Source organism: Schistocerca nitens, chromosome 5 (assembly GCF_023898315.1).
Source record: "Schistocerca nitens isolate TAMUIC-IGC-003100 chromosome 5, iqSchNite1.1, whole genome shotgun sequence".
Taxonomy (NCBI): Eukaryota; Metazoa; Arthropoda; class Insecta; order Orthoptera; family Acrididae; genus Schistocerca; species Schistocerca nitens.
Window position 1 is genome coordinate 420,297,120 of NC_064618.1, and position 144,179 is coordinate 420,441,298.

At 42.9% G+C, this 144,179-nt stretch overlaps 1 protein-coding gene across 1 annotated transcript; it reads right to left on the minus strand.

The window, feature by feature from the left end:
• Window positions 1–60,505: 60,505 nt before the first annotated feature.
• Window positions 60,506–95,591, minus strand: LOC126260502 (vasodilator-stimulated phosphoprotein-like). The gene is made up of 3 exons (XM_049957832.1): window positions 95,462–95,591; window positions 77,283–77,430; window positions 60,506–60,719 (listed from the first exon to the last, which is right to left on the minus strand). The coding sequence occupies exons 1-3, from the start codon at window positions 95,589–95,591 to the stop codon at window positions 60,506–60,508; spliced, it is 492 nt and encodes a 163-aa protein (XP_049813789.1).
• Between the last annotated feature and the right edge of the window lie 48,588 nt (window positions 95,592–144,179).

Consider the following 144,179-nt stretch of genomic DNA (forward strand, 5'->3'; position numbering starts at 1 on the left):
ACACCTTATAATGGTACAGCCTCCTCTAGGACTCATATGAAATGTCCACTACCACCTTTTCTTCTATGCATCCGGATAGTTATCAGACAATTCAGTGCTTCCTAAGGCCTTGTATGTGTGTCTTTATATATATTTGTACGTATTGACTGATTCCAGTTGAAAATCACTGATGCTGTAGTCATAGGATACTACATTTTCTGAATATTTCACTGAAGTTACCAAACTTCGCACTATATTTGGACTCTCATATATACTGAATGTAGTCACCCTACTGTTCAATCCGTACATCGAAGAAGCAATGATGGAAATAAAAGAAAGGTTCAGGAGTTGAATTAAAATTCTAGGTGAAAGGATACCAGTGAGGATTTGCTGATGACATTGCTATCCTGAGTGAAAGTGAAAAAGAATTTCATAATCTGCTGAAGGGAATGAATAATCTAATGAGTACAGAATATGGGTTGAGAGTAAATTGAAGAAAGACGAAAGTAATGAGGAGTAGAAGAAATGAGGACAGCTAGAAACAACATTAGGATTGATGGTCACGGAGTTCATGAAGTTAAGGAATTCTGCTACCTAGGCAACAAAATAACCAATGACGTCCGGAACAAAATGGACATCAGAAGTAGACTAGCACTGGCAAAAAGGGCATATCACTAGCAAAAAGAGCATTCCTGGCAAAGTCAACTAGTATCAAACATAGGGCTTAATTTGAGAAAGAAATTTCTAAGAACGTATGTTTAGAGCACAGCATTGTGTGGTAGCGGAACATGGACCGAGGGAAAACCGGAACAGAACAGAATCGAAGCATTTTAGATGTGGTGCTACAAACGAATGTGGAAAATTAGGCGCACTGATAAGGTAATTAACGAGGAGGTTCTGCACAAAATCGGAGACAAAAGGAATATATGGAAAATACTGGCAAGAGGAAAGGACAGGAAGATAGGACATCCTTCAAGCCATCATGGAATGACTTCCATGGTACTAGAGGTAGCTATAGAGGGCCAAAACTGTAGAGGAAGGCAGAGATTGGAATACAGCCAACAAGTAATTGAGGATGTAGGTTGCAAGAGCTACTCGGAGACGAAGAGGTTGTCACAGGAGAGAAATTTGTGGCAGGTCGCATCAAACTAGTCAGAAGACTGACCACCCAAAAAAAAAAAAAAAAAAAAAAAGTGATAGATCGCTCTGGCCGGCCCGTGTGGCCGTGTGGTTCTAGGCGCTACAGTCTGGAACCGCGTGACCGCTACGGTCGCAGGTTCGAATCCTGCCTCGGGCATGGATGTGTGTGATATCCTTAGCTTATTTAGGTTTAAGTAGTTCTAACAAGGGAACCTCCCCATCGCACCCCCCTCAGATTTAGTTATAACTTGGCACAGTGGATAGGCCTTGAAAAACTGAACACAGATCAATTGAGAAAACAGGAAGAAGTTGTGTGGAACTATGAAAAAATAAGCAAAATATACAAACTGAGTATTTCATGGGAAGATAGGCAACATCAAGGACACTAGGAACGCAGGAGCGCCGTGGTCTCGTGGTAACGTGAGCAGCTGCGGAACGAAAGGTCCTTGGTTCAAATCTTCCGTCGAGTAAATACTTTAATTTTTTATTTTCAGTTTATGTGACAAACTCTTATGTTTTCATCACTTTTTTGGGAGTTATTATCACATCCACAAGAAAACATAAATCGGGCAAGGTAGAAGAATCTTTTTACCCATTCGCCAAGTGTACAAGTTAGGTGGGTCGACAACATATCCCTGTCATGTGACGCACATGCTGTCACCAGTGTCGTATAGAATATATCAGATGTGTTTTCCTGTGGAGGAATCGGTTGACCTATGACCTTGCGATCAAATGTTTTCGGTTCCGATTGGAGAGGCACGTCCTTTCGTCTACTAATCGCACGGTTTTGCGATGCGGTCGCAAAACACACACTAAACTTATTACAGTGAACAGAGACGTCAATGAACGAACGGAAAGATAATAACTATGCAAAAATAAAGAAAGTAAAATTTTCACTCGTGGGAAGACTTGAACCAAGGACCTCTCCTTCTGCAGCTGCTCACGCTACCACGGGACCACGGCGCTCCTGAGCTCACGTTCTCCTTGATGTTGCCTATGTAGCCCATGGACTACTCAGTTTGTATATTTTGCTTATTTTTTCACAGTTCCACACAACTTCTTCCTGTTTTCTCAATTGATCTGTGTTCAGTTTATCGAGGCCTATCCACTGTGCCAAGTTATAACTAAATCTGAGGGGGGTGCGATGGGGAGGTTCCCTTGTACGTTCTAGAGGACTGATGACCACAGATGTTAAGTCACATAGTGCTCAGAGCCATTTGAACCATTTTTAGATCACTCTGCCACTTCACGAACCATATCACAACAAATTCGCTATGTTTCGCAACAGGCGTCCATTGCCTCGTTGATCACTGAGTTAACGCGACAGGCGTCTTCGAAGGGCATCGGTGCGATGAACGACGGACATGGACAACCAAATGTAACGACGTTCCTTTTATTGATGGATGCCGATTCTGCCTATTCTGCCTGCACCAATCCCGATCTGCCTACACCATCACGATGGTCAGATTAGTCTGCGGACACCGTGGTGAGAGAATGTTGAACTGTTGCCTTACGCATCGCCATATCGGTCCTGCACCCGGTATTATAGTTTGGGTTGGTTTTGGATTCCATTCCCGCATCTCTCTAGTACGCATTTCTACTACACTAACCAGCTAGAGTTACATCTCAGAAGTGTTGGAGCCTGCTGTTCTCAAATACCTCCGGAGCTTGCCAATGGTCCCATTGGAACTGGGTAATGCGCGACCACACGTGGTACGCAGTGTTAGAGACTTCTTCGTGGCCCATCGGATGATGTTGCTGCCTTGCTTCCTGTTCAAGTGATCTCTCGGCTATCGAAAACGTCAGCGGAACGACTAAACCTGGATACACCAGCTCAACACTGGCAAAATTTGGAAGCAGCGCGGACAACTATACCCCAAAGACACAACCAGAGCCTCACTGATTCAATGCTGAAGCTTGTAGCAGCGGCTGAAACCAGCAATCGCAGCAACACTCAATTCTTATTTCATCATCTTCCTTACTTCACAGGGGGCTGTATTTTCAATCATGTGATCTTTTTACAACGTGTTATCTGCAAAATCAATCTGTTTGCAATATGTCCGGTCCTTCTTGGATTGAATTTTGGATGGCCAGCAGTATGCGACAAACACTTTGAATACCTTCACCGAGCGACAGCAACGGTAACGTTGCGACAAAAATGCTACTAAAGCGGAGTTACTAGACACGAACTTTGAAGAAATAACAGGTGCAGCGAAATACGTTAAATCACTTAGTAAAGGGGAGTCCTACGGTACAGATCGTATGTCCATTACGTTCCTTTCAGAGTATGCCGATACAATACTCGAGAAACGAAGTAAAATAATCTGCTGAATTACAAACCCATATCATGAAAGTAGATTTTCAGTAGGGTTTTGAAACATATTGTTTTCGAATATTATGAACTACCAGGAAGAAAACGGTTTATTGCTAAATAGCCAGCGCAGATTCACAAAACTCAGTGCGCAACTAGCTCTTCATTCGCACGAAGTAATGAGGGCTATCGACAGGGATCTCAAGTTCACCATATTTCTTGATTTCAAGAATATAGCAAAATACAGCAAAATTTTTAGAGATTACAATTAAGAATACCTTAAATCGGAACCTAGGAAATACGTAATGCTCTGGGGAAAGCTAACCAAAGACTGAGAATAATTGGTGAAGAGAAGATGCAACAGGTGTGCTAAAGAGACTGCCTACACTAAGCATTTCCGTCCTTTTCCGGAGTATTGCTATGCGGTGTGGGATCCGCACAGATAGTACTGATGGAGCACATCGGAAAAAAAGAAAGGCAGTTTTTGTATTATCGAGAAACAGGGGAGAGTGTACCACGGAAATCATACGCAAGTTGGGGTGGCAAACATTAAAATAAAGGTGTTTTTTTGCGGAAGAATCTTTCCACGAAATTTCAGTCACTAAATTTTTCCTCCGAGTGCGAAAATATTTTGTTTTGTAATGATTTTTATATTAAAATAAATGATAGTTCGCTCGGGAAGACTTAAGTGTTCGGTTTTTTTCCGGGTGGTATGGAAGAGAAATATTTGAAGGTGGTTCGATGAACCCTCTGCCAGGCATTTAATAATGAATTGCTAAGCATTAGTGTAGATTTAGGTGTACAAGAATGTGGCAGGAGGGACATTGCCGATGGATCGGCGCCAGCACCAGCCATTGGTTGGGAACCCAATGGTTCTGCCTGCCTTGAGTGCCTAAAGAACACCAGACTCCTCCAAAAATGAACCAACAAATCACAGTCCTCTATTTAAACTCTTTATGTCCTGTTTCACGTTAAAATTTTCTCCTAAATCCAAGACATATACGCAAAGAGAGTCAGTCTCCTATCAAGCCACAGTTTTCAAAGCCACAGTATTATGAAATGGCATTAAATATTAAAGTAGTGGTGCCTGATTGGCTTTTCAAACATTGATTGGGTGAGCTGGTTGGCAGATGATACCTCTAGGAAAAGACCATTTTCCTGGAAAGTCGAGAGCTGCAGACGCTCATGGCTTCTTCCTGATCACTCGCGAGGCTGTGGATAGATTTGACTATATTACTGTCCAACATTATTCCACTGGCACGTGTTTTTCCTTGTCAGAAACAATTCATGGGGTAGACGTTTTTGGTGGCATAAGACCTAAATAATGGATGGAATATAGGCATATCAATAGGTGGAAGAACTACCAACAAACCTCCGGTTTGCCGACGATATCAGCGAAGGCGAAGTTGCTGAACGACTGACAAAAATAAAAGATTTTAGTCTATCGTAGGGACTGAACATCGATCTCATCAAGTCCAAACTCGTGACAATTGACTGAGCACAGATCCAACTCACCGGTGGCTTAAAGAGGTTAGAAGTCAAGCATTCTTTCGCCTATCTTGGGTCAGCCATCTGCAACACAGGAAGTTGTTAAGAAGGTAGATCGTAGAACGTCCAGTGGCTATGAAGAAGCTCACGAAGATCTGGCAGAACAGAGCACTAATGTACACTGCAATTATTTGGCTTGTTGGTACAAGCAGCTTAATGACGCATTAGAGCTTTGGTGATGGCGCAGAATGCTGCACATAAAATGGACTGAAAGAGGAACTAAAGTATCCGTTATTAAGCAACTTAATATCTAAAAGAACCTTTCTTCTCGTGTCAACAAAAAAATGTCCCGTCCTTTGGCCATATTGTGAGACGGTATGGAGAAAAGCTAGGAAAATAATCATGAAAGGAAAGTTCAAGGGCACGAGGCAGAGGGGAAGAGCAGCGAGCCGGTGGACAGATCAAATCAAGATTTTCCAGTTGAAGACACAGAGTCTGAAAATGAGTCCATGATCATAGTTTTGCATTTTATTTTACAGGCCCTTCTTGGTCACACGAAATTTTACACTTTTCTGTTGCCGGTTTCGGCTACTGCCATCTTCAGATCATAAAATATTCTGATGTAGTGTCAACGTTACACTAAACATGGAGGCGCTAAGAGAAGCTAGTACCCGCCCAGGATGACCAGGTTTGGTTGAAGGGGTTGCGATGTTTAGCAGTGAGTACAGCGACATGAGATGATGATGACGATGAATATACAAATAGTACTTCCACAAAATTGATAAATATGTATTGTAAGTGGGGTGTGACAGTTCTAATAAGAAAAAGACTTGTACTGATCACGCTCTGTTTACTTCGGGCTTGGAGCTCAGAGGTGACCTAGGGCGTTCAAAAAAGGCTCTGAGCACTATGGGACTTAACAGCTGAGGTCATCAGTCCCCTGGAACCTAGAACTACTTAAACATAACTAACCTAAGGACATCTTACACATCCATGCCCGAGGCAGGATTCGAACCTGCGACCGTAGCGTCGCGCGGTTCCAGACTGTAACGCCTAGAACCGCTCGGCCACCCCGACTGGTCCTAGGGCGTTTATGTTGGTTCCTGCTAATGTTGTCGCACAAGCTGTGTGTAGAGTGTTGGATGTAATCATTGTGTGACAGGGCACTGAGTTAAAGGTATAGCGCGGGGCGAGGTCAATTTTATTTGAGCCGTACGAAGCTCATCTCAGTTCACCGGTCTCCACATACCCAAGTGCAATACAACAACAACATTTCAAATCCCTAATGCAAACGCATGAGACCACGGCGCCGCCCATAGTAAAATGCCTTAAGTAGAAGACAGATCTCCGGAAACGGGCTGCCATTAACAAAAGAGACCGTAGCTGATGTGAACTACATTTACAGTACCCAAATAAAGCGTAAACCCCCGCCCCTCTACGTCGCGTATATTCGCTGAAGTTACCAAGATAGTGGCAACGTCGCCTGCTGGAGAGCTCAGGCTTCCAGTACAGCAGAAACGCACGGTGGAGACAGGCGATGCGGCGACGTGTGCGGTGAGATGTTATGAAAGACAGAGCACAGTGAACGCGAGAACCAGCCCTGAGATATGCGCGCCTCTCCGACGGACCGCCTGTACTTTGCGTCCGCTCGCGGGACGCCGTTCGCCTGGAAATAGCCTGCTTGCTGCTTCTCCTGCGGTATTTCACCTGTCGCGGTAGCCCTCCGATGGTGCTCCATCCACAGCTGGCTCTGCATCACCGATGCCGACTTCCACCGACGGACGTCCTGGAAGCAGCGAGAGAACGGTATCTCGCCAGCGCGCTGCCACGACTCTGAGACCACCACCAGGGGGAGATGAGGTCTGGTCTTCCCGGACGCTGAAGGACGCTTCATTTACTTCACTCAGAACTCTAGCTCACTTGGCACGGAGCGTTCAGAAACGTTTTTAACATTCAAAACGAACTAATCTGTCTGGTATTTCTACATCTTACTGGCCACAGATACAACTTCAAAGTTCTAGAGACACGAAAACATACGCCAGACGAAGTATATCAATTAGTCAAGTACAATAACGGGAACGTACTCTGAATGTTAATTCGCTAACTGAGTCGTATTCGTGGGGAATAAAAGAACTTGATTCAGTTAGAGCCAAGCAGGTGTAACTTGCTGATGAAAGCGAAAGCAATTACGTGGCCACTAGATGTGGTGCATGCAGTTTAGCATGGTAGACAGCGCCGTTGAAGGACGTGCTGCAAGTCGGCAGTTCTAAACCTGAAGTATCGTATCGGTTCGCGTCTGGCAGTACGCGATACCTAACGTACAAGGAATGTATTCGCAGTTACGAATATGGACAATGTTAGCTGTATAATATAATGACGACAGCGAAAAAATATGCCGAACTTGGACTCGAAGCAGGATTTCCCGATTATGCATGTCCAAAGGATCGTATTTCCAAACTACATAGACACAGCAGTATAGTAGCTATCTAACACGTTCCAAATCGTCGCACATAAAAACAGGTTTTTTTCGGGACTCGTACCTCGGATTCCGTTGGTGATAGAAAGGTGGGGTGAAGAATTTTGGATAGGCTTTGGACTAGGGACCATTTGTATACCCAACAGCAGATTGTCTTACTGTAACCCTCCAATAGTACCGGATCAAACTATGAATATTACATACTTCATCTTATGCAAATGGAGCAAACCGGTTGGTTCTTTCTGCATTAGAAGTAGTCTCCGGTGGGTCTCTGAGAAAATCCGAAGAATATCGTTTTTGGCTACCAAAACCAAGCCACGGATTCCAAGACGGCTACGCCCGACAAATGGATGAAATTTGTACTGTATATTCCCAACAAATCAATCTCTAACGACCTTGAAAACTTTGTTGACATCTTTATTCGTTTCCGAAACAGTGAGGTTAAAAGTTACCTTAATGTAAACATAAAAAATGCTTCTAAAAACTGTATGAGAAGAAAACAGTGTATAATGAGAGATATCAGAAACAAATATGCTGTTAAGTGTCCCCGTTATCGTCAGGATTCTGCGAAACCTATGTTGTTGTAGTACTGAACAAAATGAAAAATTTTGTGTACATAGAATCCTGTCGTAGGTCTAAAATTATGGAGTTTCGCGTTATTTCAATTACACAGAAGCAAAGCATCGAAGAGAAGCGAACCAGCGGAAAAAGGATCCTCTCGGAGCACAAAAAAGGCGACTGTCTCCTGTTTATTAAAAGACTCTGATGACTGAAAAGTGGAGTAACAGTTGCCTCATTCTGCATTCTTCACCACTTTCAAATTGTCCCAAAAATTTTGCTTGCGAACACATTCGCGCTAAGATGTTTGAATGCCAAATATTTTGGGAAAATTTGTAAAGGCGCTGAGGAAAGAAGAATGAGGCAACTGAAATCTCACTTTCAGTCAGAGTATTTCAAGAAAAGGAGGAAATTCACTTTTTTGTACTCCAATAGGAGCATTTCTCCGCTGACCTCTGCAATGTTTGTATAGCCTGGAATATTTCACTGTTTGCATAAACACCAAAATTCTAGAATAATCGATGTTTTTTTTATTTTTTTCCCTTTTTTTTAATAGCTGCATTCCCCGTCCAGGAAGTGAGTTCCGTTCTGGTTGTACGCTAGTGTCAGTAATAAACGTGCTGCTATTGTCAACCGTTCTGCTTCATTCACGACCTTGCCTTCAGATTTGGACTTGTGTGTGGTTTCGCCGTGCCGATATCAAATAATGCAAACTGTCAGAATGAAGCAACGTAATTAAGCATTTATAAACTACAAGCACCTGTACGACGTATCGCGGAGATTTCATAACGCAATAGTTTCGTAAAGGGATCGAACAATTCCAAATAGATGGTTGGTTGGTTTGGGGAAGGAGACCAGACAGCGTGGTCATCGGTCTCATCGGATTAGGGAAGGATGGGGAAGGAAGTCGGCCGTGCCCTTTCAGAGGAACCATCCCGGCATTTGCCTGGAGTGATTTAGGGAAATCACGGAAAACCTAAATCAGAATGGCCGGACGCGGGATTGAACCGTCGTCCTCCCGAATGCGAGTCCAGTGTCTAACCACTGCGCCACCCCGCTCGGTTCCAAATAGAGATTTACATGTTATTCAAAGAGGGTGAATTTTCATAATCTATGAAGGTGGCCTCGCGTGTAACCGTACGGGTGTTACAGTATGCAGAATGACACAAGCGGAAGTAAAGCTTTGAGGACGGATTTTGAATCGTGCATGGATAATTCAGTCGACAGAACACTTTCCTGTGAAAGGTAAATGTCCCAGGTTCGAATCCCGGCCTGGTACACAGCTCCACTCTGCCAAGAAGTTTCAGATCATCGCACACTCTGCTGCAGAGTGAAAAATCATTCTGGAAAGTCAGTTTATGTTCATAATATTCGCGGAATCAGATTCCTACGTTAGGCTTTATATCCAATAGAAAATCATGGTGGAATCAGTCTGTAATACGTAAGATGTGACAAATAAGCAAACAGAATGAAGAAGCTATGATTTCTTACGAAAATTCGTAGCCTTTTCGACGACGTTGGATGAAAGATGAAACTGGTATATATACTACACCGAGCGAGGTTTAGCATTCTGTACTCGATTCTGACGAACAGGAGTTCGAGAATGTATCCGACCATCCGGATTTAGGCTTACTGCGGCTCCCCAGCATCGATTAAGGGGAATGCTGAGATACTTTCTCAGCACAAGACACGGTCCTCTTCTTCCTCATTCGGGCTCATGCCCCTGGCAGATTAAAACTGTGTGCAGGACCGGAACTCCAACTTGAGACGCTTGGCTTCCGCGGTTAAGTGCTCAAATAGCTGATCTACCCGAGCACCACTCTTGACTCGTCCTCGCAGCTTCACTTCCTCCAGTACATCTCCTTCCTTCCATGCTGCACAGGAGTTCTCCTGCATAACTTGCGGGACTAGAATTCCTCTAAGAAAGGATATTATAGAGACATGGCTTAGCCACAACCTAGGGGATTGTTACCACAATGAATTTTCCCTCTACGGCGGCGTGTGCGCTAATATGAGACTTTCTGTCGGATCGGGACTTGAATCTGGCAGACTGAAATGCATTCTGACGTCGTCGAGACCTTAACTATCTTGCCTCTCTTCACGTACGCTACATCTCTATCAGAATGCTAAAGTTTTTACACAACTTAGCATCCATTGACTTTAGGAGTGCTATCTTAGGGACTGAATGCTGTACTATACGGGATACCACGTTGAAAGTTTAGATTTATTTCCCGATTGCTGCCTTTGGTGCTTAGTACCTGTACGTTGTAAATTTGTATGCCACAGAAAATTATTTGAAGACACACTGTACAGAAACGGAACGTTAACTACCACAATAAGTTATTTTAAATTTTGCCCCCTCTCGTTTCGCATACTGATGAAGTTTTATTTGAATTTCAAATTGAGCGCTTGACGGTCCTAGTGGCCACACCAAGTCCGGGTGACCTCGAAAGTCATCTCCGGTGGCCTTTCGATGTACCGCGAACCGCGCGTGTTGCTGGGAAGCTTGTAAGCCGCATACTTTTTTCCTTCATCACAAGCGGAGATCCCAAAAATGCGCTTCTACCCAAGCATCGCGAAACTTGTTGAGGGTCTGCAAAGATCATTTAACGGTCACATTATCTGAATTCTCTAACGGACGGATAATCGTGGCAAACAAGCACAAATAGCGCGTGTTTAAGTGGACCAAACAACCACCACCAGGAGAGCTTATGGATTGAAAACAGAAAGCTGGACCGTTCTCCTTTTTATTGGCGGCCAACGTGTTGTGGTATACCACATATCGTAAATTTCGCCAAACAAACCTGTGCCTATTTGCCCACGAACCTATTTGCCCACGAACACCAACATGAGGCGAGGATCCCTATGTTCAACGTGAAACAGATGTTACGATTTTAATGACAATAACAATAAAAAATCAGGAACGTTCTGACTGTAACAATAAATCGTTTAAATACAATAAAGTATATAAAAGGTTGCAATATTACGATAACAATCTGTTTACTTCGGCAGTTAGTACATCACCTTAACTTCCAAGAAACGGCAATTTTAGAAAAATACTGCAATTGAAAAACATGCGTCAGATAATTTGGCAAGGAGACTCGACTCAAAAATTGTAACAGCAACAATGTCATAATGTAATACTTTTCTTTTTGAGTTATTAGTGTTCTGACTAGCTGATGCGGGCCACCACAAATTCTTCTCCTTTGCCTACCCTTTTATCTCAGAGTACCACTCGTTCCCTTCGTCCCAAATTAGTTGTTGGGCGTATTCCAATCTCTGTCTTTCCATAAAGTTTTTACCATCTTCAACTCTCTCTAATACCATAGACGTTATTCCCTCATGTCGTAACACATGTCCTCTCATCCTGCCCGTTCTTCTTGTCCATTTTTTTCCGTAGTGTCCTTTCTTCACCAGTAGTGATGAAAGCCCCCTCATTCCTTACCAGTCCATCTGATTTTCAGCGTTCTTGTCTACCACTACCTCTCAGATGCTTAGATTCTTTTCTATTCCGCTTTCACCGCTACCTACGATCCACAACCACACAATGGTGTGCTCCAAACGTACCCTCTGGTAAATTTCTGTCTCAAATTAGGGCCTGTGTTTGATACCAGTAAGCTTCTCGTAGGCAGGAATGCCCTCTTTGCCGGTGCTAGTCTTCTCTTTGTGTCCTCCTTGCTTCGTCAGTCATGGGTTATTTTCCTGCCTAGGAAGCAGAATTCCTTAACATCGACTACTTCGTAATAACCAATTTTCACGTTACGTTTCTCGTTGTTCTCATTTCTACTTCTCCTCATTGCTTTCGTCTTCCTTCGGTTTACTCTCATTCTATAATGTGCGCTCATTAGATTGTCCATTCAATTCAACAAATTTTGTAATCCTTATCACGTTTACTAGGAATATCAATGTCCTCAGCGATCTTATCACTGACATCCTTTTACGCTGAATTTTAGTTCCACTCTTCTTCCCGTTATTGCTTCCTCGATACAAAAACTAAAGGGTAGGAACGAAAGAGTGCTTCGTTCTTGGTATGCCAATCTTACTGTCCCCCCATTATTCTTCAACATTTCGCATATTTCTCTTCATCTACATCTACATCCATACTCCGCAAGCTACCTGACGGTGTGTAGTGGAGGGTACCTTGAGTACCTCTATCGGTTCTCCCTTCTATTCCAGTCTCGTATTCTTCGTGGAAAGAAAGATTGTCGATATTCCTCTGTGTGGGCTCCAATCTCTCTGATTTTATCCTCACGGTCTCTTCGCGAGGTATATGTAGGAGGGAGCAATATACTGCTTGGCTCCACGGTGAACGTATGTTCTCGAAACTTCAACAAAAGCCCGTACCGAGCTACTGAGCGTCTCTCTTGCAGTGTCTTCTCTTTTTTCCTTATAGATCACCCCTAGTGTTCTGAGAATTTGGAACATCTTGAACCAGTTTAAACTGGCAAATGATTTTTTTTTTTGGGTCGACAGATCCTATGAACGTGCCTTAGTTTTCCTTAAGTCTTGATTCCATTATCGAGCGCAACGTCAGGACTGCCTCTCTGGTGCCTCCAGTTACCCTGAAGCCAAATTTATCGCTGCATTATACACGATTTAAAACCGTAATGTTCACTTACCGTTATGAGTATTTCTCTTAGCTTTACAATTATAGACACAGAGCTGAAGACTGGAGCTATGTTAGCTTGTAAACATGGGTAACGCCGTTCCTTTCAGGACTTTCGAAGTGCGTTCGAGATTTCCGTTCGACTGCTTTCCGGATACTCTTAGCCTTTCTGACCCATCTTACTGAACTTCCTGTCGATTCCTGTTACTATGTGTGGATGCACAATGTCGGATTTGTTGTGAACATGATGTACGGTCAGCAAGTGAATGCTAGCTTTTACCTGGCTGGAACGGTCTTTGCAGGCGATTACGTCAAAGAATCATCCACGCGGCAGGCCCTAACACGAGCACTTTAAGATATTCTCTGTTAAACGTAGAAACTTTTAATTTTAGGATGTAATTATCGTTTTCTAGACTCCTAGCTTCCATGCTACTTTGTTCTCCAAAAGTTAGCTGATATTTGCAAGTTGTACATGCAAAAATATAAACGGTGTTACTGAAATGTTTTGCATGTAGGTCGTGACCTCCACGAGTGCCCTCTTATTCCACTTTGCACCTCGCCTGACAATCAGACCATCATCCAGCACAGGGAACGTTTTTCTCTAAATACTGCGAGTGGTGTTCAATAATCAATGCCACACATTTACCCTGAAAGCAGGATGGCTTTTTTTCTAGATACCAATACACCCACTCCTTTCGCTACAAAACAGTTTTTGAACGTAATCTTCGCTCTATGTAACGGCCATACGCCGCCTTACAGGGAGGGCCTATATGCCCGAATTTTACCACTATATGGGTCGACGTAGGAGCCGACATCTAGCTGCATCAATAATCTTCCCATCATCCACGTAGAGCTCCCCGTGGAATGCATCCTTCATTGGCCGAAACATATGGAACGCGTAACGAAAAAAATGGCTCTGAGCACTATGGGACTCAACTGCTGAGGTTATTAGTCCCCTAGAACTTAGAACTAGTTAAACCTAACTAACCTAAGGACATCACACACATCCATGCCCGAGGCAGGATTCGAACCTGCGACCGTAGCGGTCTCGCGGTTCCAGACTGCAGCGCCAGTACCGCGCGGCCACTTCGGCCGGCGAACGCGTAACGTGCGAGATCATGGCTGTAAGATGGATGAGGAAGAACAGTCCAATTAAATTTTGTGAGCTCCTCTCGGGTGTGCAGACTTGTGTGAGGCCTTGCGTTATCACGAAGAAGGTGAAATTCGTTTGCATTTTTGTAAAGACGAACAAGCAGCCTAGGTAGCACAATACACCTCAGAGATGATTACTGCACCGTGAGGGAGGACATCAAACAGAATCCCAGGAAACCGTTGCCATGACTTTACCAGCTGAGGGTGCGGCTTTGAATTTTTTCTTTGGAGGACAGGTGGCGCCTCTCAATGGATTGCTGTTTTGTTTCCAGTTCGATGTGATGAACCCATGTTTCATCGCCTGCGAAGATGTTCGATAAAAAAAATATCGCGATCTGCCATGTAACGCGCAGGTAACCATACAGATGATCCTTCCTTGTTCTTTTATTTGACAGCGAAGACCCTAGCAGGCACATGCCTCTGAGTACGCCAAATTGTAGACGAGTGCGTCAGCACAACCAAGAAAAACGCTCAGTTGTGCAGCCAAGTGTTTGACTGTGATCCGTCGATCACCTCCAATGAGAGTGTCCGCACGTTCCAATAGGCAAGAATCACAGTTGTGTGTGGCCGGCAGGCATGCGCGACATCGCACACGTTTGCGCGACCCCGTTGCTGTGATGACAGATACCTCGCCCAACGACTCACTGTGGTTTTGTTCACTGCCAGGTCTCCGCAGATATGCCTATGAACATATGCGTTGCAAAGTATTCCTCCAAAAGAAACTCAATGACAACTCTCTGCTTGGAACGCATCTCAATTACAGAAGCCATTTTGAAGACTACGTGTAGCGCAGCCACCATCCGGAACTTCATGAACCATAGGGGCTGAAGTGGAAATATTCCACGATGTCCCACAACAGATTCCACATCTTTTCAACCGAAATTGTCCGAGGAAAAAAAGTAGTAACATTACTTATTGAGCGGCCATCGTAGTACACTAGGCTTGTCAGACCCGGAAAGTCTGAAGTCCGAGTTAGTTCAAGTGAAAACGTTATTCAACACTAATTAGTCCACCGCGCACAAATTTCGCCACAATTGCCGTCCTGCATCGACCCCGTTGGAGCTAAACTTACGAGTAGACAGAGGAGACATTTGTACCCACTTATCTTCCATATACTCTGAATCTCTGTCGTACAAGTGTAAAGTGATGTAAATACTCGGGCCATCCGCCATAGACCGTTTCTGGGAACTGTAAATATCAGTCTGGGTGTAGGTAGTTCGGCACTGTTATTTTAAATAGGTTGTCAACACGGTCTGTCGTAGAACAGCCAAACAGTGTGGACAGTGGAAGAACTAACTTTAATGACATACAAGTTTCGAGCAATCAGGTACGTGGCATCAGCATAACGCTTCTTGACGACTGGAATTACAATGAAACCGACAAAACTAAGGTGCTAACCTAGATCTGGGACTGATCCAGACCTGAGATGCAGTAATAAGAAATCCACCGAAGTTAAAACAACGAAAATCCTTACCGACAGTGACTCAGTATAGCACTCCAAATAAAAATGCTTCTGGCCCCCAATTTGATTAACATACGTTCGGAAGTAAAAATCAGATTTTGGTGGTCAAATGGCAAAGGTGGAACAATAAGGGGCGGGAATGTAGCAGCCTGTAACCGAAAACCTAAAAAGGAATGCCTCTGTCAGCAGAAAGGCAATGAAAGATTGAGGATCGACTGGACGCGTGAGGACAGACCACTGCAGGCTCCTGCCGTCAGTAAATCAGAAGCGTATGGTGGTGAAAAATTTGCGTCTGTTGTTGAACTGTTGTTCTTGTTCTCCGCGTTGGACCAACCACTCTCCGAGAATTCAACACTGGTTGCTTTGATCGACGACTCATGCAAGTTATGGGAAAGCTGCGTAGGAAGGTCATTGTTAATATGAAGGTCGGTCAAAATGAGTGAAATGGGTCATGGACTGAAATCAATCTTTTTGTAAGAAAGAGTTTTTCCGTTACGGAGACCAAACTGTTATTGCTTACATTCTTTTCTTAAAATTATGAAATCGTTGAAGTAATAACATAAAGTTTCTGCGAAATCATAGTTTCGATCGACTGGTTTTGTATATGTTCTATCACTGTTTTGTACTTACGATGAAGCAGTGTTTGCATAAGATTGTTGGCAGCCGACTGTGCCGATGAATAAATAGTTTCCACAAACTATCTTGTTCTCGTCATCCTCAAGTTAGTTAGGAAAAACAAGGTATTTCACAATGTCGATGGCCTCAGGGGAACAGAATTCCTTAAGTCCAATAATAGCAACGTGTTTTCCATAACATGCATTACCAACGGGGAGGGGGTCACTGTATGCTCATCCTAAAAAAATTAAAAACATACTTTTTTAAGAGATACTTATGTATAAGTGCCATCCACAACCTGAAAATATCTTTTAGAACAGTATTAGCAATATCTATCACATTTTCAAATAGCGTATACTAACAAGTGGTGTACCTTATGACCAACTCAAAAAACTTGAAAATTAAAAATTTCTTTGTCATTGACGTTTACTTAAGACACACTTTTTAAAGTGATATTTCTATGTAAGTAAGTTCTTCAGTCTGAAAATGTTAAATAAGACATATAAGACATTTATGGAACCCGATAGAAGAATTCATTAAAAGCAATAATTTTTCCAATATTTATAAATATAAAATAACTGAATTACAGTATCTTCAAAAGGTGGGAACAAAGTAGCCTCCCCCCCCCCCCACGCTTGGTATATCATGTGTTAATAATGCTAGTCATAAAAATTAATTTGCTTTCCTTGGACAAAATGTGATATCACTGGTCGAAACATATTTCTTTTTGTCTGACTTGCCCGTAAAATTTAAATAAATTATTTTTATTTTTAAATTATTTTCATTCTATAATGTAGCAGGTTTATTTTTCTGACAGTTGGACCGGTAACTATGGTAACCGATACAGTCAGATCTGAGTATGCTTTATGTTAAACCGAAACCAGTCATTAAAAAATGCAGTCAAGACAATTAAAAATCTATTCTAGTTAGTTATCTCTTACTGCACGACGATGCTCAGTGTGTCCTATTGTTCTGTTTTGCCAGTACATCTGACCAAAAGCTTCCGGCAAATGGCATAAGATCCTCCTGAGGTGCATTGCACAGCTTACAACTTCCCCGCTTGGAACTTCACCATTAAGTCATTACAGCTATCCAGTTCGGAGAAACTGACGTGTGTTTCTAAACGGTGCTGAGAAGTCTCCGTGAAGCCGCCTGAAATTAATCACTTTAATTCTACATTTCGAAACTCTGTCCCTTAAAAACGTAATTTTCAAAATCTATAGTGCATTTTATGGACATAATAAGTGCACGCGCTCTACACCCTTCGCCGTAATCTCAGAGAGAAACATAATTTTTTTATCTCAGATGAAACTATACATTTACTAGTTACGTTCCCGGGAATAGAACCTTATGCATGAGTTTGTTTGCCTGCTGAATGTCTATGACACACAACAGCGCTTACGTTATGGTTCTCATATTGCGAACTCTTGATCTCTGTCAGTCACACGTCACCGCGGGAAACAGTCACTGCCTTTGATCACTGCAGCCTGGAGTCACTCACGACGTGGCTGTTCGGTTGAAAGCAGCCAGGCAATGACCTTAAAGGACTACTGGCTACGATGACGCCGACAGCACAGAAGTGTTCTTGCTGTGCTCTAAACTTCTCAAAGTTGGTCCACGAATTTCTGATCTGGAAGGTCTCATCCACATATATAGGGCATGAAGCATTTTAATTACATTATGATCTGTTCGCACGAGTGACAATCTTTGCCAGATTTACGCTAGATCAACTTTCAGTGTCGTGATCTATCAGAGCTTCTTTTTTCGTCAGTGAAATCGCCAAAAAACTGGACTCTTACAGAGTCACAGTTGTATAAAGACAAATCTATTCCAGCGGCTGCCTCTCAGAACATAGGTTCACGGTAATACCACAGTACAACAGGTTTTTATGAGTTGTATTAATGACGTCGTGTAATCCTTAGCGTACAGTAGACGCAAGAAAGGAAGGAGGTAAGATCCTATGCTTATCTGAAAATCAGACATTGCGATAGCAACAACCAAGTCACAAAATTTTGACAAGCACTAACCATCACTTTCAACATGAACTACATAACCTTGAAAATCATGCGTGACACAGTGCATCACATAAGGCAAAACAGTAGGCAATGTGCATTCAGTGGTTTCTGTTAAGTCTCTACTGATACACTTCAGAAGCTACCGGTTATATGTATTGTCTGTTAGGATACCACGAGTCTAAATGTTTGGTTATGTTATGTAATTAAAAAACAGTCTGAAGCCACCATGTCTTTATTGTTGTGCTTTCATAATCAAAATTCAGCTTTTCAAGTTCATCTGGTTCTGTGCGAGATATCACCAGTGAATATTGCCCACTTATATCAATGAAAGACTTACGAAATCCCATTGTGGGCAGTTCCTTTGTTTATGTAAACGGGCCTAATAAATGGATACCATTATTATTAAGTTCACTGAATTAGTTCGATCTTCAACATTGTCAGAAAGGAAGGGGAAAATACAAAAAAGTTAAGAGTTAAATATCTCGTCGATTTCAATATATTTCTGAGACCTAGCTCAGTTGGACAACGCTGTGGTCGAAATTTCTCATGTTGAAAAATGAGAAGGAGGGATCTGTTATACTTAGTTAAAAGTTTTCTATAGCCAGAATCGCATAAATACTGCATTATTTCGGACAGCCGGTTTCGACAGATTTTGCTGTCATCTTCTGGCTTTCAAAAATTTCTGTTACGAAACGTTTTCATTGTGAGTTGGAACCTCATGCCAAGTGTCGTATTAATGGATAAAATGTAGCATATTATGCTAAGGCTTGTCAGAAATAAAACGTTTACAATCAAAACGCACCTCGTGCACATGGCCTTGTCCGTATATGTAGAGCTCACAGATGATTGTTGAGTTTAAATTACAGTATACTGTACTTTTGAACATTAATGCAATGAGGGATGCCTACACATTTTGTTACACCGAACAGAATGTGTTAGGATTCTTTAAGGAAATCATCAGTTCGGGGTATTCATCCATTTAAAATTTTCCAGATATTTATAGACGTCCTAAAGCAAAGGAATAAGCACGGGGACGATGCTCCAGCTTTTCTGCTGCCATCCGAGCCATTAGAATTCGTATGTTGCTTATGAGGAACATGCAATCGGAAGTCTAAGAACTCCGTTGACAAATTACTGGTTGAGACGCCCAGCCGGTACCGTTATAACACTGCTCGCCCACAATAAGGAACAATACATGCGCCATCTCTCATCGTCCTGTGATCAGGTATTCAGTTTGTTTCAGGAAACGTAAATGTACAGAAATCAGTAGTAAAAGTCACAAATATTCCGAAACGCTAAATAATCAGCTATTATTAGGCCTCGTTGCAAAGGCAAATGGGAAGTAATTGCCGATCGCAAACATGATGTAGTCTCGGAAGGGCTGTGTAACTTAGCCTGATTTAATTGAATAACTGAAAAAAAGCAAGCGCACACTCCGCTGCAGACTGAAAATCTCATTCTGGAAACATCCCCCAAGCTGTGGCTAAGCCATGTCTCCGCAGTATCCTTTCTTTCAGGAGTGCTAGTTCTGCAAGGTTCGCAGGAGAGCTTATGTAAAGTTTGGAAGGTAGGAGACGAGGTATTGGCAGAAGTAAAGCTGTGAGGACGTGGCGTGAGTCGTGCTTGGGTAGCTCACTTGGTAGACCACTTGCTCGCGAAAGGCAAAGCTCCCGAGTTCGAGTCTCGGTCCGACACACAGTTTTCATCTGCCATGAAGTTTTGAAAAAAAAAAAAGAAAAAGCATATTTATAGCCATGAGCTGTACACATTCAACTTTATCCCTTATCTGTTTCGGTTTTTGTAACCATCATCACTGCAAGAAAAGTAGTACATGACATGGATGAAAAATGCATACTACTCGCATATGAGTTATCTGTATGCCAAACACAACGATATTCCACAGTGATAGGAAACCTAAACATTATTTGGCTAATGCCATAAACCACACAAGTAGGTTAGAATCCAATGAAATATACACTGAGCTGAAACCTACTTGCATGATCCATGACATTACCAAAATTATGCGTGTATTATATAAAACCGTGAAACATCGTTGTATCTAACTTGCTAATGGGTCAGATATGGGTAGTATGCAATTTTGATCCAGTGAATAAGTGGAGTAAAAGAGCTTATCGGCATACTTACTGATCCTTAACATCGGTTTTAAGCAAAATACTTGAACAAATCTCAGTTCGAGTATAATAGAGTTTCTTGAGATAGAATAGCTTCTGTCCACAAATCAAGACGGTTTTAGAAAGTATCGTTCCTGCGAAACTCAGCTTGCACTTTTCCCGTATGATATTCTACGAACTATGGATGAAGGGCAACGGGCGGATTTCACAGTCCTAGATTTCCGAAAAGTGTTTGAAACGGTGCCCCACTGCATACTATTAACGACGAAACGAAGATACGGAATATTTTCACAGATATGTGAGTGGCTGATAGACATCTGAAGGAGTAACACTCAGTACGTCGTCGACAGCGAGTGTTAATCAGAAACAAGGGTATCGTCAGCAGTGCCCCGGAAAGGTGTGACAGGACCGCTATGTACATAAATGATCTGACGGGCAGGGTGAGCAGCGATCTGTGGCAGTTTGCTGATGGGGCTGAGGTGTACGTATGTGTATCATGGTTGAGTGACTGTAGGAGGATACAAGATGATTAGACAAAATTTCTTGTTGGTACGATGGAAGGCCGATAGCTGTAAATGTGGGTTAATGCAGATAAGCAGAAAAAAGAATTCCTTAATATTCAGACACAGCATTAACAGAGTGCTACTTGACACAGTGATGTCTATTCAGTATCCAGACGTAACGTTGCAAACCGATACGAAATGGAACGAGCATGTAATGATTGCAGCGAGGAGAGCGATTGGTCGACTTGGGTTTAATGGAAGAGTTTTCGGAAAGAGCTGTGAAAGAGACCGCATATGGAACACTAAAGCGACCAGTTCTTGGGTGTTGCTCGAATGTTTGGAATCCACATCAGGGCGTATTAAAGGAAGACATAGAAGCAATTCAGAGTTAGGTTGCTAGATTTGTTACCGGTAAATTCAATCAGCATGCAAGTATTTCGGAGATGCTACGGGAAATCCCTGGAGTGAAGGTGAAGTTCTTTTCGAGGAATGCTACTGAGAATGAAACTGATTGAAGAACGATTCTACTACCACCAACGTACACTCTACGTAAGGAGGCATAATAGGCTGTAGTTTTTCACTCGCTCTATTTGCGAGTGGGACAGGAGTATGTACGTAGATACTGATGTAGATGTTCTAAAAACCGAAGCCGTCAAGGAATAAATTGTAATGTGAACTGCTAATGGCTATATGCTGTTTTCCTAATATTTAGCAGCTGTAGCAAGTTACCTACATAAAGTTATAATCGTATGTATAAGTTGAAGTTCATTACCAGAGTGAAGATGTAAGCGTTGCGATTTTTATAAGTTCGGACCCTGAAGCAGTTATTCCTTGAACGAATACAGTACGTCTATTGTTGGTGCTTTCACCCAGAAAGAAACATTAAAGAAAGTTCTTTAGGAATCCTTTCCTCTGATTTTATCCTACGCCGTCGCGGACAACTCTCCCCGCTTCACTGTCGTCCGACTCGCAGCCTGTCTTATCGAAAGATCTGTCTCTTATTGAGTTTCCCTTTCGCTCGCTCCTCTCTGCGGGTATTGATTTCAGTTCCGCTGTCTGATGCGGTTTGTCTCTTGCTCCGGCACGTTTATTAGACAGCATGTTATCGGATTGCCTTCATTATTTTCTTCATATTGGACAGGCTTCTGCTGTTATCCGTTCCGGGCCCTTAGTTTTCTCCCCTCTCCCACTGCTTTATCTTACCTCAGTCGAGCATCTAAAGTTCTTGACGAAACGACCCTTTACCGCTTGTCAACTCTCTGATTCATAACATTGCTGAACGGAAGGGGAAAGGAACCCAATACGACGCCACTAGAATGCACTGCGTTTCTACGTGAAGATGGGTTGTAAACATACATCTCTAAACGGCCTATACATCTTTTTCGTCTTATATTATTTTGCTTTATTCCCTTTATTTAGTAATAAACGTTTAAAGTTCAATTACTACAAATATAACTACTTCAACATAAATAATTCAATGTATCTTCGCTGTTAGAGAGCTTATTTCAGTTATCGAAATTGAAAAATCAATGTTTAGGGATGCTGTTTTCTTCGTTCTGTCTTTACGTGCAGGGTAAAAGTGGTAGGGAAACGATAATTGTTTTGGTGGCAGTATGAATGGTGGGTTGCCTTTCGTGTGAGATGTTACGAATAAAACGTTTAAAGTAATTTGTGTACCGTATCAAATTGAACTGCAAAGGAACAGCGATTACATTTGAGAAAAGTTTGGACTGTGTCATGCATTTTGTGGTGTCCGTACTGTAAGACCTTCGGTACACACACCATCAGATTATTTGACTTGTCGCTCTAACGGAGTAGGCGAGTGTCTGCAATATGTCTCGTGGTCTTATCGTGGCGTGTTTATCTTCTGCCGTTAGGTCAGACGATAGAAATGCCACTTGCACGCTTAGAGTAGCAGATTGACGGTGACCAACTTTAAACAGAACTTGATTAATTTTCACACACATTTATTAAAATAATAACAATCATAAACCTTACTTAACTTGATTCTGGATGCTATTTACAATTGACAATCTGAAGTTCCTTTGGTCTTGGTACGTTAATCTTATTCTCACATATCTCTGATACTTGACAAAGTGTCCATACATTTATCTTCATGGCTATGTACAGGAATATGGCAATCTTATTAGGCGCAGACTGAAACTGGACTACGTACTAATGCGGACTGACTCATCGGAGATCTGTACACTCGTTATAATACCTCGCGCGTTCAGGTATCACTGCGCGAGTGTGATCCGCGAGGAGAAATGTTATACGTTATCAGCAATCTCATTGGCTGCATTACATATTAATACGCGGATCGGCGGAAGCAGAATTTGGTCCGTCTCTAAGGCAGCGCCATCTCGTAGTGCGGAGACGGACGTGCACTGCGCCTGCGCTGTTGTGCTTAGCGGGGCGCGCTCTATTGCGAAAGCTGTGTACGCGCTGACTACGCGGAACTATGTACACAACACATTACTATTCCTCGATAAACTAAAACGGTTTTATCGTTTTGCAGTGGACGTGAATCGTTGCGTCGCTGGTGAAATAACACATCTACATAATACCACATTTGAATGGAATGTGCTTTCATGCGAATAAGCCTTGAACTGTTCAAATGCCTCTAAGCACTATGGGACTTAACATCAGTCCCCTATGCTTAGAACTACTTAAACCTTACTACCCTAAGGACATGACACACATCCAAGCCCAAGGCAGCGCAGCGCGGTTCTTAACTGAAGCGCCTAGAATGGCTTGGCCACAGCGGCCGGCCCTTGAACTGTGTCGTGTTGCTTAATGAACAGAAACTGTTGCTGCACTACGGAGTTGTGATATGGTGAAAACAAAGATCCCCCCACAAAAATGTCAGTGTCGCGTTTTTAAAATTGTGCACACTCTGGAACTGCAGTCCCACGGAATCAAGCTTCCGGCTACAGCAGCGGCAGAACGGGAGTCGTATCGTTGCTCGTAGCAGAAATTTAACGGATCTGGTGACGGTTTTTAACGAAGAATCGTCAAAAGTAGCACTGCGCGTTATCGTCATCACCGTATTTCGGAATCCTGCAGTGAGGTCAGGTGCAGCCAAAGCATAAGTTTTTACAACAGACTGCTTAATAGGATTGCTCTCAAATGCAGAAATTGCTTGCTGTTTTCCCTCTAAAACAAAAGTCGTTCCGCTTGTACTGAAACGTACCCTTTGAAAAATTAATGAATTACTGTGCTGGTGAACCCCTTACGTTATTTGATTTTCAGACAGCTGAGCAGAAATGAAGGTACTCAGACATTTCTCTCTTTACTTATTCTGATCATCACTAAACTGACACACAATATTTTTAGCGCAACGCAATCTGACTTTCAATAATCCCTACAAAAGAATGACACTGAATAAACAATAACCCATACCTTTTTTTTTTTTTTGAATCACTAACCTCACAAAAATCTTCGTTACTCGCACTACTGCAACACAGCGAGCGCCAATACTGCCAGCTAAATAAAAGATTCTAACTACTGAAGTCACTAACTACTGATAGGCATAGTTAGCAAATGAAAGATTTTAATAGAGAACAAACAATGTATGTACCTTAATAGTGTTGAAAAATTAGCAAATTTGATAGATAACAAACAATGTATTTACCTTAATAGTGTTCAAAAGTCATAATATAAATATCAGTTCATGACATCCAGTCTTACAAATTTACTGTCTCTGATGGACACACGTCCAGATCATCCGCTCTCAAAACTCCGCCATCTCTCTCCCCACATCCACCACTGCTGGCGGCTCACCTCCAACTGCGCAACGCTACGCGCTGTTAACAGCCAACTGCCCAACACTACAATAGCGAATATTACAACAATGCCAACCAGCCACAGACTGCACACAGCACAGCCAGTGATTTTCATACAGAGCGCTACGTGGCGTAACCAATATAAAAACCTAAACAGCCTACTTACAGTACCATAGCCTGAGATCGACAATATTGTCACCTTTTCATGCAACAGTACCAAAATAAATACACTGATTCGAAAAACGTAAGGGCGAAAGTAATTTTCGCATGATCTTTCACTGCCAAGTCACACAGCTCGATGAAATCTGTACCATACATAGAAAGAACTGCTACAGTACACCAGAGCACAGAAGGCAGCTGAGCGGAATACTCAATGTGACGAAAGTCAATAATTTCATTGAAGTCAACAAGATTTATGATGATTCTCTGGGCTTTACAATGGTTCTTAATGGTGTGTGTGATCATCACGGACGGACAACAATGCATCCTCTGCAACGTGCATCAGTGCTAGCCGCAAAGCTTTAAACGATCACGTTCATCAATTTTGCTGGGTGCATTACGTAATCCCACCTCTCGCCATATGAGTGTACGGTCAGAATGGCCGAACAAGATCGGTTTGGTGGTCCAGATGTTATGGTTCGGGAAGGCACAATGTTGCATGGGCGTAATGACCAAGTCTTTGCACACGTTACACTCACCGATCAACGTTATTGTAAATCTGTACTCCTTCCCCAGATGCGTCTTATCAGTGGTTCATGCGTCCCTGACTTATGGATGACAGTGCGCGACTGCATCGACTAGAGCAGGTAGAGGAGTTCTTGAGAGGATACTCGACGAGAGGACAGGCCTGCTCGTTCTCCCGCCTTGAATCCGATCGGCAACGCGACGTATGCACTGGGAAGACGAGGCGCAGCAGGTTCACAGGCGCCAGCGTCCATCCAGCTGTTGTTAGGTTGGATTGTTTGGGGAAGGAGACCAGACAGCAAGGTCATCGGTCTCATCGGATTAGGGAAGGACGGGGAAAGAAGTCGGCCGTGCCCTTTCAAAGGAACCATCCCGGTATTTGCCTGGAGCGCTTGAGGGAAATCACGGAAAACCTAAATCAGGATGGCCGGACGCGGGATTGAACCGTCGTCCTCCCGAATGCGAGTCCAGTGTGTTAGCCACTGCCCACCTCGCTCGGTCCAGCTGTTGTTAATCGCACTGCTAGAGGAATGGAACGCCCTGCACAAGAACTCCTTACAGCTTGCGGCCAGCATGGAAGTACTTTTCAGAGTAATCAATGCCGCACGTGTTGATAAGACACCGTATTACGGAACACGCCCCTCCTCTTGTAATGCCCAAATGCAATGATTTCTGTGTAACTATTGTCTTTGAATAAAAGTGTCAATTCTGTTCGTTTCATGAGACATTCTGTACTATACTGCAGCAATTCTGTCTACGTGTGGTTTACGTCTCACCGAGTTACGTAACTTAGCAGGGACAAATCATGTGAAAATTGGAAATTTGTGGTGAGTTCGTATGGGACCAAACTGCTGAGGTCATCGGTCCCTAGGCTTACACACTACTTAATCTAACTTAAACTAACTTACGCTATGGACAGCGGACTCGAACCTCCAACGGGGGCAGCCTTGTGGACCGTGGCAAGACCCCATTAGACCGCGCGGCTACCCCACGCGGTAAGCCCGTGCGGCCATGCGAACAATATTGACAGTTTTTGATACTAGTGATGTTCAGAGTCAGTGTTCAACATGCCGCGTGATGAATATTATTTTACAGTAGTTGTCATTCGTTTACCTTAATGCATAACTGACCTCTGCGTGTCCAACACGTTCGAAACGACCATGTGTTTCATGAAAAATGGCGGTAGCTTCAGCCAAATGGGCAACCAGCTCTTCTGGGCTGTCTATCGGCGCCTCTTACGCGAATCGCTTTTTTGGCTCCGCAATGAGAAATCCACAGGAGTGATGTAGGGAAATTGAAGATAGCCATCAACTGATTGAAATGCGATATTATTCGGTAACTGCGTCCCTAGAAATCGTTCCACATTCGGGCGCCTAGCTGTTCGACTGTTCCATTCTGCTTGCCTGTAAACGACATGCGTGTCAGTTATCTCGGTTCCTGTGTATTTAGCCGAAAAGAACCTGTAAACATCAGTAGAAACTTTCTTGTCAACACAACATACGCGTAATAATGCAGTCGTTTGTACAGGGATGCTAGCAACAATTAAAACTTATCTCTAGTAGCAGTAAGTCGTAATTTTGTCACAGATGCCAACGTGTTGCATACGAACCAACCAAAAATACTGTGAACGTTGGCCTAAAGGAAGTCTCTTATCAAAACTATTAAGGGTAGCCCATAAAAATGTCTCGCTTTTCATCTCCTCTAACCACTATAACATTGTATACGTAGTTTTCCTGCGCTCTGTATATATAAATATACTGTTTGCTCCACATACCTCCCACTGTTAATTTGCAAAATAGTAGTCATAAATGCTTCCATTCATTCAGGGCATTTGCCGTGTTCCGCAGGATCTGATGGCTCACGTAATAAGTAAGTTAAACTGTCAAGTGGACAGTTCTGCAAGCCGCCATCATAGGCTTGCGCACGGACATGTCATAAGTGCGCATTGTTCTGATTGATCGAGAACTGCAGCAAGCACTGCATTCAAACCCTACCGCTGGTGCACCAGTGTTTGGGGCTAGCTTGTTTACCGTGTAATATGAACTGCGTGTGTCGGGCACGTCATTATGTTCCGAGAGACTGAACTTAGTTCAAAATGGTTCAAATGGCTCTGAGCACTATGCGACTTAACTGCTGAGGTCATCAGTCGCCTAGAACTTAGAACTAATTAAACCTAACTAACCTAAGGACATCACACACATCCATGCCCGAGGCAGGATTCGAACCTGCGACCGTAGCGGTCACGCGGTTCCAGACTGAAGCGCCTTTAACCGCACGGCCACACCGGCCGGCTAAACTTAGTTCTGGGTGCATGCATACTTATTACTCAGCAACATTGGTATTACGTTTTTGTGGGAACTATAATATGTCAGAGAATTATGTTTATGCAGTTTTCTTCGTTCTGCCTTTACGTGCGGGGTAAAAGTGATAGGCGGAGTACCGCTTTACGGATTTTGAGTTAAACACACAACTAACTTTGTTTCAGTTTTTTTATCTCAGAATCGCACACGTGAAATTAATCACTCTTGACTAACACACGTTGATTCAGTGTAACATAACATTAGTAGGTTATCACTTGATTGCAGTGTCAGTTAGGCTATTTAATCATTTAGGCTATTTAAACTTAGATGGACCGTATGTTGCGTTAAAACTAGAGCTGTAAAACTACCGGGGCTACCGTAGACTATCATAAGCAAGGCAGACTACGATAGTTCTCCCAGTGGCTTTAATCAGTTAACGATGGACCCACATTACCTATATGTTAGGTGTGTTGCATACCTGTCGTCCATTACCTCATAACGATCGCTCTCTTTACGCAAGCGATCAGTGTCTTACTAGATTCTCTCAAAACTCGGAAGTGGTGAATCATCTAAAAACTGAGTAGGGATATATAAAGGGCTAGATAACCTACGGAACATTTTTGTTTTACTTGTCTGTCTGTTTTAAAAAGTAAACAGCATTTATAGAAAAACTGAAACTGTTAATGTTTAATTCAGGTTTTATTCGAAAATTGTTGATATGTAACGTGAAACACAGGGATGTTATAGTAAAAGTAAAGAAAACAAAATATATTTATAACATAGCGCTAGAAAATGTAATTTCGTCAACGAAAACGTAAAATAAAAGTAAAACGCAAAGCGTATCAAACACAGTTTCAATGCTTCGTCGAACGTATGTGAAATATGTTTCTCTTATTCAGAAGCAACCTTCGCACTTACCAATAACAACAGGCAACAGCCTTTGATCATGATGAAGAACGTACTAATGAGTAAAAAATAACGAAAATAATCATCATAATTTTTGTATTCGTGCATACAAAGTGTACTTACATCAAACGTAATAAAAGCGCAGAAGTAAGGCGATCAACCAATTTTTATTACTTATACAATGCAATTTATATTCTGTAAAAATATAAAATACACAATGGATTAACACGGAATGATGTGCAGTTCTAATTACGTGCAAAACAAACAACCACACAATCAAAAAAACAAAGAGAAGACGTCAGCTCCCAGTTTCTCTCTTAAACATTCCTTTATGTGTCTTTCCATACTAATACTACCGGTAAACCTACAATTTCCTACGTCGTTTACGAAGTGCACCGAAACTACCGAATCGCAATTTTGGTAGAGCGCAAATGTAATTAAAGCTTAAATAAAATGTATTCGAAGTAGGGTGCATGTGTGCCATGCCATGTGACGGATAGATGCTATGTTAATTTTCCTTGGAAATCAATTTAACGTTATTAAGAAAATAGGGTGTTTAATGGACGTCGTTGAATGTATAAGCCGCTGCCGTACACGTGTATCGCTGTTCGCTGCTTGCTACAACTAACACGAACGCAGCAACTAAGCCGGGGTCATGTACAATGCTTGTCTGCAGTGGTGAGTCGCCGTACACGTTGGGACACGTCGACGGGCTCACACAACTACACAGTAAACCACAGGGGCGATCTGTAGTGCTTGCCGTTCAGACACGTTCTGGAGTGCAGGGGAAGTTAGCTGGGGATGAAATACGGTACCTTATTTTGAAGCGGAATGGTTCTTTGGGTGTTTATTTAGCTACGATTATTTTTTTCTAAAATATATAAACCAACACATAAAATGTTTCACATGTGTATTTTGTATTGTATAAATACTATCCTCAGAGAAATTAATATCAATGTAAAATCGGAGAAACAGGTAGCGGGAAACAGCTAAAGGACAGTAATGTGTGGAGGGACGTGTAATTGTGTTTGTTGGACTGATTTGTGGTACATTTCGAGTAAGAGGCACAAAATGTGTTAAAGGACGTTCATAATTAATTATCGTGCTGAATGTGGTTCCAAGGGAACGCAGAGAGTTGAGGATCTTGTTTGCAAGAGAGAATAGTGACGTAACATATCGAGAGAGAGGTATGTTAAGGCAACATAGAAAAAGTTACAAATTAATCTTGTGTGTTTAATGTAGTTTATAGTGAGTCTACTTGTTGGAAGCTGAAGCGAATGTTTGAATGGAACTCTAAAGACCGCGTGAATCCGGTTTCCTATTCTTACACAAGAAAGAACTTCATTTCAGTACGCGTCAGGGCTTAGTACACGGAATTCATCGTGATTAATAATCAATAAATGGCACTCTTCGAACCGAGGAACGGTAAGTATTGCAATCATTGTCAATTTTCGACTCATCTTTTGAAGTAAAAGTACCTTCGGTCGTACCGCAAATGTACATAACCGCTATTTAATATGTGAAAGGCGAGTAAAAAGTGAAAACTTACGTCGATATCCCGCCGTGTGTGGAAGGTGTACGGATCAATACGCTACAGCGTGATGTGGGAAATCGTATATGCTTTGCACTGCCCAGAGCGCGTTGTTATAGTTGTGATGAAAAGACGTCGCTATGCATAATACAGGAAGTAACGCTATGGTACCTTGCCTGCTGCTGCCAGATATCGACGATCTCTTCAGTAAGAACAATTACATGAAAGAGACGTTGGCTGTTGATAAGGTCTTAATCACCGCAAAACATAGAGGATAAAATAATAAATATAGAGAAAAGAAAAAAAAATGACTAACATGAATACTGTATTATTTTAGTTCATGTTAACTACGAAAATATCGATATATCGTGGTGTAAAAGATGTTCTCTTAATCTTTACAGGCAAAACGTTACAACCATATGTATCAAGATATTTTTATTACGCTCGCAAGTGTCCAGTTTTGGCACTCATCCGGCAGTGTTCTTTAACCAAGCAATGAGACAGGAATCAGTTTAAGTTTCCTACTCATTCGTGCCAACGGCCTTGCCAGTTTAGACACACCGGTTCACGCACAATCACACAAGTTAACTTATATCAGGCCCTGTTAGTACTTGGATGGGTGATCCCATGGATTTGCCGGCTGCCGTAAAATCTTCTGAAGTACCTGTTGGGAAACATGGGAAGGTCCATGGGGCTGATCAAGCATGATACCTGCTTTACATACAGAAGTCGCAAAGCTAGAGTACACTGTAGTAAAACGACGACGCTCTGCAGAAAATCGATGCTTGATATAGTGACTGGTATTTCACGCTCAACATAAACAAATGTAACATGTTGTGCCTAATTAGGTGGTAAGCTCCGTTAATTTTTAACCACACGATTTTAGAATAATCGCTCGAAACAGTAAAATTCATTAAATATTTGTTAGTATGAACCGATTAAAAGTGAATTCGTTACATGAAACTAATCGTATTTTAAGGCAGATACCAGGTATAAACTAGATATGTGGACCAGAAACAAAGAAGATAGCTTACAAGACCTACATTAGATCAATACTTAAATATTGCTCGTCAGTCTGGGAACCATACCAGGAAGGCTTAATGACGGATACAGACAAGACCCAAAACAGAGATTCTGCAAACAGAGATCCTGCGAAACTCAGCTCGCTTTGTTCCTCCATGAGATCCACAGCGCATTGGACAACGGCGCTCAGGTTGATGCCGTGTTTCTTGATTTCAGTAAGGCACTTGACACCGTCCCGCATTGCCGTTTAATGAAAAAAATGCATCTGAGCGGTCCTGCTATTGGAATCAAGACTTTTTTGCAGACGGCAACTCAACACGTCGCTCTTAACGGAACTAAATCGACAGATGTAAAGGTAATATCCGGAGTACCACGGGGAAGTGTGATAGGACCGTTGCTGTTTAAAATATGTATAAAAAATCTAGCAGAAAGCGTCGGATGCACTTTAAGGCTATTCGCAGATGATGCACTTGTCTATACCAACGTAGCAAAGCGAGAAGATAGTAAGAATTTGCAAAAAGACCTGCAGAGAATTGATGAATGGTGCAGACTCTCAGTTGACCATGAACGTAAATAAATGTAACATATTGCACATACATAGGAAAAGATAACCACTACTGTACAGCTACACTACTGATGACAAACAGTTGACGACAACATCTGCCGTAAAATATCTAGGCGCAACTATCCAGAGCGACCTTAACTGGAATGACCATATAAAAGAGATTGTGGTTAAAGTAGACACACGACTCAGATTCATTGGAAGAATCTTAAGGAAATGTAACCCATCGCCCGATTCTTGAGTACTGTTCATGCATCTGGGATCCCTATAATTTAGATATGATAGAGGAGGTAGAGAAGATCCAACGAAGAGCGGCGCGTTTTGTCACGGGATCGTTTACCTGGCGGGAGAGCGTAACGGAGATGCTAATCAAAGTCCACTGGCAGACGTTGCAAGAGAGGCGTTGTGCATCAAGGAGAGATTTACTATTGAAATTTCTGGACAGCCCTTTTCAGAAGGAGACAGAAAACATTTCCACCCACATACTTCTTGCGTATTGACCACGAGGAGAAAATTCGAGAAACTACAGCCAATACAGAGGCATACCAACAATCATTCTTCCCACGCACTATTCGCGAGTGGAACGGGGTTGGAGGGATCAGATGGTGGCACCGAAAGTTCTCTCCGCCACACACCATTCGATGGCTTGCGGAGTATGATGCAGATGAAGAGTGGTGTCTATCGTCGCCGGTGCGTCCCAGTAAGTCTGAAAGCATCACGGACATATCAAATTCAAAAAGTAGATGGTGCGAGAGATGGTTTGTGCATTATGTTCACTGCGAAATTTTCGACAGCGTACGTTTGCAGAAGAGACAAACAGCATTTTGTTTCTACCTACAAATATCTTGGGAGGAGACTATGGAGGCGGAGCTAAATTGGAGCTCACGAGGAATCTTGTGAACGATCCTCCGCCACACATCGTAAGGTTGCTTTGGAGTGTCTGTGTGTACTGGGTAATGCAAGGGGCTGACTTTTCGATTATTTAGGCTTATCCTGCTTTAAAAACATAGTGCTACGCTAAGGTTACGGAAAAGGCGTTTTAATTGAAAGCATGCTACAGAGTCCAGGACGGAATTTTTTTATTTTATTTATTTACTTTTATTTACTTATTTTTTGTTTATTTAGTTAGAGGAGGCAACAAAGGACTGCGATGCTTGCTTTAAATGTGCCACTATGCGGAGCATGCTTCATAATTATGTGCTTTTACTATGATTCCGTTTATTAACTGCTTTTTCTTAAACACCAATTCAGCAACAGAATATTACACAATGACAGACAGTCCGTAAAAGTGAGCTTCTGTAGTGTGACAAAAATAAGTAACGCTAGATCCATGACAATCGGGTGTTGTTACAATAAAAGTGACGATCCTTTGAACGATGACAATGGCAATTTGAATGTATAATGGATAACGTCGCTGCCTCTGAATCACGGCGTCCCAGGTTCGATTTCTGGCCGGGTCGTGGATTTTCTCCGCGCAGGGAGACTACGTGTTTGTGGTGTCCTCATCCTCTCATCATCATTCGGAAAGTTCAAAGACTGGAAATGGAAAGATTTGGACCCTGTACGGGCATTGATGACAACGATGTTAAGCCCCCCACGAACTATCATCATCATCATCATCATCATCATCATCATGGCAATTTGAGTTGTGTTTATCTCTTCTGACTGAAGTGTAGAACGGATATTAAATTCATCCATTTTTCAGTTTATTTAATCTATTTTAGGAAACTGTTTAGTTTCAATCTTCCATATTACACGGCTATAAATTCGGCAAGAACAGCACGAAATTTTCTCATAAAGTTTGTGCCCGGGCGCTATGATAGGAGTTTAGAAGACATCTTACATGCTGTGTTCTTTGTCGCTGGTATTTATTCGTTGACTGGATGACTGAAGATAAAATCTGCCCGTTTAAAGGTGATTAATTTCCAGATTCTGACGAGCACAAATGATATTACAAAGATTATTCACTTACCAGTTTGTCAACAGGTACGAGTTTGCCGTCAGCGAGGGACGTCGTATTTCCTTTTCCTCCCCCGCTTCAAAGTCCTCTTTCTTTTTAAAAATTCGTCTACTAAATCACTTATGCACCGAAATTTGGCAGGAGGCTGAGCCCTAGGCGGGAATATTGCCCCTTTTATTCCCGGCACTCACTGCTCGCAATGGACGTCCGGCGTGGCTTTGTTCCTGACACACGGCCTCCGTGGCACGGCGCACAAAGCTCCTTCTCGCTCCAAAAATATATCTCTTGAATATTCTACGTCTCTGCTTCTGCTCTGCATTAAAACCTGCTGCTGTCCTGTCGGAGCCAAAAAGCTAGCGCTTAACAGCGAGATAACTCGGTTTACGCTAAGTCCTTTTCCCAACGCAGCTCGTAACACCTCTCCAGGCCCAGCGGAAGACTTTTAAACAGCTGTACACTGGAGAAAAAAAACCAGCGAAGTCTGACGTGCGCATCTGCAGCGGTTGCGGCGCTTGTACGCGGGGTAGGATAATCGTGGGTCTGACGGGAAAGGCAAAGTGGCGGCGCAGAGCTGCCGATGACGAACTCGCCGGGACGGGACGAATTATACAACTCCCGAGTGTGATGAAATCTCTGGACACTAAATTACGCTCTTTGTGAGTCTACATTGGTTTTGTGGGGAGCGATCATGAGTATAAGATAGGTATTACGTTCCTGAACAACAGTTCACAGCAGGCCGGGGTGGCCGAGCGGTTCTAGACGCTACAGTCTGGAACCGCGCGACCGCTACGGTCGCAGGTTCGAATCCTTCCTCGGGCATGGATGTGTGTGATGTCCTTAGGTTAGTTAGGTTTTAGTAGTTCTGAGTTCTAGAGGACTGATGACCTCAGAAATTAAGTCCCATGGTGCTCAGAGCCATTTGAACCATTTTTTCAACAGTTCACAATATCAACAACCACCTTTCAGATTGCCTGATGATGCATAGTGGTACATTTTCATAACCACCAGCGTCTTTCAGTCGCTGTTGTTTTACAGGAACGGTTTTCAATTTTCTTGTGGTTTGGTTTAGCGTCCCAGATAAGTGCTAGATGGTACTGTTTGCAGTTCAGTGCTTTGATTCGAGGGAGATGTGAAAACCGTCCTGTTCTATTTTTTAAATTTTTTCTAGGCATCTTTAACTTCTCAAATAAGCCAACGTTTGTTTCTTTTTCTTTTCTAGACCCTCTGGATACTTACTAAATGAGTCATTGAGGTGACAGAAGTCATCGGATAGCGACATTCACACATGCAAATGGCGTTAGTATCGCGTACACAAGGTACAAAATAGCAGTGCTTTGGCGGGGCTGTCATTTGTACTCAGCTGATTCATGTTAAAAGAAATCCTGCATGACTATGGCTGCACTACGGAAACTAACAGACTTTCAGCAAGGAATTGCAGTTGGAGCTAGACGCATGGGACATTCCATTTCGGAAATCGTTAGGGAATTCATTATTCCGGGTTCCACAGTGCCGAGAATACGAAATTTCATGTATTACCTCTCACCACTGATAACGCAGCGGTCGTAGGCCTACAATCAACGACAGACAGATGCTGCGGTTGCATAGAGTGGTCAGTGCGAACAGACAAGCAACACAGCGCGAAATAACCGCAGTAATCACTGAGCGACTTACGGCTGTGGCAGCAAGCGACAGCACGACATCGCCTGAAATGCTTCTCCTGGGCTCGTCGGTTGGTCTCTAGACGCCTGGAAAACCGTAGCGAGGCCAGGTGAGTCCCGATTTCAGTTGGTAAGAGCTGATGGCAGGGTTCAAGAGTGGCGCCGACCCCACGAAATGATCGTCCCAAGTTGTCGACAAGGCACTGTGAAAGCTGGTGGTAGCTGCATAATGGTATGGTGTGTGCTTATATGTAATTTGGTTTGGCCCTCTGGTCCAACTGAACCGATCATTCATTAGAAACAGTTATGGATACCATTTGCAGCTATTCATGGACTTCATATTCCTAAACAACGATGGACTTTTCATGGATGGCAGTGCTCCATGATACCAGACCACAGTTGTTGCTGATTGATTGAAGAACATTCGAATGAATGATTTGGCCGCCCAGATCGGCCGACATGGTTTATTAATTGGTTTTATTTATTTTTTATAGCGATCGTATCTATATATCAGTAAATGGAATAACGTGAATTGAATGGTTTTAGATACTCTTTACTATCAATGTGTCTTTTTTATTATTTATGATTCGGCGTGAAGCGTCTAAATGTATGTCACGTAACTACGTACATAAGAATAGTACAAATAAAATTTTTATCTCAGCTGTTTATATCAAATGAAAATCATGGGAATAAAATTATCGTGGAGTCGTATTGTGAATATTGTATGCTACTGTTAATAATTTATTTGCTTGGTGTGCTTTGTCTTTCATTCTTCAAAAGCTATTAATAAAAAATCGGCCGAGAAGCGGATAAAAGAAATTACTCAACTGTAGTACTAATTGAATTTATTAATAATATTAAAGCAATTGTTACTGCTATATTCGATATTTATTTGCAGAGTACGTATATGTCGTACTCGCAGCCGTATGTAGTGCAGGTAGCTGTAAAGGAATTTTTTATGAGCTATGGCGGTTAATGGCTGCCAACAATGCCACCGATCTCGCAGAGGTTAACTTGACTCAGCTTCCCGGAAACTTCTAAAACTATTTTGCTTTGGGAGGAGGGGTAGATTAACACTTACGGAAAAACAATTTTACACTAGGTAACATGTAATTAGCATAAAGTTATTACAATAGTTTACACTTACGTAGTCAACGGACGACCGTGCATTCTATTCGACAAGAGTACAGGAGAGAGAGAGTCACAGATATTATCTGTGAATTGCATTGTGCTGTGTAACGTTAAATAATGTCCTTTGCTACAAAGAATATACATTTTTATATCCAGATTCGCTGCCGCACTTCTCGACAACGAAGTTACAGAATGTCTCTTTACCTTTTTACTATTATTCGTAGTTAGTAATTTTTATTGAAACCAGGAGTCTTTTATTGACATTGCCAGGAGCACACTTACAGTGAATTGTCGAGTCCATGCCTTGTCATACCTGAACTACGCTGGGAAAAAGGCTGTTAGACACTATTTTAGAAGGTATCCCTTGACTTGTGCCGCCTCATTGAGTAAGGAGGTTATTTGCTGTGGCCATACGAAAGCAAGGAGATAATACGGGAAATGACGTTTTTCGAATTTTATTAAATAGCTTTTTACGAAAACCCTTGTTATGAAATTATAGACGGGACGCTTCACGAGGTTTATGAACTACTATGGTATACTAAATCAACGGTGTGTAAATGTGTCGTGGATGCGGGAAAAGGTATCAAAGTTTGTGTAGTTCTCTACGTACAGTAACATCAGCACCTTACTCGCTACTCCCTGTCTAAGGAACTGCGTCATGCTTTCGCCTGTCTACATACAAGGAAATTATGCAGAATGTCAGTGATTCTCTTGCAGATCCCACACCCTATTTTCTTCCCCACCTTTGTGCGTTCCAAAGATGTGCTTCAGCTCTAATGGCTCTTTAGTCAATGGAATATGAGTCCATAATCTCATTTCCTTCTTTCTCTTACGACGTTATTTAAGTAAGAGGCTTTATCAGTCGCATTTACTGTTTGCGGTAAAATAAGTCATGTACTAAATGATTAGCATTTTGAAAAGAAACGTTGTCTGCATGACATTATCTGGTACAGTACATTTTAAGTTTAACCTTCCGACGCGTCCTATCAACAACTGTCCAACGTGCACCGGAGCTAGCTCACAGCATTTATGTAGACAGTAATGGTAACTGTAGTATAAGGAAAAGTTTCAACTGACGTAACATTGCGAGGGGCGTTCCTGACGTAATGCAACACATTTTTTTCTAGGCCAATTTCTGTTGAAAAATGCGGAATCAGTTGTGGGACACCGTGAAATATCCCCGCTTCAGCCGGTATAGTTTCATGACGTTTCGGTAGGTGTTGGCGCTTTACGCAGCCTTCAAAATGGTGTCTGTAACGGAGGTTCGTCCCAAAAATAGAGCTCTAATTGAGTTTCGTTTGGTGGAAAACCAGAACACCGCAGATATTCATAGGCTCTTGGAGAATGTCCACGGACACCTAGCAGTGAACGAAAGCACGGTGAGTCATCGAGTGAGCGTCAGTCATCATTGGAGCAAGGTCACGCAGACGTCTCCAAGATCACTTATACCCGCCGGTCGCCCACAACTGTGACTCCTACAATGTTGGAATATGGGGACTTTCATTCGACGTGATCGAGGATCACAATCAAACAATTCGCTGCTCAACTGGACGTCTTTGTTGTAGTTGGTTGGTTGGTTGTTTGGGGGAAGAGACCAAACAGCGAGGTTATCGGTCTCATAGGGTTGGGGAAGGATGGGGAAGGAAGTCGGCCGTGCCCTTTCAAAGGAACCATCCCGGCATTTGCCTGGAGCGATTTAGGGAAATCACGGAAAACCTAAATCAAGATGGTCGGACGCGGGATTGAACCGTCATCCTTCCGAATGCGAGTCCAGTTTGTTGTAGTGCTGACACACTTAGCCACCAATTGGGGTACTCAAAGGTGATTGGCCGCTGGGTTCCTTGTCGCCTAACAGAAGACCACGAACAACAAGGCAGGACCATCCATGGGAAATTGCTTGAGAGTTTGACCATTTTTGTCGAACAGTATGTGGATGATGGGGAGGTTATTGATGCAGCAAGGCGTTCGCTCCGACTTCGAGCAGTAGAGTGATACCATGCGGGCATAGAGGCCGTGGCGGAGACCGACATACATTGAACGGTACTGAAAAATAGGGTTTTGGAGGCAAAATAGTGGGAAATAGTTTGGTGTATTGGAATCCCGAATAAAACCAACCTGCTTTGAGAAAAAAATGTGTTGTACTACTTATTTAACGCCCCTCGTACATTGTAGACTGCAATGTGCATCATGAGAAAAAGAACTATTCTCAAATGAAACAACAAGTTTACTGTTACCAGTCACCGTTTTATTTATTCTCACTACGCGTTTCAAAGGTTAAAACCTTTGAAACGCGTCGTGGAAATAAATAAAATGGTGACTGTTAACAGTGAACTGTTGTTTCATTTAATGTCAATAACAGTCAAGGTAAAGCCTAACCTAAAATGTTCGCATATAAAGAACTATTCTTTATGAAGCATTGACAATACTCCGGGCGGAAAACAACTCCACCGACAAACATAAGGAGTTAATTTTCTCATTATGAGAGTACTGATGGGTGATTTGTTTTGATTGTTAAAAAGCATTCAAAAGCCAAGATCGCACAATTTTTTTTCATTCAAGACAACCGGTTTCATCTTAGCTGTAACCTTAAGGTCTTAAACATTTTTTTGTAGTTCAGCGTAAAATGAACATGTTTTCCTACGAAAAAATGTTTAAGACCTGAAGATGACAGCTAAGACTGATGAAACGGGTTGTCTTGAATAAAAAATAATTTTGTGCGATCTTGGCTGTTGAATAGTTTTTAACAAGCATACGAAGGTTGTTCAGGGAGACCTTCTGAGTATTCTGGAATTACGGACCCACGGTCTACGGCGGCTCTTTACAAAGTTATTGCATTTCGTTTGGTTTTTTGACTCACTCAGTTTTATATCTGTGCTACACTAAAAACTGCACACAACAGTGCAAATGTCGGAAGTATGCGATGTGTCTTGTTTCAAGCAAATCTGTTCCAGTCAATCACTGTACGTACAGTTAACAACAGCGATACCTGCCCTACTCCCCGTCCTCAAACTACCATTCAGTACTATTCAGTTCTGTCACGGATTTATTTTTCGGGTAGTGTTAGTTGTACGATATCGGTAACAGTCAGCAAAAAAATGGTTCAAATGGCTCTGAGCATTATGGGATTTAACAGCTGAGGTCATCAGTCCCCTGCCGGCCGGAGTGGCGGTGCGGTTCTAGGCGCTACAGTCTGGAAACGAGCGACCGCTACGGTCGCCGGTTCGAATCCTGCCTCTGGCATGGATGTGTGTGATGTCCTTAGTTTAGTTAGGTTTAATTAATTCTAAGTTCTAGGCGACTGATGACCTCAGAAGTTAAGTTGCATAGTGCTCAGAACCATTTCATCAGTCCCCTAGAACTTAGAACTACTTAAACCTAACTAACCTAAGGACATCCCACACATCCATACCCGAGGCAGGATTCGAACCTGCGACCGTAGTGGTCGCGCGGTTCCAAACTGAAGCGCCTAGAACTGCTCGGCCACATCGGCCGGCCAAGAGTCAGCAGTACGGGTAGTTTTACTTATGAAGACGTGGCCGATTGATACCTCAAATATGGGTTAACTGGGTTCAGTGGAAGAACAGAACAACAGTGCTATGTTGCGTTGTTCCCGCAGTGACGACAACCCCCTACGTCTGAAGGTTCTGGCCACATTGTGTTTTAAGTTGCAGAATTAGGTGATTTTATTTTACAGGCCTTCTTCACCGCTACAATGACGTTTTTACACAAACAAGAACGACGACTGTAACAAACCGAATAAATCATAATTCTATTATTACTTTGTAACGAGCCACCGTAGGCAATGGGTCGCTGATACCAAAATAATCAGAGGGAATTCTTGAATAACCAGTGAAGGTTTGTCGGTGGAATTCTGGTACATTCTGTATAAAGTTGGTTGCCCGAAACCTGTTGAAAGTTTACAACGAAGATGAATACTTCGGCTGTATAAACTAACGGAAAAAATAGCAACACCAAAAATAATTAATGTAGAATAATGAAATTTCGGGAATATAATTGTCTAGGTAATATAATTAACCGATTAACACTGCAAGATCACAGGTTAATGTAAGCGCGAAATAAGTCATTGCAAATGTGAAAAGTTGCTACATTAATAACCAGTGTAACCGCCAGAATGTTGAATGCAAGCATTCATATGTGCATCCATTGTTTTGTATAGGTGCCGAATCTCTGTGTATGGGATAGAGGTTCATGCCTGTTGCACTTTGTCAGTCAATATAGGAACGGTGAATGCTGTTTGTGGATGTCGCTGGAGTTGTCGTCCGATGGCGTCCCATATTTGCCATATTGGGGGCAGATCACATAATCGAGAAGACCAAGGCAACACGTCGACACTCTGTAGAGCAAGTTGGGTTACAACAGCAATATCTGGGCAAACGTTATCCAGTTGGAAAACAACCCTCGGAATGGTGTTCATGAATGGTGGCAGCACACACGTCAAATCACCAGACTGACGTACAGATTTGCAGTCAGGGTGCACTGGATATGCATGAGAGTACTGCTGTCATACGAAATCGCACCGCGGACCATACCTCCATGTGTAGACACAGCGTGTCTAGCATGCAGAGAGATCGGTTGCAGGTCTTCAGTTGGCATCCTTTTAACAAACACACTGCCATCACTGGCATAGAGGCTGAACCAGCTTTCATTATAACATAACAGATCTCCACACCACGCTATAACGATCTCTCGCTTGACACCACTTAAGTCGCAAATGGCAATGCATGTTACTGGACGTCTGGCTCGGAGGTGTCCTTGAAGTAACCGCTTTGCAACAGATTTTTGTGTCACTGTGGTGGCAACTGTTGCTGAAGTTGCTGTTGCAGATGCAGTACGATACGCCAGAGCCATGCGCTGAACACTATGGTTTCCCTCTCGGTACTGTCATATGGCCGTTCAGAGCCCCGTATTCTTGCGACCGTACGTTCTCGTGACCATCGCTGCCGGCACTGATGTACATTGCCTGCATTTCTGTCAAGCCTTTCTGCAGTATCGCAGCAGGAACATCCAATTTTCGTAGCCCTATTAAACGACCTCGTTGAAACTCAGCTGTTGATAATGATGTCTTTGTTTCCTTGAAGGCATTCTAACGTCAACTCACCACGTCGACTATCCAGGGTAACTAAAGCTCACGACAGTTACAGGGTGTATTTAAAGCAAACTTGATCTGCACTCTCACAGTGGCACTACTAGCATCACTCTTAAGCGACTAGTGCGAAATTGGAATAGAAATCATCTCACAGATGTAGGAACATTCCCACCAACTTTCGTTTATGTCGCACAACTCCTCTTTGGTGTTACGGCTTTTTCCCGTCAGTCCATTCTTTAAGGGGGGGGGGGGGGGTAGGACGTCAAACGGGCCGACTTGCAGCAGGAGAGGCACCACAGGACATTTTAATTTCCACTGTCTATCCTTTTACAAATAAATTCATAAAACTTTAACAGCATGACCAGGAAGGATTCAGGATTCATACTCACAGCAGTGGAAGCTCAAAAACGTAACAAAACACATTTTTTTTACAAGTGAAATTTCATCATTTTTTTCCTCTTACTACTGGCTGCATTAGTTGCCACAGGTACACTTTTCTTCCTAAGTAAGAGTGATTCTTCGATGACTTTTGCGCAGCATACAAACCATAGTTACAGGTGTATGAAACTCTAAAAGTTATTTATGAAAAAATGAATGAACTGTTACATTTTAAACTTCATGTTTAAAAAACTCAAGTTTTATAGTTAATTATCTCAATTTTTTCCACAGTTTTTTTAACAGATTTGGAAAATTCTAGAGTTTCACCTGTAACTACTGTTTGTATGCTATGAAAAATTCATCGAAGAATCTCTCTTACTTAGGAAGAAAAGTGTACCTATAGCAACAAATGCAGCCAGTAATAAGTGAAAAAAATGATGAAATTTCACATGTAAAAAAATGGTATTTTGCTACGTTGTTGAACTTCCACCTCGCTGAGTGTGAGTCCTCAATGCTTCTTGGTCATGGTTTATGAATTTATTTGTAAAAGCATAGACAGTAGAAATTAAAATGTCCTGTGGTGCCTCTCCTGCTCCAAGTCGGCCCGTTTGACGTCATACCCCCCTTAAATAATATTTAATTTCGTCATACACGTAGAAACTTCGAGACATGTTATCCAGAGTGTTTTCAAATAAATGATAATAATATATGAAAAAAAACTCCATATTTCTCCTATATCCTTGTATCCCAAATAATTTTACAGTTTCTTAAATTTATTTAGCACCTAGACTAGCGCAGATTCCAAAATTGGCTTCACAGTTTCTGTATACCACCTTTCCCCGCGAACTCTAGCCCTCAGATAATGTGCACTCCGTTAGGTGAAGCGATTTTAATCAAGGCTAATCTGAACTGATCGAAGCTGCTGACGCTATGCAAGAGCGAACACGTATCCCGCCGTGTTTCAGCTAACGAACTGCAGTATCGAAAAACAGAAACTTTATAACGATCAGAAAACACTGCGGTTAATCGTCAGCGAATCAGCTTCAGTACGTGTTTAGGCAATTAAAATGGATTGTCGTCAGCGCGAGGGGCATTACCGATGCAGACATGGTAGACCTTAATCCCATTTTCTGACCTGATGGTCATTACAGACATGTAAATTGACCAGATATAAACAACTACTGATCGCATTAAAAGCTGGAAGCACATTTTGAGTACCGATGATTAGCTAATGAACAAACAGCGCTTTTAACAAGTGTTATAAAAACGATGAAGACAGGGGAAGTGTCGCTATTGCAGCAGTGTGATGCTCCGCGCCACTAAAGAGGTGTATGCGGCAATTTAGCTTGAATGCTTGAATTCACTGATTGAAATACTGTTACATCAATTCAATTATGTAAGTAGGGCTGAGTTATGATGCATCTCTGGGTAGCAGCGGACAAAATTTGGGAAACATTGTTTATAGTTTCAGACCAACATGGGAAAAATATCTCCAAGTTGTCAGTAATATTAGAGCCTAAATCTAGCTTTTGCATTTGACTTAGTTTAGTGTATATTAATTATTATTCGTATTAAACGTTGTTTTCTTGCTCAGAAGGCATCAGTATAGCTAACTTTGCACGCTACATCGATAAAAACGTTGTATTGGTTCAAATGGCTCTAAGCACTATAGGACTTATCATCTGAGGTCATCAGTCCCCTAGACTTAGAACTACTTAAACCTTACTAACCTAAGGACATCCCCGAGGCAGGGTTCGAACCTGCGATCGTAGCAGCCGCGTGGTTCCGGACTGAGGCGCCTAGAACCGCTCGGCCACCCTGGCCGGCAAAAAACATTGTATTATTAAGGAGTCAGTTGTCATTTTGTTTTTGAGAAGACGTTCCTTTAGATTTTTAGACTGTGACACATTACATCTAGATCGATAAACTTAACTGCAGTGGAAGAATAGAACACTACAGACGCGTTGTTGAACTTCTGCTGGCTACAAGGGCAGACGGTGCCGGGATGTGATGGAGATTGCGTATAAATGAAAAAAAAAGTGTCAGAATACAGGCTCTAGGCTAATTAGTGACAGTTACAATGATATTAAAATAAAAGTGTGGTCGAGCACAATTAATGGAAGAGCAGAAAATTCTAGAAGTGTTTATAAAAGCACGTATACCCTCAGAAACTTCTAGATAAGAAATCTTTTACTGTATCTCTGAATTCTGTGAAAGCACTGATCTTCGTACGCAACTAAATACACAAACCGCGGCATTTATAAATGGAGCCTGGAGGCGTTGTGAACGGTTTCTGAAGAAACGAAAAGAAAGTATTAAGAACTGGAAAACTGCTGGAAATTAGGCACTTATATACATAAAAACTGATGTGATACTGTGTTTGCCAGTATAGGTCTGTATCGCCACAGTAAATTTATGAAGACCACGCTATAGTCGAATGACCGTCGTGTTATTCATCGTCGAAACAGTGAATTTACCTCGTCTGTATTTCTGTTTATTTCTGAACGTTTAACACGAGGCACAGTCATCCAGTTCGAGATGCAGCTTTGCGTATCTAATAGCTTCAAGGGGAAAAATGGATTACTGACCGAATTTAAAATACTGTGATAATATATTCATAACTAGGTTTAATCTCATGTTAAAGGTTTAACACCGTAAGACAAGTACTACAAGTAGAATCTGTGTATGCCCCTTGAGGCTGCATAGCTCTCGACGTGCACATCACCCAAACTATATTCATCCAGTATTTGAGACAGAGAATTTTGTGACATCCAACAAACTTTACACATACATTCAAAGATTTACAAAACCTTTTCTCGCTGAGATGAATGGAGAGATGTGTCTCGCTTTTCATGCAGTAAAACTATAGCATCAGGTATGACGTTTTAATCTATTGCTTATTTAATACTAACTCTATTTGTAGCATATCACTGAATATACCTGAAAAATTATATCATTGTATGGCACGTAGTTCAGGATAGATTATGTGATAAACCTTAAGACGTATGAAAAACAAGCTTTGATTAAAATGGAGCGCAAATTACCCAGACTATATTCATCCAGTATTTTATAATGTGAGGACTTAGAAACCTCAGACAAACTTTAAAGATAATTTCAAACCTTTTCAACGCTGTTTTTCGCTTATATGCCTTACGTTAAATATTTAACATTTTGCTTCATTTGTAATCAGACGTTTGCAGCTGTTTTATACAGAGAATTTCTATTCTTTAAAAAACTGTGTATTTACTAGTGACTAGTGTCTAACAAAGTAAAATAATGCTATGGGGATAGTACACTCCTACGTACTGGTGAGAAGTGGGGACTTGAAAAATTATCAAATACTGCCATTATTAGTTGTAAGTGGGCAGCTTCAGTGTTGGCAGCGCTGCGTAGTACTTTGCATTGCATCTTTGACTGCGCATTCTTTCTAAGAGACTGTGTGGCTGGTTGGACTCGTTGTTGGATGTTAGTCGCCAGCAGTGATGGAAGTAATGTTGGGCAGTTGGAGGTGAACAGCCAGCAGTGATGGGTGTTAAATTTGAGAAGTTAGCATTGATGGAGGGTACAGGTCTGAAGTGTTAACGTAGGCTAACGATCTGAAAGTATCCGACCTTGAAATTGAATATTATTGATGATTATATATCTGTCACATTATCAAGGTAAAAAATACATTCCTTGGTTTGCAAATAAATTTCTCCTTTGCTAAGCACATGCCTATCAGTAGTTAGTGGCTTTAGTAGTTAGAATCTTTTATGTAACTGGCAGTATTGACGTTCGCTGTATTGCAGTAGTTCGCGTAATGAAGATTTCTGAGAGGTAAGTGCTCAATGAAATGTATAGGTTATCGTTAGGATTTCTTTTTAGTCAGGGCCATTCTTTTGAATTAATTATTTGAAGTCATGTTATCTTCTTTGAGCAGTCAGATTGCGTTGCACTACGCTCTTGTGGGTCTCAGTGATTCAGCAATTTAAGTACAGACTCACTCATTTTAAATAATGAAGTTTCATAGTGCCTAATTCATTATATTCAGGATATTGGGGCCGACTGGTGACAGTCTATTGGCATCCAAGTGTTCGTTCAGTACCTTAGATCGAATAGAACTTCTTCGATCTCTTAGAAACAGCTCATGAAAAGACTAACCATTTTAATTAAAGTGGGAATATAACCTCATCCTGCCAAAAGTGAATGTGGAGTAGATATTGGGTACCGAAATCGAAACGTGTATCTAAAAAGGAACATGAAAGAGATTTGATCAAAAAGAACCAATCACTCTGAAGGAGCTCCTTTTTTTCATTTTAAGAGATTCCAGTTTATAGAGAATGGACGTTCTTGTTCGTGATCGAGAGATCACAGACAAATCTACATGATTTTGCCGTAAATAATTTTATAATGCTTGCTCAGATGTGATGTTTCTCGAGAATTTATTTATTATTGCTTCCAGAGAAACGATAACTACTTATTACAGTCTTGTTTCAGTTGCGTTAATACAGGGTGTCTCTAAAGCCACTATCCATTTCCATGAAAACGCTATTTTCTCTAGTTTCTGCAGACAGAGGTACCTTCGTGCAAGATGTTTTGCACAGGAGAACGGGCTGCTATTGTTTGTGCATGAGTACGGACTGCCATACGAAGACGTCAGAGCGGAACTTACCCGTATAACTATCACGAAGCAACCCCATCAAGGGCTTACATTCGTCTGCTTGTGAACAGATTTAAGCATACCCGGAATGTGTGTGATGAGGCACGTCATGGACGACCATTCGTATCTGGAGAAACAGTGCAGCAAGTTCAAACTGCCAGTGATACGAGTCCGAAGGTATCAACTCAATGCCTCAGAAGGGAAATTCTACGTTTCACCCTACGAAAACATCCTTATCTTATTCAGGTTCTGCACCATTTTGAGGACGAGTATTTTGCATCAGAGTTGGCCGTGATATACCGAAGGTCAACGTTTGGTTGGGTATTACAAAAGCAAAACTGTATGGCTCATTTTTCTTTGCTCAAAGGTCAATGAAAGGTAACAGCTACCTCCACTCGTTAGAACTGTTCCTTGAACCGCAGCTTCAGGATGATGGCATACGGGATACGTATGTGTTTCAGCAAGATGGCGCGCCTCCGCATTTTGCACACATCATCCGTGATTACCTGAACAGAACCCTTCCATGAAGGTGGATAGGCAGGGAATCACCTCAGCTGTGGGCTCCCGGTTCACCGGACGTTACTGTTTTAGAGTTTTTTGCACGGGTTTCATCAACTTCAAGGTATACACTAGCAAAGTGAACGTTCTGCTTTATCTATGGAATCGTATCAGGAATGCAGCAGGCGTCATTAATACGGTTGAAATGTTAAGGTATACATTTAGTTTCCCTGTGGAAGCCTGAAGTATGTTTTTTGATCTAGATGGTGGTCACATAGAAGGGCAGTAGAATATGTGTAAAACTTAACGATGAAATTTGCTTTTCAATCACTGTCTTCCTCCATGTGATACCTTGTCCTTAGTGGAAAAAGACAAATAAGTTACCAGACAATACTGCGTAAATTGATATTGATAAATAAACAAAGCTGATTTTATTTGATGAAGCTGTTTAGAGTCACAAACCATCAAACGTGTGTCAACAAAAAACTGGGTAGAATTTTGCTGTTTGTAAAGTGATTTAAAAATCACCATTTCTTCCAATATTTTGTGTGTACGGCAAATAGCATTCGAAGTTTGAATGCTACCAATAAATAACGTCCCGAATCATGCAAAGTGTACTAAGAGAGAATATTTGCAAGTGTAATAACATACACAAGCCCTCAAGTTGTTCCTTCTAATACACCTAAGTTGGCTATGGAGATTCTTCTTAAATTACTTTCCAGAAAGTGAGCGGTCCTTACAATTTAAGTAAAACAGTCTAGTGCATGCATGAAACTAGACAGACAAGCTACAGTAATTGCGTCTTTCAGTTATCTTTGTACTCAATGTAGACATAGCATACCTTTGTCATGTAAAACACCTTCGTATGTAGCGACAGCGTAAACATAATGTACAGTGTAGAGGACATGCAACAAGTAGCAGTATGCAGCATCATTTCGATTATACATGAAGTTCACGTTACGGTTACAATTTCATGTTTCTTAGGTTAAACAGTTCCGGTTTTGAAAAATTAATTTTATCAGCAAAAGACGAAATATGACCTGCTATGCACTTTGTCTGCTACTGGGAAAAGGCGACTGCGCTCTCGATTACACCAGGAATGCAACGCAATTCTCCATCTGCAGATGATGATGTGAACCTTCGAAACGGCTAGTGGGGGAATAAAGAACTGACTGACACAGGAAACTGTTATATTTACCTCCCTTTAAGTGTCTCAATGTCAGTCCCTTAAACGTAGGACTCATTTGTGTTTTCGAATTAGTATGTAATTTCCGAGTAAATTTGCACTTTAATTCCTATATAAATGTGCAGTATTAAGTAACCGTTGATACGTATTTTATTTTACTTCCATTGTCAGCAGCCAAAGGTTTGTAACTTTATTTACTACTCACGTCACAATTCTAACTGGGACCTATTACCTCTAACATTTAAAGACCCCAGAGTTTGGTACCTCTTCCTCCAGTACCACTCTTTTTCATCCTTGTGTTTCCTTTCACTTCATAGTGTTTATCAAAATATACACTTTTCCTGCTACTGCCCCACTTTCGTGAGAAAAAACTCTCAATTAGCGCTTGTATGGCTTTTATATCTCGTTCACTTCGATTAAATCCTTTAATTTGAATGCAGCACTACTGTATAAGTTCTTCTACTGATTTTTTCATATTTCTTGCTTTCACTGAATGACATTCTCGATTATGGTACTAGCTATTACGTCGTAGCTCAACCCAATGGCTGTGCAAACAACTTGCCCGTCCATATAATCATTCCTAAATACTGTATGCATCCAGAATCTTAATCTGTTTCTTGCTTGATCTCCAGCTCACCTGTCCTGTTTCGCTAGTTTACATTTTACTTACTATGAAGTGAAGCAAGTGTCAACTTCAGCACACATGTAGAAAGCGATGTTTAGCATTGTGCATCTTGGTAGCTGCGGCACATGCTGTTAGCTTTTCTGTTTACGTACCCCAATCTACGACATTATTTCGTGCCGAATTACCCAGCTGAAAATATTTCATCACCTAGGTTAATGTATTTTGTTCGCATTTACCCATAAAACATACATGAAACTCAGTTGTCACCTTGACGACGCTTGGACTTACACCCTCATCTAGTGAATAGTTCTTCGTCGTCTTCATAAGATTACGTGGTTGCAAGAGTACTGTAACTGCTAGTACAGGTCTGAATCCAAATTTATCGTGAACATTTACAATTAGGGTATTCGGCGTTACAATATCAGTGCGTACACGGTGTTTTAACGTGATCATCACTCAGCATACGATACGTGTCAGTCTTGTGACTGCCGGTTCTTAATCGGATAATATCTACGATACCTTGCCAACACGTATACTTCTAATATTCATTTTTGACACATAGATTCCTCGAGTTAAGTGTTCATGCTGGTGTCCCATTGGAAAACATCTTGAACCTGTTGCAACCTGCATATGAGTGATGCCAATGTGGAAAATCGTCGCAGGTCGGTGAACACAGCGTACGCACGCTCTGCTGAAGTTGGTATAACCGCGCCGCTGCCGTAAATAATTAGTGACCGAGATAAATTAGTTGTCACTGCGGGCGACTCGCCAGATTAATTCGTGATAATGACGGTGTCGGCCGGTCGCCTGGATCAATCATGGCGATAACCGCTGCTGGGAGCTACCGTGATGACTCATTACGCCGCACTCGGACAAGAGCTCCGCGGCCCAATCCGGCGTGATTAATAATTTCCAGATTTAAACAGAAAATGTTTGTGCCTGTGCCTAGGCAGGAACACCTCACTCATACACACACACACACACAGAGACACGTGCGCACTCACTCACTCACTCACTCTCTACGCTGTTGTTCCCTTGTGTGTGATGCCACCGGGGCGTGCTGTGTAATCTCCGTTCGCCGTCTCAACCGGCTAGTGCCCACCAGTAACACGCGCAATTTGTCCACTCTCTGATTTGTGTTTGCGCTCGGCTTTTGTCACCGCGACTGTGCTGCGTCCATGGCGCCATACCAGTGGCGTTCTGTTACGGGTGGCTGATAACAGCCGAGGGTATTTCTTCGCCCTGCAGGTACCTGCTGGTCACAAGTTTCCACGTGACCCAAACACATTGAAACCTGGTCTGCATTTTTTTTTTCCAAGACAAGAGAGAGCAAGTGTCAACCCTCATATTCACAACTAACGAAACCAATCGCTACTACAATATTTTTCATTTTGGCCGTAATTTATAACATCATCTAGCTGTGTGGTTCTACAAACGTTCAGACCTGGCTCCTTTCAGTGATCCAACGTTAGTCATGATGGTAAGGATGGTGAGAGCTTCAGCTGAGGTTCCAATGTCAGGTTGTGAATTTTCATTTTGGCTGTAATTTATAACATCATCTAGCTGTGTGGTTTTACAAAACATTCAGACCTAGCTCCTTTCAGTGATTTTATTTTAGATTTATTTTATTTTTTCCTTCCAACTGAAGAAAACAGCATCCAACCCTAGTCATGATGGTAAGGATGGTGCATAAGTTCGAAGCGCCTTTCCAGTAGTTTAACACACTCAACAGTTACACATAAAAGAGACTTTAGTCATCAATAATACATTCCTCTTCACTATTTACAACAGTTAGCCCAAGCGAGGATAACTTTCCGATTCCGCGACCGTAAAAATCGCGTGGTTATGAGGCGAAGAACTCGCTGACCGCGTACAGAGCGCTTCCGGAAAGGAAGTTAATTGAAGGTTGTTCGGAAGACAGCAAAAAACGTGAAAATCTGAGGGCGCACGTTCAGACAAAAATGGTGGGTGTGGGATGACTTCCCAATCCAACTCCTCTATAGCGTTTCTTGCCCGTTTAACAGAATGCGGGCAGACATTATCGTCGAGTAGCATCACTTCACACGGTCTTCCTGGTCGTTCTTTTTGGATTACTTCTACAAGATGTCTCATTTCTCGATGGTTACATCTTGGGGAAGACATTTGTAGTACACCAAAACGCCACTGTTTCACCAGACGCATAACATGAGTTTTTGTTTAAGCCCGCAAGTCTTTGTTCGAGGAGTTGCTGCTTTGGTTGTCCTCAACCATCCTTTTTTTCTTTACGTTAGCTTAAAGATACCAGGGACGATATAGAATAGGAATGGTCGGTGTTCTTCACGAGTAATTGATGACGAGCAAGTGATACCCATACACATGATTTCTGAACCTTCTCCACTGCATGAAAGTGTCGCACGATAGTGGAATGATCTAAGTTCATCACAGTTGCTGTTCTCGAGCACACTGACGGGGATGATTGTGGATTAACGCGTTTAAACGGTCTTCATGAAATTCCGAAAGTCTCCCTGAAGATTAGAGAGTCACTAACGTCAAAACAGTTCTCCTTAAAACGACAAACCCATTTTCTTGCCTTGCTCTGTCCTGTGCCATTATCCCCGTACACGATGGAGACATTTCTGTCTTCCTCCGCGGCTGTCACTACTCTAATGAACTCAAACAGAAGAATATGTCGAAAATGTTCCCCTTTCTCCACTTGGCACACAATTTCCTAGCGCCCACAGGTCCACTTAGTATCTCCAAGTGACAAACTGACAATATGTAAACTCAAATGAAAAGTGATAATAGAAAAATAAAGCCATAGCAACCGAATACCAACATGCAAAACATACTCACCAATTAACAGTTCACATGATGACAGGAGTCCATGAATATCGCCTATTTGCATGGTTCATCCACTGGGATGTACCTCAACGATATTTCGGAGCGCTGACTACTCAGTGCAAAGCACTATACGATCTACAGTAACAAGTATATCTAATAATATCCTACATTATTTAGTACTTAGACAGGTGATGCAATTGTTCAGATGAATAAATTTGCTCGGGGAATTCCTCAAATGGTTTATCACTGATGATTGCACTTCTTTGTTCTGATTTTTATAAAAGAGGATGATATACAAACTGCAATACAACAAAACATGTTCGGAATATAATACTAAAACATCAACTCATAAGACTAAAGCAACGGCTGTTCCGGTATATACCTTATTCATGTTGGAATTCTCGTTAATAATTAAATATAAGACGAGGTTTACCATATGAACACTAAAACAAGACAGCCATGAATGATAGTGAGGTATGGATTCAAATAAGAACAATGTAACAAAAATGCAGAAATAGAAAAGAGCTAAAAGAACGTACAAAAACAGACAGAATTAGAAATGAGTTCATATAAAATAACTTGAGATAGGTACGTAGAACTGAAAGTGACAAGAATGTAAAATGACAGTTGCGGTGTAAATTCAAAATAAAACAGAAGGGATGTTTTGGTAGACAAAGGAAAAAAAATTTAGGTTCGTATAATTTCTGACAACATTATAGGAAGTGAAGAATTAGTAGACATAACTTAAGGTAGTAGAGCTTAAAATTTGTAGATAAACTATACCCATAGTATGTGATAACAATTAACAAGAATTAGATTGTATGGCTTGTTTAGGTTTTTTATTTGCTCAGATGATCTTTTCTTGCCAGTACACATTTAGCGTCTAAAAATGCAATAAGGATTTCCCCTGGAAACGAATTATTGTTTGCCTCTTTACAAAGTAACCAGCTTAATACCTTTTAAATAGAGTTAGGTTTGGTACGCCCATTGCAAAGAATCAACACACTGTATAAGTAATATCATCCAACAGTATGCTCAGACTAAATTGTCATAAATACACAGTAAAACGCACAAATAATTTCAAAATACTATGAAGCACTTACTGGGTAATTCTGTAGTGTAAAGCCTTCTTTAAATAAAAACTAATTTATACTTTGCTAGGGTTTTTCCTTCATTCATTGCGTAATATCCATATGTTATCAGAGCTATCACTTAAGCTTGATTAATTTTTGTTATATGTACATGAATTATAAGAAAGTTATAAATATTAGCCTGATTATGTGAAACGAACAGCAGGGAAACTATGACCTTAATGTAACAGCTAGAAAAAAAATTTTAATACAAAATGATGAGATGATGACCCTTTAATATACGATTCAGTTATAGAGCTAGAATGTTTTAAAGTACATTAAGACAGAAACAAGACGATTTATACAGAACAGTAGGAACGAAAACCGCTCTTAAACACCTCCAATTCTACCTAACTGCTTTCCACGGTAGTAGACTTCAAGATATGAAATTAACAGGCTGTTGCGAAATGTAGCCTGAAAGCGTCTGATTGACACGTTTTGAGAATTCATATAGCATTGTGAATACAATGCTTACAAATGTGGAAAATGTTAGCCTTATCAAGCGGGATTTCAGATGCACATAAGTTCCGAAAGAATTCATATATCCCCTAAAATTAAGGTAAAAATGTGTTGGCTTGATGCATTATCTGTTTAACCAGGGGTATTACTTTCATCAGCCTTTTAACTGATACTCCTGTTAGAAGAAGTCTAATACAGATATCTGATATGCAGCTGACTACTCCTGCGGAGTTACAGTTACGTCTGAATTTTTAGTGTGAACGGCTGATTACGTTCGTAAGTATTTAAGTTTCTACGCAGATTCAAACAAGGATAGTGTAGGGAAAAGAGATTTCGCAATTAATTCTGCGTTAAATAGCTCCACTATGGTTGAAAATTTGGGAAGGAAAATACAACCTGCGGAAACGCTACTGCGCCGCGAAATCCTTCACACGATAAACGGATCCTGCCGTATAGCACCGACAGCGACCATTAAACTACCTCTGCATATATCTTTGCGCGTCCACCCCTCTTTTTTTTTCGCTCTCGACACTGCTCGCGTTGCCCTGAAGAGAGACGTGGCAACGCTGCCCCGGGCAATAACAATAAACAAATGAAATAAATTTACCCGACTAGGACCGCAGTTGTGTCGGCAGGCGCCTGTTCGGGAAAGCGCGAGTCGCGTTTTATACATGTATACATCACCGACAGGACAGTCGACGAAAACAACTCATTTAATTGAATTCGAAGTCATGCCTCAGCGCGTCCACAGCGTATCAGACACCCACTCCACTCCCTAGGGTAATATATCGTCCGTGAAGCACATGTGAAACGTCAGCGGTTGAGCCAGGAAAGGGAGCAGAGGAGCGAAAGAGTGGTGGAAACCCGTACGGGCGTAAAGTCTATAGGTCGTTGTCTGGTACTTAAGCTACGAGTGCTGTTAAATTTTCGAACGCCACAAAACAGCAATACCGTCATGTATGCAGTAAGAAGGTCACTGTTAGGCCACTGTTTCACTGCTTAATTACACGTGACGAATGGCGGAGGAAGTAAAATATTTCTTGAATATCAGTAAAGGAAAAATTGAACCTAGCCGCACTTTTTGAATTAATGATTTATTTTGCCTAACTGTTTTTAGGCCACACGGCAGCAAGGATATCTCGTACAAAGCTCACACTTTTGTCCCCTATCTGCCATATTTAGCTTAGTTAGTTATTAAAAAATAAAAATCAAATATTGCTCAAAAATAACAAACAAGCAAAAAATAAACAACATTGGTTACTGTTTGTATTGCTTTCGAGAGCCCACCGGGTGCAGTCGTTTACGTAAGACGATGTTTCGGCAGCGTAACTTGCCGTCATCTTCAGGTGATACCTTAAACACAGACCACCAAAATATCAGAGGTATAAGGCCCAAGGTTACGACGCGGAAACAGAGATCGACAGGAGCGCTCCAAGAGGCCTGGCAGCGATCTTCGAATTCGGGAAAAATGGCACAATAATCTGTATCCTTACTTTTCGGCATACGAGTACTAGATGATAATATTTTTTCATGTATTTTTACAGATGAGCCTAGTAGTCTGGTGGTGAAGTGTATTAATTTGGAAAACCGAATACTGCAATTTCGACCATGTGGCTGTTATCAAGTGGAAATTACGTTCCTAATTACGGCCTTTTTTTTACTACTGCACCCTTTGAATTCCATTGTAAATGTGTTGCTGGTATTGTGTTTAATTTTTGCTCTCATCTGTAATAGTGGTTGGATTCTATATCTGTTTTTATTTCATATGAAACAGAGGCATAGTATTCTGTGGACTCACGTCTATTTGTTACTGCTAACGAATCCGTGTGTGAGCTGCTCGATTAAAATGCATTGTCAGTATATTGCTGGCATTCTACGTTATTTTTGTTCCCATCTGTTTTTCGCACCCTCGCATTTAATGGAAGCTAGCGAAACTTTCATTGACTTCTGCTAAAATATACTGTTTGTATCACCTGTTATTAACGTGTGAAAACATTTGCGTAACTACTGTCGCACTTATAGCATTTGCAGGCAACAATGCTCTAGTCACCAAGGGTACTAAACGCTCTCCTCTACTCGTACATCTACATCCTTAATCTGCAAGCCACTGTGAAATGCATGCGTTCACTGGAAAAAAGCAACACCATTCACAACGGATTTGTGTACTCATTCCGTGACAAGATGTAATGAAGTTGATCACCAACACTGTCAAAAGCTACTGACATGGAGTTCTCCACTAAATGTTTGCGGATGCAAATAAGAATAAAGTGGAATAAAAACAATTTAGTTAACATGCCTTCAAAGAGAGCAGTTCGTACACAGATTCTTAAGCAGTAACAAATATATAAGGGTCCACACAACATCACGTGACGAAGCCAGCTTCTGTTTTGCACAAAACAAAACGAAATACGGAATCATTTAGCCCACCCAATATTACAAATTGAAGTGGCACTCAGTCAGAATATGAACAAAATATTTACAATGCACTTCGAAGAGTGCAATACGTGTGACAAATCATAAACAGAAGCACAATGTGGTGAAAAGAGCTTCTATTAACTACGAAACGCAAACAAACATGGAAGACTAAAAGTCAACCAACAAGAAAGCGAGACGGTGAACTGATAAACTTGCAGTGCTCCACGTGGCCAGACAGCGAAGCCAGATCTTGTTACCGGAATTTTCTATATGAGTTTCACCTCCGTGACCTTAGAATGAGCGCCTTCGCTACATCGCGTCTCCTTTATATTCTTACCGCCCTTCTCCCCAGCCTCCACCAAATCCTTTGACTCACTCACCGTTCCAAGCTGCGTTGGATTGAGTGGTGGGGAGCATGCGATCGCCGAATCCTGGCAGCAAACTCCTATCCTCAGCATTTCTGCTGTCCCTGTTGGGCGCGGTTAGTTACTCTCAGTCGACGTTCTGACTTGAGTCCGTTGGGTTGAGCGCAGGGTTCCAAGATCTATTGAGAGTCAAGCGACTGTCTCTGTTGATCAGGTTGCCAGCCACTCGTGTTTCAATAGCCTCCTTTAGAACACATTCCCAAAACGACGAAGTCTTTCTTTCCTCTTTCGTTTATTCATATTTTATTCAGTTCCCTGGAGCGATGCATTGTTCTGCACCACAGATATTGTTGGTTGCTTACTTTCGGTGCGTCTTGTGTGCTTCTTGCAGCTATATTCGATTGCCTGCCAAATCTGATCGATGTAAGCCTGATGACACTGCATGGAATGCATTTAGATTGTCGGATTTTCTATGAAGCGTCTCTCTCTTTCTCTTTCTCTCTCTCTCTCTCTCTCTCTCTCTGCAGTTATCCAACTAGTTAAGAGCCAGGCTCTCGAATAATAACCAAAAGTTGTGAAACCATAGTTTATATACAGTAAGCGACCTATTTTTGATTTGATAATAGTAAATGAAGATGAAAGCAGTGAAAAATACACACAAGGCAACGAATGTGGCTTACATGGCCACCAGATATTCCCTATGTTTTAATGTCACTGTGAGAGAAATGAGACACATTTCTGTCTTAAGGGGATCGAACCGATGTTGTTCGTAATTGAAATTTGTAGAAGCAACAGGCTGAACTTCCAGTTTCGCGATTAAAATAATGCATTCTTCTTGTTCGCAATACAAAAAAAGGTGTTTATCCAAAACGCCCTGCTGTTTTTTTCTGAATATTTCTCCGAGGAATGAGACGTGGTTTTTTGTAATGACATCGAGTACGATATACAGACTCTTGGCCACGATTTCAAAGTTAATGACTGGCGTTTCTTAATAGATTCGAGCAAAGACAATCTGCAAGTAGTGCTTCTATGGGAAAAAAATTTCCTTCTGTTGCAACTACTTATACAGTTAATCTGAAGGAGACATGCGACAACTTTGAACTGTTGTTCACACTTAGCCAGCAAGAAACACAAACACTATAGATGACGAGGTCTCAAGGTAGCTGCACTTCTCCTCGGCATCGGGTACGCAAAACACTGCTGCTGCTCTCCATGCAAATAGGACTACAGAGAAAGGAAAAAAACACTGTCTTGGGGAATAAATTACCTGCTCGCTATAATCTAATTCTCTTTGATAGAAAAAAGGGGTATCTACCTTCACTGCACATTAAATTGCGTGTCGTCAAAAGGATTGTGAAAGACATGGATAAAACTTCATGTGGATTACCTTTGTTTACTGGGTTGGGGTTGGGTTGTTTGGGGGAAGAGACCAAACTGCGGCGTTATCGGTCTCATCGTACACTCCTGGAAATTGAAATAAGAACACCGTGAATTCATTGTCCCAGGAAGGGGAAACTTTATTGACACATTCCTGGGGTCAGATACATCACATGATCACACTGACAGAACCACAGGCACATAGACACAGGCAACAGAGCATGCACAATGTCGGCACTAGTACAGTGTATATCCACCTTTCGCAGCAATGCAGGCTGCTATTCTCCCATGGAGACGATCGTAGAGATGCTGGATGTAGTCCTGTGGAATCCTTTGACTCACTCACCGTTCCAAGCTGCGTTGGATTGAGTGGACCAGCGTTCGTGCTGGACGTGCAGACCGCGTGAGACGACGCTTCATCCAGTCCCAAACATGCTCAATGGGGGACAGATCCGGAGATCTTGCTGGCCAGGGTAGTTGACTTACACCTTCTAGAGCACGTTGGGTGGCACGGGATACATGCGGACGTGCATTGTCCTGTTGGAACAGCAAGTTCCCTTGCCGGTCTAGGAATGGTAGAACGATGGGTTCGATGACGGTTTGGATGTACCGTGCACTATTCAGTGTCCCCTCGACGATCACCAGTGGTGTACGGCCAGTGTAGGAGATCGCTCCCCACACCATGATGCCGGGTGTTGGCCCTGTGTGCCTCGGTCGTATGCAGTCCTGATTGTGGCGCTCACCTGCACGGCGCCAAACACGCATACGCCCTCGCTCAAAGTCCGTCAACTGCACATACGGTTCACGTCCACGCTGTCGCGGCATGCTACCAGTGTTAAAGACTGCGATGGAGCTCCGTATGCCACGGCAAACTGGCTGACACTGACGGCGGCGGTGCACAAATGCTGCGCAGCTAGCGCCATTCGACGGCCAACACCGCGGTTCCTGGTGTGTCCGCTGTGCCGTGCGTGTGATCATTGCTTGTACAGCCCTCTCGCAGTGTCCGGAGCAAGTATGGTGGGTCTGACACACCGGTGTCAATGTGTTTTTTTTTCATTTCCAGGAGTGTATTAGGGAGGACGGTGAAGGAAGTCGGCCGTGCCCTTTCAAAGGGACCATCCCGGCATTTACCGGGAGCGATTTAGGGAAATCATGGAAAACCTAAATCAGGATGGCCGGACGCGGGATTGAACCGTCGTCCTCCCGAATGCGAGTCCAGTCATGTGGGTTCGTGTACTTACGAGAGAAGTTACCAATGGTCAGTGAAGCAAAAATAACGACTATTTATCGAATCGAAAATTAAAGAATTTATGTTTCATGATCATTTCCTGGATTTATGTAAGTCTGCAGGCTTTCGTGGCCGTTATCCCTGATGCTAAACGCTGTTATACTATGTCATGTTCCTCTTCAATTTCTTATTACTATCGGAGCTTCGACTTCCTCTGCTCGTTTCTTCTTCAGAATTTTCAGGATCGTTTGGTGCTCCTGGCTAGTTGTACAAGCAGCCAAAAAACGCAGGAGATCTTCAGGATGCCTGCAGATGGGTCGAAACGTCGGCAAAGAAACTAAATAGGAACATGACGAGTCCTAACTGCCCAGAAATTTTTGCCACGTATTTCATCGCTTATTTGGGTGATGTTGAAAGAATGGAATGGTTGTACTTGTAAGAACGTCTTATGTAATGACAACGAAGAGAACTAACGTGATATTGTACAAAAGTTGATTGCAGAGATCGTATCACCTTGGGGAATGCAGCACGTTACTTACACTATGCTTCTTGAATGACACTGGGCCCCGCAGAGCACAAAAAAGTTACTGGAATTTAAAAATGAAATACCGGGTGATCAAAGAGTCAGTATAAATTTGAAAACTTAATAAAACACGGAATAATGTGGATAGGGAGGTGAAAATTGACACACATGCTTGGAATGACACGGGGTTTTTTCAGAACAAAAAAAAAAAAAAAACACCCCATATTGCTACAAGCGTGAAAGATCTCTTGGCGCGCGTCGTTTGGTGATGATCGGGTGCACATCCGCCACTTTCGTCATGATTGCCTCACTAGTCCCCAGACCTCAGTCAGTGCGATTATTGGCTTTGGGGCTACCTGAAGTCGCAAGTGTATCGTGATCGACCGACATCTCTAGGGATGCTGAAAGACAACATACGACGCCAATGCCTCACCATAACTCAGGACTTGCTTTACAGTGCTGTTCACATCGATATTCCTCGACTACAGCTATTGTTGAGGAATGATGGTGGACATATTAAGCATTTCCTGTAAAGAGCATCATCTTTGCTTCGTCTTGCTTTGTTATGCTAATTATTGCTATTCTGATCAGATGAAGCGTCATCTGTCGGAATTTTTTTTAACTTTTGTATTTTTTTGGTTCTAATAAAACTCCCTGTCATTCCAAGCATTTGTGTCAATTTGTACCTCTCTATCTACATTATTCCGTGATTTATTCAGTTTTCATATTTATACTGACTCTTTGATCACCCGGTATACAGGGTGTTACAAAAAGGTACGGCCAAACTTTCAGGAAACATTCCTCACACACAAATAAAGAAAAGATGTTATGTGGACATGGGTCCGGAAACGCTTAATTTCCATGTTAGAGCTCATTTTAGTTTCGTCAGTAAGTACTGTACTTCCTCAATTCACCGCCATGATTTCATACGGGATACTCTACCTGTGCTACTTGAACATGTGCCTTTACAAGTACGACACAACATGTGGTTCGTGCACGATGGAGCTCCTGCACATTTCAGTCGAAGTGTTCGTACGCTTCTCAACAACAGATTCGGTGACCGATGGATTGGTAGAGGCGGACCAATTCCATGGCCTCCACGTTCTTCTGACCTCAACCCTCTTGACTTCCTTTTATGGGGGCATTTGAGAGATCTTGTCTACGCAACCCCGGTACCAAATGTAGAGACTCTTGGTGCTCGTATTGTGGACGGCTGTGATACAATACGCCATTCTCCAGGGCTGCATCAGCGCATCAGGGATTCCATGCGACGGAGGGTGGATGCATGTATCCTCGCTAACGGAGGACATTTTGAACATTTCCTGTAACAAAGTGTTTGAAATCACACTGGTACGTTCTGTTGCTGTGTGTTTCCATTCCATGATTAATGTGATTTGAAGAGATGTAGTAAAATGAGCTCTAACATGGAAAGTAAGCGTTTCCGGACACATGTCCACATAACATATTTTCTTTCTTTGTGTGTGAGGAATGTTTCCTGAAAGTTTGGCCGTACCTTTTTGTAACACCCTGTATAAGAAATATTATCGGGAAGACTGTGTGTAGTCGAAATGCTTAGATGAAACGTTAGGTTGGCACAGAAGAGACAGAAAGGTATCAAACCACTAGAGCGATCGATAACGAAAACCTGTACAAGTTGCTAAAATTTTAAGTTGTGTTCTTGATTGCTGCTAAAAGCTGACAGACACTTAACTGATGATGGCATGAACCCAAAATTTGTTGGTGAGGTGATGGTAACTTGTTATTCCTGCAGTTTCCGTTCAGCAGGCTGCGCATGTTGGCTGCGTGGCTGGCGGCACGACGCCGAGGTCACGGCGGCCCCGGGCCCGTGCAGTTAAGGCGGCGTAAGCCCGAGGTGATAGCCGGATCAGCCGGCAGTTAGGCGCCGACAATGCCCCCGGCTCGCTGCCGCTCCGCGTGGACACGGGTCCTGCCAGATAATCTTTACCGCCTACTCGTAAATCCTGCGCGCATCTGCACCGGAAAGTAATTCAGCTAATCGCAAAAATAACTACTACCCTTAATATTATGTCAGTGATTGACCTCTCTCCAATGATAAAAATCGAAATGTCAAGCTGCAGAATTTCCATAGAACTTGCGAGACATATTATAATGTGATTTTTCATTTCATTTCAGGGGAGCTTAAATGTATTTTATTTAGAAATCTTAACTAGCCTGAAGGAGCGAGTGATAAGGTGCTGTACGAGGGGCATTTAATAAGTAACGTAACGTTTTTTCACGGCCAATTTCGGTTACAAAAATGTGCATTTTGCTGTGGGACATCGTGATGTACTCTAGCTTCAGCTCCTTACATTCCTTAGATATCTTACCTAGCCCGAAGGAGAGAGTGATAAGGTGCTGTACGAGGGGCATTTAATAAGTAATGTAACATTTTTTCAAAGCCAATTTCGCTTCAGTCCCTATCGTTTCATGACGACCCGATACGTGGCGGCGTTAAGCGTAGTCATCAAAATGGCATCTTTAACGGAGTTATGTTCCAGGCAGAGTGCCATCGTTGAATTCCTTTTGGCGGGAGACCAGAGAAGTGCAGATAATAATAAGAGGTTTCTTGAATGTCTACGGAGATTGTGGTGGTTCTTTTTATGTATATATCGGTATTTATATGTTATGTAAACTTGGAGTTACTATTGTTCTGCCTGCCTCACAACTGGAAAATTATTTATGTCAGTGGCTGAGTTGTGGTACTTCTAGCAGTTAGTTTGCCCGACAAGCTGTTTTTATATTAAAAGACACTATCAACACACAGTATTCCAGTTTGAGAGCTGTATATTTAATTGCTTTTTGATGTTGTTGTTGTGATCTAGCATTGCTGAGGAGGATCTTGCAATTTCCGTTTAACGAGTTCAAGGAAGAACCATAATCAAGAGAAATCTCCTACATTTACATTTATTTTTATTATTTGTCAAAATTAGAAAATATTAAAATATTTATTACGACTCTGGGCCGTTATCATTTCGAACAATGTCGTTGACCTCTGCACCAATATTCCCCTATAAATTATTTTCATCATGGCAGCGACACCAGCAACCGTTACGAAATTGTTTCGAATGAAAAACAGACCACAGTAGCTCCAATTCGGTGCAACTGTGGGCTGTTTCTCATTCGAAACAATTCCCCTATAAAATTTTAATAATTTATTGAAGTCATTCACCTCATGAATATAGGATCTGCTACAATAAAACATTAGCGACACTTACGTAATATTTGATTATATTTAGTCTAAATATTACATGAAACTTGTTTTCGTGCCTCGTCACAAAATGGCTTCTTACACTACGAAGAAGCAAAAGGGAAGTGTGTCGGTCCTTTTTCAAAAGGAACAGAGATTACGATAACATTCGCAGATCATATTAGTTGATTACAGTTATTTTTCCTGCGATAATATCTATTTCGTTACGACGTCAGTTTTGTTAAATTTCCGAAGTTCTTCAATTTTTTTTCACGTTATGTGGCGCTCCGCCACAAGACCTGGCAGTGAACAAAATCACTGAGAGTCGTTGGGCGGGGCGTCTTTCAGTATCTTAACAAGATCACGCAAACCTGTCCGGTCTCACGCGAGCCGGCTGTAGCTCCTGCAGTGTTGGAACGTGCGGACACTCTCATTTGAGGCGGTAGACGAATCACAATAAAACGCCTCTATGCTCAACTGGAGGTCTCTGTTGGTACTGTTGCAGAAAGAAGGTGGCTCCGACCAGTAGAGTGGTACTATGGCCCTCACAATAATGTGGCGTAATGCCGTCCAGTAAACGGACATTATGTTGAGAAATGGGGTTTTGTAGCGAAGAGACTGGATAATTATGTGGTGTTTTGGAACACTGAAATAAAACCAATCTTCAGAAAAAAAAGTATGTTGCATTATATTTCAGGGGCAGATTTATTTATTTATGAGACTGCCCACTTCTGCGTCTCCATCAACGCTGAGCAATCAGAAGGTTACGGCTATTGCTCAGAGTGAGGTAAAATGCCTCTTGTTTGCGTTGGCGGGATGTGACGTGGTAAGGAATATGTGTAAGCGGAGTAGAGATGACTGGGATCTTATTGTAGCTACTATACGGGCAGCAGATGGAGAAATACAGGGAAATAAGCGACTCTGATAAAGAGCAGATTTACATGCGTTGGACAAATATACGGAAACTCTGCGAGAAAGGCATTCTTAAACATAAATGCAGATGCCAGTCAAGTCTGCAGCTTGCGCAGTTGTTTTTGACCATGAATGGCACCTGTGCAGTGCCCCCAGTACATTGCAAGTGTCGGTCACGAACAGAACAGTGTTCTCTGTGGCTGTGAGTGCATTATGTCCGAGCTATATGAATTCTAATGTGGACAAACTGTTGTTCCCGTTTGGTTGGTGCTTTCGTAACCAAGAAAGCTAACGTGTTTGGTCTTTCAAGAAGCACCGTACCGAAGATTTGCACCGCATACAGGGAAAAACGTAAAACGTCATCCGCTTTGTTACAATGCTTACGAACGTGTGCGCGGAGTTACCGTGACAGCCGGTCATTGAAGAAGATTGCGATGAAAAATAAGAGGACGGCAGCTATTTAAGACACTGCAAAACTGAACGTCGTTCTCACTAATCCTGTAACCATCAAAGCAACACAAAGCAAGCTCCGGAAGCAGGAAATTGCAGGGAAAGCTGGAATTCCAAAATCACTTGTCAATTATGCAAATGCCCGTGAGAGTACAAGGTGGTGTGAGCCACAAAACCTAAACAAGGGACAATGGAAGAAAATTATTTGGTCTGATGAGTCTTCTTTCACTCTGTTTCCAACTTCTTGTCGAGTTCATGTCCCAACAGTGGGTTCGCTGATGATTTGGGAAGCCATATCCTGGCATTTCATGGGTCTCATGAGCCCAGTAGGCAATATGTACGGTTGCATTACAGCCAATGATTATACGACCATTTTAGCTGATCACGTCCATCCCATTGTAGAATGTTTATTCCCGAGTGGTAATGATGTGTTACAAGACGACAGGGTCCCTGTTCTCACAGCTCGCATCGTCCAGAATTGGTTTTCTGGGCATGAGGATTAATTGTCAGCTCTTCCCTGGGAACCAGAGTCACCAACCAGACCTCAATAGCATTAACCCTTTGTGGTTGTCTTTGGAGAGAAGGATGCATCACCACCGTCCACCTTTGTCATCGTTATGTAAACTTAACACACTCTTACAGGACACATTACACTTTATATGATTTCCTCGGAAACCATACGTGACAATCCAGGAGGACTGGAAGCTGTTTTCAATGTCAAGGTTTTCCTATACAGCTTAAGGTATGGCAATGTGTTTTGTTTTTGGTTTTTCATATTTTTACGAGTTGTAACATAGTCACGAAAACGTTTCCATTGATCCAAGAAAATATTTGCTTTATTATAATTCCAGGCTTAGGTCACAATGTTTGTTTGTAATCAGGTTATTAATATCGGTCCTCAGACCTGAGTAGAAGCGTGTTGCATTATACGTATTACGCCATGGTAATGCAGACATAATGGTGTACAGGCGTGATATGTATAATGCAACACGTTTCTGCTCATGTCAGAAGCTGATCTATAACGACCGAAATTAGTAACCGTATTAGCAAAAAAACATTTTGTTGCATATTTTTGTTCACCTCCCTGTGCATGGTCTGGCGCGTGAAGCGAGTATGATGCAAACAGCGATGCTGGTCCGCTGATCATATGCCAGTGTCATGAGCATTTATAGAAAGTCGTTGAAGGGCATTGAAGTCATGACTAGGCGACATATATTGGACGTCCACAATCATTAAAGCACATGGACGTTGGAGGCCTGTCCACTCTGTAAAGCAGGATGGGCGGTCCTCTCTGATAGATCTGACGATCAGAGTAGAATGGTGGTGTAGACAAAAGGGTTTCGGAGCACACTGCCGCAGCCAACTCCTACGTCCTTTCATGACGCAGAAGTGGGCAGTCTCATAAATAAATAAATCTGCCCCTGAAATATAATGCAACATACTTTTTTTCTAAAGATTGGTTTTATTTCAGTGTGGGGGCAGTGATTGTCATCGAAGACACCATGACGCCTGTGGACTGAGTGACCGTCATTGGAGACCACCTGCTTCCTTGGTACTTCATGGCTTCCCCGACGGGTGATGGCATCTTCCAGGAAGATAACAGTGTGACTAGACAAGAATCGTACAACAGTGGTCTGAGGAGGATAACAGTATTAGCAGCATAACAGGGCCAGAATCGATCTACAGTAGTTTGAGGAGCATGGAATTAAATTCACACTGACGTCTTTCCCATCAAATTCGCCTACTGAGAACACCAAGGTACACATCTGGGCTGCCATCTGGCGCCAATGCACGCCCACAAATCACAGATCCACTGAGGAGAATTTTGTGACCCGTATGTAGAAATTTTTTGCCTCCTACCTGCGAAAACCTAGCAAGGACAGGTTGAAGCCATGCCACGGAGAATCGCTGCTGTATTGCGTTCCAAAGATGGATCACCACGCTGTCAAGCAAGTGGTCATAATTATGAGACTTGAGTTCCTCCCGGCGTATACAGTGTTCAGGTAACTTACGGGAATGCAGCTGGATAATGTCATCGACAACCGCCGATATTTCGGCAGGAGACCATCCTGTCAATATCAAGGAAAAGCTGCAGCAGGAAAGTGCTGTGCAAGAGAAAGGGAATCTAACACCTCGGTTTGCAGGGTACTTCCGGAAAGGTAACGCGCGCGCGCGCGCGCGCGCGCGCGCGCGCGCGCGCACACACACACACACACACACACACACACACGGACACGAACACACACACACACACACACACACCGCGCGCGCACACACACACACACACACATTGTAAACGCTATCGGAACCCGTTCATTAAAGCAAACCGACGCCAGAAGTTATCAACAGTGATAATTACTAAACAATGGGTGAAGTATTAACTCTGTCCCTCTGAATTATGAGAAGGGGGAAAGCAATATTATACGCAGAATATCAGTAAAAACCTCAATCTCCACTTTCAAAGTTACTTGCTAATTTAAATCAACGCTTTCTTAATTACACTTTCCCATTAGCTGAAAATGCATGCCGGAATCTCCGCATTGTTATACTAGGGGTATTTCAAAAATTCAGCGCTCTGTGAGATAGAATTGGAGAAAATATTTATTTTCGAACTACCTTTACAGGTCTTCGATGTAATCTTTATCCTTGCTTATCTCAGCTTCCTAACGTTTTGGCAAATTCTGTATCCCTGACAGGACGCCGTAACTACCTAACTGTCTGATTACTACGGTCGTCTCACTGGAAACTGCATCTATTGTATGAAAATAGTTTCCACGGAGTTGTTCCTTCAATTTGGGAAACAAATCAAAGTCTGGTGGCCTCATAATAGCGGTGCGTATGGAAGTATTTCCTATCCATATGTGTCTAGCGTTTCTCTCACTATTAGGGTAATATGCAGTCTTGCATTATCTAGCAAAAGGAGGACACCAGCTACAAGCGTGTGACGCCTCCTTCGACGAATTATCGGGTGCAAAACATTTTGCAGAAACAGCATGTAGTATGCTCCTGTTATAGACGTCCCGTGGGGCACTGTATTTGTAGTTATGACTCCATTCTTGTCATACGCAAAGATCATCATCCGTTTCACCTTTGATTGTTGGTGGCGGAATTATTTCGGTCGTAAAGACTCGGAAGTTCTCAATTGTGACGACTGAGACGTCAGTTCCGGCTAAAAATCTCGTATCCAGTTTTCATTAACTGCACGAACGTAGTCAGAAACTGCTCTCCCTTTGTTCGATAACGTTGAAGCAACTCTTCTGCGACCCTTTTGCATGCATTTGCACAATACAATTACAGGCATTAAGAGGAAAAACAGATGTCCAGTAAAAGTAGAATTAGAGACACTGAAATTTGTTTAGACCGACACAGTCTCTCTCTGTTAATCAAAGTATTTTAGAGGTAATGTTACACTAGGATACTGGAACTGAAATGATAACAAATGAATGAATTTTCCGCAGAATCGAGGAAAGGAATATAGAGAGAAACTGACTCGGTGAAGAGATAGCATAATAGGATATGTGTTGAGACATCAGGGCATAACTCCCATGGTACCAGAGGGAGCAGTAGAGAGGAAAAAACGTAGAGGTCGACAGATTATGGCATCAATACAACAAATAAGACAAGACTTCGCTTATGTTTCTCGTAAATGAACAGATTGGCACCAGTCCGAAGTTTTACCACGAAAAATAAAGTGAGAAGTTATAGCAAAAGATGCAGAAGTTTTGAGTATAAGAATATGTTTTTGTAATTTAGAACGCCCACTCGGGGCTTACGTGATACCAACACAGACAACAAACCTTGAAAAGTTTGTATCTCATGTTATAACGGCAAACTGATGTTTCAGTGTGAAACGAGATCTCTGTGGAATATAGTCTACGCAAGAGATAGCGAGGGACTGGAATGGATGATACGAGGGGAAGACCATAAGGGGGCAGAAAGCAAGAGTCTTACGGACGGAGAGATAGACTGCAGGTGCGCGCAAAGTGCGTGCACGTGGTGGCCGTATTTTACCACCCGACTGTAGTGATTTGTAGTCTACTGACAAACATTAGTCAGTGTCGGAAGATGATACATTCATTATGTGTTCGAAACATGTGAAAGCCGCCCCAAGTTCGTGACCAAGCCTCTTCGGTAATGGAACAGCGGAACAGCTACGAAGTAAATCACAGGGGCTATGAAGCGACCGAATCGATCAAACGACCGTCGCATGTACTGAATAATCGATATCCCTTCGTCGAAGTCATGCAATTTTTGCATCGATAACGTGGTTGTTCTCTTTTGTTATCATAACACAAACGTGTGCAGCGAGAGGATGGGAATGTCAGATCAAAGGATCTGGTGCGACGTTAAACGTCTCGTCGGTGAGGCAGGCATTAGAGCCGTAGCACATGCTGGGTTAGAGTTAAGATATGGAGGGAAATAGGTCGTCTCTTTTTCAAATAAACCATCCTGGCACTCGCCGTACGCCCTGGTTCAAAAAATGGTTCTAAGTACTATGGGACTTAACATCTGATGTCATCAATGCCCTAGAACTTACAAGGGAACCTCCCCATCGCACCCACCTCAGATTTAGTTATAAGTTGTCACAGTGGATAGGCCTTTAAAAACTGAACAAAGATCAATCGAGGAAACAGGAAGAAGTTATGTGGAACTGCGAAAAAATAAGCAAAATATAGAAACTGAGTAGTCCATGCGCAACATATATAACATCAAGGATAGCGTTAGTCGAGTATCGCCGTGGTCCCGTGGTTAGCGTGAGCAGCTACGAAGCGAGAGGTCCTTGGTTCAAGTCTTTCCTCGAGTGAAAATTTTAATTTCCTTATTTTCGCGAATTTATGATCTGTCCGTTCTTTCATTGACGTCACTGTTTACTGTAATAAGTTTAGTGTCTGTGTTTTGCGACCGCACCGCAAAACCGTGCGATTAGTAGACGAAAGGACGTGCCTCTCCAATGGGAACCGAAAACATTTGATCGCACGGTCATAGATCAACCGATTCCTCCACAGAAAAACATGTCTGATATATTCTATACGACACTGGTGACGGCATGTGCGTCACATGAAAGGAATATGTTGTCGACCCACCTAACTTGTACACTTGGCGAATGGGTAAAAAGATTCTTCTACCTTGCCCGATTTAGGTTTTCTTGTGGATGTGATAATGACTCCCAAAAAACTGATGAAAACATAATAGTTTGTCACATAAACTGAAAATAAAAAATTAAAGTTTTCACTCAAGGGAAGACTTGAACCAAGGACCTCTCGTTTCGCAGCTGCTAACGCTAACCAGGGGACCACGACGCTGCGGTGCGGATATTATCCTTGATGTTGCATATCTTCCGCATGGACTACTCAGTTTATATATTTTGCTCATTTTTTGATAGTTCCACACAACTTCTTCCTGTTTTCTCTATTAATGTGTGTTCAGTTTCTCAAGGCCTATCCACTGTGCCAACTTATAACTAAATCTGGGGGGGGGGGGGGTGCGATGGGGAGGTTCCCTTGTTAGAACTCCTCAAACCTAACTAACCTAAGGACATCACACACATTCATGCCCGAGGCAGGATTCGAACCTGCGACAGTAGCAGCAGCTCGGTTCCCCCTGAAGCGCCTAGAACCGCTCGGCCACAGCGGCCGGCTAGGTCCAGGTGAGAAGAATTATAATGAAACAAATGGTCATCATTGGCTGCCACTGGATTCCAAATCATCATTGAATTACATCTACCGGTACATCTATTTCTGATTACGCTGCGATTCATAATTAAGTGCTTGGTAGAGGGTTTGTCTAACCACCTTCAAACTGTTTTCCTACCACTCCACTCTCATATAGTGCGCGGGAAAAATGTGCACCAAAAGACTTTTGTGCGAGCGCTGATTTCTCTTATTTTTATGATCATTTTTCCCTATGTAGGTGGGCACCTCAAAATATTTTCGCATTCGGAGGAGGAATATTTAGTTTCATGAGAAGATCCTTCCACAATGAAAAATGCCTTTGTTTTAATGATTGGCACCACAGTTTACGAATCAGTTCTGTGGCACTCTCTCCGCTATTTCGAGATAATAGAAAAGGAGTTCCACTTCTTTGAACTTTTTCGATGTCCTCCGTCAGTCCCATCTGATGCGGATCCAACACCTCAAGGCAGTATTCTAGAAGAGGGCAGACAAATATAGTGTAGGCAGTCTCTTTAGTAGACCTGTTACATTTTCCAAGTGTTCTGCCAATAAAAAGCAGTCTTTGGTTTGTTTCCCCACAACATAATCCATGTGGCCATAACATTCTAAGTTATTCGTAATTGTAATCCGTAAGTATGTTGTTCAGTTTAAAACCTTTAGATTTAAGGGATTTATCGTGTAACTGAAATTTAGCGGATCCTTTTATTGCTCATCGCGATGAGTTCACACTCTTTATTATTTAGAGTCAATTGCAAATTTTCGTACCATATGTCTTGTATAAATTATTTTCCAATTGGTTTTGATCATCTGATGACTTTACAAGATGGTAAATGAAAGCATCGTCTGCAAACATCGATAAAAGCTCCTCAGATAGTCTCCTAAATCGTTTCTGTAGATTAGGAACAGCACAGGGCCTATAACACTTCCTTGGGGAATGACAGATGTTGCTTCTTTTACCGGATGACACTCCGTCAGTTACTAAGAACTGTGACCTATCTGACAGGAAATCACGAAATTAGTCGCACAACTGAGACAATACTCTATAGGCACGCAATTCACCGCTAGTGAGGAGCGCTGTCGAAAGCCTTTGGGAATCCAAAAATATGGAACCAATACGACCCTCGAATTTTACTAACGTATTACATTAAGTAACGTAATTTGACATGCAATAGGGATTAATTTCCAGAAAAAAATGGGGTAAAATTCATAAACACTACAAATACAGATTTAAGTGTAGCAAATGATGGAGAAAAAGTTATATAAAAAAATTTGTATCGTTGATGACGTAATTGCTACAAGAATGTAGGCGATGCCAAGAGAGGAGACATTCACAGAATTATAATATATGGCTACAAAAGAACATTCTGACTAGCGAAAGAAAATTTCAGTTTAAACTTCTTTTTACTGAAACTATGGCATAAAGTGTCTATGATTTAGAATGATATACAGTAGGTAACAATGACGAAGAATGTAAAAGTAACTGCTGCAATAAACTGTACATATATTAACTGAATGTTTATGATACAAATTTACGAGGGAAGAGCTTCCTAATAGCCGTAGTGTCCGATGAAGAAACACGTAAGTGTGGCAAATAGTTTGCACTCATTCCACGCTGGTAGCCCAAAGACGATATTAGTGTAATCATTAACGATTGGCACTGGAATTGTCAACTTGAAAATCAGCACTTATATACAAGCGCAGTACAATGTGCGTTATTCACAGCATTCGTCTTTGATTGAAATATATGTTGGGGTGATGTAGATAAACGTGCTTCATCTAGTATAAGCGTGATCTTTACCGTCGTCATAGCGTTTGTTAAACATTTCTCACAACGGGTCGAAAGCTATAGTTTTTTACAGTTCTACCTTAGATATTGGTGTATGGCGAGAAGCACTTCAGTATATTTGTATTTCACAGTCCCGGCTAGATATCGAAACCTGTTCACACAGGAAACATGTTACTCCATTTATTGTCCGAACCTCGTAGCTCCCTGAACATTATTTTTGTGAAACATTGGTCTGTGACGAGAAGCGGAATTGTAACCTCACAGTAATGCATTGAACGTACCCCACTTGCTAAACCTGTATCTCCACTGCACCGATTTTGCAGCTTTGACGGTACTATGTCCTGACACAATAATTTACAGTGCGAATCACTTTGATATGTACGTCCATTCATATCACAGTCCACGCTACTCGTCGAGACCAGTTCACATAGCAAATCCGTTATTTCTGTGTCTGCACATCGTAATTCTCAAGTTAACTTTATAAGATGATAGTTTACAGCATGAAACACTACAAAATGTTTGTCTTGTAACTTCACAGTCCGCGAATTTACATCTGTTATCGAGTTGTTCCCACGAATAAAAGATTTCAGCCCATATTTTGTAACCTACATAGTGTGACCTCAACTTATAAAAAATCTCTACATTAAGTTCACATACCGAAGTACAAAAATTATGATGAACGCATGCTAAAAAAGTGCCATTCCCTCGGTCACGCAGGAAAATAACGTCTCTGATGTTCTGCTCAGACCTCTTTGTTATTGTTTCACACAGCGACCCGTCGATATATATCACAAATCATCCCTCGCAGAATATTGCATGGATTAAAATACTTTACTTTAAAGCGAGATTAAATTTTAAATAATTTTTTTTTTTTTGGTCATCAGTCTACTGACTGGTTTGATGCGGCCCGCCACGAATTCCTTTCCTGTGCTAACATCTTCATCTCAGAGTAGCACTTGCAACCTACGTCCTCAATTATTTGCTTGACGTTTTCCAATCTCTGTCTTCCTCTACAGTTTTTGCCCTCTACAGCTCCCTCTAGTACCATGGAAGTCATTCCCTCATTTCTTAGCAGATGTCCTATCATCCTGTCCCTTCTCCTTATCAGTGTTTTCCACATATTCATTTCCTCTCCGATTCTGCATAGAACCTCCTCATTCCTTATCAGTCCACCTAATTTTCAACATTCGTCTATAGCACCACATCTCAAATGCTTCGATTCTCTTCTGTTCCGGTTTTCCCACAGTCCATGTTGAAAGGTGGCTACACTGAGGCACAGCGCCAGAGATCGCGCTAGAGAGTGTTGTTCCGCCGCCTCCACTGGCAGTGATTATTGAGATGTCGTAGTGGGCAGTGCTTGGGGAGAGCTCGTGGTAGTCAGTGCTGAGATGTCGTAGTGAGGAGTGTTTGTTGAGATGAGCTAGTAGGCAGTGCTTGCTGAGATGTGATACTGAAAAGTTCTTGTTGAGATGTGATAGTAGCGAGTCGGTGTGGAGAGGTTGTCATGTCTAGAGTGCTTTTCATCAATATAAATTAAGGTAACAAACTACTTTTCTTTTCTTTCTCATTATTTCAATGTCCTGAATAATGCGTCATTACAGGTTCAGTCAACAAAGCATCTGGCTTGTGTTCTTGTATTAGAGTGTAATTCTGGTTTTCTTGAGTAATTATGGTATTTCTATTTTCTTTAATTAATTCAGTATAATGATATTTAAAATTTCTTGTGTTGTTGAAGAAGAACCGTGCCATGGGGGCTTAATTAAAATAGAATGCAAATAATTTTAATTTTTTGATTTAGTAGCTGTATGTTCGGTTACGAAGTCTCGTAACTGTTGGCCCTGACTAGTATTATTACGCTATCTGACTGCAAAGAACAACAACAAAGAATGAAATGGAAATTTTCATTAACACAATTAATTAATTAAGTCCCCAGCAACTATAAAACCTACGAAACCAAAGCACAAGTATAACTGTTCTGTGTGTGGAAGTATGACTCAACGTACGCATCTGGCACGGTTCTTCTTCAACAACACAAGAAATTTTAAATATCATTATACTGAATTAATTAAAGAAAATAGAAATACCATAATTACTCAAGAAAAGCAGAATTACACTCTAATACAAGAACACAAGCCAGATGCTTTGTTGACTGAACCTGTAATGACGCATTATTCAGGACATTGAAATAATGAGAAAGAAAAGAAAAGTAGTTTGTTACCTTAATTTATATTGATGAAAAGCACTCTAGACATTACAATCTCTCCACACCGACTCGCTACTATCACATCTCAACAAGAACTTTTCAGTATCACATCTCAGCAAGCACTGCCTACTAGCTCATCTCAACAAACACTCCTCACTACGACATCTCAGCACTGACTACCACGAGCTCTCCCCAAGCACTGCCCACTACGACATCTCAATAATCACTGCCAGTGGAGGCGGCGGAACAATACTCTCTAGCGCGATCTCTGGCGCTGTGGCTCAGTGTAGCCACCTTTCAATGTTTCACTATCATACATAGCTGTACTCCAGATGTACATCCTCAGAAATTTCTTCCTCAAATTAAGGCCGGTATTTGATATTAGTAGACTTCTCTTGGCCAGAAATGCCTTTTTTGCCATAGCGAGTCTGCTTTTGATGTCCTCCTTGCTCCGGCCGTCATTGGTTATTTTACTGCCTAGGTAGCAGAATTCCGTAACTTCATTGACTTAGTGACCGTCAATCCTGATATTAAGTTTCTCGCTGTTCTCATTTCTACTACTTCTCATTACTTCGTCTTTCTCCGAATTACTCTCAAACCATACTGTGTACTCATTAGACTGTTCATTCCGTTCAGCAGGTCATTTAATTCTTCTTCACCTTCACTCAGGATAGCAATGTCATCAGCGAATCGTATCATTGATATCCTTTCACCTTGTATTTTAATTCCACTCCTGAACGTTTCTTTTATTTCCATCATTGCTTCCTCGATGTACAGATTGAAGAGTAGGGGCGAAAGGCTAAGTAAAACTTTGTAGGTTACAAATTATGAGCAAAAGCCCTAATTCGTGGGAACAACTCTGCAACAAACCAATTGTTTGCAATTGTTTGTGTGGAAGTTTTCAGTTTCATTTCAATTAAATTTGCCTAGATGGTGCTTTAAGATCAATGAATCTGGGCTACGTTCATGTAAAGACCTCACAGATAAAGGCCAGATCTTGAAGTCAATTATGAGAAGCGAATGATGAGTACTATCCCGAAAGAAGAATTTGGCGATGTGTGTCTATTTCCCCACCTGCAGATACCCTTTCTAAGCCATACAGCCGGCATGAATTTGGAGAATCTTATTTCAGATGTGAATGTTTTGATTGTTTCGACTGCAATTAGCAAACATCAAAGAAGTCACAACGCCAAATACATTTCTCCGAGCCTGCTGATTTCAGTTTCATTGGCTCTCTGGCTCTGAGCACTATGAGACTTTACATCTGTGGTCATCAGTCCCCTAGAACTGAGAACTACTTAAACCTAACTAACCTATGGACATCACATACATCCATGCCCGAGGCAGGATTTGAACCTGCGACCGTAGCGGTCACGCGGTTCCATACTGAAGCGCCTAGAACCGCACGGCCTCACCGGCCGGCAGTTTCATTGGTAATCGGTTTTACACATCCTTTATAACAGTACTGTCCTCTCTAGTTTCACCTTACCAACGCGCGAGTGCCATAGGACGTCTCACTAATTGGTCCTTTCGTGGAAGGTGGTTTCACGAACTTCTTCATTCCGTCGTCATTCCTGTACATTTCCCCTCTACTTAATCTTTACTATCCGCCAATAACATCAAATTCCAGCGACTCAGCTGACTTCGCTAAGGAGAAGCAGTTCAGAAGAAAAGAGTTCACATGACTTGATGCAGATTATATATATATATATATATATATATATATATATATATATATATATATATATATATAAACATTGGAGGAGATTTAAGAGGGTATCAAAGAAGCCATGAGAGCCTTAAAGCAGATCATAATAAATTATCAAAATATACAGTTGTTTGAGATTCAGAATAAATAGTTATTCTGTGCAAGAACACTATATCAGCTGATATCCTTATCTTTTCAGCAAAATAGGATATGAAAAATTAGCCGAGGGGATGACAGATCCCCTCATACTGCAGAAAGATTTTTGTTGTTTCCAGGAATCTGCTTCGTATCCCTCTATTCCGCTATCCTTTGTATCCGCAAATAAGAACTTTTCGGAGCTCTGAGTGGTACTGCTTTTCTAACTCAGTTGTTCTTCTAAAGCGAACAGGTTACTAATGTCAAAATAGTTCAAATGGCTCTGAGCACTATGGGAAAACATCTGAAGTCATCAGTCCCCTAGAACTTAGAACTACTTAAACCTAACTAACTTAAGGACATCACACACATCCATGCCCGAGGTAGGATTCGAACCTGCGACCGTAGCGGTCGCGTGGTTCCAGACTGAAGGGCCTAGAAATCGCTCGGCCACAGCGGCCGGCTACTAATATCTTGTTTACAGACTTAAGTAACATATTTCTACTGAAAAACATATTGTGCCACCAATATCCGCTAAGGAAAACTAGTTTTCGTTGTCAAGAATCATCATTAAGCAATAAGTCCTCCAATCACATTACTTCGAGGAACACACACAAGAGGCTCAGTCCCATACTTTATTATTTGAAAAAGCAAAGCGACTTAATATAATGGGTAATCAGTTGAAAAGAAAACAGGTGGGAAAAAATTGGTTATTATTTCAAAATTAATCGCCATAAATATTGATACATCATCCCACTATGAGACAAGATGGTCAATGCCTACATGGAAAAATGTTTGCAATTTCCTACAGATTTTTTAATCACCATGAATGTTTACACATTATCCGACTATGAGCAAGATGGTCAATGTCTACACGGAAAAATGTTTGGAACTGCCTACGGAACCATTATTGTACCCAGGCGTGCACCTCTTCGTCTGAAGCAAATCGACGACCACGGAAGTCTTCTTTCAGAGCTGCAAAAATATGTAAATCGTCTGGGGATCGATCGGGATGATATGGAGTGTGTCTAACCGCTTCCCAGCGAAACTTACGCAGCGTGGTGGAAACAACCTGGGAAATACGTTGGGCCCCCTGAACATAAAATTAAAATTTTAGAAGAACGAATTTGTCAGTAACATTATACAAGTGGTATTCAATAAGTAATGCAACCCATCTTTTTTCTCGTCGATTTCGGTCGAAAAAATTGAGTAATTTGTTGGGGGACATCCTTGGAATATTCCAGTTTCAGCCCCTGTGGTTTCATGAAGTTCATATAGGGGGCGGCGCTATACGTGGCCCTCAAAATGGCGTCTGTAACAGAGATGCACTCCAAGCACTGGCGGAAAATCAGCGGCTGGTCCCGACGGAGATTCGAGTCCTCCCTCGGGCACGGGTGTGTGTGTGTGTTTGTCCTTAGGATAATTTAGAAGTAGTGCGTAAGCTTAGGGACTGATGATCTTAGCAGTTAAGTCCCATAGGATTTCACACACATTTGAACATTTTTTGCGGAAAATCAGAGTGTCTCAGATATGAATATGCGCCTGCAGAATGTCTACAGAGACCCGGCAGTGAAAAAAGCATGGTGAGTCGTTGGGCGAGGCATCTGTCATCATCGCAAGAAGGTCGCGCTAACATGTCCGATCCCCCGCGTGCTGGCCGGCCGCTCACCCAGCTGTCTCACTTGCAGTGTTGAAACATGTGGACATTCATTCGAAACGATCTACAATTCACAGTCCAACACCTCGCTTCACAACAGAACGTCTGTGTTGGCAGTGCTGATATACTCGTCCACCACCCGCCAACTAACAGAAGACCGTAAAAAGCAACAAAGGACCATCTGTGCGGAATTACTTGCGCCTTTCGAGGCTGATCGTGACAATATTTGTCGAACATCGTGACAGGCTCTCCACGAGTATAGTGATACTATCCGGGCGTTCAAGCTCTCCTAGTACGGTAGCGTAAGGCCGTCACGTTGAACGGAGATTATTTTGAAAACTTAGGTTTTGTAGCCAAAAGAGTGGGGAATATTATGGTGTATTGAAACCCTGAATAAACTAACGTTTACTCAGAAAAAAATTAACTGCACTATTTATTTAATTCCCTTAGTGTTGTATATAAGGCATCCATCGTCTGGAGCTTTGCTTTCTTTCTCTACCCCGCTAATTGCCTTCTCAGAGTTTTCACAAGCCACTGGTGAGAGAGTAGCGAGACACTGTAAGTGGAGAAGCAAACGAAACAGTGCATTATTTCGTCTCACATGCACCTTCGAATCACATACGTGAAGTACGGGAACACTCAGGCGGTTGTCGGGACGTAGGAACAAGCGAACGAGGAATGACACGGAAGACGGGGAAAGCGGAGAAGACACGAAAAGGACCGCACGGGAGTGACGTCAGGACGAAGTGCCCAATCAGGCGCCGAATGTCACGGCGGCGCGGCTCAAGTCGCCTTGTCTCCAAGAGAAACAAGGCACCTGTCACCGTAACTCAGGCGGCGGTCGCAGCGGCGCCGCGCCGTCACGGCCGGCGACAGTCAATAGTCGATCCGCCGCAGAAGACGGGGGCGGTGGCTGCCGGGGTGGAGGTGGTGGTGGGGGCGAGGTAGAGGGCGGCACCCAGTCGGGGGCGGCTGGGCCGGGAGGCGGGGTTAAAGTTTCACCGCCAACGTGTGTCACGCCGGGGGTTTCCTCTTAAGCCGGCCGCCGTCGGCAGGAAGGCTCCTAAGAGGAGGATTTCCCTAGACCTCAGCACACACGCACACACGCACACACATACACACACACACACACACACACATCTAGTGACACACCCTAGTCGCGGGCCACTTTGCCTGCTTAGACTTTGCAGGAAGGGAGAGCGACACTGCGACATTGAGTATTTACACGGTAGAAGCGGAAAGAAGTTTTATCGGCATTAAAGAACAAAACTCAGACAGCACAGGATGGACCTTAGCACAGTACCTACTCAATGAAGTAGCACCCTAGATGGCTGTGATGGATTCCGGTTCAAATTCTGTTCCGGTTATCCAGATGTTGGACATCTGCTGCTCCCCTAAACTACTCAAGTCGACTCCTGAGATGTTCTCTTAGAAGCGCGTAGTCGATTTCCTTCCCGATATACAAGCATGTGCTTCGTCTTTCCTGACCTGTCGCCGACAGCACAGTAAACTCTTTCTTTCCTTTTTAGAGCTCCGTACCTCAATCGGTATCACTTTATTGTCCGTCTGTCTTCCTACTTGTCCGTCTGACCAACACTTAAAAACCTCTTTCTCAGGAAAGGGTAGAGGATCGAAGGTAAAATTTATATCACATACTAAGGCCCATGATTCCTTGGTGGCGTAAGAAGTAGAAGATTCTAAGTTAATACGGTCAAAAGATACGGCTCCTTATGTCACATATTTTGATACTCAAAAGCTCATCAAAACCTGTAGAGTACCTCCCTTTGACCTAGAATGATGAAATTTGACGAGAAGGTTTCACAGTACAGTTAAAGGAAATTAAAAAAACTAAAATAATTAATTCGACATTATATCTCTCAAAAAAACATTTCGTTTGTTATTTTTTATCTGACGTCAAATGCGAAATTAAAATAATCAGTAGCTCTGCATGCAGACAGACTGGGTCGTAAAGGTAAAAGTCAAACATGAGGCAGTGAATCACTTTATGGCTCATATGACGTTTTTCAGAATTCATCCGTCATCCGATATCCAGGAGCGATTACTGCAAGTAGATACGACGTACAGCTATCACTTATGGATGTCTTATGGTGGATAAATCCCGAAACAGGTCATGTGAACAATAAAGTCATTCCGTGCCTGATATCTGACTTTAAGCAGTGCGACTCAGTCAACTTGAATGCAGAACTACTGATTATTATAATAGCGGTCGCCTGCCTCTTGCATGAGTTTACGTCACATTTATGTCACTGAACCGGTGTGGCCGAGCGGTTCTAGCGGCTTCAGTTTGGAACCGCGCGACCGCTACGGTCGCAGGTTCGAATCCTGCCTCGGGTATGGATGTGTGTGATGTTCTTAGGTTAGTTAGGTTTAAGTAGTTCTAAGTTCTAGAGGACTGATGACCTCACATGTTGAGTCCCATAGAGCCCAGAGCCATTTTTTTGAAATTAAATCATTCTCTAAAATCTTGGAATCTCTGGTACCGATGTCTTACCAGTATCAATGTCGACATCAGGCAAAAATGGTCGAGATTCTCGATTAAACGCGCCAGTCCTACTCGCACCTGGCCAGTTTTTTACGTACAGTTCGAAAATGTGGTAAAATAGTAGCTGCACGCCTATGGTCGTAAAGTCCGCATAAAAATCGATCCTTTACTCTCCAACTCTACGTTGATTAAATGATCACACATAAGCTCTTCCTCAGCCTTCCGGAAAGCATAGCGTGTTAGAGCCCCCCTTCCGGGGAGATGCACCGTCCCATAATCGAATCCACCTGGTAGGTTAACGACGAGGGCCGGTGTGCCGTTGAGCCTTGATATGGTTTTTAGGCCGTTTCCCACACCCTACCATGTGAACACTGTGCTGGTACCCATATTACACATCAGTTACAAGTTTCGGAGACATTAAAGAAACTTTTGCCCACGTTCACAAGAACAACACTACACGCAGACATTTGGAGTACACACATTTCGTCCGGGTGGTATAACGGGACGGCGACCGGAAGTGATTCCCGTCATTTCTCAACCACGCCAAATGCATTACTAACCATGCCGACCCTCTTTACACAATAAAACATCTTTCAAGACATCCGAGAAGTCCCCGCAGTTCCCTGAAATAATGCGAGAGGAAGCGTGGGCCGCTGTCGCCCAATCAACTGAGCACGCTCCAGTGAAATCCTTTTGCAAAGGAGCAGCTGAACTTCAAGTACCGCACACAATAATGCAAGTTCACCTCAAAAGAGAATTAAAAATGAAAGGATTTAGAACGATGTTTGTGAGTGAATTATGTGACAACCGTGTGGAGCAGTGAACCGCAACCTGTCTCACTTGGTCTGCACAATTTTTAAATGACGTGGTTCGCTCATGAGTGTTCTTTACTGAAGAATTTATGATATTAATACAGGAGAAATGAATGTTTCTTCTGTAAGGTGAGCACTCATTGTGTGCTACAGTTAGAAACGTATTCACCTCCTGTAGTGTTACGTGAAGGACTCCAACATGATGTCAAACTCGGTTTGGGGAATAAGCAAGTCCCATGTGGCTCAACGTCGGCTCAAGATCAATGAAGGATTGCGCTTGCTCCTGAGATGCTCCACAAGACGTCAAAGGCATAGATCTCGATGCTAGGCTCAGTGGTGCATATACATTGTCTGATCTTAAGTATCTGGGCACCTCTACATAATACACCACTGTTGGCCGCTACATATCACCAGTGGTGGACCCGTCAGTGTAAAAGAAGACAGGGATTACTGTGTTGTCAGTAGGGAAGCAGCAACAGCAGAGTGCGTCGGTCAGGAGACCTGTCACTTCGAAGTCATTGGATGTCACCTGAGGAACAAATCTATCAAGGGCATTTCAACCCTTCTAAAACTGCCCAAGCCGACTGTTGGTGATGTGGTTGTGATGTGGAAACGCGAAGGAAATTGGCGGACAGAAACAGGTCAAGCTTCGTGAAGGGCGGTTGCAAAAAATCGCACACAAAATCAGTGGCTGGAATCACTAGTTACTTCCAAAGTGCTACAAGCAGTTTTGTTATCATACTGACTGTGGTTATTGAGTTCAAAAGAATGGCGTACAGTTGTCGAGCAACTGATGATGAGCTACAAATTTGTGTAGTCGATGCTAAGCGATGCTTTAGGTGGTGTAAAGGGCGATGCCATCGCACAGTCGATGACTGGAAACGAGTGGTACGGAGTGATGAATCGCGCTATACTCGGTGGCAATCTGGTGGAAGAGTTTGGGTTTGGTAAATGCCTACCATTGTGTATAGAGCCAAGAATGAATTGCGGAGATGTGGTGTTACGGTATGGGAATGTTTTTCGTGGCTAGTGTTGGGTCCCCTTATTGTGCGTAAGTGAATGCTAAATGCAAAGAGATGTAAAAAAAAATTTACATAATTGTGTACCGTGTACAGTAGACGACCAGTTCGGAGATTGCTCGTTTCTACCGGCATAACAAAGCATCCTTTCGTATAGCAGCAGGTGAGAGGCAATTGTTTATTGACAATAGCTTTCCTTTAATGGAATGACATGCCCAGAGCCGTGACCTGAAACCAATGCAACAATTTTGGTGTTAGTCAGAACGTCGGTCGCAGCTACCAACATCAATGCTTTCTTCGGGTTCGGTTCTTAAGAAGGAATTGGCTGCCATTCGTACACAGACATTCAGACACCTTACTGTTATTGTCTCCAGCAGAGTTTATGCCGTAATAAAGGCTAAGGTTGAACACACCCTAAGTTAATGGGTGTCTGTTTCTTTTATTCTCTTTTTTCAATTAGACTGTGTACAGATCTGATGGATACACAGTTTTTACATTTAAGTACTAAAATTTATATAATATACTGTTGTGAGCTAGGGGTACGGGTACTTCTTGGAGACAACTCCATTGTCGCATCGTAGACATTCCATATACATCACTGCCAATTTGTCCTATTCTGTGTATTTATTATCTCCAATACCAAAGTTTCGCCGCCACCAGTAACTACAGACACTGTCTGATACGGGGTGTAATGTTACAGACACATAAGTAGCAATCCATGAGAATCTCCTTCCGAACAGGCCATGAACGCCCAACGGAACTTGCCGGCTGCCGTGCCATTCTCAGCTCATAGGCGTCACTGGATACGGATATGGACGGGCATGTGGTCAGCACATCGCTCTCCCGGCCGTATGTCAGTTTATGAGACCGGAACAGCTACTTCTCAATCAAGTAGCTCTTCAGTTTGCCTCACAAGGGCTGAGTGCACCCCGCTTGCCAACAGCGCTCGGCAGACCGAATGTTCACCCATCCAAGTGCTAGCCCAGCCCGACAGCGCTTAACTTCGGTGATCTGACGGGAAAAGGTGTTACCACTGCGGCAAGGCCGTTGGCAATCCATGACAGGAGCTTGTTAATTCCCACCTGGTTAACTTTACTGAGGCTTTCTATCATTCGCCTGAACTAATTCAGGCGGATTGTACTGCCTCGACACAAAATGAATAAAATTGCTGTCATACTACGGAGCCATTTGTAAAAGGAAATACCCTTTGCAGAATGAGATTTTCACTTTGCAGCGGAGTGTGCGCTGATATGAAACTTCCTGGCATATTAAAACTGTGCTCCGGACCGAGACTCAAACTCGGGACCTTTGCCTTTTGCGGGCAATTGGTCTACCAACTGAGCTACCCAAGCACGACTCACCCCCCGTCCTCACAGCTCTACTTCTGCCGGTACCTCGTCTCCTACCTTCCAAACTTTACAGAAGCTCTCCTGCGAACCTTCTGTAAAGTCTGGAAGGTAGGAGACGAGGTACTGGCAGAAGTAGAGCTGCGAGGATGGGGCGTGAGTCGTGCTTGGGTAGCTCAGTTGGTAGACCAATTGCCCGCAAAAGGCAAAGGTCCCGAGTTCGAGTCTCGGTCCGGCACACAGTTTTAATCTGCCAGGAAGTTTCAAATACCCTATACGTTGCAAATTTTTAACGTATGCTGAGCTTCCCATTCACACTGTACTTTAAGAACATTTAAAAACGTTTTGTTAGAATCCTTTGATTGTGAGTTGCTTCCCTCTAGAAGAGATGATGCTATCAACACATTTTTTCTCCACTCAAAGAAAATCACCGGAATGAATGGAGTCACTTACGAAATCATCAGTGACATTTGCTTCAATGTCAATTTTTGATGTTTCATTTGTTAAGGACGTCAATCGCTGACTAGGGCAGACTCAACTGAACTTTGCACTCGAAGTAAACTTTTCTGCATGGAGCATCAAAGATATTAGGATGTGACCTATAATTTCAGAAATAAATGTTTGCTGTTTCGCAGAAAAAACTACAATAAGACGAGTGAAGTGTTGCAGTCATGCGCTGTAGGTCCAACATAGGATACGGATAAATGATGCATCACAGTCACGGTTGGAACCCGGACTGTGGGGACCACAATCGATACCCGTCTGAAATAATTTCACGCTTTCTCCGCAGGGAGATTCACTTGAAGTATTACTTCCGTCTGTCGGACGATTAATTAGTTCAACAGGTTGTGCGATTATCCAGTGTTACCTTTCCACTTGCTATAGACGAGACCACAACTAAAGCCGCTTATATCTTTGCGTTTTTCTTAACTGAGCTTTTCTTTACTACTATGTTCAAAAATATATTTTTGTAATATCGAGGCTATAATGTTGGATTACTTGAAGTTTTCTTTACACAATACCTAAAGATAGCCACAAGCAATTTCCAGTAGATCGTCAGTAGAACTGAGGTTTTATCTATCACAGCAGATCTACTGCAGTCAGATTTGTGAATCTCCACTCGTTCTTGTTCATTGTCCGTTTCATTATTTGTTCTTTTAATTAATTCATTCCATTCTTATTTGATTTGTTAAGACTCTTAAGAAACGTCTTTATCTGCACCGTTTATCACGATATTCAATAAGATGAGGACCCAATGCTCCATAGGACAGAATGTGCATCGAGAAACATTTGGCATCAGGGAAAACACGCTTTCAAAGACCATTAACAATAATGTATTCACGCGTTAATTTTTGCCATAACACACAAGACGAAGCGTTATACAGGGTTTGGAGTAGCGATACACGAAATCTACGGATTGTTACTTCACTGGGTAAAAAGGAAATGTAGTTAAAAAGGGCCATAATAAACATCTGGCTGACACTAACCGTTTATATTGTTTAGCTTTCGTTCTTTTACATAAGGAAACATCTGTTGCTTAGACCTAGACATCTTACTATGAAGTCTGTTAAAATTTACTAAGAGTACAAAAAAGAAGCAATTACAAATTTTACACCTTAAAGTCGTCACAAAAGAAGAATCTTCAGGTTTATCTCCATCAGGAATTGCGTGCGTCGTGACTCTAACGATGAGATTCACGACAGGAGGAAGCGCAGAATTATTGAAATACATCTGCTGTATTAATTGTATAGTCATAGAACCAAAAGAGATATTAGAAAAATGTTGCGTAATTTAAAAAAAATGCATTCTTGAATGGCCATTTGGTTGGTTGGTTGATTTGGGGGAGGGGATCAAACAGCGAAGTCATCGGTCCCATGGGATTTGGGAGGGATGGGGAGCCGGCCGCTGTGGCCGAGCGATTTCTAGGCGTCTCAGTCCGGAACCGCGCTGCTGCTACGGTCGCAGGTTCGAATCCTGCCTCGGGCATGGATGTGTGTGATGTCCATAGGTTAGTTAGGTTTACGTAGTTCTAAGTCTAGGGGACTGATGATCTCAGATGTTAAGTCCCATAGTGCTTAGAGCCATTTGAATCATTTGAGCGATGTGGAAGGAGGCTGGCCGTGCCCTTTCAAAGAAACCATTCCGGCACTTGCCTGAAGTGATTTGGGGAAATCACAGAAATCCTAAATCAGGATGGCCGGACGTGTGTTTGAACCGTCGTCCTCCCGAATGCGAGTCCAGTGTGATAAACACTGCGCCACGACGCTCGGTGCAATGGGCACTTCATGCATTGATTTTTTGTTGCCATATTAATCATTTTTAACCAAGGATTGTCTTCAGTGAGACGATTAACTGGGTTTAAAAGGGGAAACTGCTCTTCCCAAACACTAATTTAAATAGCCTTAGACTGAGTTTAGAGGTTAACTTATGTTGGTTACTTGTAATATCAAGTGGTGCCATGTGCTACTATACTTACGACTAACCATCATGACCTCGATATAATGCACTGAAGATATATACACAACAGCTGATATTGATCTGCAGTAAACACATTAAAAATCTACGACCAATGTTTCCCTTCGATCTAAAGTGAATCACAAACGATGATTTTTCCATCTAAAGCTATTGGGAAGTATTTGTGAAGAACGAGTGTTCCATTTCTAATGAACTACTTGAAATAACGGTTTTCTTTTAAACTCTAGTGACTCGTCTATTTGAAGACAGTTCTTGGCTGAGAAGGATCAGGGAACAGAAAAACTGACATTTTCAAATACGAAACATTTTTCTGACATCTTTTTTTGGTTCGATGACTTTACAATTAATATAGGAAATGTATTTCAATTACTCTACGTATTCGACATTTTTATATTGAGCAACACGATATTCTTGTTTATTTATTATTAAACCAATTTTGAACTACGTCACTTAGCAGTAGTTTTCAGTAGTTTGTGTACGGCTATATCACTGAAGAATCTTACAATCGGTATTTATTCCCCTTGAGTTTGCTTTATTATTGCGGAAGTCTTTCACTTCACAGTTTCCTCTAAATATTAGGTTAATAACGCACCTCAAACGAACGGATATTTCTTCTTTTCCAGTTCCAGTACTCCAAATTGGATTTTTAAAGCACTGCCTATTTCTTGTCTTCCTGAGGTATTCATTCTTTCTTGCAGGTTTTGTATGCCGTATTCCGTTCTACAGCGTGAGAGGTTCCTCCGGACTTACGTCAGTCTTTCTTTATTCTCGATTCCAAAAGTGAGTTTTGTACCGAGCTCTGGGCGTTCACGGATATCTGCTGGGATCCACTGTAATAGTTTCTTTAGGAATGCGTTTGTTTGCGGGTAAATCTATGGATATCCACAACGGTAGTTACTTTTTGCTTAGTAGTTATTATTATGCATAGTTATTATTATACACAGAAGATTTTGTGGGGAAGGCTAACTAAAGATGAGTTTTATTGTCAGGACACTCAGAGAAGGTAACAGATCTACTGAATAGACTGCCTACACTACACGCGCTCGTCCTCTTTTAGAATACTGCTGTGCGGTGAGGGGTCCTTACCATATAGGATTGACGGAGTACATCGAAAAAGTTTGTATTATCGCGAAGTATGGGAGACAGTGTCACTGAAATGATACAGAATTTAGGGTGGACGTAATTAAAACAAATGCGTTCTTCGCTGTCGCGCAATCTTCTCCGAATGCGAAAATATTTTGTTGACACCGACCTACATAGGGAGAAACGATCACAAATGATAAACTAAGGGAAATCACACCTCGCACCGAAAGTTATAGGTGTTCGATTTTTCCGCGCGCTATAAGAGATTGGAATAATAGAGAATTGTGATGCTGGTTCGGTGAACCCTCTGCCAGGCACTTAACTGTGGTATGCAGAGTAGCCATTTAGATGTAGATTATACGATTTCCCACTACGTTCAATATGCGTCCTGTTTCCGTCGTGTCAGCGGCTACCTCAACTCCGAGTCATCCCCTATTTCTTTTACAATATTGGAGCTCATTTGCGCAGTCGGACAGTTGCCATAAAGTAATAAGTAAGCAGATACAGGAAGCGATGTTCTTCGGAACATTGGTTTCATTGCGTAATTCCTGTTTGTTTGCTAAAGGACATTTTGTAAAATCTATGAGCTGCATTTAAAATATTTAACATCCAAACCAGTAATCAGTTATAGAACCCATCGTCAGTGACATATCAGTGATTTGTGTGCTAGTAATAAATTCTAAGTGGTGTTCAAATCGATGATCGTATCACAGTATGCAGTGGGCCGTGCCAGCACGTCTCTGGCATTCGGTAGTAGGGAGCCTCGCCACGAGTGCACTGTGGTGCTGTTGTGCTTGTTACGTCCGGCCGAAGCGGCAGGAGGCAGCGCTGGATAGTGAGCGCTCGCTCTGCCACTAGTCTCCGTGCAGCAAACATGGGCCCCTGGAGTGCCTTGGGCAGCAGCCAGCCTGTGTAGTGGAGTTGTTCCCACGACCGCTGAGAACGGAGGGCCCGCCTGAGGAGCTGTGCACATCGAATGCAGGCTGTTTGTTTGCCTGCCGTTCCTTGGTGTCGTGCACTGAGGGCGGCACGCACATGGATGTTGTGGAGCAACGCGTGAAGGCTGTCGGTCTGTCATTACCTTACTGCCGTGTACTGAATACGGCGCTCAGATGGTTTCTGTGGGATCACCAGCAACAAGTGAAAGCTTGCCAATTTATTGTTGCAGTGTGTGTGTGTGTGTGTGTGTGTATTTAGCATGTTGGTGTACCGGTTGTTATGGGTTTAATTACCAATCGTCATTTTTTTATTTGTAGTTCATATTATTTGCGTTTACATGTTGTTATTTTGTTATTTGCAGATAGTGAGTTAAATTGTAGACGCTAGAAAGTGAGAGTGCCAAGAGGAGAAATCGGAAAGTTTCGGACATAGTCTTCTGTTTGAATTCAGGAGACATTAGTGGAGGCAGCCAGAAATATTTGCGGCGTGCTTGAGGATAAAGTTATTGGACAGGACACGGCAAGAAAATTGTTTTCTCATTTTCACATTAGTGACTCTCCACGTTCAGGAAGATTTTTGGGGTTTGATGAAGATCGTTTAAACGCATTAATCCACAATAATTCACATCAGTGTATGTGCATCTCTGCTTGCTCGTCATCAATGGATTCGTGAATCCTATCCTGTACCGTCACTGTTGATGAGAAATCGTGTATTTATGTTAACATACGGAAAAAAATGGCTCTGAGCACTATGGGACTCAACATCTGTGGTCATAAGTCCCCTAGAACTTAAAACTACTGAAACCTAACTAACCTAAGGACATCACACACATCCATGCCCGAGGCAGGATTCGAACCTGGGACCGTAGCAGTCGCGCGGTTCCTGACTGAGCGCCTAGAACCGCTAGACCACCGCGGCCGGCTAAACATACGGAAAAGAAAGGAGTGGTTGAAACCAAAAGAAGCTGTAACTTCGCATACAAAGACCTGCGCAGAACCACGAAGATAATATTCTGTATATGGTGTACTACGAATTGCTCGCCGCGCGGGTCTTAGGCGACTTGCCGCCGTTTGCGCGGCTCCCTCCTTCGGAGGTTCGAGTCCTCCCTCGGGCATGCATGTGTGTGTTGTCGGCAGCGTAACTTAATTTAAGTTAGATTCAGTAGTGCATAGGTCTAGGGACCGTTGACTAGGGACCGATGACCTCAGCAGATAATTGCTTCCCCTAGGTGGAATTATCAATGCTAACATTTATTGTCAACAACTAAGACGTCTTGCAGACGCGTTCCAAGAACAACGACCAGGAAGACGGCGTGAAGTGGTTCTACTCCACGATAACCCTCGCCCGCATTTTGCAAGACTGACGAACTCGATGCAGGATCTTCGTTGGGAAGTCTTTCCCCACCAACCTTATTCACCTAATCTTGCGCGCTCAGATTTTCACGTTTTCCATTCTCTATCGAACATCTTCACGAAATTTCTTTTTGCGGCTAAAAATTCGCTCCGAACGTAGCTCGCCTCAAAACCACGCGACTTCTACAACTGAGGAATTGAAAAGTTATCCCAGTGTTGGCAGACTGTTGTAAACAGTGAAGGAAAATATATTATTAATGAGTAAAGGCTCTGTCATGTGTAAACTCATGAGAAAACCCAACGAACTTATGCGCGAACCCAATAAAATGTGAATATGATCGGCCTCTATGTCGGTCTGCGAAATGTGAATCACGTGATGAGACTGTAAAATGTTGAAACCAGCTACATCAGTTCTTCTCCGACGGGGCGGCTTTAAACATACACTACTGGCCATTAAAATTGCTGCACCAAGAAGAAATGCAGATGATAAACGGGTATTCATTGGACAAATATATTATACTAGAACTGACATGTGATTACATTTTCACGCAATCTGGGTGCATAGATCCTGAGAAATCAGTACCCACAACAACCGCCTCTGGCCGTAAAAATGGCCTTGATACGCCTGGGCATTGAGTCAAACAGAGCTTGGATGGCGTGTGCAGGTACAGCTCCCCATGCGGCTTCAACACCATACCACAGTTCATCAAGAGTAGTGACTGGCGTATTGTAACGAGCCAGTTGCTCGGCCACCATTGACCAGCCGTTTTCAATTGGTGACAGATCTGGAGAACGTGCTGGCCAGGGCAGCAGGCGAACATTTCCTGTATCCAGAAAGGGTACAGGACCTGCAACATGCGGTCGTGCATTATCCTGCTGAAATGTAGGGTTTCACAGGGATCGAATGAAGGGTAGAGCCACGGGTCGTAACACATCTGAAATGTAGCGTCCACTGTTCAAAGTGCCGTCAGTGCGGACACGAGATGACCGAGACGTGTAACCAATGGCACCCCATACCATCACGCCGGGTGATACGTCAATGTGCGTTCACCGCGATGTCGCCAAACACGGATGCGACCATCATGATGCTGTAAACAGAACCTGGATTCACCCGAGAAAATGACGTTTTGCCATTCGTGCACCCAGGTTCGTCGTTGAGTACACCATCGCAGGCGCTCCAGTCAGTGATGCAGTGTCAAAGGTAACCGCAGCCATGGTCTCCGAACTGATAGTCCATGTTGCTGCAAACGTCGTCGAACTGTTCGTGCAGATGGTTCTTGTCTTGTAAACGTCCCCATCTGCTGACGCAGGGATCGAGACGTGGCTCCACGATCCGTTACAGCCATGCGGACAGGATGCCTGTCATCTCGACTGCTAGTGATACGAGGCCGTTGGGGTCAAGCAGGGCGTTCCGTATTGCCCTCCTGAACCCACCGATTCCATATTCTGCTAACAGTGATTGGATCTCGACCAACGCGAGCTGCAATGTCGCGATACGATAAACCGCAATCGCGATAGGCTACAATCCGACTTTTACAAAGTCGGAAACGTGATGGTACGCATTTCTCCTCCTTACACGAGGCATCAAAACAACGTTTCACCAGGCAACGCCGGTCAACTACAGTTTGTGTATGAGAAATCGGTTGGAAACTTTCCTCATGTCAACAGGTTGCAGGTGTCGCCACCAGAGCCAATCTTTTGTGAATGCTCTGAAAAGCTAATCATTTGCATATCACAGCGTCTTCTTCCTATCGGTTAAATTTCGCGTCTGTAGCACTTCATCTTCGTGGTGTAGGAATTTTATTGGCCAGTAGTGTATATGAGGATAAAAGTGCCTTTTGCTACTCTTAGATCCAGAAATAAATGAATTTAAATTTTATATAACTGACATTGATATACGGTTGGTTGTTAATTCATATCTAAGTTTCAGGCGACATGTAGACTTCATCAGACGAAAAATGCGGGGCAGGTACAAGCCTATCGTCGGAGATGCAGCGTAGCGAACGTGTTCGAGTCGGTTACAAAATTTTAATATCCGCGGATGTGGATCAAAAGACTTGATGGTGCGGTGCTTACGCGTATTGCATTTCGCTTTTTCCGCCCCAAGGTCAGATAATAATTGCTTCATTGGTACGGTTATACTTTCTGAGGCGACATTTACTGTCATGCAATACATCTCACGTTCTTTTTGTTTCAAGCAGCCACTTTTAAAAATTACGACTGCCAAACGCTTATTGCTCTTTGAGTTGTTCTGAAATCTGTTCGCTGGTGACTCCATCGTACTAGTATTATGATAAAAGTTGAAAGCCGTCTGTTAGGAACATCCTTCATATTTATTTAACGCTACGTGAGTTGCCTGTCACTAGAATGGTTCAAAGAGAATTGACTGCTAGGGCATGTATAGTAAAGGTTATCTGTGTGATGTACTTATATGGCAGAACTCTACTGACGAATCAGGTGCGAGGCAGTTAGAACTTGAGTTCGCTTAGAAAATGGCTCTGAGCACTATGGGACTTAACATCTGTGGTCATCAGTCCCCGAGAACTTAGATCTACTTAAACCTACCTAACCTAAGGACGTCACACACATCCATGCCCGAGGCAGGATTCGAACCTGCGACCGTAGCGGTCACGCGGTTCCAGGCTGAAGCGCCTAGAACCGAACGGCCACACCGACCGGCCAGTTCGCTTAGACCATGTGGACGCGGAAGCATATACTTCTTCGCTGGACTTCCTCGCTAATGCTGTACTCTGGCGACAGTAGTACCTTACTTGTTCCGTGTGTTAAATTCAGTGTCTCGTGTGTTACTGTTTGTGAGAGGGCATATCTTTCCTGCACTAATGAGGATTTATGGTAAGAGTGTTGCTTGCTAGCGTTGGACTGGCTAATCAATATCTTACTGATAATTCTGCTTTCCAGATGTGTTCTCATTGTACGCTAGCAAGATTTGTTAATTCGGATCAATGCTTTTTCCAATATGCAAGGTTCACTATCGGTTTTCCACTGAGGCATCCGTGGATATAAGTCGTGTCTCAAGTTATTCTCCCACTCAAGAACACCTCGTAGATCAGTGAATATATGGGTTCCATTCTATTTTCAGAGAATATGTGTTATATTTCCGTGTTATCGTACATAGGGCATACGTTCAATTTTCTATTGAACTTTCAAGTACATTTCTTGAATAAAACAAGTTTACTTTCAAGTCTATCGTTAATTTTTTCCTCTCAGAAATTTTTAAACCTTACGATATTCATGCTCAAATTATATGTGCTTATTTATCCTTTGTCGCCATTCGCAGTTCACGCGAGCACTGGTCACTGAAAAGGAATCTGCCTTCCGCAGAATCAGTTCAAGATCCGGCAGAATGAATACTAGTATCTGAATCACATAGAGCGGCGTCGCTGTCACTCTTGCACGAAGTACATACGCTGCATTGAGGAGGGACACCCATTTGTTTTTATGGTCTTACTGCATTCGAGGCGTATTTATGAAGGGTATTCTATAAGTGATGCTTCAGCCCCAATAGTTTCATGACATTCCGATTGGCAGAGCGCTTGAAAATGGCGTCTGTAACGAAGGTGCGTTCCAGGCAGATGGCTGTCATTGACTTTCTTTTGATGGAAAACTTAAGCATACAAGATATTCATAGGCGCTTGCAGAATGTTTACCGAGACCTGGCAGCAAACAAAAGCATGGTGAGTCATTGGGCTAGGCTTCTGTCATCTTTGGCCGGCCGGAGTGGCCGTGCGGTTCTAGGCGCAACAATCTGGAACTGAGCGACCGCTACGGTCGCAGGTTCGAATCCTGCCTCGGGCATGAATGTGCGTGTTGTCGTTAGGTTGGTTAGGTTTAATTAGTTCTAAGTTCTTGGCGACTGATGACCTCAGAAGTTAAGTCGCATAGTGCTAAGAGCCATTTGAACCAGCCACTTGTCATCACTGCAACAAGATGGTGCAAATGTATCCGATGTCGCGCATACCGACCGGCCGCATACAGTTGTGACTCCTACAATGTTGGAATATGCGGACACACTTATTGGAGGTGGTCGGCGGGTTATGATAAGACACCTAGCTGCTCAATTGGGCGTCTGTCTTGATACTGTGCTGACACACTCGTCCACCAGTTGGATTGCTGTCCGCTGGTTGCCGCGCATATCTATGTGGAACTGCTGGTGCGTTACGAGTTTGATCGTGACAATTTTTTGTCAAAAATCTCCACAGGCGGTGAAACATGGGTTCATCAGTTCGAACTGAAAATAAAACAGCAATCCATAGAATGGGGATATTCAACTTTTCCTCTGAAGAAAAGCTTCAAGCCGCAAACTCAGCTGGTACAGTCATGGCAAGAGTTTTGTCGTACTATTGTGTTTGATGTTCTCCCTTACGATGCAACATTCAACTCTGAAACCTGTTGTGCTACTCTCAGGAAACTGAAGAAAGGACTTCAATGTGTTCATCGCCCCCGCCCGAGCGGTTGTAGGCGCTGCAGTCTGGGACCGCGCGACCGCTGCGGTCGCAGGTTCGAATCCTGCCTCGGGCATGGATGTGTGTTGTGATGTCCTTAGGTTAGTTAGGTTTAAGTAGTTCTAAGCTCTAGGGTACTGATGACCGCAGAAGTTAAGTCCCATAGTGCTCAGAGCCATTTGAACCATTTTTGTTCATCGCCACTGAAACGCAAACGAACTTCTCCTTCTCCTTGATATCGCGAGGTCTACACATATCTGGGCACCCGAGTAAAAAAATCACAAAACTTATGCAGCAAGGCACTGACTCCAATAGTGTGGTGCCATGGAGGCATATAGGTTAACTCCGTAACCTGGCGCTAGGCCGTCGATTGAACGGAGCTAACGTTGAAATATAGGGTTTTGTAGCCAAAACAATGGGGAATAGTATGGCGTATTGGAACCGTGAATAATATCAACCTGCTTCCAGAAAAAAATACGTTGCTTTCCTTATTGAACGTCCCCCGTGAAAAATAACGATTCTTCCATCACGATCCAGCGACACTTTCGTCGCCATTTCGAGTGGAAACGACACGATAACATGCCTTGCACCTAACAATGTCAGATCGTTCCCTGCGGCGTACCATCCGTGATGTACTGGCTTCGTTTGGTATCATGTTCTCTCCTTTTTGTGGATCTTCATGAGCCTATAGCAAAGGTTATAAGGGATCGCTAGAAAGGTTAAACAACGAGATATGGTTCCAACAGTAGGTGTCATTTACCCGGCCTATTCGTTTCCAGATACAGAGACATGCATTGCCGAGCACGGTCTCCCGATCTGACTGACCCTGACCTGTTCTTGTGCCGATGCGAAAAAAGGAGGAGAACTAGCCGTCCTCATCGGTAGCTGAACTCGAGAAAAGGATATTCACAACGGTGGAGGAGATCCTAATGAACATGCTGTGTCGGGGGATGGAAGTTTCCGTTCGTCGCCTGGAGAAAAGCACGGAATGGAATGTCGATCGTCTGTATGGTGCTGTATTCAAAACAAAGTAAAAGTAGTGCGTGAAAGTAATGGCATATATTTTTCTGTATTTATAACTTATGTTGCAATTAATTCGCCATTTTTTTTCGAAGTTATGTCCTTTTTCATATCTTACTATTCATTCTGCTGGACCCTGTAAACAGAAACTGCATTCAGTAGATGCGATATCCATCTTCAGTGCATACAAGGTATGTTTGAGCGGATGAACACTTAGTGATAAGTAGTGCTATTCTGAAAACATGGAAATTTAATTATTTTATGATCCCTGCTTTATTAAATCAGATATTCGACACTACTAGGTGCATTACACATCTGAACAGCGAGCGTTTTCTCTTTAATAAAACCAACATTATCACTTTCGCTAGAATTATCTGAATTTTTTGGTTAAAACTTTGCATTATGTGAAAACATTTTAGTGGCCCTTTCCCACACTTCGTTGCAGCATGGAAGTCGCTTGCTGCCTGTGATATCACCAACAGAAAACAAGTAGCGCTGCTATTGATTTGTGGATCATATTTTGTAAAGAAGGGGAATATTCAGGTCACTAACCCTAGCAGTATCAACGTATCTTCCATAATGTGGGGTGGGGGAAAGGAGGGGGGGGGGAGGGAAGTGAGAGAGTGCCTTATGCCCACCACGAAAAATGTTTAAAAAATAACCGATTTCGTTAATTGATGTTAACTTTTACTAACAACGTTCGTTGAAATAGGTACTGATTTATAACTAGGATCCAGAACCTGAAAATATCTTTCAGTGCAATCATAGCAATACCAACGCATTTTCCAGAATATGTATACAGAGGGGAAAGGTACTTTATGATCACCACAAAAAAACGTTAAGAAATACAGATTTCGTTAACTGTCGATGTCTTTTGTGCACAACGTATTTTTGGAGACATATAGATGTATAAGAAGGATTCTGAACCTGAAAACATAAATAAAATATTTGTTGCGAAAAGTCACATTCACTAATAAGATTTAAATTTTGGGGTTACGCATTACTGAAAAATTTATAACGGTTACAGAATCTGGTGTAAGAAATCATTAAAGGCAAAACATATTCTCTTGAGAATTTTACAATATGAACTACATGACAAAATAACAATACTTTCCAAAGGGTGGGATAAAGCTATACCAACCCCCAAGCTTGGTATTACGAAGGTTAATACCGAAATCTGGTAAGTATTAACGTTGAATTCAATAAGGTATACAAGTGTCTTTGAGAGTATTGTGCGGAAACGCGAATGTCTTACTCTTTGGACGCTGATCAGAGTAAAAGCATTCGTTAAGGAGTCATTTTCTACTGCAGTATAGAGAACGAATTTAGAGTGGGTAAGTTTGCTTTATGTAGCACAACTGCTCAGGAAACTGGCCTAGCGTCCACCAGTTTCACGTTCTTTGCTGGTAAGTAAAAACAGTTCCCAGTATCCTGCAGACGACGCGCCGTCCCAGGGGATACGAAATTCTTTGGTTGTGAGAGCCTCTAAAGCGCGCAGATACCCGTTTTGTGCCCAGTTATCCCTCTCGCGCTCGCCGACGCAGCTATTTACACGATTTTTGCGTGTTCGAAATGAGATCCACTCATACGCCGGGAGCCGGCGGGTGACAGCTAGAGTGCCGGACGAGCGCAGACCGCGCACAAGCGACAGCGCATTAAAAATTGATCGCCGTGCATTAACGGGGACAAAGTTACCAACGAGCCTTGGCACAGTAGCGAGATTTGCAATTGCGAAACACATTAGACCGGATTGGAGAGACCACTAGAGCGTCCAGTTCAAACAGAGTCGCCATAGGACGGCGGTGTTTGCCTCTCGTAATTATTCATCTATCTTCTATTTGCAATCCCAATTAAAGCCGGCGCGGCAATCAGCAGGGGATTTCAGACGGCGGTCGCCGTTTGATCACCCGCCGACCGCGCCTCTCGTCCCTCCCTCTCTCTCACCCTACCCTCCTACCTCGTCCCTGCCCTCCGCTCCAGACAGAACCCACCTGAGAAGGGCCGCGGCGGCGGTCCATCCGTGGGACGAGAATTGAAACCAACACCACTGTAAAGTTCCGATTCCCGGCTGCCACGTCGAATTCGTGTCGAATTTGCTATATCACTCGTACTTGAAGTCATAAGCATGTAAATTCAAAATTCAAATTGTGCACGGTGGAGCTCTATCAAATATAAAAAAGGGAAGGAATCATCTCTCTTTTTTTAACAGATTTATTTTAGAAATAATAAAAAAGACTGAAATTCTCATCAAAATTTACGTTTCCCTCGTGCGGCTCCTCAAGGCTTCAAAGTTAGAAATTAAATATCGCGCCTTGCAGTAAATCCCGTTCAGTCACAAACATTCTACATCCCTGGACAGAAGCATAGACGCCGTATCTATGGAGGAGGATCTGTAGCGAACTGACGCATGGTGCAGGGAATGGCAATTGAATCTCAATGTAGGCAAGTGTAATGTGCTGCGAATACATAGAAAGAAAGATCCCTTATCATTTAGCTACAAAATAGCAGGTCAGCAACTGGAAGCAGTTAATTCCATAAATTATCTGGGAGTACGCATTAGGAGTGATTTAAAATGGAATTATCACATAAAGTTGATCGTCGGTAGAGCAGATGCCAGACTGAGATTCATTAGAAGAATCCTAAGGAAATGCAATCCGAAAACAAAGGAAGTAGGTTACAGTACGCTTGTTCGCCCACTGCTTGAATACTGCTCAGCAGTGTAGGATCCGTACCAGATAGGGTTGATAGAAGAGATAGAGAAGATCCAACGGAGAGCAGCGCGCTTCGTTACAGGATCATTTAGTAATCGCGAAAGCATTACGGAGATGATAGATAAACTCCAGTGGAACTCTCTGCAGGAAAGACGCTCAGTAGGTCGGTACGGGCTTTTGTTGAAGTTTCGAGAACATACCTTCACCGAGGAGTCAAGCAGTATATTGCTCCCTCCTACGTATATCTCGCGAAGAGACCATGAGGATAAAATCAGAGAGATTAGAGCCCACACAGAGGCATACCGACAATCCTTCTTTCCACGAACAATACGAGACGAGAATAGAAGGGAGAACCGATAGAGGTCCTCAGGGTATCTTCCGCCACACATCGTCAGGTGGCTTGCGGAGCATGGATGTAGATGTAGATGTAGATGTATCCAAGGGAGCAGGTGATTGGGGAGGGGAAGGGAGGTATGGAAAATTACCGATATCATGACACACCCCTCCCAAAAAGGATAATTAGTAGAAGTATTTGTGTTATTACGTTTATGAGTTTCCAAACTTCACAGCAAGTTTTTGGTTAATAAAGTAGCATGAAAACAAAAAATTCTCGAAAGCGACTGTGAGCTACAGAAATTACTAGCTACTTTAGTAGTTTCCGTGAGGGCTTGCCCATGTGGATGGATTTGTCGTCTGACCAGCAACATTCCAGTCACGAAAAGACTAGAATTCACAGTCTGAACGTTCCAGCTGCCGACAACAATTCCTACTCATTGTGCTAAATCCACAAGTAACACCATTAAAATACATCTTTTTTTTAAATAGATTTATTTTAGAAATAATAAAAAAAGACTGAAATTCTCATCAAAATTTACGTTTCCCTCGTGCGGCTTCATGAGGATTCAAAGTTAGAAATTAAATATCGAGCCTTGCAGTAAATCCCGTCCAGTCACAAACATTCTACATCCCGGAACAGCAGCATAGACGCTGTATCCAAGGCAGCAGATGATTGGGGAGGTGAAGGGAAGTATGGAAAATCACGGATATCATGACACACCCCTCCGAAAAAGGATAATTAGTAGAAGTATTTATGTTATAACGTTTATGAGTTTCCAAACTTCATAGCAAGTTTTTGGTTAATAAAGTACCATGAAAACCAAAAAGGCTAGGAAGTTACCGTGAGCTACAGAAATTAGTAGCTACTTTAATAGTTTCCGTGAGGACTTGCCCATGTGGATGGATTTGTGGTCTGATCAGCAACATTCCAGTCACGAAAAGACTAGAATTCACAGTCTGAACGTTCCAGCTGCCGACAACAATTCCTAAAAAAATGGTTCAAATGGCTCTGAGCACTATGGGACTCAACATCTTAGGTCATAAGTCCCCTAGAACTTATAACTACTTAAACCTAACTAACCTAAGGACATCACACACACCCATGCCCGAGGCAAGATTCGAACCTGCGACCGTAGCAGTCCCGCGGTTCCGGACTGCAGCGCCAGAACCGCACGGCCACCGCGGCCGGCCAACAATTCCTACTCACTGTACGTAATTCCACAAGTAAGACCTTTAAACCACATGAAGCTGGGAGGGAAAGCTGAACAGTTAATTGTAAACACCAGAGGGTGATGAAGAAGACCCCAACAGAGGGTTTGAAACGTCAACCGTATAGAAGAAATTGAAACGTACCACCGCCTAACATTCTCCTCACCTTCTCCTCAAACTCACACTCCATCGCACGGCTATATATTTATGTCCACTCATCATGGTTTCCCTTTCCCTACACAAATAAACCTCCATTACTATTCCTTCTCTACTCGTACACAGTTCGTAAATACACGGAAACATAATTAAATTGAATTACACACACAAAATAACTTAATTAAATGAACGTTGTAGGGCAAAGACAAAGATAAAGTAGTGGAAAGGTTATGTGGGCAATACTGTAAAACACAAACCACAACACACACTTGGAGTACAAAAGCCGGCCCGTGTGGCCGAGCGGTTCTAGGCGCTTCAGTCTGGAACCGCGCGACCGCCACGGTCGCAGGTTCGAATCTTGCCTCGGGCATGTATGTGTGTGATGTCCTTAGGTTAGTTAGGTTTAAGTAGTTCTAAGTTCTAGGGGACTGATGACCTCAGATGTTTAGTCCCATAGTGCTCAGAGCCATTTGAACCATTTTTGAAGTATAAATACAAACAGAATACAGTGCTGTGCACAAAAGCGTTTTACTAAAAACATAAGAAATGCATAGTGCTGCAGAACACCTAAAGAATTAGACCAAAATTATCAGTGTGTAAAGCAGAACAACAACGATGTGCTCGCAGACGGCATTTCCTGGTGTAAGCGAGAAATCAGCCGAAAAGAACCGTAAATTCAAATAAATTTATTCTTAAAGAACTGTTTTTCGTTCTAAAGGCAAATCAAAATGTCAATAATTTAATTACAGGCCACTGATGACGCTTTACCTCAATAAAGGGAAACGCGTCTGGTGAAAAAAAATCACGCATTTTTGTAGTTGCAACGACAGAACAAAAATACTCTGAAGAGTTATAAAGGAACTACGGCCACTATTGCCACACAAATGAAGAATTCTAGAAGATTTTACCTTCAGTTATTTTGTTGTTGGTTTATAGGAACTTTGTACAGTAGTGGCACACACTAAAACTTCCCGTGAAACGGATCGGTTTCATGCCGCTAGAGAAGCCGAAACATAATGGGGTAGCACTTTGACGGAGTATCTTGTGGTAACCCTTTTAGGCCGTATGGATTGTTGCATAGTTCTTGTCCTTCAGATCAATAGAAGTCCGCACGACACATTGCATCAGTGGGCGTGCAGCATTGTGTTCTAGTTCCTTCAGCGACATGTAACAGTGCTGCAGTTTGAGGATTTCAATGAATACCAGGACTGTAGACATATTCCGGATGGTTATAATTAATGTACAGGTACTCACGGAGGTCGAGTGTGGACTGTAATTGTCGTACCAAGTAACCGGTTTACTCTGCAAACAAATTTCTTCCAATTGTGGACACCAGGCGCAAATCTAGCACTGTACAGCGCCACCTCCCCGTCTTCGATGCTCTTATTGAACAAACTGTGTAAGCAGAGGTTAATAGTAAAATCAACACAAGCTATGCAGTGGAGAGATCAGAATAGTTGGAAATGTAGAACACACACTGTACGCCGCGATCGCAGTGTAAACGCTTCCTTTGAAACTTCCTGGCAGATTGAAAGTGTGTGCCGGACCGAGACTCGTACTCGGGCCCTTTGCCTTTCGCGGGCAAGTGCTCTACCAACTGAGCTACCCAAGCATGACTCACGCCCCGTCCTCCCCCAGGCTGTGGCTATGCCATGTCTCCGCAATAGCCTTTCTTTCAGGAGTGATAGTTCTGCAAGATTCTCAGGAGAGCTTCGGTAAAGTTTAGAAGGTAGTAGACGAGGTACTTGCAGAAGTAAAGCTGTGAGGACGGGGCGCGAGTCGTGCTTGGGTAGCTCAGTTGGTAGAGCACTTGCCCGCGAAAGGCAAAGGTCCCGAGTACGAGTCTCGGTCCGGCACACTGTTTTAATCTGCCAGGAAGTTTCATATCAGCACACACTCCGCTGCAGAGTGAAAATCTCAATCTGGAAGCACTTCTTTGGTTCGAAGAAGACCAGTTTCAACAGGACTATGCTGCCATAATTTGATCCTAGGTAACTTGTTATAAGATTACCATGTTACATTACACGAAGCCAGAGCTCCACAAGATCCGACGATGGCACCATAAGACTGCTGAAACCGATCATCTTGGAACAATAAAAGTGTCTAGACTGCGACTGAAGCTTACGAAGTGGATTCTTCACTTTCAGTAAAATCAATTCATGCCTTTGTCACTTGTTTGACATTTTCTGTCCAAGTCTCTTCCCCAGTTCATTGCATATGGAAATATTTCTATAAGTCTTTCTTGCATTCACAGCACCAGATTTGCATCTGGTGGCCAAAATTGGAACAAATTCCCAGCCCCCCCCCCCCCCCACGCCCGCGCGAAAATCGATTCCACGTTAATGCATTAGAATATCCTCCAAATTTCGCTGCCGTATGGTAATTGCATCCAACATTGAACCTCTGTGAGCTGCTGCACTGTAAATCTAACCCCTTTGTACATGAAAAAAAGCAAGTAATAATTTTTAGCATTATTTATTTCGATGTGATAGTTAAAACATTACGACTACATTTCGTAGCTGCGTCAGTACTGGTATTAAAATCAATCAGTAATTCGGGGCACCCTTGTCCATCCTCTGATATATGATTTGTATCGTGAGGTCTTCCCATCACATTGTCTGCAACGTGACGTTGGCTAGACAAATTGCACCCATTGAAGAATTCTCTGTATGCTGAATATGCCGTCATTTCAGCGTGGAAGCGGTGGCTGCCCGTACTCGGTGAGTCCACCGCCGCAGCCGAACGCGGCCGAAAAGTCGGCGCTCCTCGCTGGAAAGCGACCCAGCCAGTGCTTGCGCGTCCGCCCGCGTGTCGGCATCTCTTGATATTCAAATCCCGCTGGCGATGAAATTCTGATTTCGCAGCGTACCATACATACCGCGCGGGCGGCGATATTCCCTCCTCCCTACCGCCTCCAGCCTCCGCCACCGCGCCGCGGCGCTGGCGAGTCACCGCCACTCGCCTCCGGCGCCCACCCCCGCAGCCGCACAGTGGCTGCCGCGCCTATAAAAACGCGAGCGAGCCCGCCGCCCTGCCAGCGACAGCTCCGGCGCCGGTAATGGAGCGCCCCGGACGCACCGGGGGCGGTATTTACCGATGGCGGCCCGACCCGCAGGGCAGCCGAGGCATTTCCCTATCGAAAACGAGTAACACGCGGCTTTAACACTCGGACCATATTTACAAATAACTACATCCAGCTATTACTCCGCTCGGGCGTTATAATGCCTCACCGGCTCTAACCGGCTTTCGGGGCCCGGGAGGGAGTTTCTGGTCGTCAAAAATAGTAAAAAAAGCAAAAAACGGGAAAATCGGCCGTTTATTATATGTATTTCGTCGCGCGCTCGGGGCGTGAATTCAATTTGCGTTACTCGTTTCCGAAACAGGATAACATTTTTACGAGCGGCGGCGATAATGCCAATGTCGAAAAAAATACATGCACTGTGTTTTGGCTGATTTTACAGGCGTACATGTTTTTCGACCAGGCGAGAATTATTCAGAGTGATCTTGATCACAAAATGTGGTCATCATATGGTTCCACAATACGAGCAGAATCTTCCCCCGTGCCGGCCGGTGTGGCCGTGCGGTTCTAGGCGCTTCAGTCTGGTCGCAGGTTCGAATCCTGCCTCGGGCATGGATGTGTGTGATGTCCTTAGGTTAGTTAGGTTTAAGTAGTTCTAAGTTCTAGGGGACTGATGACCACAGATGTTAAGTCCTATAGTGCTCCGAGCCATTTGAACCATTTTTTTCTTCCCCCGTGGGATCTTCATTCAGCGCTTAAATATTCTTAGCTTTCTAGCGTCCACAGCTCGTGGTCTATTCGTTAGAGTAGCAGAGGCACGGATTTGATTCCAGAACGGTTCCGAAGTTTTCTAACTTGAGGACTGAGGACTGAGTGTTTGTGTTGTCCTAATCCCACCTCGTCTTCATCGACTCGAGTAGCCGAAGTGTCAGTTGGGATTGCGGACATCACTGAAAGAACATGTTTTCTGTTACAGCGTTTGCCGGCCGGAGTGGCCGAGCGGATCTAGGCGCTACATTCTGGAACCGTACGACCGCTACGGTCGCAGGTTCGAATCCTGTCTCGGCATGGATGTGTGTGATGTCCTTAGGTTAGTTGGGTTTAAGTAGTTCTAAGTTCTAGGGGACTGGTGACCTCAGAAGTTAAGTCCCATAGTGCTCAGAGCCAATTGATGCTTCTGTTGTCGCTGGCCATCCGCTTTATTGCAGAATGGCACCAACCCTAGTCTGGAAATATTTTTACGAAGCGATGTAGCAATGAAGTACACCGCTTCATTTGCTTTGAAAGATTAAAGATTTGTCTGTTAACTTTACGAAATAGCAAGAGGAAGGATTTTATTGTAGGAGTAGTAAATTAAAAACTGAACCACGTTTCGTTCATAGCATAGAATAAAAATGGAAACTAGCTAATCTGCTGCCATTGTCTACATAACATGTCTCTCGCAGCGAACAAATTAACACTAAAAACAGAGTTCTTCAATCTTAGTTTCCATTCTTTATCGCTGACTCTTCGTAATGCCGAAAAGTGATATTATCCCCGACGAAAACATGATTCTTTAACAGAGTTTCAAAAAAAAAAAAAAAAGTTTCAAATGGCTCTGAGCACTATGGGACTCAACATCTTAGGTCATAAGTCCCCTAGAACTTAGAACTACTTAAACCTAACGAACCTAAGGACATCACACACACCCATGCCCGAGGCAGGAGTCGAACCTGCGACCGTAGCAGTCCCGCGGTTCCGGACTGCAGCGCCAGAACCGCTAGACCACCGCGGCCGGCAACAGAGTTTCAAAAAATTATAATCAGTAGGACAATACTGGTGACCTCTTTTTTTTTTGTAGTATTACACCAGTTACAACTTTCAGAGAGATGCAACGAGCGGTGGACGGTTTCTTTTATTTGCCTATTTAATTTAATATTGTTGTTCTATGTATCTTGAAACTGAGAATTAAAATTTTTTAATGTTCTTTCGATTTCTGCGTTTATTGCAGGAAATAATAGGAGTAAAAAACCGAAACTCGGTCATGCAGAAACCGACTGTTTTGAGCGGTTTCAAGAGTCAGGTTAAACTGGCGTGAAAATGAAACGATGTCACAAAAATGGTTCAAATGGTTCTAAGCACTATGGGACTTAACTTCTGAGGTCATCAGTCCCCTAGAACTTAGAACTACTTAAACCTAACTAACCTAAGGACATCACACACATCCATGCCCGAGGCAGGAATCGAACCTGCGACCGTAGCGGTCGCGAGGTTCCAGAATGAAGCGCCTAGAACCGCTCAGCCACACCGGCCGGCGCGACAACAGAAGGAAACTACCTAAACCCGGGGGGGGGGGGGCAAGTATTGTACACTACACATACACGCGTATGTTAAGCAACGACACAATGCAACAGGGATGCTACTGTCTTAGCAATGCTGTACCAGTTCTTGTGTCCTGTTTGTTGCCCGTTTTTGCCGGCATTGGTATTAAAATAGAATGATCAATTTTCTCATTTTCTTATAATAACCCAATTTTTCAAGCCAATACTAATTTTTCGAAAAAACTCCTTTCTTTAAAAAAGGTTATTCAAAAAACAAAAAAATTTAGTTTTGCTGCAATGGCAAAATGATGTTTCATTTTTTTACTCGCTTACTAAAAAAGATAAAAAATGACTGTTATAGTCGATAGAAAAAAAATACCGAAAAGTACCGGTTCATCAGAATTAAAATACTGATATCGGTTTTAACCAGTCGGTTTTTCCTATACTTAGGTGGCACCACGTGACTTTTTAACATGTGTGAATGATGAACGAATATTCGAAATAGTGAGCAATTCAATATTCTTCCAAGTGTGACAAGGTGGAACCACGTTACCATCTATGTGGCTTGGAAACGGGCACGCTGTACACTTCTCCCTATCCTGACAATGCCTAAAGTATCGGATTTGTGATTGGACCGTGTCTTCACGGTCAAAGTACATAAATTAAGGGCGGAAGGGAATAACACAACTCTGCTTGAGGAATTCTACAGACTCGTATGTTTTTATAAAATCCCCCCCACCCACCCTACACACACACACACACACACACACACACACACACACACACACACGCGTATTAAGAGATAATACAAGTAATTGACTAGCATTAGAACGTGGCAGATTATGTCAATGACGGCAAGGAGACGTCGGTGGCCGAGATGGGATATTAATTACGAGTTTCCATCATAATTCCGAATTATCTAACTATTGCAACTAGCGCGTAACAATATCATTATCTGTTTTCCCGCCTAACCAGCAATCTATCGTCGGCCTCCCTGGTGCCTGTAGCACTGAATTAAGCTGTCTCAATATGGCGCCTAAGCGGTACCAATACGTGGTCTGCAGACCTTCTGTACAGACACGGAAACGCATCTCAACGGCTGAAGAAACCGGTTACCAATGAAGCAGAGCTCTTGGGTTGGAAGTTACACTACTGGCCACTAAAATTGCTACACCAAGAAGAAATGCAGATGATAAACGGGTATTCATTGGACAAATATATTATACTACAACTGACATGTGATTACATTTTCACGCAATCTGGGTTCATAGATCCTGAGAAATCAGTACCCACAACAACCACCTCTGGCCGTAATAACGGCCTTGATACGCCTGGGCATTGAGTCAAACAGAGCTTGGATGGCGTGTACAGGTACAGCTGCCCATGCAGCTTCAACACGATACCACAGTTCATCAAGAGTAGTGACTGGCGTATTGTGACGAGCCAATTGTTCGGCCACCATTGACCAGACGTTTCCAATTGGTGAAAGGTCTGGAGAATGTGCTGGCCAGGGCAGCAGTCGAACATTTTCTGTATCCAGAAAGGGCCGTACAGGACCTGCAACATGCGGTCGTGCATTATCCTGCTGAAATGTAGGGTTTCGAAGGCATCGAACGAAGGGTGGAACCACGGGTCGTAACACATCTGAAATGTTCGTACACTGTTCAAAGTGCCGTCTATGCGAACAAGAGGTAACCGAGACGTCTAACCAATGGCACCCCATACCATCACGCTGGATGATACGCCAGTATGGCGATGACGAATACACACTTCCAATGTGCGTTCACCACGATGTCGCCAAACACGGATGCGGCCATCATGACGCTGTAAACAGAACCTGGATTCATCCGAAAAAATGACATTTTGCCATTCGTGCACCCAGGTTCGTCGTTGAGTACCCCATCGCAGGCGCTCCTGCCTGTGATGCAGCGTCAAGGGTAACCGCAGCCATGCTCTCCGAGCTGATAGTCCATCCTACTGCAAACGTCGTCGAACCGTTCGTGCAGATGGTTGTTGTCTTGTAAACGTCCCCATCTGTTGACTCGGGGATGGAGACGTGGCTGCACGATCCGTTACAGCCATTCGGATAAGATGCCTGTCATCTCGACTGCTACTGATATGAGGCCGTTGGGATCCAGCACGGCGTTCCGTATTACCCTCCTGATCCCACCGATTCCATATTCTGCTAACAGTTATTGGATCTCTTCAACGCGAGCAGCAATGTCGCGATACGATAAACAGCAATCGCGATAGGCTACAATCCGACCTTTATCAAAGTCGGAAACGTGATGGTACGCATTTCTCCTCCTTACACGAGGCATCACAACAACGTTTCACCAGGCAATGCTGGTCAACTGCTGTTTGTGTATGAGAAATCTGTTGGAAACATTCGTCATGTCAGCACGTTGTAGGTGTCGCCACCGGCGCCAACCTTGTGTGAATGCTCTGAAAAGCTAATCATTTGCATAACACAGCATCTTCTTCCTGACGGTTAAATTTCGCATCTGTAGCACGTCATCTTCGTGGTGTAGCAATTTTAATGGCCAGTAGTGTATTTAATACCGCAGGATCCGAATCGGCTGACTGCGCAGAGGGAGTTACGTTTCATAGCCAATCTAAATGTGCTCATTTCCACAATTTAGAGAAACTTGCTTACTTGAGTTAGGCCACCAGACAGTGAATCCTTCTAAAGGCCATGGAACTTCTCTGGCATCTCTGGTGTATTTCTGCGTGGAAGACAGTTCAATATTAGCACAAATCCGCGAGGGTTGCCGCGTGGTCTAAGGGCGCCTTGCCACGGTTCGTGCGGGTACCCACAATCGAAGGTTCGAGTCCTCCCTCGGGCATGGATGGGTGTGTTGTCCTCAGATTAAATTAGTTTAAGTTAGATTAAGTAGTGTGTAAACCTAGCAATTTGGTCCCTTAGGAACTTAGCACAAATTTTGAAATTTTTCTTCGTACAAAGGCTCCCTCACAACGGAAAATATCATCTTGGCGAAAATCATAACTACTGACTTCATTGCCACTTCATTGTGGGGAATTCTTCTATACGGAAATATTGCCTATGTCGTATCTTGTCTGCTCTCACAACGCACATAAAATAACTTATCAAAATCAAGTCAAACTTAGTTTCAATCATTGCTAGCTCGTTAATCTCTAATTATCCCAATTCTGATGTGGCAATAATAGTTGCGTATTCTTGGAGACTGTGGGATCACGTAAGTTGTCAGCATACTTGACTACTTTTGAAGTTGCAGTGAATTGAGATTATATGATCGATAAAGTTCGTTTATTAATTTATTCCAATGTGGAAAAAAGCCTGAGGTACGCAACAAACAACTGGTTCCTTGATTGTGTTATAATTTGTGGCTTCTCTTTGTACATCGTTATCCTTCACTTTGTTCTCTGAAAATTTTATTGTGATCTGTGTCAGTCATTAGGGAATACAGATATTTATCAGTCCTTAGTCTTGACTTAGATTTCAGTTTAAATCGCCCTACGATTTCTACCTGTTTAGGCGACCCACTAATAATATATATAACTTGGTGCACGCTTAAAATTGTTGTTCTCACTGTGACGGCATTTTCGTTGTGCATAACGGCCAAACTCAATGATCAATCTCTTATTATTCAGTGAAGCTAACGAGGATTGCAATCGCGTGTTTCGTTTGATTATATCTCTGTTTCCTGCAAGGTTCGCAGGAGAGCTTCTGTAAAGTTTGGAAGGTAGGAGACGAGGTACTGGCAGAAGTAAAGTTGTGAGGACCGGGCGTGAGTCGTGCTTCGGTAGCTCAGATGGCAGAGCACTTGCCCGCGAAAGGCAAAGGTCCCGAGTTCGAGTCTCGGTCGGGCACACAGTTTTAATCTGCCAGGAAGTTTTATATCTCTGTTTATCGCGTAGGCATATAAGAAACTTTCAATATAAGAGAAATAATAGTTCCACGTGCTATTCGAGAAACTGAAAATAGTTTTATGCATCCTCTGCCAAACAGTTTAGTGTGAATTGCAGACTAATAATGTAAATGTACATGTAGATGAACTACGTTTCTTATGGCTCTGAGCGCTATGGGACTTAACTTCTAAGGTCATCAGTCCCCGAGAACTTAGAACTACTTAAACCTAACTACCCTAAGGACATCACACACAACCATGCCCGAGGCAGGATTCGAACCTGCGACCGCAGCGGTCGCGCAGTTCCAGACTGTAGCGCCCAGAACTGCTCGGCCACACCGGTCGGCGATGAACTACGGACTCGACAACTTTATATACCAATAGCAAATCGATTTGTGACGGTCTTGGCCATCAGTGAGAAAGATCATTGAGCTTTCAATGTCGCTGAAGTGGAAGAAAAACCTTAAATGGAATAGTTCACCTCGATTTGCGTGTAGTAAGCGACGGCAGCGCTGGGGCCGGCACAGGCATCGATCTTTGTCAAATTCTGCGAATTAAGCGCGCCTCCCCGACTGTATCTGCGGTCACATCGTTTTACACGGCAAACAGGAAACCGCTGGTGGAACGCCGGCCGTCCGGTCGCCCACTCACTTGACGATGTGACGTGCGGCCGGGCCGGCGTGCGGCCTGGTAGCGTACAGTGCGGTGCGGTTTGGCGGTTAACTGAAACCGATAGGAGAGCGGCCGGCGGCTGGTATTATGCGTCGCTCTCAGGACGAGATTCCCCGGGGTCGCCAAACAGCGTGGCTTGATTGGGCCCGCAGGGGGAAATGGCACATGTAATAGTGCACACTTAGGTGGGAACTCTAGTTTGCTGGTCTTTTCTAAAGAAATTACTATGAGTTTTGACGATTTTTTTTGAGTCATCTGTCTTCAGACTGGCTTGATACGACCCACCACAAATTCCTCCCCATGCCAACCTCTTCATTTTAGAGTAGCACTACGTTCTCAATTCTTTGCTGGATGTATTACAATCTCTGTCGTCATCTATAGTTTTTACCCTCTACACTACCATCTAGTACCATAGAAGCCATTCCCTGGTTTCTTAACCGATGTCCTATCATCCTTTATCTTCTTTTCGTCAATGTCTTCCATGTGTTCCTTTCCTCGCCGAATCTGTGAAGAACCTCCTCACGCTTTACCTTATCAGTCCACCTAATTTTCAACATTCTTCTGTTGCAATACGTCTCAGATGACTTTATTCTCTCTGTTCTGATTCTCCATGTTTCGCAACCATGTAATACTGTGCTCCAGATGTACATTCTCAGAAATTTATTCATGATATTAAGGCCTATGTTTGACACTAGCATATTTCTCTTGGCCAGAAATGTCCTTTCTGCCATTGCTAATTTGCTTTTTATGTCTCCTTGGTCCCTCCGACTTGGGTTATTTTCCCGCCTAGGTAGCAGAATTCCTTACCTTCGTCTACTTCGGTATCCCCCGTTCTGATCGCCGGCCGTTGTGGCCGAGTGGTTCTAGGCGCTACAGTCGGGAACCGCGAGACCGCTACGGTCGCGGGTTCGAATCCTGCCTCGGGCATGGATGTGTGTGATTTCCTTAGGTTTGTTAGGTTTAAGTAGCTCTAAGTTCTAGTGGACTGATGACCTCTGAAGTTAAGTCCCATAGTGCTCAGAGCCATTTGAACCAGTTCTGATGTTGTTTCCCGCTTTCTCGTTTCAGCTACTTCTCATTACTGTCGTCTTTCTTCGATTTACTGTCAGTCCACATTCTGTACTCATTAGACCGTTCATTTAATTCAAGAGATCCTGTAGCTCTTCTTCACTTTTATCGAGGATAGCAACGCCACCAGCAAGTCTTATCATCGATATCTTTTCACCCTCACTTTTAATCCCATTCTTGAACCTTTATTTTATTTCTGTCATTGCTTGTTCGGCGCTTAGACTGAACTGTAGGGGAAACACTACATCCCTGCCTTATACACTTTGTAATCCAAATACTTCGTTCTTGATGCGCCACTCTTATTGTTCCCTCTTGGTTCTCATACGTATTGTATATTACCCTTCTTTTCCTATATCTTACCCCTACTTTTCTTAGAATGTGGAACATCTTGCACTATTTTACATTGTCGAACGCCTTTTGCCGATCGACAAATCCCATGACTGTGTTTTGATTTTTCTTGAAACTAGCTTGCATTACCATTGGAAAAGTTAGAAGCCTTTCTAATGCCTTTGCTTTTCCTAGAGCCAAATTGATCGTCATATAATCGTCATGTGACAGATCACAAAATTTTCTGTTTCATTCTTCTGTGTATTATTCTTATCAGCGGCTTGAATGCACGACTTGTTAAGCTGATTGTGCGATAATCCTCGCACTAGTCGACTCTGGCAATATCCGGAGTAGTGTGGATATTCGAAAGCCAGAGGGTATATCGCCAGTTTTATAGTTTCTGCACGCAAAGTCTGTAAGCGTTTTGTTACCGCTTTTCGTCTCTGGCAATCTCCGGAATTGTGTGGATTATTCGAAAGACTGTGAGTACATCGCCAGTTTCATACTTTCTACACGCAAAGACTGTAATCGTTTTGTTACCATTTTCCCCATTAATTCTGAAAATACAGTGATATGCCACCTGCCCTTCTGCCTTATTTGATGTTAAGTCGCCCAAAGCCATACCAAATTCCGATTCAAATATGAGATTCCATGTCTCTTCTTTGTCGGCTGCTCTTACTACTTCTATCACGTTATCAGACCTCCCACTCATACAGGCCTTCCGCGTTCTCTGCTCTGCATTTAGCAATGGAATTCTCATTGCACTCTTAATGTGAACTCACTTGTTTTTAATTTCACCGATGGTTTGAGTTCTCTATATCCTGATAATCATTTCTTTTGCTATACATTTTTCATGCAGCCACTTCGTTTACCTTCCCTACACTTCTTATTTATATCATTCCTAAGTGATTTGTATTTCTGTACTGCTGAATTTATGTGCACATTTCTGACTTCCTTGTTTCGTCGATCAACTGAAGTAATTCGTCTGTTACCTGAGTTCCTTCTCAGTTACCTTCCTTCTGTTAACAACTTTCTTTCGAGCGTCTGTGATTGCTCTTCGTCCATTCCTCTTCAAATGAACTACACACGCAGCTGTTCAATATCGTAGTATCTATGTTTTTTGCTCGAGTATCATGTCGTTTTTGGAAACCCAGAATCTACTATGTAGGAATCAACATGGATTCCGGAAACAGCGATCGTGTGAGACCCAACTCACGTTATTTGTTCATGAGACCCAGAAAATATTAGATACAGGCTCCCAGGTAGATGCTATTTTTCTTGACTTCCGGAAGGCGTTCGATACAGTTCCGCACTGTCGCCTGATAAACAAAGTAAGAGCCTACGGAATATCAGACCAGCTGTGTGGCTGGATTGAAGATTTTTTAGCAAACAGAACACAGCATGTTGTTATCAATGGAGAGACGTCTACAGACGTTAAGGTAACCTCTGGCGTGCCACAGGGGAGTGTTATGGGACCATTGCTTTTCACAATATATATAAATGACCTAGTAGATAGTGTCGGAAGTTCCATGCGGCTTTTCGCGGATGATGCTGTAGTATACAGAGAAGTTGCAGCATTAGAAAATTGTAGCGGAATGCAGGAAGATCTGCAGCGGATAGGCACTTGGTGCAGGGAGTGGCAACTGTCCCTTAACATAGACAAATGTAATGTATTGCGAATACATAGAAAGAAGGATCCTTTATTGTATGACTATATGATAGCGGAACAAACACTGGTAGCAGTTACTTCTGTAAAATATCTGGGAGTATGCGTGCGGAACGATTTGAAGTGGAATGATCATATAAAATTAATTGTTGGTAAGGCGGGTACCAGGTTGAGATTCATTGGGAGAGTGCTTAGAAAATGTAGTCCATCAACAAAGGAGGTGGCTTACAAAACACTCGTTCGACCTATACTTGAGTATTGCTCATCAGTGTGGGATCCGTACCAGATCGGGTTGACGGAGGAGATAGAGAAGATCCAAAGAAGAGCGGCGCATTTCGTCACAGGGTTATTTGGTAACCGTGATAGCGTTACGGAGATGTTTAATAAACTCAAGTGGCAGACTCTGCAAGAGAGGCGCTCTGCATCGCGGTGTAGCTTGCTCGCCAGGTTTCGAGAGGGTGCGTTTCTGGATGAGGTATCGAGTATATTGCTTCCCCCTACTTATACCTCCCGAGGAGATCACGAATGTAAAATTAGAGAGATTAGAGCGCGCACGGAGGCTTTCAGACAGTCGTTCTTCCCGCGAACCATACGCGACTGGAACAGGAAAGGGAGGTAATGACAGTGGCACGTAAAGTGCCCTCCGCCACACACCGTTGGGTGGCTTGCGGAGTATGAATGTAGATGTAGATATAGCCTCAGCGAACTTCAATCGTATATCTTTACTCCTTAGTAGCCTACTTCCTTTTCCCACTTCTCTGCGCATTGATTCTATTAAACCTCAGCCTACTCTTCATCATTGCTAAATTGTGATCTGAGTCTATATCTGCTCGTGAGTATGTCTTACATTCCAATACCTGTTTTCGGAATCTTTGCTTGACCGTGATGTTATCTAACTGGGATCTTCCCGTTTTGACAATATCAGAGCAATTAACCTTATATGGGGTACTATCAGTAACTTTTAAAATAATGCAGTTTCGGGTGTTTATGCAAGCGAGAAAGATCTGAAAGTTCCTAGCGGATTAAATCGGCGTGCCGGACCGGAACTCGAACTCGGGACCTTTTTGCTTTCTCGGGCACGTTCCTACCGGCTGAGCTATCCAAAGAACACGTCACGCTCTCCTTTACAGGCTTCTAAACTTTACAGAAGTTCATCTGCAACTTTAACTGTCTGTTATCCCTGGAAGAAAGTATATTGTTGAGAAATATGTTAGTCGCATCCATCAGTGCTGTTTCTAGAATGAATTTACGCTCTGCGGCTTAGTGTGCGGTAACCTGAAACATTCTGATAGATTAAAACCGTGTGCCGTTCCAGGACTCGAACCTGGTACCTTTACTTTTAAAGGGCAATTGCTCGTTCCTCAAAGTTTGGTGGAGAACTGCTGACAGTTATGGAAGGTAGGAGAAGATGTACAGGCGAAAGGAAAGCTGCGACGACGGGAAAGCTGCGACGACGGGTCTTGGGTCGAGCTTGGATGGCTCAGTTGGACTTACTACAAGAGACAAAATCCCTGGATTTGTATCCTGGCCAGCTCACAGTTTTTATCGGCTTAGAACAATCAGATTAGTGTACACTCCACTGGAGACAAGGAATCCATCTGACGAAGGTATGGTTGGCATCCTCCTCTTTCATCATAAGCATCGAGGGTGAATAGCGAAGACAGATGTGTTCCATATGTTTCTGAAAGCAATCGTTATTGCAACTTTGGCCTTCGATGGTGGCTCTGAATCTGCATCGGTAGATCTCCAGCTATTTCCGGAAACCGGTAATTCAAATAAAACCGGTAATTCAAATACTCTGATTCCACAATTGTGAGTGATCACTTCACCGAAATATGAAATGCTTTAATTAGCCGGAAAAATGTAACAATCCTATTTTGTTATTCGCATGTTAGTCATAAAAAGAATTCTATTCTTGTGGTTCTCTTAGATGATTCTTGTGATCATTATGCTATTTTTGTTGATAGTGAAACTGAGAGGTCTAAGGAGTTGCTCTTTAAAATTTTATTTTTGTGAGGTGTACAGCTTCAAATGTGTTTTCGGAATGACACATGGTCTAAGTGGCCAGTTTCAACTGTGGGTCCTTTTTAAGCTTACTTTTTAAGCTGCACGAGTTTCTTTCTCCCAAACATAAAACAGCTCGGTTCCTGTTGTGCCCCGTTTTTTCGTTCTCATACGCGTTGTTTACTGATAAGAAATTAGTGAAAAGATTTAGAGGATGCAGTCCTCTGAAGTGCCTAAGTACCATAAATCTGAATTTGTTTTGCTATTGATTGTTGTCACATGTTCCTGGTTCAAATGGCTCTGAGCACTACGGGACTTAACATCTATGGTCATCAGTCCCCTAGAACTTAGAACTACTTAAAGCTAACTAACCTAAGGACATCACACAACATCCAGTCATCACGAGGCAGAGAAAATCCCTGATCCCGCCGGGAATCGAACCCGGGAACCCGGGCGTGGGAAGCGAGAACGCTACCGCACGACTACGAGCTGCGGACTCACATCTTCCTGTTTGAAAACAACTTTCGTGTGTCGGTGAATTCAAAGAAAATTTCGAAATGAAATTCTTTATTATTATTTCGAAAATTTATTTCATTTTAGCACTGTCATTCTTTAAAAATAGTCTATCTTTTTACCTGTATAAAGGCAAGTTGCGTATCTCAGATCCCTCTTACTTTCTGCTTAGAGTATGTTCTCTGTAGATTTCCCGCGTACCTAGGAGCGTAATTCTTAGCTGCCTATACCGGAGTCAGTGAATTTATCCAGTGTGTGTGAGCACCTCCTGTGGTAAATGGAACTAGCGCCTACATATGCACGACTGATATTACTATAGTGTTTAATTTAACTAGATGTCAACTATATTCCTTCATTGTGGAGAACAACACTCTGCAAAAGGGATATCGCTCGCCAAAGGTGTCTGCATCGTATTACGTTGCATAGGAATTGCCATGTGCATTATAACACGATAGAAAGAGAGTTCGTGAACTCCATGCTTGTGATTATAGAACAGTGCTGTTTTGGCGTGCCTGCACGGGCAGTGCTTCAAATGAGTATTCGATCCTATGAGAATGGAATTTGTTTCTGGTCTGTGGACAATCCGATAAAATAAGCTGTTGCGGTCCCAAAACAGCGAGCGTCGGTGACCCCCGCAACCTTTTTTACTAACAGTGCGTCACATGCCGAATTATCAACTGTAACAGTCCGCTCTGCTATTAACAGTGCGATATCGCGAATCCGCTCGAACAGCGGCCGGCGGGTTCTAGAAACATACCTATGTTGCTTCACACACACTCATGACTTGACTGTGCCGCAACCATCCCGGGTTTCCGTCAGCCTTCTCCTCTTGCTGAAATCACTTCATATACAACCTTGACGAGACTCCGCCACGATCAGCTGATCACTACGTTGGTTTTGTCCTCATAACAGTTGAAGGCTTAGTTAGGTTCCTTTCACATTCAATCGTGACCTGTGACGCTGTTGGAGTTTCTCAAATACTGGCATCACACCATACACAGAGGTTCATGAGAAAGAGAGTCGCCGATCAATTAGGAGAGTGTAAGACGTTTAAACGAGAAATAACAATGTTCATCATTGGTGGAGTACTGTATTAGTTGTGACCGTGATGCATTTAGTGTTCCTTAAATCTAGTTCATAGGCTTCGACTATTGGGTCCAGTACTATGAGCTACTTTCAACTGAAACTGCAATAATTATTCAAGAAGCAGCTGCAAATGATTTTCAACTTCCGCTCATAGACAAGATATCCTAGAAAGTTAGGGAAGAAATACACAGAAACAAAAACAACAACCAGACAGATGTCACGGCCGGCCGGAGTGGCCGTGCGGTTCTGGGCGCTACAGTCTGGAACCGAGCGACCGCTACGGTCGCAGGTTCGAATCCTGCCTCGGGCATGGATGTGTGTGATGTCCTTAGGTTAGTTAGGTTTAATTAGTTCTAAGTTCTAGGCGACTAATGACCTCAGAAGTTGAGTCGCATAGTGCTCAGAGCCATTTGAAGCATTTGAACAGATGTCACGACAGTGTGTGTTCACTACTGTAGTGCCATTTTGCAGAAATTGCTAACGTCTTGAGATCATGAAATAAAAAGTTGTTTTTTCTATGCGCAATAAATGACGAAATACCGTGGTACAAAACATAAAATCTAACAAAGCCAAATTTATCAACTCGGGCGTCAGAAGATAAGTGCAACGAGAGCTCAGTACAACATGCGTGTCAAAGAGGACCAACATTCTAAACTAGATTTAAGAAACACATAAATGCATTTAGTTACGGTGTTCCTAATAAATCTGGCATACCTACTCACAGTAACCAAACAAGTCATGTTTTCTACAGCATAAAAAAAATCTAATTGTACTTCATAAACTAAACACAGATTTAAAATTTTTGCTGATATTGTTCTTTGACTTACAAGACACGTTAATTCTACGTGTTTACAATATCTGAGCTGTTTGTGATGTTGTTTACGTGATAGCCACCAAATAATGAAAACCTATATTTATAGCAGCCCTCAAGGTTCTTTGCGCTGGAAAATATTGCAGTTAGCTTTATACGTTGATTAAAATTTATAATTCCAGTGACATATTATATAACAAATTGGGTTAAGGTCTTATGGGACCAAACTGCTGAGGTCATCAGTCCCTTAATCTGCACACTACTTAACCTAACTTGTTTAACTTACGCTAAGGACAAACACACCCATGCCCAAGGGAGGACTCTAACCTCCGACGGGGGGAGCCGCACGGACCGTGACAAGGCGTCTGAGACCGCGCGCCTACCCCGCGCGGCTATATTATACAACACGGTAATATTAGGAGGGGATATATTTTTTAAGTCCGATCGGTTGCGAAGTGAAAACCACACTGAGAATCCAATTTTTTGTTTGGAGCATTCACCTTATCCTTCCAGTAATTTCTGTACATAGTCGCTGCTGCTACTTACCCATTGTAGTAGTGTTGTGGCAGTTTCCCATATCCTCATAAAGAGGGTGCCGAAAGGCTGTCCTCTTAACTAGCGGTTTTGAATGAGTAAACAGATGAAAATCGGAGAGAGCCAAATCAGGGCTGTACTGTGGGTGATCAAATACTTCCCATCGAAAACGCTGCAGGAGCGTCTTTGTTGTACCGGCGTCGTAGCATTGTCGCGAAGGACAATGCCTGATGGAAACATTACTCTTCCTTTGCTCTGAATTGCTCCACTCGCGGAACAAGATCATCGGTTGACGCTCGCTTCCTTTGCTGACCGCCTGCATCATGAACGTCACTATGTCTCGCTTCATAGTACTGCACCAATGCCCCAATTTGCTGCCATGCATACATTTATGTGGCAGCTAGAAATCACGCGGAACTTCTCACAAGGGAACCTCCCCATCGCACCCCCCTCAGATTTAGTTATAAGTTGGCACAGTGGATAGGCCTTGAAAAACTGAACACAGAGCAATTGAGAAAACAGGAAGAAGTTGTGTGGAACTGTGAAAAAATAAGCAAAATATACAAACTGAGTAGTTCATGGGAAGATAGGCAACATCAAGGACACTAGGAACACAGGAGCGCCGTGGTCTCGTGGTAACGTGAGCAGCTGCGGAACGAGAGGTCCTTGGTGCAAATCTTCCATCGAGTGAAAAATTTAATTTTTTTATTTTCAGTTTATGTGACAAACTCTTATGTTTTCATCACTTTTTTGGGAGTGATTATCACATCCACAAGAAACCCTAAATCGGGCAAGGTAGAAGAATCTTTTTACTCATTCGCCAAGTGTACAAGTTAGGTGATTCGACAACATATTCCTGTCATGTGACGCACATGCCGTTACCAGTGTCGTATAGAATATATCAGATGTGTTTTCCTGTGGAGGAATCGGTTGACCTATGACCTTGCGATCAAATGTTTTCGGCTTCCATTGGAGAGGCACGTCCTTTCGTCTACTAATCGCACGGTTTTGCGATGCGATCGCAAAACACAGACACTAAACTTATTACAGTGAACAGAGACGTCAATGAACGAGCGGACAGATAATAACTATGCAAAAATAAAGAAAGTAAAATTCTCACTAGAGGGAAGACTTGAACCAAGGACCTCTCGTTTTACAGCTGCTCACGCTACCACGAGACCACGGCGCTCCTGAGTTCACATTGTCCATGATGTTGCCTATGTGGGCCATGGACTACTCAGTTTGTATATTTTGCTTATTTTTTCACAGTTCCACACAACTTCTTCCTGTTTTCTCAATTGATCTGTGTTCAGTTTATCAAGGCCTATCCACTGTGCCAACTTATAACTAAATCTGAAGGGGGTGCGATGGGGAGGTTCCCTTGTCAGCATGAAGAAATCGAATGACAGGAGGCACTTCAGATTAGGTAGGAGACTATTACATGCTCACTGTGCTCTCAGAACTGAAAAATGCGACGTGAAGCGACTCATGGGCGTAGGAGGAACACTGTGTAACACATCTGTGCAAAGTTTCATCGGATTTTCAGTAGGTTTCTAATTTCCCGACTGATCGGACCTCAAAAAATACGTTTCAGAATATTCTCATTTATTGTTCCGAATCAGTTGCACATTTTTAATTAGATTACATGTTTCAGTCACTACGGATCATCTTCGGATCTAAGAGTAAAACTAAAAATGTTCTATCTAATATTTTACAATAAATAGGAAAGAAAAGGGTTGTATATAAATCTAGATTTTACCTAAGTAGTTGTGTCAGCCACCCGTCCTGTTTGATCAGAACCACATATCAGAGCACTGTGTTTTGCAACTGCGGTTGATATTTTGAATAGGTGTATGTTGGTGGTGCGAGGGGGAAGTAGAGTGAGGCTGATTGGGGGAGGGGAAGCAAGCAGGGAGGGGATGGTGGGAACGTCATGTATTTAACTAGAAAAGTCGTACTAAAATTATACAACTTTTTTTTTTTTGGTAATCAGTCTACTGACTGGTTTGATGCGGCCCGCCACGAATTTCTTTCCTGTGCTAACCTCTTCATCTCAGAGTAGCACTTGCAACCTACGTCCTCAATTATTTGCTTGACGTATTCCAATCTCTGTCTTCCTCTGCAGTTTTTGCCCTCTACAGCTCCCTCTAGTACCATGGAAGTCATTCCCTCATGTCTTAGTAGATGTCCTATCATCCTGTCCCTTCTCCTTATCAGTGTTTTCCACATATTCCTTTCCTCTCCGGTTTTGCATAGAACCTCCTCATTCCTTACCTTATCAGTCCACCTAATTTTCAACATTCGTCTATAGCACCACATCTCAAATGCTTCGATTCTCTTCTGTTCCGGTTTTCCCACAGTCCATGTTTCACTACCATACAATGCTGTACTCCTGACGTACATCCTCAGAAATTTCTTCCTCAGATTAAGGCCGGTATTTGATATTAGTAGACATCTATTGGCCTGAAATGCCTTTTCTGCCATAGCGAGTCTGCTTTTGATGTCCTCCTTGCTCCGTCCGTCATTGGTTATTTTACTGCCTAGGTAGTAGAATTCCTTAACTTCATTGACTTCGTGACTATCAATCCTGATGTTAAATTTCTTGCTGTTCTCATTTCTACTACTTCTCATTACGTTCGTGTTTATCCGATTTACTCCCAGACCATACTGTGTACTCATTAAACTGTTCTTTGCGTTCAGCAGATCATTTAATTCTTCTTCACTTTCACTCAGGATAACAATGTCATCAGCGAATCGTATCATTGATATCCTTTCACCTTGTATTTTAATTCCACTCCTGAACCTTTCTTTTATTTCCATCATTGCTTCCTCGATGTACAGATTGAAGAGTAGGGGCGAAAGGCTACAGCCTTGTCTTACACCCTTCTTAATACGAGCACTTCGTTCTTGGTCGTCCACTCTTATTATTCCCTCTTGGTTGTTGTACATATTGTATATGACCCGTCTCTTCCTATAGCTTACCCCTACTTTTTTCAGAATCTCGAACAGCTTGCACCATTTTATATTGTCGAACGCTTTTTCCAGGTCGACAAATCCTATGAAAGTGTCTTGATTTTTCTTTAGCCTTGCTTCCATTATTAGCCGTAACGTCAGAATTGCCTCTCTCGTCCCTTTACTTTTCCTAAAGCCAAAGTGATCGTCACCTAGCGCATTCTCAATTTTCTTTTCCATTCTTCTGTATATTATTCTTGTAAGCAGCTTCGATGCATGAGCTGTGGATGATGCTTTTCCGAAAGTCAGATGGTATGTCGCCGGACTCATATATTCTACACACCAACGTGAATAGTCGTTTTGTTGCCACTTCCCCCAATGATTTTAGAAATTCTGATGGAATGTTATCTATCCCTTCTGCCTTATTTGACCGTAAGTCCTCCAAAGCTCTTTTAAATTCCGATTCTAATACTGGATCCCCTATCTCTTCTAAATCGACTCCTGTTTCTTCTTCTATCACATCAGACAAATCTTCACCCTCATAGAGGCTTTCAATGTATTCTTTCCACCTATCTGCTCTCTCCTCTGCATTCAACAGTGGAATTCCCGTTGCACTCTTAATGTTACCACCGTTGCTTTTAATGTCACCAAAGGTTGTTTTTGACTTTCCTGTATGCTGAGTCTGTCCTTCCGACAGTCATATCTATTTCGATGTCTTCACATTTTTCCTGCAGCCATTTCGTCTTAGCTTCCCTGCACTTCCTATTTATTTCATTCCTCAGCGACTTGTATTTCTGTATTCCTGATTTTCCCGGAACATGTTTGTACTTCCTCCTTTCATCAATCAACTGAAGTATTTCTTCTGTTACCCATGGTTTCTTCGCAGCTACCTTCTTTGTACCTTTTTTTCCTTCTGTGATGGCCCTTTTTAGAGATGTCCATTCCTCTTCAACTGTACTGCCTACTGCGCTATTCCTTATTGCTGTATCTATAGCGTTAGAGAACTTCAAACGTATCTCGTCATTCCTTAGTACTTCCGTATCCCACTTCTTTGCGTATTGATTCTTCCTGACTAATGTCTTGAACTACAGCCTACTCTTCATCACTACTATATTGTGATCTGAGTCTATATCTGCTCCTGGGTACGCCTTACAATCCAGTATCTGATTTCAGAATCTCTGTCTGGCCATGATGTAATCTAACTGAAATCTTCCCGTATCTCCCGGCCTTTTCCAAGTATACCTCCTCCTCTTGTGATTCTTGAACAGGGTATTCGCTATTACTAGCTGAAACTTGTTACAGAATTCAATTAGTCTTTCTCCTATTTCATTCCTTGTCCCAAGCTCATATTCTCCTGTAACATTTTCTTCTTCTGCTTCCCCTACAACTGCATTCCAGTCGCCCATGACTATTAGATTTTCGTCCCCCTTTACCTACTGCAGTTCCTTTCAATATCCTCATACACTTTCTCTATCTGTTCATCTTCATATTACCCGATATTCATCTGACCAGAAATCCTTGTCTTCCTTCCACTTCACTTCACTGACCTCTACTATATCTAGATTGAGCCTTTGCATTTCCCTTTTCAGATTTTCTAGTTTCCCTACCACGTTCAAGCTTCTGACATTCCACGCCCCGACTCGTAGAACGTTATCCTTTCGTTGATTATTCAATCTTTTTCTCATGGTAACCTCCCCCTTGGCAGTCCCATCCCGGAGATCCGAATGGGGGACTATTCCGGAATCTTTTGCCAATGGAGAGATCATCATGACACTTCTTCAATTACAGGCCACATGTCCTGTGGATACTCGTTACGTGTCTTTAATGCAGTGGTTTCCATTGCCTTCTGCATCCTCATGTCGTTGATCATTGCTGATTCTTCCGCTTTTAGGGGCAATTTCCCACCCCTAGGACAAGAGAGTGCCCTGAACCTCTATCCGCTCCTCCACCCTCTTTGACAAGGCCGTTGGCAGAATGAGGCTGACTTCTTATGCCGGAAGTCTTCGGCCGCCAATGCCGATTATTTATCAAAATTTAGGCAGTGGCGGGGATCGAACCCGGGACCGAAGGCGTTTTGATTATGAATCAAAGACGCTACCCCTAGACCACGGTAGATATATAAAACGAGAATTCGTAGCCGGCCGTAGTGGCCGAGAGGTTCTAGGCGCTACAGTCTGGAACCGCGCCACCGATACGGTCGCAGTTTCGAATCCTGCCTTGGGCATGGATGTACGTGTTGTCCTTAGGTTAGTTAGGTTTAAGTAGTTCTAAGTTCTAGGGGACTGATGACGTCAGCAGTTTAAGTCCCACAGCGCTCAGACCCTTTTTTTGTGAATTCTTACATAATTATATGTTCTACAATTTTAGCACGACCTCTCTTGTTAAACTCACGACATTCCCACCACCCCCTCCCTGCTTCTTTCCCCTCCCTCAGTCAGCCTCACTCTATTTGCCCTTACCCCCTCACGCCACGTAAGTATATCTATTTAAAACGTTGGCTGCAGTTGCAAAACACAGTGCTCTGATACGTGGTTCTCAGTAAACAAGACGGACTGCTCAAGCAGCTGCTTAGGTAAATTCTACATTTATGTGTAATTGCTCTCTTTTATACGTAATGTAAAATATTAGATGTTACGTATTTTACTTTGTTTTAGATCAGAAGATGATCCCCAGTGATGGAAACTTATCACATAATTGAGTGTGTGTGAAATCTTATGCGACGTAACTCGTAAGGGCATCAGTCCCTAAGCTTACACCTTACTTAACCTAAATTATCCTAAGGACTAACACACACACCCTTGCTCGAGGGAGGACTCGAACCTCCGCCGGGACCAGCCGCATAGTCCATGACTGCAGCGCCTCGGGCCGCTCGGCTAATCCCGCGCGGCTGTCACATAATTAAAAGTGTGCTACTGAGTAGGAACAATGAGAATTATCTTAAGTATCTACGCAGTTGTTGAATATCTCAAGACGATTATGTCAACTGTAGGAGTAAAAAAAAAATTATAGTCTCCTTATAACTCACCTGTAGCGGAATGAAGTTCAAATCAGACAGCGGGCTACTACCAGCAAACAAAACTCTCATGCAGACCATTGATCGATGTGACGATGAGGCTGTAATCCCTCGAACCAAGATGAGGGACAAAATAAAAGCAATTGACAGATAATTGTTTTATCTTTTAATACTGCGTATGTCTTCCTAAAGTCTGTCAATATCTAATACTGCATTCGCTATGACTTACGTTCTTTCTTTCTTTCTTTCGCTTGTGTCTTTTTCTCGCAGTGACGTAGGGTCTGCATGGTTAATCGGATGTGGCAATGTTAGATTTAGGGGTGGCCGGATGCCCTTCCTGCCACCACCCCGTACCCGCCGGGACGTAAGTAGTGTACCCCAACTGTCTGCGACTAGTGTAATCCACGGAATAATGCGAAAGTGTTCAGGTGTCTGCGAGCCGTGTAACTGAGGCGGGACATGGGGACCAGCCCGGTATTCACCGAGGTTCAAAATGGTTCATATGGCTCTGAGCACAGTGCGACTTAACTTCTAAGGTCATCATTGCCCTAGAACTTAGAACTACTTAAACCTAACTAACCTAAGGACATCACACACATCCATGCCCGAGGCAGGATTCGAACCTGTGACCGTAGCGGTCGCGCGGTTCCAGGCTGTAGCGCCTAGAACCGCTTGGCCACCCCGGCCAGCTCTTCACCTAGGGAATGTGGAACACCGCCTGAAAACCACATCCTGGCTGGCCGGCACACCGACCGTCGTCGTTAATCCGCCGGGCGGATTCGATCCGGGGCCGGCGCGCCTACCGGAGTCCACGAAGCAGCGCATTAGCGCTCTCGGCTAACGTGGCGGGTTCGCTATGACTTACATATTGACTCCCATTTCCTGCTCTACCAAATCAGACAGTTCCTCCTCCTCGGAAAGGCCTTCAGCGTATTTACACGTAGCACCCCCCCCCCCCCAACTCCTTTGCTTTTAACGTTGGTATGTACTGGAGCTAAGAGTATTACCCACACAACAGAATTACGCGCCCATCAGCCGACTTTTATGTGCCGAAAACCTAGTTTCGATACCTTGAACCGCAAACGTCAGGTGATCCACCCCGTATTTTCGCCTCTATTGTGTGGAGAAGCGGTTTTCTTCCTGGGACAGCGACTACGATTCTTTTACGGCACATTTTGGGACTGCAGCGTGATAGCCATGCGTTATTCGGATACCGCAGCAGATACAAGAAGCAGCAGCAGCAGCAGCTGTTTCTCTTCAAACTTGGCTGCGCAGCGGCCGGACTGCCTGAAATGAACGACGCCGGCCGGCGTGGCTGGGCGCGGTGAGAAGTTTCGCGGGCTATCTTCATCAGGGCCGGCGGCGATATTGCAGAGCCGAGGGGGCTCCGCGCCGACCCAGTTGGCTGCGCCCCAGCCCGCCAGCAAGGCAGCGGGCGGCGACTGGCCGTGGTCTCCCGACCGCAGGCCGCCTCCTCGCCTTCTGAATGAACGCCGGCTCGCCAGCGCAGCGTGGCTTGGCATGGCGCGGCACCGAGCCGCTATACCTTGCAAAGTGCTTCGCTTGTAATAGTTACGACAGCTCATGCATATGAATGGCAGACGGCTCGCACGTACTTTTTTTTTCCCCTCGTGCCTCTATCCCCCACCCTCCGCCGTATCTTTCCAGTAACCGGTTCCGCGGATTTATCGCGCCGTCATCAATATGCAAAGCATTCGTGTGCTGGAGTGATATATTTGAAGCTCCTCGAAACACACTTTTTCTTCCCCTAAGCTGTGCATCACATAGCGGCGGTACCAAGTAACCCACTAACGGTAATTAAGCGCTGGTCTGTTCCTACGTAGCTCAAAAAGCCTTCTTAGCAAATTATGAGACAATGATCTATTATCTACAGCCACAAGTATGTATCATTTCACATGTCCGTTTTGTTTTTACCATCGCATAAAATATGCCATAGTGACTGCTTTCAGCCGGCAGCAGTGGCCGAGGGGTTCTAAGCGCATCAGTCTGGCACCGCGCGAGCGCTACGGTCGCAGGTTCGAATCCTGCCTCGGGCATGGATGTGTGATGTCCTTAGGTTAGTTAGGTTTAAGTAGTTCTAAGTTCTATGGGACTGATGACGTCAGATGTTAAGTCCCGTAGTGCTCAGAGCCAATTAATCCATTTAACTGCTTTCCTTAAACCACTTAGAAACTATATGACGCCATGAAACCTGTGTGGTTGATCTGAACCATCTAGGCCCGCAGAAAAAAAAATGGGAAAACCCACAATTGATTCGTTTTCATAGCATAGCAGGGTAAGAACTCCCTTCTCACAGGACCCTTTTGCCCTCGTTAACAATTCTGGTGTTTTAACTGCGTTCTGGTTCAAACGGTTCAAATGGCTCTGAGCACTATGCGACTTAACTTCTGAGGCCATCAGTCGCCTAGAACTTAGAACTAATTAAACCTAACTAACCTAAGGTCATCACACACATCCATGCCCGATGCAGGATTGGAACCTGCGACCGTAGCGGTCGCTCGGTTCCAGACTGTAGGCCCTAGAGCCGCTCGGCCACCCCGGTCGGCGTTCTGGAGTTACGTACTTTTTTTTTTAGTTTATTCGCTTTGGGTACGTGGCCAAACAGCCAGCTCATCAGTGGATCGTAATTTATGCCGGTACGAAAGTAAGGATAACAACCAGTCCCCGAGCAGAAAAAATGTCCGTTCCGGCCGGGGATCGAAATTGGGCTCATTGGGCTCCTTCGCTTAGCAATCCGTCTCGAAACAAAACATATAAAGTGTTTAAGATACCGGCAAGGTGCCTAGGACAGCTCTGAAATTTATCAAAGATAAACAGTAATCTGAAGAAACTATTAGTCAATGTGCCTATTCGCGACTACATTGTTTTCGATATAATGGACATAAGATAACAGTTCATAATTTGGTATTTTTCCACATTCTTAAACAAGTTTGAGTAGTGCAAAATATCTCAGTTGCAAGCCGTAATTAATTTTCAAAATTTTAAATACATCCTAGAGTATTTTACGATGTTCGCATGGAAGTTGAAGTATATAATGGACGCCGAGCAATATTTCATTTGCGTACTTTTATTAATTCCTTTAGGAATTACAGCCTTTAAATGTCACACCATTTTCCAATTTCTACTCACAAGGGGAAAGCCCAGACACGGCCAACCGATTCGCCTCAAATTTGGCAGGTCGCATGTGTACAACCTAAAATGAAGGACTCTAAGATATTTTGGGTCAACACCCCCGCAATTTTGAGAATATCACCCCTAAAGGTTATGACGAGCAATCGACTCAAAATTGGAGGGATCGATAGATTACTGTAAATAGAGAATTTTTTCATCTTCAAATATGGGGTCCGCAAACGAAAAATTTTCCTGAAATCGAGGAAAGAAACTTTTACAACTGCCGCTTCTATACCCACACGGTAAACGCCTTTCGCCGACAGCGAAGTGGCTGGGAATCGGAAAACTTGGATTCGAATCTCGAAGAAACGTAGCGGATGTTATTCTTTTCGTTTGTAATATTTTCCATATCTCAATTAATAGGGATAGGAGGATTAATGAGGGAAGTAAATCAATAAGGAATGATAATAATACTCACCTTATTAACCCTATTATCCCTATTAATTGACATATGGAAAAATACAAACGAAACGAACAACGTCCGCTAGGTTTCTTCGAGATTCGAACCCGGGTTCTCCGAGTCCCAGCCAGTTATCTTGGCCGCTGCGCTATCGGTGCTGTCGGCGAAAAGCGTTTACCTTGTGGGTACAGAAGCGGTAGTTGTAAAAGTTTCTTACTTCGATTTATTGAAAAGTATGCATTTTCGGACACGATACCTGATGATGAAAAATGCTCTATTTACAATTATCTATCGATCCCGCCAATTTTGAGTCGATTCCTAGTCATAACCTTTAGGGGCGATATTCTCAAAATTGCGGCGGTGTTGAACCAAAATATGATTCCTTCGTTTTAGGTTGTACGCAAGCGACCTGCCAAATTTAAGCTGAATCGGTTGGCCGTGTCTGAGGCCTCCCCCTTGTCAGAGGATTCCATACACTCACCCTCCTTCTAGTGAGATATCTGCGGCTAGGTATTATTCATTATTTTATTATTATGTTTTGTGAACATACACGTTACACGTCATAATATATTAGTTTAAAGCAAATTATTGTTAAGTTTGAATTAAAAACACACGATGGAAGAACGGAAGGGTAAAGTCTACGCGTACTGTTTGGAGAAGAACTTGTGCGGTTTTTACCGACACTGTACCAGCGCTCGTAAAACGAGAAAGAGCTCTTGCGGTAACAGGGCGGTGTGCTATTCCTTTTTTTTTCTCCTATTCTTTTCTTTTGGTTGCCGCACTGCTGGTACGAGACTGGGTGTGGTCGTTTCTCACAACGACCATCTTGCGTGGCGGTCGAGTTGCAAGAGATTCGGCGATGGGTGTTCACACACTGCCGTTCGCGTGTAGGACATGCGCGTATGAAAACGGCGAGGACATACATTCTTTAGCAAGAAATATCGAACAAAACATGGACACCACATGGTAGCTTCACTAACATGCTCGACTCAGCGTCATATGCATAAAGAACGTTAATATGTCAAAGAGACGTTTTAAATCCACATAATATCAACAGGTATGTTGATGTTTTGAAAAAGAAAGAGCAATACTATTTTTATTTATTGTTTTGAAGAACCAGGTGAGTAATCCAGGATCTGTTATTTACATTATTTCCTCTTTTAACAGAGCATAAGAGACAAACAGCTCATTTGTAAGAAGATACTGTTTTCTGAGTGGAAGAGAGCTTATTTTAATTATTTCTTTAAATTAACAGAAGAACCAATTCCTTATTTAATAAAAAATCAGTTACTATTTTCGAAGAACCAAGTATTTATGTTTATTGCAATTTCTCTGCCTGATACTCATACCAGAAACGAATTAATTTTTTTGAAGAAGAGGAAAAGTTTGTTTAACATCTGAAGCTGCACTGGAAATTTCTGATAAGTTCCTATGGGAGCAAACTGCTCAGGTCATCTAACTTAAAATAACTTAGGCTAAGGACAACAGACACGCCCGTGCCCGAGGGAGGACCGTAATCTCCGACGGGGGAGCCGAGCGAACCGTGGCATGGCGCCCTAGACCGGGTGGCTACACCGCGCGGAATTGAGAAGACAAAAATTGTTACGAGGAAGGATGGACTGAAGGGGACGAAGGAGGCCCTTTTTTTAGAAAATTAGAGCAAATATCATGTAACACATGAAGGAAAAAAAAAAACTTGGCAGCGGAAGACAAAGGCACCAAGTACGAGTCCTGCTCCAGCACATAGTTTTCATCTCCCAGGAAGTTTCACATCATGTAGGGGTCGGGATTATGATTAAGATTTCATATTCTGCTACCGCGATTCGTACTGTGAACTATCACCTGTTGTTGTGGGGAGATTTTGTAATTAAATCAAATGGCTCCAAGTACTATGGGACATCGGAGGTCATCAGTCCCCTAGACTTTGAACTACTTAAACCTAACGACATCACACACATCCATGCCCGAGGCAGGATTCGAACCGACGACCGTAGCAGCAGCGGGGTTCCAGACTGAAGCGCCTAGAATAGCTCGTCCACAGCAGCCGGCATTTTGAAATTATTTGAAGTTTCGTTGAGGTACTTACCCGCAACGATAAACTTGGTTGTTGAATGTAGTCTCAGCACTTACGACAGAACTTTGAGATCACAATCAACGTGTTATGGCCACCGAACATTGTTGCTATTAATCCGAATGAACAACTGAACTAATAATATCTCTGGTGGAAGATAAAATCATGATTTTGGTATCGGATGTGTGTGAGCTCGACCAGTCAAAGGTATTAAGCTTGCCTCTCGAGAGTATCATCAAAATACTGAAGTTTACCTTACAAACATTTCTCAATTCGTAATTTAGTCGAGTAATTTGCTGAGGGATGAAGGGCAAAGGGGACGTTGTTAGATGCACGACTAACGGGTGTGAGCACCTCTGGCCGTTGATTATCTGGTTACTAAAGTTGATACACTCTGACAGGCGTTTCAGAGAGGGAGTTTGCTGTTTGCAGCCCACGAGCACTTCCCACTTCAATTCAATGGAAGTTTAGTGAACTTGTTTCTCCCCCTGCCAATCGTGGTCTAGTTGGCAAATAACGTCAAAGCGGTGCTAGTTTTGCTAATCGCTAAATCCGTGAAACGGCCGAAACCGTGTGTACCAACCTAACGCTGAGTGTAAAGTGGAAACATATGTTGTATCGATGCACATATCTTCATATCTTCCTATATAAAGCTGGTACTACGTTTTTGCCAGCGTAATACGTGATGCAAAAGAAAAAGATATGACATTACTACCCTCACTGAAAGTGAGGAATAACTGCAGGACCTGCTGGATAAAATGAACGGCCTAGTGAGCACACACTATAATTTAAGTGAAAATAAAAGAGATATGTAAGAAATGAGGAGTAGCAGAAATGAGATTAGCGATGAACTTAACATCAATGTTGGGGGTCACGAAGTTGACGAAAACAAGCTCTGCTACTGTAGAAGAAAACTAATACATGACGAACGAAGCGAAGAAGAATGCTGTCACAGACAAAGAGGGCATTTCTGCCTGAAAGAAGTCTACTTGTATCGAACATCAGTCTTAGTTTGAAGAAGAAAAATGTATCTTCTGACCACAGCTCTGTATGGTAGTGAATCAACTACCGCGGGGAACAGAAAAGATAGCATCGAAGCGTTTCATATGTGGAGCTGCAAAAAGATGTTGAAAATTAGGTGGAATCATAAGAAATGAGGATGTTCTCCGCTTATTCGGCGAGGACAGGGACACGTTGATAAGGCTGGTTCAAATGGCTCTGAGCACTATGGGACTCAACTGCCGAGGTCATTAGTCCCCTAGAACTTAGAGCTAGTTAAACCTAACTAACCTAAGGACATCACAAACATCCATGCCCGAGGCAGGATTCGAACCTGCGACCGTAGCGGTCTTGCGGTTCCAGACTGCAGCGCCTTTAACCGCACGGCCACTTCGGCCGGCCGTTGATAAGGAAGAGGGCCCGGATGATAGAAGATGTGCTAAGACAGCATAAAAGAATAACTTCCGTAATAGGGCACACCGGAGTTACTTGGCGTAAGGGACTAGCTGGCGCACAGCTTCTGCTTTCTGACAACGTGGATATAGAGTGCTGTCATCGTGATAGTGAGTGAATATAACGGCGCACCACCCACCCGAAATCCAGCCTGCTTGGAAGCTTCACGAGGGAAACACCCCTGTTTCATCGTTTTAGACTGCAGAGTAATTTTTTTTTTTCATCGTAATTGTTTTGACTCTGGTGAATGCGTAGTTCGATTTGAGGCGATAATGACGGTGCTTTTCGAAAGAGTGGTTAATTTCGTTGCATGCGTGTATCATAAGCTCTGGTGTCTGATGTCTGGAATGGCATGACACCCATTTTGTTTTTGATACTCCCTTGTGGCTAGTTGGCGTAGTTAGGTAGGGGGTCAATTGATGTAACGATGAAATCTCTGCCCGCGAATGCAACTGACCGCTCCATTACTGTTAATTAAAACTTACACTTTCTCTAAAATAAGACTACAAGCGCATGACCCCAGAACAAATTTGGCCTTTTACCGATGCCAGGCCACGCTGCAATCCAACAGTGTCTAAAGGAGAAAATGGAAATTTGTGGTAAGTTCTTATGGGACCAAACTGCTGAGGTCATCGGTCCCTAAGCTTACGCACTACTTAATCTAACATAAACTTACGCTAAGGACGACACACACCATGATCGAGGGAGGGCTCGAATCTCCGATGAGGGGATCCGCGCGGACCGTGACAAGACGCCTGAAATCGCGCGGCTACCCCGCGCGGCGATAAAAGAGAAGGTTTGCTGCTGTTATAACAGTTCCATGAAGTACAGAATCGTGGCTGAAAGAGCCAATAAGAAGAAAAAGCCATGTGAAGTCCAGAACAACGACTTGCCTAAAATTTGTAACTCCAAGAAGAAAAAAATATCCCAGAAAACGTTGATCTGAATTATCTTCTACGGATTCTGCTGACGGAGTGTCAGACATAAGGCATTCCGAGAATAACTACATGTAGGCCTTCCCTAATGATGGTTCAAAAGCTAAAGAACCTTTCCATGGCGAACGGTTTTCATCCACAGCCTTCTGCCAAGGTGATGGCGAGAGTTTTCGCTTCACAATTCACATTAACGTTGGAAAACTTAAAAAAGATGCCAACAGGTCACGTCGAACAAGACCAACAACGAATTTCCCACAGTCTCATGGGCCACTTGATCATCCTGAATGCCGTAAGACGTACCACGCCCACCGACCAGTATCACAGAGAGATCGTAGAAATCGACGGCAGCGAGATTCGCATGCCCATCTTGGTCTAAAAGAGGAAAAACTAGAGATGGATAGACGCGCAAAATTCGGTTTGGTACGAACAAAGTAACATTGTACGACATTTGAACCCACATATATGTGCCCCCCAACTCCTACATCCGCGGTGGATTTAAAACACGGAACTTACTCTATCTGAATCCCTACAGGTAGCTATAATAATAAGCAAGATTTCTTTTTCTTTAAGGATTTGTTGCTTGTTCACACATTTAAGCTTATGCTCATTTTTTACATCTTCACAGAATTTATTTTTCTCCAAGTGTTAGTTCTTCATGAACAAGTAATTTTTTAAGAGTTAGTTTTTTGAGAAGCAAGTTGCCTCAAGCGTTGAGAAAATAAAATATTTATGCTAAAAAAAATACTGTGTCCAGCCTGAGTATTCCCATTGCTGTCGGATTATGCTAACTCACCCCTAGGGGTATGCCTCACACTCGCTTCTACCTGAAGTGGTTGCAAGATTTTAAGTGCTTTCGTGGTAACCTAAACACGTATTTAACAAAGGGTTATCACATGATTTTTCAGTCAAAAGGTTTAGCTATGCACCGCATTCACCAGAATCTCGCCAAGTGTTGCACAAAAAATAGAAAAACCAAAATCTATGCCAACTAGCTTGGGTCTCCTCTTTCTTAAGGAAGCTGCGGAGGAGAGATACTGCTGAGGAAAACAGAGGTCGGAATACTTCCTACCAGTGACTGAGAACGTTGGGTACAAGTGTCACTTTCAGACGAACAGGTGGCCACGGGAGAGGAACTAGTGGAAAGGGGTATCAAACTACAGAAAGACTCGTAGAGAAAAGTGACAATTTTACGGTAAAAAGCGTACTATAAATGGTTCAAATGGCTCTGAGCACTATGAGACTTAACTTCAGAGGTCATCAGTCCCCTAGAACTTATAACTACTTCAAACACTTGCGCTAAGCGTGTTTAAATTCACACTCCTCTTCTATAGGACCGTGTGTGGTGTGTGTGTGTGTGTGTGTGTGTGTGTGTGTGTGTGTGTGTGTTTGTGTTTTAGTGAGTGCTTTCGCGCACGTGCGTGCAGGAAACGCCGAAGGAGGCAGAAACGCACACAGTATTTCAAAAAAATTGTTTCATTTCCATAATAGGGTTTTGTTGGCCACCTAGTTGGTGCTGTTTTAAGGAGTGGTTGGTGCGGTATTTACAAAATGAGATGCGTGACGCTATTACATCACGGCGTGCGAGCTGGGACCGGCGACAGAGAAACTTGTCTTTTATTACTCAAAGTCGGCTGCTGTCGAGCCTTTCCTTCCACCTCCATAAATCTCCATCCGAAGGAAAAACTTTTTACTCCCCGGAAAGAGGAGATGGGGTTTTACGGTGGTAGGCGGATAACGACGTGCTCCGTGGTTTTCCGCGAAACTTGTCCGGTTCATGTGGAGCCGACGGAACCGCCTCTTGTCCGCAGTACCACTCGCTACACTCATTACGGAACCAGTGTGTGGTCATCACGGCTCACTCTTGTTGCCCTTTCTCCTATTTAGATCAGTTACACAGAAACATTTTCAAATTTTATTTTTATGGGGGTCCATGGCCTCAACGTGTTTTGAGAAAGATCATGTTTCCGTTCTCAACACGCACAAGCAGAGAGCACATTCGAGCTCCGTGTATTTGTTGTTTTTCTTTCATTTTATTGTCATTTTATTACTATCTTCATTGTCTCTGCTCTAAAATGAGATTCGCTGATAGGAAGAAAATCAGTTTCTGTATAGTGTGAATTTGATAAACGCATTCGTTACCAGTGAAGAAACGGTTTTCAGTAGAAACTGACTTTTAAGAACTAACAACAGCTATCGGTGAAATAAAGTTTTGTTCTCTATAAGGGATTCGATTAATCAATAGCAATCAGGCGTCATAAAATTATTTACATTAGCCTTTATGGTATCGTTATTGCTGTGGAGCCCAAAACTTAAATAAATAACAAACCTGCTTAACAGATATTGTCGTCAGCAGCAAAATCTTTACTATCGTACAAAGGCAGGTCGTTCTTTAATGTTGTTGCCAAAAATATCGGGAAGTACTTGGCCGATTTACTTCAAATTTTTATATCATACTTCAATGAACCTTCAAACCGACATATTGTACACATTATTTTAATATATAAAATATATAAACATATACGTAATACATAAAGCGAAAACATTTTTGCCAAATATGTGGAAACCTCTTAAGTTGTTTATCTCACATGTTTATGTGTTACTCCAAAAAACGTCAGGACAGAAAAAAAGGTATGTCCTTTTATTAATAAATACACATTGTTAGCAAAATTTTACATTCTAGTCTAATAAACATTCAGACGGACATGGATAACTTATTTTTTTAGACAAGACTACACATGCTGTCTGTTAAAACCGAATAAGAGACAGAAAATGCTGAGCTGTGAAAACGGGAGGGTTTTGTTTTCTTTTTTTACAGTCAGTTTTGACTACGACAGCAGGGCATTTAAAATGACACAAAACGTTTCTGTCAGATATACTGTGTCTCATTATAAACATTTCAAACAAAAATTATACAAATAACAACGTGCTATTTTGTTTTCATCCTCGCAGATGGTTTACACAAAAAACAGGGAAGTTGCGTTCGTGGTTTATTGTCTTCTGATTAGAATAATTTCACGAAATATGTATTTGCTATAACAATAAACGACGCCCAAGGTCAGAAAGAGGAAGGAAGAGATGGGCAGAAGTGGGAGAGGGGAGGAGATAGAGAAAGAGAAGGAGGAGATGGACAGAGAGAGGGGAGGTCAGGAGAGAGGGGAGAGGAGATGGATAAAGAGAGGGGGAGAAGGAGGTGGTCATGGAGACGGAGCAGGGGGTGAAGATCAGACCGTATATCCGGTTCCCATAGATGTCTAACAGTTGCAAAGCATTGCCGGGTTCGCCAGTGTATAAACATACTCAACAGTAAAATCCATTGATACCATTAAATAATCTTATAATTAGTACACGGCGTGTATTCACGTTTCATCCTCATGTGAAAAGTGCTCTCAGCGTTCCCCATCCGAGCTTGTGATCCGTATCTTAAAGACCGCATCGACGGCAAGACGCTTTTTTCCTTCCTTATTCTACTGTCATTGTTACACTTACATTTTTAGTATTACACTATGTGATCAAAAGTATCCGGAAACCTGGCTGAAAATGACTTACAAGTTCGTGGCGCCCTCCATCGGTAATGCTGGAATTCAGTATAGTGTTGACCCACTCTTAATCTTGATGACAGCTTCAGCTCTCGCAGGCACACGTTCAATCAGGGGCTGGAAGGTTCCTTGGGGAACTGCAGCCCATTCTTCACGGAGTGCTGCACTGAGGCCGGCCGCGGTGGTCTCGCGGTTCTAGGCGCTCAGTCCGGAACCGCGAGACTGCTACGGTCGCAGGTTCGAATCCTGCCTCGGGCATGGGTGTGTGTGATGTCCTTAGGTTAGTTAGGTTTAAGTAGTTCTAAGTTCTAGGGGACTAATGACCACAGCAGTTGAGTCCCATAGTGCTCAGAGCCATTTGAACCATTTTTGCTGCACTGAGGAGAGGTATCGATGTGGGTCAGTGAGGCCTGGCACGAAGTCAGCTTTCCAAAACATCCCAAAGTTCTTCTATAGGATTCGTGTCAGGACTCTGTGCAGGCCAGTCCATTACAGGGATGTTATTGTCGTGAAACCACTCCGCCAGGAGCGGTGCATTATGAAAAGGTGCTCGGCCGTGTTGAAAGATGCAATCGCCACCTCGAATTGCTCTTTAACAGTGGGAAGCAATCATGTGCTTAAAACGTAGATGTAGGCCTACGTTGTGATAGTGTCACGCAAAACAACAAGGGTTGTAAGCCCCCTCCATGAAAAACACGACCACACGATAACACCACAGCCTTCCAATTTTACTGTTGGCACTACACTCGCTGCGAGATGACGTTCAGAGCATTCGCCATAGCCACAGCCTGCCATCGGATAGCTACACTGTATACCGTGATTCGTCACTCCACAAAACGGTTTTCCACTATTCAATCGTCCAATGTTTACGCTCCTTACACCAAGCAAGGCGTCGTTTGACAATTACCGGCGTGACGTGTGGCATATTAGCAGCCACTCAACCATGAAATTCAAATCTTCTAACCTCCCGCCTAACTGTCATAGTACTTGCAGTGGATCCTGGTGGTCTGAATAGATGTCTGCCTATTACACATTAGGACCATCTTCGACTGTCAGCAGTCTGTCAGTTAACAGACGACGTCGGTCTGTACGATTGTGTGCTGTACGTGTCCCTTCACATTTCCACTTCACTATCACATCGGAAACAGTGGACCTAGTGACGTTTAGGAGTGTGGAAATCTCGCGTACGGACGTATGACACAAGTGACACCCAATCACCTGACCACGTTCGAAGTCCGTGAGTTCCGTGGAGCGCCCCATTCTGCTCTCTCACGATGTCTAATGACTAATGATGTCGCTGATATGGAGTACCTGGTAATAGGTGGCAGCACAATGCAACTAATATGTAAAACGTGTGTTTTGGGGGGTGTTCGGATACGTTTGATCACATAGCGTATCTGTGATAAAGATTGTAAAAGGAAATATAATGACTGTTCGTAGCGGCTCTTTCTCTATATCAAAAACATTGCAAAACTTGTTGTCGGTGCTATCTGACACAGTGAGGGAGAACGTAGCCTAAAATCTAGTATTGCGCACCTCTAGAATTGTAGCAAATTGGCTCGACAGATGATTTTTTTAGTCATCAGTCATCTGACTGAATTGGTGCTGTCCACCGTGAATTTCTCTCCCGTGTCAACCTTTTAATATCAGAGTACCAATTACAGCCAACGTCCTCAATTATTCGCTGAATGTGTTCCAATCTCTGTCTTTCTCTACAATTTTTACCCTCTACGCCTTCCTCTTTTACGACAGAAATTATTTCCTGATGTTCTGTCATCCCATCTCTTCTTCTTGTTACTGTTTTTCATGTATTCCATTCCTCGCCGATTCTGCGGAGATCCTCCTCATTCCTCACCGTATCAGTCCACAGAGTTTTCAACATTCGTCTTTAGCACCACATCTCAAATGCTTGGATTCTATTCTGTTCCGATTTTCCCACAGCCTATATTTTACTGTCATACAAAGTTGTGCTCCAAATGTACACTCCTAGAAGTTTCATCCTCAAATTAAGGTTTATGTTTGATACTAGTAGATTTCTCTTGACCACGAATGCCCTTTTTGCTAGCGCTGGTCCGCTTTTTATGTCCTCCATGCTCCGTCTATCATAGGCTATTCTGCAGCCTATGTTGCAGATTTCCTTAACTTCGTCTAGTTCGTGATCTCCAGTTCTGATGTTAAGTTTCTAGCTGCTCTCATTCTGCTAATTCTGATTGCTTTCGTCTTTTTTCGATTTACTCTCAATCTAAATTTTGCTGTCATTAGACTGTTGATTCAGTTCAAAAGTTCCAGTAGTTCTTCTTCACTTTTACTGAGCATGGCAGTGTCATCAGAAACCTGAATGTTCTTCTTTGCCGCACATAAAAAAAAAGTTTCCAACAGACAAAATATTTTTATACCGGTCCCTTTTACAACAATTGTCAATTACAAACTGTGGCGCCCTACCTTTCCTGCTTTCCAGATAAGTTTTAATGACGGAATACCTTTCCATTTTCAACAAGATCACAACATAAATGTTTCAACCTGAAGACTGTTTTAGAATGCTGTATACTATGACACAAAAAGTAGAATATGTAACATGACTCTAGATGTCCCAGATGTTTGGCACAGTACCGGAAGAATTGGAGGTTGGTTCCATAGCAGCAGAAATGCAGATGAATGTTGAGAAAAAAGATAATTATCAATTATTGTTTCAAAATTTGATGAATGAGAAGTCAAAGATGACCAGCAGGTAACATTAGCCTTCTTTGACTCTACCGGGCGTGTACATTTGCAGTCAGCGCTATTTCTCCTACACAGACTGCACTGCACAAAGGAATATGCAACATAAATACAGATAACGTACTAAGATTATTTAACTTTATTGATTATTGTCACTTTCGATGGCTCAGGATGGTTTTTTAAATTTTTATGCATACTACACTTACAATGATATCATACAGAATAGCGTAAATAATTTTATGTTGCTTCATGACGATCAGTTGATAGAAACAGGTGGTGAAGAAAGGGCTAGTTCATAAGGGGCTCTCGGATGTGAACAAATACGATTTCCTTTAAATATTTACGTGATGTGAGCCACCACAGATCTCGATAAGACTCTCGTATTAAGAGAAATTTAATTTTGTATCCTGGATGCCTAAGACAGAAACTGCAAAGAGATGGAACATTAACTTGTATGATCTAGTAGCCGGATCAGATAGGCGTAATGTGAAGATGGAATTGTGTAGGGCGCTGACGCGGAAGAACGTAAGTACCGTCGTTCCCCTCGTATCAACCACGAGCGCTGCGTCGGCGCTAGAATGGCTGCGATATCGGGCAGGCGGGCGGAGAATGCCCTTGGAGGTGCCTTGTCTGCCTCCTTGCTTTCGAATTAAACTTTCATGCCCGCTAGACTTATGCTGTTGCCGCAAACCGTTGCTTAAAATATTCATAGCGGCTCACTCCTTATTTCAGGCCGGAGAAAAGAAGCATTTTAGAACTGCGGAAACTTTTGTTTCCCGGCTCTTGACTTCTCCTGGGAGTACTCTAGATGTTATCTCGGATACAATACACATTGCTACTTAGCGATCGCTCGCGAAAGACTTACACAGCGGTACGTTTGTACAAGTCTTGAGTTGAAATAAAGTTTTATTTAAGGGAACTACGTAAATGAATTACATTTTTCTAACTTCTCCATTTCTTCTATGTCCACAGCATTCCTTCTCCTTTGCGGAATCGCTGTTCTGAATGGAAGTGTACAATCTACTTTTTCTTATAGAGAGTATGAATCAGCGTTCTTACGAGATTTAAAACACAGATTTAGGACTTTTACAAACATGAAAATGAACTGAAGCAGGGTGGAAAACGTTTAGCCATTATTACTCTACTAGACACTCTAGAATATGTAAGTTGATCTCTGTAGCATAGCTATGCCTTTAGCTAATACTAGCAGATTTGTGTATAACTTGATTGTTTCCAGTTTTCCTTGTTCAGAGATTTTCAGTGACTTCGTCCTTGTCTTCACACAGTTATTTACCACTTCTTCAAAGAAATGAGACTACTTACAGTATAATGGTATCTCAGTGAAGGCGTAACTAACAACAAACATTACACTGTAAACAAGTGGTCTACAGACTATGGAGCTTATAGTTGCTCTCACGATTGATCATAACCTTTCTTAGTAGTATGGTGACATGAATATGTCATTTAATATACTATCATCTGTCAGCAAGAACATGGAGCCGAGGATAAACTGCGGCGTGCAGCACTTCAGTTCCAGAATATATCAGGAAAAAGTTACTCAAGACTGTGAAAGAGAGGACTCAAGTTAAATCTTATAAACAGTGATAGAACTATGGAACAAGTTAATTCAATTACTTGAGCTCTACAACCTCTCCTGTTATGTAGCAGATACCCGACATTAAATCTAAAATACAGCTCAATAAGGCGAACGCGTCAGATGAATGTTCGACAAAAGATCAATCAAAAATTTTACATTACGTCGTCAACACTAACTTTTCAATTTTTCTGTAAGGAAGTGAGATATGTACACTACCCAAATAAAACTAAATAAGCCATCTTTTAAGATAATTATAACTGCAATCTTTACAAGTTCCTCCTCCTACAGTTGCTCTCTTCGCAAGGTGAAAGATGGAGTAGTAAACGGTTCAGAAAGTCATCAATTTATCTAACGCTTTATCCGGAGTACACCAAACGCTATACCTAAAACAAAATAGGTGTTTCCTCAGCTTTTCACTCTTTATTCAGTTAAACCCCTCTGCTGTTGTCATTATTTAGGTATTTCGTGTATCCCCATAATCAAGTGACTCTTAGTCGACAGCATCGTACAGTATCGGGGGCCTGTCGTAAATCTATTACGACTGAATCATCATATCCACCTATAGCTACTATTTGCAAGATATCTTGTGTTAATATAGTAACTGTGTTTCAAAAGAGTGGTTTTTCCTGAATCCGTTCTTACTTTTCGATCGAAACTGAATGTAATAATGTTCAAGTTTAAAATATGCTATAGAATTTTTGCGGACATTTGTAGATGAATGTCCGCTTCTTGGAAACATCTTGGCTAGCGGCATGTATTTTCAGCTGCTCTGCAAGGTTGATGCCAGCTGGAGGTAGAAGAATTTCTATTTCGACGATTCGCTTATGGAATCTGCCTGCTAGCTGCCGTAATGGGAACAGCCTAACTGCAAATGATTTACTGGCAGATCTTGTAATGGTTCTTTATTTGCGAAACCATTACCACTCGCCAACCCTATTTTTCGATACGGTAGTTTAATGAATATTTTTCTACGTAATGTCCATATTTTTCACTCTATTCAAATTTGGTTTCATTTTTATATGTATGTACGTCGATATTTTGAGATGTTGAAATCGATATAATATCTAGTGTGAATATCTTTGTACTTACAGTTATCTCTGATGCTGGATTGTGACTTTTGGCGCGGAAGCGTGCAGAGTAGTCAAGTTTTTGTGTTGAATATGAACAGTCTTGACTTTGTGTTGGAAATGAAAAGATGAGTCTGAGTTGTGGACAATGAAAAATGTTGTGAGTTTTATTAAGAGCCGTAACGGCTGCGAAATTGTATGATGAAGTAATGTTTTGAACATGCGAAAGTATAAAAAGTTTAATAAATGTGAATTTCTGTGAAAACTGAGTGTGAAGAATTATTTTCAAGTGACCATTGTTTAAAAAAGTATGAAACACATTGCAATGAAAAACATAAATCATCAAAGTAATCCTGAAAGATTGTCTTCGTAAGTTCTTCAAGTCGGCGTGATTGATATCCGAGTGCCTTTCGCACCAACAGCGACAGTCGTGCTACCTAGACAACATTTTTAATTACGAGCCTATGCCAGAGCGATATCGTCGTTGGATTGCAAATACAAGATAAGTGATATTATTGTTAATTTTCTTCAGTGACTGTAATCAATTGATGTAGCAATACCTGCCACATTAAAGACCTTTCAGTTGGGCAATAAAAAGATCATACTTTGAGTGCGCGACGTGATAATTTTTGAACTAATTAGTGGAGGTATTGTTTTAATCTGCGGGTTCCGAATGATGATATTCGCAGTCTCAACAAGCCTTAGATCCTCATCGCCAGCCAATCTTCATTGCCGTGAACAGGAGAGATGATCCTCCACTACGACAATGTTAGTGGGGAACTTGTACCAACCCTGATTTCCAAATACGGAGAGATGTCATAATCGGCAAAAACTCCATTTCCAGATACATAGATCACACGTTCCCGCTCAATATCGACTGCCCCGTTTCCAAATTACCGCCGTAGTAACCACCCTGAACATCAATAGACTCAAAAGCATATCTACATCGTCACCGTCGCCGCCACTTATCGGCGCATTAAGATCATTCATTGTTATGGACGAAATCTAAATGTTTATGCATCGTTTAATTTTAGCATTCTCATTTTTTATATGTTCTAAAGAGTGTATTCATTTAACAGTTTTCATTTCATAGTAGCACATACATCGAACATCTTTTATTTAGTTCTCTGTATTCTCGTCTCTGGCTTTCATTCCAGTTTTTGCCCTGTACACCTCCCTGTACTGCATCGAAGCTATTCTCCGATAACTTGACACCTATCTTTCTTCCAGTAGTGATTCCCATAGTTTCCATTCCTCGCCTATTCTGCAAAGAACAATTCCTGTTAAGACAGCAGACACAACATGGTGCGTTTTCTACAGAACGCTACCATCTGTGTATTATTTATATTTTAGGACAATTAATTTGTAAAAAACGCACCACATATTGTAATGAAATCATGAAAGCCGTGCGAAGATCAATCGTAACGATTCGAAACGGGTAACGGTACCCTTTGAATAAAGGAACAGAAAGTAAATTTGTGGCTTGTTGCTGTCTCAACACCATCAACAATTGTCTTCAAATAACAGTCACGGTCTCCAACCATGTCATCATATGACAAAATTGCAATTCCTGTTAGTCCACGTAATTTGCGGCAACCTTTTCTAGCACCGCATCTCAACTGCTTCGATTCTCTTTCTCCAGTTTTCCCACTATGTATCATTCACATTTACGTAATAATCCCCTCCACACATTCTCAGGCATTTTATCAAGCCCTATGTTTGATAATAGCATACTGCTCGCCCGCCATTGACCAGACGTTTACAATTGGTGAGACATCTTGAGAATGTGCTGGCCAAGGCAGCAGTCGAACATTTTCTGTATCCAGAAAGGCCCGTACAGGAACTGCAATATGCGGTCGTGCATTATGCTGAAATGTAGGGTTTCGCATGGATCGAATGACGGGTAGAGCCACGGCTTGTAATACATCTGAAATGTAATGTCCACTGTTCAAAGTGCAGTCAATGCGAACAAGAGGTGACCGAGACGTGTGATGACGAATACTGCTTCCAATGTGCGTTCACCACGATGTCGCCAAAACCAGATGCAACCATCACGATGCTGTAAACAGAAACTGGATTCATCCGAAAAAATGACTTTTTCCCATTCGTGCACCCAGGTTCGTCGTTGCGTACACCATCGCAGGCGCTCCTGTCTGTGATGCAGCGTCAAGGGTAACCGCAGCCATGGTCTCCGAGCTGATAGTCCATGCTACTCCAAACGTCGTCGAAAAGTTCGTGCAGATAGTTGTTATCTTGCAAACGTCCCCATCTGTTGACGCAGGGATCGAGACGTGGCTGTACGATCCGTTACAGCCATGCGAATAAGATGCCTGTCATCTCGACTGGTCGTGATACGAGGCCGTTGGGATCCAGCACGGCGTTCCGTATTACCCTCCTGAACCCACCGATTCCATATTCTGCTAACAGTCATTGGATCTCGACCAACGCGAGCAGCAATGTCGCGATACGATAAACAGCAATCGCGATAGGCTACAATCCGACCTTTATCAAAGTCGGAAACGTGATGGTACGCATTTCTCCTCCTTACACGAGGCATCACAACAACGTTTCACCAGGCAACGCCGGTCAACTGCTGTTTGTGTATGAGAAATCGGTTGGAAACATTCCTCATGTCAGCACGTTGTAGGTGTCGCAATGGCGCCAACCTTGTGTGAATGCTCTGAGAAGCTAATCATTTGCATACCACAGCATCTTCTTCCTGTAGGTTAAATTTCGCGTCTGTGGCACGTAATCTTCATGGTGTAGCAATTTTAATGGCCAGTAGTGTAGAGGTCACATCTGCGGCACTACTGACGGAACCTCGTCTCTGATACAGACTCACCGCCCAAGGCAACGTACTGGTTCTATCACAGAAGAAGCCCTCGAGGCAAATACCTGGAAACCTGTTCCGTCGGGCAGCGTGTCAAACGCTTTTCGGAAATCTGGGAATATGGAATCTGTCTGTTACCCTCCATCCATACTCCGTAGAATACCATGTTAGAAGAGGGTAAGCTGAGTTTCGCACGATCGATACTTTCTAACCGTAAAGTCAGATGGGAGATGGAGATTCGACAGAACTCTGAATATAATGTCCTTTTAGAGGGCCGAACGCTTGCGCCGCGTCATTCTCTCGTCACCTGAGAACTTTCCCCGCAAAATTGTAAATGGCAGATGTCGATCACCACAGTACGGATATTTGTTGGCTTTTTTTCCCCAATCGCGGCTGAAATGTTTTGCAGGACTCCTTCCGATAGCGTCCGATAACGACAAGTGACAAGTGTACAGCCGTGATCCGCGGACGCGTCGCGACGGGGCAGTGGCGCCGCGCCTCGGTTTGGCGGCGGCTTAGCGGACCGCGCGTGTCACCCGTGCGATCCGCGCTGCCTGTCAGTCGGCGAGGCGAGACCGGGATTTCGGGGGCTATCGCCCGCTCTGGACGGTGGCGGCCGCTATCAGCACGTGACAGGGCTCGACAACGTTACATAATTTTGGCCAGAGGCGGGCACCAGTCAGCACCGCGTTTGTCGCGCGCCCGACCGCACAAAGCGACAGTTCGCGCGCGCGCGCGCGCACACACACACACACACACACACACACACACACACACACACACGGACGTGCCTCGTATCTAAAGCTCAGCGTTACTGTCCGCGCAGTCCGTTACGAGACACCCCCTGCTGCTGGCCCCCTCACCCCTCCACTCGGCCCACTCGCGAGCGCGCGCGCCAGCACTCCCGGGTGATCGACGGTCAAACAGCGAAACCTGATAACATAAACGTGTCGAGATAATCTTTGCGCGCTTAAACAAATTTTAGAGCGGTTGCGGAGAGAGCCGCGCACCACTTGTATAAATGTTTGGACGGAATTTAGTGGGGAATTATCGGGCGAATCAACAACGCGGCGAGAAAACGATAATGTCGCCGCCTGCGCACTAAAATAGCTTGGAGCGCGCGCTTGTCCGAACGCGCGGTCTCGTGTGGCGATCGGTTACGAGCATTATCAGAGAAGCACGTGGGTACCTTCGTTACCGGAAAGGGTTTTGGATATATTCCCGTAGTAAGCCACGAAGTTTAGAATGATCGTTTCGTTTCATCGGCCGAAACACGATTCCGAATACGACATCACGCGTGTATGCAAATTTATTTGATACACTGCACTACCAAAAGCCCCACAAATACAGGCTGTCTCAAAAGCTCGTAGACTCTTTCAAATGCCGTCCTGATGAGGGGTGATATGATCACCTTGAAGATTGTAGCGATCCGATGTTCAAGAATTCGTATAAACTAAACCAATCTTTGATCGCAAATTTCTTTCATTCAGTTACGGTTTCAATCACTACGATCTTTTTTTCGCACTTGCCCCATATGGGTGGGGATCGACGGTCAGCGGTACAGTATTCGACTCGTCAGCCAAACCACTTTATAAAAATTTATATGGAGGATTAGAAACAAAATAAGGGTCTGTTTTTCTGTTTTAATTAATTTTTTCACTTAAATTAGAAAGACCTGCACGGGGTGAGAAGTCAAAGGAGAGAATATGTTCCAAATGGTTGACAGATGTGGGTAGAAAGATAGGGGGCCAATAGGTAGTAAATTATGAACATAACAGGTAGGAGTTGAGGCGAATAGCGGGAAATACAATGGATAGGGAAGACAGAGGGTAAGGAATAGTGTGGTATGTGCGTAGGGTAGATTATTACAAGAAGAAATGGATGGGGATCGATGGAGGGGGGGGGGGAAGAGAGGAAGAGACCTCGGATTGGTTGTTTGAGGAAGGAGACCAAACAGCGAGGTCATCGGTCTCATCGGGTTAGGGAAGGACGGGGAAGGAAGTGGGCCGTGCCCTTTCAAAGAAACCATCCCGGCATTTGCCTGGAGCGATTTAGGGAAATCACGGAAAACCTGAATCAGGATGGGCGGACGCGGGATTGAACCGTCGTCCTCCCGAATGCGAGTCCAGTGTCTAACCACTGCGCCACCTCGCTCGGTGAAGAGACCTGATGAGGAGTGGAACATATGGGGGAAGGGTTAAAGTTAGTACGAGGGATAAATATCGCCGTGGATCTCACTGTCTTGCGGGACAGAGATAGTTGTAGTTGCGCTGTACATATAGGGACGGAAGGATTTGTTTGTGAAGGCGCGGGGCATACCAGGTTAGGTGATCAGAGGGTGTACAATGGTGTTATTGGGATGTAGACTGTTGGTAGTCCAGGAAATTCGCAGGTGTTCGATATGTGAGTGAGGAGGGGTAGGAATTTGATGAATTGGTAGAGGATTCATGGTATTTAAACGGATGTGGACAGCGAGACGGAATGCATGGCATTCGAGAATTTGGATGGACTTACAGAAATGGGGGGGTAGGGGGGTGGGGGAGGGGCGGATATCCAGGCAATATTTGATAGCAGCGGTAGGTGGGAGCAGGGTTTTGCACGTGTGGAGAATAGTTGAGGCGTGTCATCCCCAAGTTCTGCCTGT

Coding starts and splice junctions, on each gene's coding strand:
- LOC126260502 (XM_049957832.1), bottom strand. CDS start 95,591: ATGACTTCAAGTACGAGTGATATAGCAAATTCGACACGAATTCGACGT. Junction 77,431..95,461: donor GCCGCCGCGGCCCTTCTCAG/GTGGGTTCTGTC, acceptor CTCCCGGCCCAG/CCGCCCCCGACTGGGTGCCG. Junction 60,720..77,282: donor CGACCGCCGCCTGAGTTACG/GTGACAGGTGCC, acceptor TTTCCGGTGCAG/ATGCGCGCAGGATTTACGAG.